The sequence below is a fragment of the Mobula hypostoma genome, chromosome 17 (genome assembly GCF_963921235.1).
Source record: "Mobula hypostoma chromosome 17, sMobHyp1.1, whole genome shotgun sequence".
Taxonomy (NCBI): Eukaryota; Metazoa; Chordata; class Chondrichthyes; order Myliobatiformes; family Myliobatidae; genus Mobula; species Mobula hypostoma.
In genome coordinates, this window is record NC_086113.1 from 32,596,069 (window position 1) to 32,703,905 (window position 107,837).

At 41.3% G+C, this 107,837-nt stretch overlaps 2 protein-coding genes across 3 annotated transcripts; both read right to left on the reverse strand.

The window, feature by feature from the left end:
* Window positions 1–2,322: 2,322 nt before the first annotated feature.
* tert (telomerase reverse transcriptase) lies at window positions 2,323–57,429 on the reverse strand. Of its 2 annotated transcripts, XM_063069681.1 has the most exons (17): window positions 57,126–57,429; window positions 52,921–55,255; window positions 51,105–51,300; window positions 47,615–47,804; window positions 45,477–45,650; window positions 43,690–43,851; window positions 39,445–39,540; window positions 39,105–39,190; window positions 36,366–36,479; window positions 33,850–33,921; window positions 32,045–32,233; window positions 25,705–25,831; window positions 24,850–24,911; window positions 19,130–19,254; window positions 15,972–16,109; window positions 4,577–4,690; window positions 2,323–3,468 (listed from the first exon to the last, which is right to left on the reverse strand). In XM_063069681.1, exons 1-16 carry the CDS (start codon window positions 57,399–57,401, stop codon window positions 4,587–4,589), a joined length of 4,446 nt encoding a protein of 1,481 aa, XP_062925751.1. In that variant the 5' UTR covers window positions 57,402–57,429; the 3' UTR covers window positions 2,323–3,468; window positions 4,577–4,586. The 2 variants fall into 2 exon arrangements, with proteins under 2 accessions (XP_062925751.1, XP_062925752.1); XM_063069682.1 differs by lacking the exons at window positions 2,323–3,468; window positions 4,577–4,690; window positions 15,972–16,109; ... (1 more) ...; window positions 24,850–24,911; window positions 25,705–25,831 and adding an exon at window positions 31,643–31,714.
* Window positions 57,430–66,164: 8,735 nt separating this feature from the next.
* Window positions 66,165–95,194, reverse strand: clptm1l (CLPTM1 like). Its single transcript, XM_063069687.1, has 17 exons — window positions 94,886–95,194; window positions 92,514–92,614; window positions 87,201–87,390; window positions 84,821–84,963; window positions 83,534–83,612; window positions 81,257–81,374; window positions 80,370–80,464; window positions 76,778–76,862; window positions 75,900–76,003; window positions 75,681–75,746; window positions 75,229–75,279; window positions 73,967–74,049; window positions 73,836–73,870; window positions 73,685–73,740; window positions 70,915–70,959; window positions 67,927–68,042; window positions 66,165–67,155 (listed from the first exon to the last, which is right to left on the reverse strand). The coding sequence occupies exons 1-17, from the start codon at window positions 95,054–95,056 to the stop codon at window positions 67,068–67,070; spliced, it is 1,626 nt and encodes a 541-aa protein (XP_062925757.1). The 5' UTR covers window positions 95,057–95,194; the 3' UTR covers window positions 66,165–67,067.
* Window positions 95,195–107,837: the final 12,643 nt, after the last annotated feature.

Here is a 107,837-nt window from a genome sequence, read left to right on the forward strand (position 1 = left end):
AACATCACTCTGGCACGTGTCGGTGTTATCATTATGAAACAGTTGAACACATTCTTTTCCAATGTGAAGCATCTGTAGATGTGAACTTCACATTATTCAGGACATTTACAAAGACAGGTGTGTAAAAAGGCCCCGAAGGATCAGTGGGGACCCGAGTCACCCCAACAAACAAACTGTTCCGGCAACACACACAAAAAGCCGGTGGAACGTGGCAGGGCAGGCAGCATCTATAGGAAGAAGTACAGTCGATGTTTCGGCCCGAAATGTAGACTGTACTTCTTCCTATAGATGCTGCCTGGCTTGCTGCGTTCCACCAGCATTTTGAGTTTGTTGCCTGAATTTCCAGCATCTGCAGATTTTCTCGTGTTTGCATTTTTAGACAAACTGTTCCAGCTGCTTCCATCCGGGAAACAGTACCACAGTATAAAAACCAGGACCAACAGGCTCCGGGACAGCTTCTTCCACCAGGCTATCAGACTGATTAACTCACGCTGTAACAATTGTAATTCTATGTTATATTGACTGTCCTGTTGTACATAATATTTATAAATTACGAATTGCACATTTAGACAGAGACATAACAAAGATTTTTACTCATGTATATGAAGGATGTAAGTAATAAAGTCAAGTCAATACAAGGTTGAAAGAAAGCAAATGAAGGCTATACTACTTGCTTTGGGGTTGATAGTTTTCATTTAAAAACTCTACGAAGTTACGGAAATGACTAATTTAATTCACAGTATTGACTTTCATTGTTTACAATCTATAGGGCTTTTTGGGGTAATTTAGTTTTATTTGATGAAGAACTAATAGGGGTTTTATTTCCCAACTCTCTACACCACACTCCAGTCCAGTTGGTGGCAGTAATGCACCTTTAAGTTGGATTGCCGACCACCATTAAAACTCAGAGGAGGAAGAATCTGATAGAGTTAGCCACAAGAAAAAGGGAAGGACGAGGGGGAGGGGCATTGGGGTAGACAAGTGAGAAAAGAAGAGGTAAAGGAGAGCCAAAGTGGGAAATTGAAGAAGAGGGAAGAGTGAGGGGATTAAATTACCAGAAGCTGGAGAAATCAATGTTCATGCCATCAGGTTGGGGGCTACCAAGAGAGAATATGAAGTGTTGTTCCTCCAAACTGAGAGTCCCTCATCATGCCAGTAGAGAAGGCCATGGACTGACATGTCGGAATGGGAAACAGGGATTGGAATTGAAATTGCTGGTCCAGGAGAAATCCTGCTTTTTGCAGATGGAGTGAAGTTGCTTGACAAGGAGGTCCCCCAGTCTATATTTGGTCTCACCAACGTAGAGGAGGCCACATTGGGAGCACTGGATTCAGTAGACGACCCCGGCAGATTCACAGTTGAAATGTTGCTTCACCTGAAAGGACTCTTTGGGGCCCTGAATGGAGGTGAATGGGCAGGTGTAGCACTTCTGCTTATAGGGATAAGTGCCAGGAGGGAGAGTAGCGGGAAGGGACAAGGGAATCACGGAGGGAGCAATCCCTACAACCGGAAACATCAACAATGCATTCATTTCCATAGATGCTGCCTGACCTGCTATGTTCCTCCAGCATTCGATGTGTGTTCCTCTGGATTTCCAGCATCTGCAGAATCTCTTGTGTTTATGAGCACTGATTGGAGCTAGGTTATAAATGATTTGATGCTGCAGAGCAGGGAAAGTACTCCCACTCCTTGTTCTATAACAATCAATATGAATTTTATAATAATATACAAATTCAGAAGTTTAACCATTCTTGCATGCACAAAACTTTCACTAATAATAAATGCACAAGACACTCTGGCATTTGGTTCAATTGAAATAGCTTCACAAGGAGAATTCATCAGACAGGTTTCAGATTTTAGCATTTACAGAGTATAGATTTCTACCCCATTAAAAATAATTAAATGTAAGGAGGTGGAGTTACAGAATCAAACCAATTTGGCTCTTTTGACAACATCCCTCAAAGTACAGGCCAAATCACTTCTTTCAAATGAGGCAAGGTTAATGACAGAGGAAAAGGATGGTGTCAAGAACAAAAGTACTCCCGGAAAGAATACACCAATCTCCCAATTTTATAAGGATCAATATCGGAAGAAAAACTTCAGAAAAACATGCAGTCTCTAAGAGTTATATGTTTTTAAATTATATACATCAGTAATCTTTGAGGAAAGTTTTCACTTCTCCCTAGTCTGCATCCTTGTTAGTAGCAGTTCTGTTATCTCGATATTCACTTATGCCCAATTCCTCAGCTGTGAAAGGACTTGATATTTCATATGTATAAATGCTTTTTAAATGCAAGCATGCCCATTCAAATAAACAGAACAATATCCATGTAACACACATTGCTATAATCACATTTAATTATTTTATTCAGTGACAAGAAAACACAATTTTACCAAGTCATTTAAAAGCTGTATCATCAATTTTGGAAAGGGAAATCAAATCTTGCTTCAACTTATTAGAAGCAAATAACCTGTAATCAGAAGATGGTTGAATTACGCAGTGTTCATGCTGAAAAATTTCATGCAATTATCTGTTCCATAAAATGTTAGGCCAATGCTTACAACCAAAAACAATTGAGGATCACCCTTATTTTCTCTACAGTTATGTCAATTCTAGCATTATAAATAATGGTCGAAGCATGATGTGATTTATCCATACTAAGAACACGATCAAATAACGGACTGGAATTTCACTCCCACAATTGTTTTTTGTTCCTAAACATTTGTGTCAGCAGTAATAAACCTGAAGAAAATCTACTTCATTAAAGTGTGACATAATTAACGAGTTGGAAAAAAAACACGCCTTATCGATGGTGTGACTGTTTCCCCCCTAAGACTGAGCAGCAGTCAAACAGTTAATCCTTTATCCAGCTAAAGTTACAGAGACACCAATTTTCTGGGATATATGAAATTCTTCCATAACCAGTAGGAGATTGCTAAAGGAAGCATCACTTCCATAGATCTTAAAAATACAACTTAAAACTCCCTCTACCACATGCATAAAGCCTTTTTCAAGTGCAGAATACCCCCATATTTTATATCAGTTGACCAGCCACTCAAAAGTTTCAAGCTCAAAGGCTCTATGAGCTCTCCTTCTATCAAATTGTTAAAAGCCTATGTTCAAAGGGTGCCTCCCAAAGTTTCTCAACACTACCTTTTCAATAAAAGGTCTAATTAATTATTATCCTATGCAAACTGATTGAAATCCCTCCAAATGGACCAACTCAGTGTTGCAAGAATAAGTGATGCCCAGCCTCAATGCTTGTGAGCACAATTGTTCGGCTCGATACAATTAAAGGCAAATTCCTTTTATGAGAAACATGTGACAAATCATTGCAGGGACAACACAAACATCTCCATCTGCAATTAAAAGTTCATGTCTGGAGAATTCTAACACCATGGCATTAAAGATGTTGCCTCCGTCTCTTGGTACAGGTCTCTTGGTTCAATATTCAAGTCAAGAATTTCCTACGAAAAGAAAGATTAAATCATTTAAATAGATGAAATATGCTGAATGTTTTGAATGAATCAGTTACATCAACACTAAATGATACCAAACTATTTTATTGATAACTAAAATGATAAAAGACAAAGACAGAACAGGAAAGCAATTGGAACCATCAAAATATATGGCCTCTGCTAGGAATATTAATGCAGGAAAGGATTGAGCTTCCACATCAACCTTTCAGAAATAAGGAGCAATTGCAAAATGAATCACTTGTAGATTATTCACAGATTCACAAGTCTCTGTGGTGAACAGCAGTAAGACAAGGCAGGCAAAGACACAACAGGAAACATGGAAAACATTAGATCCTTAGGACTATAAGCTCTACAGATTTGAACTCATGGTATGCCTATATGTGGTAGATAGGTTCAGTGAACACCACGTGCAAGTTATCACAACAATTTCAAAGAGGTGGCAACAGCAAAGGCCCAGCTCAAACAGGAAAGGGAGCATCCTTGGAGAGGAATAAAGTGCTGGTGTTTCAGTCCAAGACCTTTCATCAGCAGTGATGTCCTAATGAAGGGTCTCAGACCCGAACATCAACTGTTAATTCCTCTCCATAGATGCTGCCTGACACACTGAGCTCCCCCAGTATGTGTGCGTGTCGCTTTGGATTTACAGCATCTGCAGAATCTCTTAAGTCAAACAAGAAGATGGGAACAATATACTGGGCTGTGAGGTAAAGGAAAGAGGCAAAAAAAAAGGTGGAAGAGTGACTAGCATCATCATCACAAGATTATGTATTTGATAGTTCTTGATAGAATATTAAATATTATTTATACAAACATACAATACCCCCTCTGCACCTAATGAAGTGTGACGATATTGGCAGATAGGACATACAGTAGCCAATTTCTATTTCTTACTGTCCTAAATGTTAATGATAAAAGATTCAATATTAAATTTTTAAAAGCTAATTAGATAAGAATTTGAAGGCAAGTACTTGTAGAACAATGAAGATGGGCACATCAGATTATTTTCAAAAAGTTGACACACGCACAAAGGGCTGAATTGTTTCCCTCTATCCCATACGACTCCGACTGCTGACAATTATTGACATTTAAAACATACCAGTTCTGCTTTAGTCTAAGATGGCAGCAAAATCTCGATGAAGAGATGGCTGGGTTATACTCTGCAACAACTGGACTGTGGAATGTGGTAGAATCTTTTGCAATTTGGTCTTGCCTTTGAACAGAAACAGGACAATTAGTTTATTAAAATGTAATCAAGAAAAGATTTTATTCTCAGGATTTTTTTATACACATCATAGTACTGTAAGAGCATAGTGAAAAGACTGCATCCCAGGAAAACAACACAGAAAGCACAACATCTGAGGAAGTTATACTGGATGTGAGAAGTAGGTCAAAGGACTTCATTTTTACCCCTCTTCATCCCAATAACTTAATCCCCATTGTCCAGCTCAAATTTAAGCTCCTCCAGCAGATTGCTTAATGTTCCATTGGTCAGAAACCTCAATACATTCACATCGCAGCCTGTATCTTCATCACTGTCAACCCAAAACTAAGTCGCTGTACGCCAGTGGTTCCCAAATCTTTTTTGGCCCCCAAACCATATCCCAGGGCCACCCTCTCCCTTTCCAGACATTACATTAAAAACTATAAAGAATTTTGATTTAGGATGCCCAGTGGAAGAAAAATAGGAATTGCAAATTCAAAGCAGTGACCATTAATGGCAAAAATGATTTAAATCTGTAAATAAAATGTCTTTAATAACAGTAAAAATAACTTTCAGCAACAGTTTTAGAGTGCACATGGATAGTCCAGCTATTCATTGCTTTTAGTCCTTTCAATGAGACGAATGGGCTTGGTGCAGTGATATCAGCTGCTCAACGTCAGGTGAATATCACTCTGCAGGAGTCTCAGATACCCATGTTCAGTAATTTGCAGTCTGCTTCTATGATGTGAAAGAAGTTGGGTGATGGCACTGTAACTTCACTCCACTAAATATGATGTTGGAAAGGCAACAAAGAACACTTCGACCCTTTTCCACAGTGCAGGATTGCATATGGCGATTTCTTTCTGCAAGCAAAAGTCTTGATAGGACTTCTTTTTAGAACCTCAGCTTCAGCTCAAGGTCATTTTGTAGCCAGATCAGTTCTTCCTCCATCCTTCCTGTAATTCCTCATTAGAAGTATTCTGGAATTGATTTATTACCCATTCTGGAATTTAGATTGAGAGAAAATCCTGAAATCTATCTAACATGTCTTTATGCAGCTCACCCAGGTGGGCTCAGTATACTTTAAGATTACCACCTGGTATTCCTTCCTCCTCTTCCAACTCAGAGAGGTTTGGAAATTGGAAAAGGTCGTGATGGCCAATGTTGCACTTAAATAGGATTAACTTGATCAGATTCACATTTCCTTGCAATTTTCGATTGATTTCATTAAACTTTGCAAATCATTCTGACAAATAAACTATGTCATGCCTGATATTCTTGCGCTGATCACTGAATGAAACATTTGAGTCTTCAAAGAATTTTATCACGGTTTCAAAAAAGTGCATTGAAGTGTGTCAGGCTGTTTCCTTTTGAGAGCCATCTGACTTCTGTGTGCAACAGCAAGCGTTCAAACTGTTCATCACTCTCAGTGCAAAGTTCTCAAAATAGTTAAGAATTGGAAGTATGGCACTTGATTTTACTTACCACTGTAATAACAGTACTTAATGATTGGTGCAGCCAATCACTTACATTCTTTTTTGCAACAAGATGTCTGTGAATTATATAGTAAATGGTAAGTATGTCAGGTATGGCTTTTATAAAAAAAGTAATAACTTCATAGTGGTGCCCTAGCATTAATGGCGCCCTGTCTGTTACACAAGCAGGAATGTTGGTGAGCAGAATATCCTTCTCTTTCAAAAACTGCTCAACAACCCAAAATATCGGGGGAAAAGCTTGGAAAAATAGAGGGCTATGCACTAGGGAAATCCTAGGCAGTTTCTAGAGTAGGTTACATGGTCAGCACAACATTGTGGGCCAAAGGGTCTGTAATGTGCTGTAGCTTTCTATGATTCTATTGATCTCCCTTCCCATCAATCTCTAGTCCCCTTGCAAATAACAACTCTTGAACCATGGTTTCATCTTTTATGAAGTGAACATAACCAAGGAGCAAAGATTCATGGCCTGGCAAAGTTGACTCATCCAACTGCAGGGCAAATTCGGTTATCCAAAGAATGGTTCACAATGTGTGTTCCACATTCTCAGACATTTCATCTGTTTGTCTCGGAACAGAGATATCGCTGAGTGGAATTGCTTGAATTATTTGCTTTGGTAACATATACAAAACCATACTCAGAACCTCCCTTACACCTGGCAGAATCAGTTCTTCTTCAATTGTATGGGGCTTTCCAGATTTAGCAATTAGTATGAAGCACGGAAACCATTACTGTTTTGTCGTGAAGTGCCGACAAACATGTTTTTAAGTATTTTCCATTTCTGGAAGTTTTCATGAAGTGACTGAAAATAAGACAAGTTCTTAATTGCTTTATCAGAGTGTATTTTCTTTTAGGGTTCAAGGAGCCTGGACCATTTCATTGCTTCATTTGAAAAAATGTTTTCCACACAACAGACACATTGGTTGCTTGGTGCTGGTATACATCCATATTTCAGATACTCCACACTATACTGTCTACACTTGTTCTTTTTGTTTGATCTGCTTCTGCCCTTTTCATTATGCATTAACGACCATGGTTAAATGCCTGTTGTCTAAGTCCACTCTCAAGCACTGTGATCGATAAAGGGGAAGCCAGTTATGACATCATCATAACTCTGCCTGAAGGTACATGAAGTGGGCTACAGAAATGTGGTCAAGACCATTCTAAAGGGCAGATTCTGAACTTTACCCCATTGAACACCACACAGGAATTGTGTCAGTGTGATTAGAGTATGGGAATTGTACTACAATAGTGAATGGCAATAATGCGTGGGCCAGGCATGGGTTTCTTCAGTCCGGATTTTTCATGATATGCCAAATATAGAAGTATCACATTACTTTTCAACAATTTATAACGTGCTCTGAGCAAAGTTCAAGAGAACGGTGGGTTAGCAAGAGATAAAGTGATTATGTGATCACTGTAATGAATTGAGGCACTGAGGATCAAATGCTTATAATAATCAATTCTTTTCTTAAATTAAGCCTGTAATCCCTCAGCTGCTCTCCTTTGCTACCAACTGCCCCCTCATCGCCACCTTTATCTTCATCATCACCTTAGAAACTCCCACTGTTCCCAGAGAGGTAATATCGGTAATGCTGGGAACCACTGCTATTAACCACAAACACAAGAAATTCTGCAGGTGCTGGAAATCTTGAGCGCAACATACACAAAGTGCTGGAGGAACTCAACAGACGAGGCAGCATCTACAGAATAATCAGTCAATACTTCAGGCTGAGACCCTTCATCAGAACTGAAAAGGGAGAAGGTGCTAGAAACCTGGCGTCTTCTCCCTTCCTTTCTAATCCTGAACAAGGGTCTTAACCTGAAACACCGACTGTTCATTTCCCTCTCTGTATGCCAGTCAGTACTATGCCACATAAATCTGCCTTCAAAGACATGTCCAGTTTCAACTCTACCAGTTACCACCTGACTCTAGCTTTCAGGGGCAAATGTTCTCCATCTCCAATTAATAACTAACCAATACACTCTTCACCTTCTGTAAATTTATCCATGAATCCACTCCTTAAGAGTTTGCAGAAGGCTTCTAATGAAGGAAGCAACAAAACATCATAGATTTTAGTTAACACGTCATGATCTATCATCCCAGGAATCAACCTGCCTGCTCTTTATCTATTTGTACATTTTCTCTAGTCAGGATGAGTAAAGCAGCCTAATATGATGGTCCTAATTATTGTCTAATTGCCCCATTATTCTGGAGAGTATAATTAGTTTTTTGATGATTACACTCATCCTAAATGCAACATATCTTAATTATTACAAAGTTATAGCAATAATTTATTACATTATTTAGAGAGCCTTTAATTGAACATTCACAAATTAACAAAACGGACCAAAATGAGATTGTCTGTTCAATGTTAAAACTTCATTCAAATCAAAATACCTCTCAGGAACACAATTTTAAAAATAGCTGAATTTTTTTCATGGCAAGAAAGTATGGAGATTAGAATTTCTCTATTTGTTACAACTAATGAGTGGGTGTCCCACGTACTAATTGGCTGTGGTATTGAGAAACTAAGTCCAGGGACTGTGGCCGCAATTTTAACTTCAGTCACCAATCAGCTGTTTCTTTGCTTATGGACTTATCAATGCATGATTCACTTGTAATCACTTGTGATTGATTCAGATTGATCATTTTAACACCACATAGTAAATACACCTGATGTTTATTTTATTTTAAGAGATATGGTACAGTTATGGTACCATTCTGGCCCTTAAGCCCACACAACCCAATTATATGGAAGTGACCAATTATCCTGCTGACCCATATGTCCTTGGAATGTGGGAGGACAGCAGAGCAGCTGAGGGAACCCCACACAGTCATGGAGAGAACAGACAAACTCCATGCAGCCAGCGGCGGGAATTAAACCCAGGCTGCCGGCTCTATAATAGCATTACGGTATGCTAGCTGCTTTGCTACTGTGCCACCCGAAATTTGGGGGGGAGGGGGGAATTCACAAAATTTGGAAATGCTGGAAACCAAAGATAAAAATCAGAAAATGCTGGAAATATTCAGCACGTCAGGCTGTGCATATTGGCAGAGTTAAGACAATTTTCTATGAAATTGAGCAACACCATTCAGCAAGGAGTCTGTGGACCCCAGGTTGAGAATTTTTGAGTTACAATGTAATGTCTAAGACTGCCTTATCAGAGAAATTTTGTTTTTTTCCATTGCCTGTACTTTTACAATAGTGGAACACACTCCACTTGGTGCACAGAACAAATGTCAAAATGTCGAGAGCTAATTGACAAATTTCATTTCCCTTTACATTTATAAAAGTTAAAATACCCTTTGAAGGCTTCCATTGTGATACAGAGTGGATTCCAGTTAGTTGGGACACAGCCGGACCCAGTACATTTTGGCCCAGTTAAACAGCTGTCCCAATTAACTGGAGTTTCATGGAAATTGTTAAAAAGGCATAAAACAACAAACTATTAACTGAATAACAAATTATGTATTTAAATGAAATACAGAACAAATCTGAACACTATCCATACTACAACAGTAGTACAAAATTATATAACAGCTCCTAATAATTATCAACAGAGGAACTCAGTGTATCAGGACATGTTCCTTTGATTAACTCTAAATTAACAAAATTAGCACAACTCGTGCAGACAATGGACTTCTTTCATACAACATTTTCAATGATTGCATCCTGCAAATCATCATTTTCAGTCTAACATTCAAGATGATTGTCGACACCTTCAAATTCTTCATGGTCCCTCACTTGTTAACAGTTTCATTTTCACTCCCAGCTGTTTCTGACATCCAAGCCTGAATGCTTGAAATCACAGTGAGCAGAATAGTTCGGAATTGTCCAAATAAACAAAAAATTATTTTCTTGATTAGTTTTTGTTCTTTAAAAGTTGTCCCAAATAACCAGCTCCCCTGATTAACCGATGGACAAATTAACCGGAATCCACTGTACTTTTACAAAAAATTATGTTGGAATTAGTTTAGCTCATGGGTACGTGCACTACTCAAACCCACATTCTGAATGAGCAGACTCAACTTACTGTGGCTGGTACTGAGCAGTGCCGTTCATCGACTTAAAAAGACTGGCCAGTCTGTTCTTTAATGCTGAGAGGCCCAAGAACAGTGGACAGGCAATGAGAGTTAGGAGCATCTCTCTGAAAAGCACATGTCAGCTATAAGAATGTTAGGTGAATTCAACTGTCACTTTTCTTCCAGGTTATGTGAACTCTTTCTTCATCTCAAAGGATTGGAATACAGAATAAACATGCTGATGCCGCTCAAAGCAAGGGTAACACTGCATCTGATCTGGACCAGAACACAAAAAGGCTCCAATTCATTAGAAATGTACAGAGGTTAAATCACATGCTAGGACGCAGAGATGAGAATGTCATCCCGAGAGCTGCTCAAACTAATTTTGACTGCTTCATCATTGATGCAAGGATTTGGTGCAAGCTAGCTTCTGCCGAGATATTACAGAATAGTTAGAATACTCAAAATTTGGCCACTGAGATATCCCAGAGTGTCTCTCTCTCTCTCTCCTCCACTTCCAATGTGAAGAAATGTAAGCAATGGCCTGGACTTAATGTGGTCCATGACAAAGGGAGAAAGTACAATAGTAGAAGTCTAGTTAAAGGCACAAAAGTAGACTGTGGAATGTAGATTAGTAATGGTGGGAAGAAGAAAATTACACAAAATAATGTCCTCAACTTTGTGGTTCATTATCTTGTCTTGTTTGTACTGTCAAGCAACACCACAAACCTAATTTCAATTATAATAAAAGCATAGAATGCGAAAAACACTCAACTCAGGCAGCGTGTGTGGAAACGACACAGTTAAGATGCTTTGTCAAAACCAGTTATTCTAATGTATCCATGTCAGACAGAAAGGTTTAGCAATTCAGATATTTCATAGATGGTTTAATGGGAGCGAAATGCAATATTTTTCCCCGCACAGGAGGGGTCATGAATTTGATTACATGAATACATTAAAGAATACATTAAAGGTGTTACAAAGCCTTTAACACACACAAAATGCTGGACGAACTCAGCAGGCCAAGTAGCATCTATGGAAAAGAGAACAGTCGACGTTTCGAGCCAAGACCCTTCAGCAGGACAGGAGGGAAAAAAAGATGAGGACTCAGAGTTAGAAGATGGGGGGAGGGGAGGAAGAAACACAAGGTGATAGGTAAAACTGGGAGGGGGAAGGATGAAGTAACGAGCTGGGAAGTAGATTAGTGAAAGAGATACAGGGCTGGAGAAGGAGGAATGTAATAGGACAGGACATAAGGCCATGGAAAAAAAAGAGGGAGGAGCACCAGAGGGAGGTGATGGGCAGGCAAGGAGATAAGGTGAGAGAGGGAAAAGGAGATGGGGAATGGTGAAGGAGAAGGGGTGGGGCCATTACCAGAAATTCCACTCTACACTCATGACTGCGTGGTTAAGCATAGCACAAACCCCATCTATAAATTTGCCAATGACACCATTATTGTTGGTAAAATCTCAGATGGTGAAGAGGTGGCGTACAGGAGTGAGATAGATTGGATGATTGAGTGGTGTTGAAACAACCTTGCACACATCATCAGCAAGACTAAGGAACTGAATGTAGACTTCAGGAAGGGTAATGCAGGAGAATATGCAACAAATCTAAATGAAGGTTTACAGGGGAGACGTTGAGCAGCTTGAAGATCCTGGGCAGCAGCATCTCAGAGGATCTATTCTGGGCCCAACACTTTGATGCAATTATGAAGACACACCAGCAGCTCAAATTTGCTAAGACTTTGCACTATTTATCTTTGTAATGCATAGTAATTTTGGTCTTTGCAGATATGTAGACAATATGTTTGCAAAGAAAAAGCATTTCAGGATGTACATTGTATACATTTTTCTGACATTACATTGGACCTTTGAACATCCATTGCCTTGCCTTCATCAACATTCCTGACAGCTTTCCTCAGAATACTCTCAGGCTGATTAGACATGACCTGCCATGCACAAAGCCATGCTTACCATCTCTAATCAGCTCCTGTCTATCCAAATGCTCATATCCAGTCCCTTACAATACCTTGCAATAACTTTCCCACTACTGATGTCAGGCTCATGGGCCTATAATCTCCTGGTTTATTATTGGAGCCTTTCTAAACAGTGGAACAGCACTGGCTATCCTTCAATCTTTCACCTGTAAACAAGGACGATTTAAATATCTCTGGTAGGGTCCAGCAATTTCTGTAATTGCCTCCCACAGGTTCCGAGGGAACATCTTGTCAGGCCTGTGGATTTATACACTCTAATTTGCCTCAAGGAATCAAACACCTCCTCTGTAATCTGCATAGGGCCCATGATCTCACTGCTGCTTTGCCTCACTTCTGTAGACTGTGTGTTCATCTCCCGAGTAAATACAGATGCAAAATATCATTTAAGATCTTTACCCATCTCTTTTGGCTCCATGCAATGCTTACAATTCTGATCTTCCAGAGGACCAATTTTGTCCCTTGCAATCCTTTTGCTCTGAACACATCTGTAGAACTCCTTAGGATTCTCCTTGTGTGCTAGGGCAGCCTCATGCCTTCCTTTAGCCCTTCTGATTTCTTTCTTAAGTGTTCTCTTGCAGTTCTTATACTCCATGAGTACCTCATTTGTTCCTACCTGCCTATATCTGTTATACAACTTTTTTCCCCCCTTAAACCAGGGTCTCAATGTCTCTTGAAAACCAAGATTCTCTACACTGGTTATCTTTACCTTTTATTCTGACAGGCACATACAAGCTTTATACCCTCAAAATTTCACCTTTGAAGGCCTCTCACTTACCAAGTACACCTTTGCCAGAAAACAGCCTGTCCCAGCCCACACTTGCCAGATCATTTCTGATACCATCAAAATTGGCCTTTCTCCAATTTAGAATCTCAACCCATGGACCAGATCTATACTTTTTACATTTACTTTGAAACTAATGGATGCAAAGTGTTCCCCTACACAAACTTCTGTCACCTACCCTGTCTCATTCCTTGACAGGAGATCCAGTATCACACACACTCTCTCATTGGGACTTCTGGACAGAGTAAGGAAACTTTCCTGAACACATTTGACAAACTCCAACTCATCTACTCCTTTTACTGTATGGGAGTCCCAGTCAACAAGTTAAAATCACCTGCTATAACAATTTATGTTTCTTGCAACAGTCTGCAATCTCTCCACAAATTTGTTCCTCTAAATCTATAATATTAACATGGTTATACTTTCTGACCTACATCTGTTTCTAACACTCGACTTAAAATTTGTCTCAGTTTACACCAACTTTCAGCAACTCTGCCATCATTCCTACTCTGTTTGAAATGTTTCTCCATTAAATCAGTTCTTACTCCAATGTCTGAAAACTGTAGAATTGCTGATATTTAGCCATTCATTTGCTCTTAAGTTAGCAACATAAATCTTTCCCGTGTTTAATTCTTCACCCTCTGACTTAGCTTAGCTGGGTTCTCAGCTTTATCCAACTGTTTCTTTAGCAGGGAGGTAGACTGGGGGGCAAATTTGGATAGCACCAAGGAGAAGGGTTGTAATGTGCGAGAGCCCCCAACCCAGCTTCAACTCGAATGATTCTGCATATTACCACAGCCACCTGCTATCTGAGTGGATCAGCCAGGTGTCAACATTTCTTTAAGCTGGTCTCGAAGTGGAGCTGCGTGGCGGCTGTAGTCGACGAACACAGATTACACAATAATCACTGACAATTGTCCTGCTCTGTTGTAGGAGATGATGGTACATACTTGGCCACAGTAAGAGAGGAAAAGCAGTGGATGTGCATTCACCAACCCCAAAAGGCACGAGCATAACTATTATCTGCATGTTGTGACTAGCTGTAAGAAACAACTGGGGAACTGATCTCATTGCATCCTCTTCAGCACACACCCTCTTCCACAGCTGGGCGAAGTCTGGTGCAGTACGGTTCTGAAAAGAACTTTTGACAAGGAAAAACACAGGGTTGGGGTGGGGTTGCGTTTGCACAAATGAACTCCTTTGCGTATTGGTAAGTCTCGCCACCAAGTTGGCAGTGAATGAAGTCAATCAGTTCTGAGAAGTCCGCCAGAGAAAGCAGGATCTCCCAGTGGCCTGAACACCTAAGCTCTGTCCGCCAGAGAAAGCAGGATCTCCCAGTGGCCACACATTTTAATTCCACATCCCATTCCCATTCTGACATGTCTATCCACGGCCTCCTCTACTGTAAAGATGAAGCCACACTCAGGTTGGAGGAACAACATCTTATATTCCGTCTGGGTAGCCTCCAACCTGATGGCATGAACATCGACTTCTCTAACTTCCGCTAATGCCCCACCTCCCCATCTGTTATTTATTTTTATACACACATTATTTCTCTCTCACTCTCCTTTTTCTCCCTCTGTCCCTCTGAATATACCCCTTGCCCATCCTCTGGGTCCCCCCCCCCCCGTCTTTCTCCCTCGGCCTCCTGTCCCATGATCCTCTCGTATCCCTTTTGCCAATCACCTGTCCAGCTCTTGGCTCCATCCCTTCCCCTCCTGTCTTCTCCTATCATTTTGGATCTCCCCCTCCCCCTCACACTTTCAAATCTCTTACTAACTCTTCCTTCAGTTAGTTCTGACGAAGGGTCTTGGCCTGAAACGTCGACTGTACCTCTTCCTAGAGATGCTGCCTGGCCTGCTGCGTTCACCAACAACTTTGATGTGTGTTGCTTGAATTTCCAACATCTGCAGAATTCCTGTTGTTTGTGTCATCTGCTCCTTTCCCCAGAAGCACCCTGACCGTTAACCACCTTGCCGACATCCCCGTCTGCCACCATTTCCAAATGCAATGCTGACGTCGTGCAATCCACAGTGAGCCCTTGCAACGAACTGCAAGTTTGAGCACTTCCATCTCTGGTCCCACAATAAGAGCAGATCGGAAAAATGTATTACCGCATCAACCCAACAGCCACTAGAATTGTCATCCTGGCCTTGCTCACAAGTTTTAATAGTGTGTCAAAGAGCTAGACCTCAGTGATAATGTCCACACAACGGCAGTCTCATGATAATTTGTTATAATTGCTCCATGAACTTCGTAACCAAATGTGGTTCCAGCACTCCTCTTCCCTCTACTTTTCACTCAATAGCTTATTTTAGCCACCTTGCTGCAATCTTTGAGAAAACCTCCTAACGTGCTGATGTCTGCCCACACATCTCCCCCCAGACGCCGAAGGTCAGGACAAGGTCTTTCAAAACTTGCTCCACTCTGCGGAGCTTTATAACTGGAAACAACTGAAAAGACACCAAAAACTTGAAAAGTCAGCTAAACAGCCAAGAGAAGTCATTCATCAACCACTGCCAATCCTGAACCCAGTCATCAACTAATAATCCACCCATAAATAAACAATCTAAAACAAATTGCAAGTTCATGGACCAAAACAAGGCATGGACAAAAACAAGGCATGAACGAATGAATCAACAAATCCATTCATACTTTGTAATGCTTACCTCTTTTTGCTTTTTATACTGTTATATCTTTGGTGCTTATTTACCTTATTCCATGACCTTTCTCAATTACTCTTTATCTGTTCCATCAGTTTTAAACAGGGGTGTCTAGAGTACATAAAATGGATTTCCAATGTCTGGGAGGCAATTTGTAAATAAAACTGTACACACATACTCAGCTTTTACTCAGATTGTTTAATGTAATATGTAACGAGAGCATTTAGCCTTCATCCATCATATTTTCCGAATGAAATCAGAGACAGCAATACAAGATTAAATCACTGTTCCAGTGTTGGTGCAAAATTGCCATCAATATTTACTTACAGGTTTTCAGAGGTCCCAGGAGACACTTGTAAACAGCCTTGTGACTGGAGAGCTTGACAGTGAAAGCACAGCAGCACAGCCACTGGGACGCTTCAAAAGGTAAAGGACCAGAAGCATCTTTGGAGCCTAAAGAAATCCCTGGAAAGAAGTTTGATTTCTTTTTAAAACTAGAAATGCTTAATGGAAATCAGACAATAAATCAGTTCTATTAATGTATGATCTCCACGACAATATTAATAATGACTGCGCCTGCATGTATTTTATTTCTTTTCAAATATTTATAATGATTTGATGAAGTTTTTAAAATCATCCTGTGACCATTATGTAAAGTTCCAAAACTCACGCAAGGCTAACATCAAATAATAGCTTTTAAAAATTGATATATTAGCTTTTCTTTACTCTGGATAACATTTCCTGTGTCCGGCGGGAACTGAGCATTATGAGCAGTCACAAAACAGTGTATCCGGGTGCCTTCCCCATCATTGCAGGGAATCTCAACCAGACCAGCTTGAAGTCGTTTCTGAACAACTACTTTCAACTCACCACCAGTGGAACCAGGGAAGACCACACATCTGATCAGTTATACCACCATCAGGAACTCTTACCGTGCCATCCCACGCCCACACTTTGGAAAGTCCAATCACCTGGCTGGACTCGTATCCCAGCACGTAGGCAGAGACTAAAGACCGCAGCGTCAGTGGTGAGGACCAGGATGGTCAAGGGAGGCACAGGAGCACTTACGGGACTGCGTTGAGTTGGTGGACTGGAAAATATTTAGGGATTCATCTTTGGATCTGAATGAATATGCCACAGTGGTCACCAATTTCATCAATGCGTGGATGAGTGTGCGCCTTGAAGAACATTCCGGACAAAAACAAACCAAAAGCAGAAAATAAACCAGGAGAATCATAGTCTGCTGAGGGCTACATAGGAGGTATTGATCTGCTGAGGGCTAGATCGGAAGATCAGGGATACAGAACTATACAAGCAGCCAAGGTACAACCCACAGAAGGCTATTTTAAGAGAGAAAAAAAATCAATTCCGATTGAAGTTAGGGACAGATTCGGTTGCACATCAGCTCTGGCTGGGTTTGCAGGCCATTACTTCCTACAAGGCAGAACCTAGCATCACAAGTGACTGTGATGCTTTACAACCAGTTGAGCTCCATGTCTCCTAGGCATAAAACTACTCTTCTGCAAATCCCTGTGTCATCTGTTGACACTGTGATCTGTCTTGGAGGCGATGTCAGAACATCTTTTAAGAGGGTAAACCCTAGCAATTGATTGTGTACCTGGTAGGGCATTGAAAACCTGTGGCAACCAACTGGTGGGAGTGTTCAAGGACATCTTCAATCTCTCACTGCTACAGCTGGAGGATTCCACTTGCTTCAAAGGAGCGACAATCATACCAGTGCCCAAGTAAGCTGCCTCAATGATTACTGCCCAGGTGCACCCACATTTACTGTGATGAAGTGCTCTGAGAGACTAATCATGGCCCGAATTAATTCCTGCCTAAACAAGGATCTGGACCCACTGCAATTTGCAATTTGCCTATTGCCATAATAGGACTACAGTGGATGCAATCTCACTGGCTCTCCACTCGGTCTTCAATCACCTAGACAATATTAATACCTATATCAGGCTGCTGTTTATTGACTACAACTCTGTGTTCAACACAATCATACCCCTCAGTTCTAATCAACAAGCTCCAAAACCTGGGTCTCTGTACTTCCCTCTGCAACTGGATCCTTGACTTCCTTATCGTGAGATTTCAGACAGTGCGGATCAGAAATAATATCTTCTCATTGACAATCAGTATTGGTGCACCCCAAGGATGGTTGCTCAGCCCACTGCTCTGCTCTCTCTACACCGACTATGTGGCTCGGCAAAGCTCAAACACCATCCATAGATTTGCCCGTGACACAACTACCGTTGGCAGAATTTCAGATGGTGACTCTGTTTCTCGTTTTAGACATTGTTAACCATTTCCATGAAACTTCAGCTAATTGGATCTTACATTTTATTGTGTTTAGGATCCTATGGTCGGTTCTGATTAATTGGGAGACATTCGAACCATGATATTTTGACCCAATTAAGTGCCTGCCCCAACTAGCCGAAGTTTCATGGAAATAATTTTAAAAGTATTAAAAAAAAGACCTCAACGTATCCGCCTCCACCACTGTTGACGGCAGCCCATTCCCCGCACACTCTCTGTGTAAAAACACTTATCCCTGACATCTCCTCTGTACCCAACTTATTGAAATAGTGAAATCATTTCCTTTTACTCCTGCTTCTGGCATCTCCAAGCCTGAATGCATTGAAAGTGGAGTAAGGAAAACAGTCCTCAATTGTCTTACTGCTTACTTCCTGCCAGTTGTCACTGACAAAAATCACTTTCCTCTTTGAACACAAACAAGTGCAACAGATGCTAGTTAGAAACTTCGTCACCAATCTTCTGTCCTAACTAAATGGCACAGTGTGCCAAATAAATGAAGAGAATCCTGGCTATTTTCTCAATTAGTTTTTGTTCTTTGAGAGTTGACCCAAATAACTCCCTGCCTCAATTAACCGATGGACCAATGAACTGGAATCCCTATTTCGTACTGCAACTTATATTTTTTCATTACCTATTGCAATGTGACCCAATGGCAAACCACTGCTGTAACTTGCCTCGTACGCGGTTCCCCACTACGTCAGAGAGGCACAGAGGGAAATCGTCTGCTAACCAGAGAAACTCCCGATGCGACGTACCTTTCCTTTATTGCAATGTACTGCTGCCACAAAACAACAAATTTGACAACATATAACCTAACTCTGATTCTGAACACTGAACAAATTCAGCGAGACTTCTATTCCCGGTTAATATCACGCTCATGAACTAAAAGTTGATGGGGTGCACTGACATCACTCACCTTGCTCCATGTGCCAAAATCCTTTATATTTTAAGAAAATTGTGGTTTCAGTAAAATTAAGTGACATAAGCCACTGGCCATTCTGGGGTGGTAGAATCACATCCTATTTCATGTAAGATGCCCAGCGATATAAATGTTGCAGAACTAAGCAGGGTAACATATTAATACTGCATTCAAACATTCTGTGGTACTTCAGTCAGTCCACTACCTCCCACAGCCCTGCATTATGGAAATTTAAAAATCTCACCTCGGTTTTTAGCTTTAAGAATGGTGTAACAACAAGTAACAATGTCAAAGATGACATCGAGGAAGAAAGAAGGATTGTCCTTTATTCTTTGTCCAAAAGGGAGCCGCAAAACACAAGCGTGGAATCTGATGGGGGGGGAGGGGGAGAGAAGAAAAGTCAGATCAGTGGTACATCAAATTTATCCACTCAGTTCACAGCCACAGGAGGTGTGTCAATTACATTAAGAAAAAAAATAAACTGCATCCCATCTCTCTTCAAAAGTGGATGAAAATATCCTGCGGCATTAATTCAAAGAGCAGAATTCTAGCACGCGACAGCAAAAATTACTATTTAACCATTTATCTCAGCATCATTTCAGTTATAGAGTCACAGAAAAGTACAGCACAGAAACAGGCCCTTGGGCCTATCTAGTCTGTGCTGAACTATTTAAACTGCCTACTCCCATCAATCTGCAATCTGCTCTTCACACCCCAACCAACCCTGCACAATTTGTACAGTGGTAAAACTAAATACACACGCCTGCTACCTCTTCTATTATAATTAGACAATGGCATTTATGGTATTTACTCAATATAGTCAACTGTGGCTAACTGTGATTGTAGCAAGTACCGGAGTACAAAAATCCATTTCTTTCTTTCTAGAAGTTTAAAAACAATGGGAAGAAGTCTCAAGAACCAGAGAACACAGTGTGTTACAATTAATTCTTACATAGCTTGGCTTTGAAAAGTTACCCATTAGAGGCATCACAGTGAAGATTTTGCCATTTTTGACTCAGTTGATTGAATGTCGAAGTATGAGCTGAATTGCAGTAGTGTCTTTATGCACCCCTCAAAAGAAATGAGCAATACAAATTTCAACAACAAAATACCCCCAGAAATGGATTTGCTATTTTAGTAGGATGTTAAGTTAAGCCCTTGGACTTCCAGTTCAGCTGCTTGCTTCAGTTTTGTGTTGGCTATCACAGGTCATTAGGGATTCTTGTAAAATCCTCCCTCAACCAACCCCACCAAAACCACTCTCAGACTTTTACTTCTGTTTGTAGAACCTTGTACGTAACTCGGAAACAGAGAACTTCAGCAGGTCAGGCAACACTAATGGAAAGAGAAGAGTTTCAAATCAAAGACGCTAGTCAGAACTCAGAAAGAGAGAATAAAAGTACAGGGTAGATGGTCAGAGGGGTGAATAGAGCAAAGGTAAAATGTGCTTTTATTTCATATTTTCAGCATCTGTAGTGCTTTTGATTTTCCCATGTGCAAACTAGCTTCTGTCTTGGTCTCAATAAGTCACCTATTCCAAAATATCATAGAATACTCTAAAATCTTGATAGGCGGACACATTAACCTTAATTTGTTTTATTGTAGCAATGAGGGATCTGCAGATTTATTTACTCAGCCCAAGCACTGACAATTAAAGTGGCTTCAAAAACAGCTACAGGATGGTTTACAAGTCTGTACACTATAGAGAAAGCAGAGTTCCTCCCACAGTTTGTGTGTACTTTTATAGGGAAAGCTTGGTGTTTTATGGCACCTGTCAGTGCCTCAAGTGATGCTTTACAGCTCAATTCACTACCTTTGACACACAGTCACAGTTGTAAACACAGCAGCTAGAAACAGCAATAAGGAAAGTCAGATTATCTGTGTGGTATGAGGAACCTGCATTACGTGGACGTGGCAAGGACCAACAAGTACCTGGGGGTGCACCTGGATGCCAGCACCAACACAGAGGCTGTGTACAAGAAAGGCCAGAGTCACCTCTACTTCATGAGGAGACTGAGGTCCTTTGGAGTACGCAGGCTTCTTCTGCACATGTTCTACCAGTCTGTTGTCACCAGTACGATCGTCTATGCGATGGTGTGCTGGGGCAATGGCATCAACACTGGTGATGCCAACAGGCTCAATAAACTGACTAGAAAGGCTGGCTCTGTTATAGGAGTCAAACTGGGCACACTGGAGACTGTGGTAGAACAAAGGACCCTATGGAAAATCCTGGAAATTCTGGACAATATTTCTCACCCTCTGCATGCCACCTTGGATGAACAGAGGAGCATTTTTAGTAATAGACTAATAGACATTGTTCCAAAGAGCGCTATATGAGGTCATTCTTACCCTCAGCCATTAGGCTCTATAATGATTCAGCCTATAGTCGGGGAAGTGATGACTCCTTCCTGTTAGACTGAAATAACTTTTTAAAAAATTCTTTCTTACTTCCCTTCTAATATTTGTATATCTGTGCACTTGTAATGCTTCTGCGACACTGTAATTTCCTTTGGGATCAATAAAATATCTATTTATCTACTCAGGTAATGAAGCAATCCCTCTGCTCTTCTTCAAACAGTGGCTACGGGATCTGCCTGAGAGAACAAATGGGGTCTCCCACAGGGCAAGTTAGCTCTCTCTCCCCCCGCATCAGCACACTACATTAACGTCAGTATCTTAGAGGGATACAACTTTTGGTTTTCATACGGAACAATACATTGAGTCCATGTCTAAAAAGGGAATGGAAAATAACGACAGCATACCCAACAGACTCCAGTTTTGAGGTTTTTGAGCATCAGCTGTGAAATGTATTCCTCTGGCTGGTAAGTTCCCAACCCAAGACCGTTAGGCTGGGAGGGGGCTGAGGCAGCCCACAGGCTCTAGCCCAAGTGAAAGCAGGATGAGTGTACAACAATGGAATCAGGCTTGCCCTGACGTAACAGGCCTTCGAATTTAACCATCTGAGTAACTTGTAAATACTTCTGCCCATCCACACAGATGCTTCTGACAAAATGAAAACTTTACAGCCCACACCTTCTAGGACTAAGGTATGGTTGGGTACAGTTTTGATTCTTCAGCTCGACTGAAATGAATCACCACCGCTGGATTTCCCCACGTGGGCAGAGTGTAAAGGGTAACAGCCAATTTCAGACAGAGAAACAGAGGGGGAAAGTGAGCATTCATATCTTTGCATCAGGAACCACAGTAGAGTAGAAGGAAATGGGAACATGGGCAATATTTGCTAAAACAATGTTTTTAGTTTTTTTTTAAATATAAATGCTTAAAAAAGACATAACCTACATTTAAACGGTCCGTGATAGATTTCCACCACTTCTGCAAATGATCAATTTCTATTCCCTTCAATGGACAGGTCCTCAGTTGTGGAGGGAAGATTACATTACATTAACAAGGTTGTTAACTCAAAATCTTCGTATCGAATCCACCAACAATTAAAGGTAATTGTTTTTTCCACCTGCATCAATAAAACGGATCCACAGCTACAGGGGCTACGACTTTTTGACTGGCTCATAAAAGGACACTTAGTCACTTTGACTTACTTAAATATGAGAGAACTGATAAAAAAAAGGAACTGATAGAGTCATAGAGAAGTACAGCACAGAAACAGGCACGTAGGCTTACCTAACTCACGCTGAAACCTTTTAAACTGCCTAATCCCATGGCCCTCCATACCCCTACCATCCATGTACGTATCCAAACTTCTTTTAAACACTGAAATCAAGCTCACATACACTGCTTGTGCTGGCAGCTCCTTTCACACTCTTGCGACCCTCTGGGTGAAGAAGTTTCCCCTCATGTTCCCCTTAAACGTCTCACCTTTCACCCTTAAGCCATGACCTCTGGTTATAGTCCCACCCAACCACAGTGGAAAAAGCCTGCTTGCATTTACCCCTCATAATTTTGTACACCACTATCAAATATCCTCTCAATCTTCGATGTTTTAAAGAATACAGTCCATAAGATATAGGAGCAGAATTAAGCCATTAAGCCCATAGAGGCTGCTCCGTGTGACAAAGGCTCATCACTGACTACAGACAGCACATGGCGCACTCGGTAAAACACTCATCCCCAGCAGTAATAGTGACTGGGTCTGAACCAGAGCTGCTGTATGGAGCTGTCTCGTACAGAGGCAGCAGCAACCTGCACAGGTGTGCTGATGGTGGAGGATACCATCTTTAATTGGATAATTGAGTTAATTAGCTTTTGGTTGGTTGGTCTAGGGGGAAGGGCTTAGCAGTTATAAGCCTCAGGTTACCAAGGCTTTGGGGTTTGTTTTCTTTTGTGTTTAGTCTGAGGGTGGCTATATATATTGTTTTTTTTTCCCAGTTTTTGTCTTGTTTTGAGGTAAATAAAAGCACCTCAATCTAGTTTTGCAACTCAAGCCATCTTGTTATTTTTCCTAAACAATTGATCCACAGTTTTTTGTGATACTCCACCATTTCATCATGGCTGATCCAATTTTCCTCTCAGCCCCAGATCTCCTGCCTTCTACCCCATACCCCCTCATGCCCTGACCAATCTATCATCTGCTGCCTTAAATATACATAAAGACTTAGCCTCTCACAGCTCCTGTGGCAAAAAATTCCACAAATTCACCATTCTCTAGCTAAAGAAATTCCTCCTCATCTCTGTTATAAAAGGACACCTTTCTATTCTGAGATTGTGTCCTCTGATCTTAAACTCTCCCACTATAGGAGACATCCTCTCCACATCCACTCTATCGAGGCCTTTCATCATTCAATAGGTTTCATGAGATCACCCCCATTCTTCTAAATTCTAGTGAATACAGGCCCAAAACTATCAAATGCTCTTCATATAACGGGCCATTCAATCCAGGAATCATTTACATCAACCTCCTTTGAACATTCTCCGATCCTAACCTATTTAATTTTTCCTTATAACTCAGGTCCTCCAGACCCAGCAACATCCATGTAAATTTTCTCCGCATTCTTTCAACCTTGTTTACATCTCTTCTGTAGGTAGGTGACCAAAACTGCACACCGTACTCCAAATTAGGCTTCACCAATACCTTATACAACTTCAACATAACATCCTATCTTCTATACTCAATACATTAATTTGGATCATTAGTGAGTGAGTGATGGGTTGTAGATGTTAAGTACCAGTGGCACAAAGTAACACATGAAAAGACAACCATAAAAATGTAGTTCATGAAGCCTGGGTGTCTAATGCTTGTGGTATTATACAACAAAATGGAGAGGGTCAAGGAAAGACAAGTTGATAATGGTGTAGGAAGGGGATTTAAAATGACATGTAAATTTAACAAGGCCAAGTAACCTTACTTTCTCAAGATAAAACATGCAAAAAGACAGCAGACCACAAGTGAACAAATAGACCACAAATGGAGAATTATGAGGTGTGTGCGATGTCATGAACTTCAATAGGTAGAATTAGAACATTTTTCACATTTAATGAATGCTAGTGTCCAGAGAGATCTGGGCTTCTAAGTACATGAAGTACAGAGGGCTTGCGTGCAGATAGGAAAAATTAATTAGGAACGACCAATGGAACCTTTAGGTGACTTCACACATGGATATTGGCACACGCTTTTTGCATCCCACCCCTTACCACCCCCCTCCCCGCCACCCCCAACTAGGAAATTCAATGTTTAGACACGTAACCACAAACAGGCTCTAGTACAGTTCCTAAACTGGCACATTTAAAAGGATGTCCTTGGGTGTGCTATCACACAGAATATCTGAAATATTCAACTACAAATGGGACACGCTGTTGTAAGAGGAATGCACAAACATAACTGAATGCGAAGTCAAATTAAGGCAATGATTAGATAGCAAACTTCAACATTAAAACAACCTTAAGGGCTTTTTATTTATTTTAATTTCAATGTCCTGAACTATGTATGTATCTTTCTGCATACTTCAATTTTAAGCAGTGAAATTAAACAAATCACACTTTCAAGAGTACCTGTAAGCCTGGAGAAGAAAAATCTTATAGACATTGATGGCAACTGTTCTCAGTGTATTGACCTGCAGAAAAAATTAAAGTATATTACAACTGGCCCATACATCCGTACATTTATTGGTAGGACAAAGCAAAGAACATTCATTTACATCACTGTCTGGTATGGGGTGGGAGGGAGGCTGTTGCACAGGATGGAAAGAAGCTGCAGAGAGTTGTAAAGTTAGTCAGCTCCGTCATGGGCACTGGCCTCTGTAGTAGCCAGGGCATCTTCAAGGAGCGAAGCCTCAAAAAGGCAGCGACCATCATTAAGGACCCCCATCAGCCAGGTCATGCCTTATTCTCACTGCTACTGTCAGGGAGGAGGTACAGAAGCCTGAAGGCACGCACTCAATGATTCAGGACCAGCTTCTCTGCCGTCCGATTTCTGAATGGACAACAAACCCATGAACACTACCTCACTACTTTTTTTATTTCTATTTTTGCACTATTTAATATTTACTGTAATTCAGTTTTTTCTATTACTAAGTATTGCTTTGTACTGCTGACGCAAAGACAACAAGTTTCACAACACATGCTGGTACTATTATACCTGATTCTGGTGTTCAGGCGGTCAGAGTTCAGTCCCAGTGCTGTTGTGTACGGAGTCTCTGTACGTTCCCCCCCCCCCCCACCCCCCCAGATCCTCCACTTTCCTCCCACAGTCCAAAGACCTACGGGGTAGGTTGACTGGTCATTGTAAATTGTCCCGTGATTAGGTTAGAGTTAATTGGGTTTGTCAGGGGTTGCTGGGCTGGCATTGCTGAAAGGGCCTAAATAAATAGATAAAATAAAGCTATTTGAGGGCAAGTCAAATCCCACCTCAAGATCCAAGAATATATGGTGACATTTCAGCTTCAGAACAGCCAGTAGTTTCCTCTTCATATTTTGTCCAGCGTTAGAACTACAGCTGAAAGTAAGACTTGATCTAATGGAGATATTTGCATAGCTAAATTAAAGAAAATAATCAAGTTATTGTATCATGGTAATGAAGTCTCCAAACTCAAATGTTTTGAAACAGTGATTGTTTTTAAAATCAGGTAGCAAATTCAGCTGTGTTTATCAATCTGGCCTTCTATAACCATCACAGAAAGGATGAAATATTTTCCTCATGCAGTTAAATTTTAACAACCAGAACTTATAGGAACACCACGTTCATCAGAGCAGTTAGTAAAGATAGCTTGCCTTTTCCACGAAATTAAGGAATATTATATTCACCTAACAGGATCAGCAGTTTAATAATTTTGTACATCTTAAACGGCAATCAGTAAGGCTGATGAATCTAGAGTAAATTAATATTTTATGCTGATAAACTTCAAAGGATTCTACTCAAGTAAAAAAAATGATACCCTCTTGTCACGAAGCAGACGCATTACCAAACAGATTGTTTTATCATCTTATCATCAACTTGAATCTATAAATGAACTTTTAACATTGTAAAATGCCTCAATATGCTTCAAAGGCAAGTTACTAAGCCAAATGCAACACCAATTTATTTAAGGAGATACAAGGGCAGTGAAGATAAATTTTGGTCAACGTGTTTGGTTTTAGCACCTCTCACAGAAGGACCAGGGGTAGAGGTGAAGTGAAGTGGAGGTGGTTTCAGTATTTAGGTCCTTTGTAGCAATTGCCAAGGGATAAAAATGAGTGGTTGAGGCACAATTAAACACAGCCATGTGGGGTCAAAGCTTGCGGAGAGAGAAAATGGTGAAACCTGGAGGAGCACTGAGGCAAATCTTACATCTTAAGGCACGCTCATCCTGCTAACCCAGTCAGTTATATGTACTAGGAAACAGAGTAATCAGCAGCCTGAGAACACTGTCCTCCTCAGTCACGACACTGTTAGTGGGGATGGATGCAGGTTCAGACCGCAGGACATCACAGCAAAATCAGGCCATTCTGCCCATCTAGTCTGTTCTGCCATTTGATCATGGCTGATTGATTATCCCTCTCAACCCCATTCTCTGCCTTCTCACTGAAACCTTTGACAAATTTATGAATTAAGAAAAACTATATTGGTAACAAAGAACATAGACAGAGGAATAAAACACTGGCTGGACATCCTTATAATATTATTTACCCCCGCCCCCCATGGATCCTGCCCACTTGGGTGACTAAATCCAGTGATTTTTCATTTTATTCTTCAGAGATCAGTTACCTCCTGTCCACCCTCACCTCCCCATTCTGACTCGGAATAACCAAGCCCAGGATGATAAAACTGGATGGACTGCCCCACTATCCTATTCTAGGCTGCGAGTTAAAACTAATGCCTTTATCACATCGAGAAATGTACTTTCATTAATACACCACATCATTTTGACTTTCCGTACCTCAAGAATGCGAGCTTAGTCCACCACTCTGCCCTCCCTACACTCATGACTGTGTGACTAGGCACAATGCACAGGTCATCTATAAATTCACCGATGACACAACCCACAACTGTTGTTGGCAGAATCTTAGAAACTATACTCTCACCTTATAAAGTACAACAGCGCACTCAGAAGACCATGGTGCACATCCTTTAATGGAAATGAAGTTAACATATAACTAACTATCTAATATATTTTTCAAGAAAGAGAAGTCAATTTATTGCCACATCCAGAAAAGGTGGAAGTTATAAAGCAAATTTCATAACCAGTAGAAGATTAAATAAAGTTCTGGGAAGAGAGGGGCTTGGTGCCAATTTAAATGACACAGCTGCCCATTCCATGTAATTTGGTAACACAGATCAGCTGATGCACTGAGAGCAAGTCCACTCTCTCTAAAGTCAAGTTAAAAAATTCCAGTGGAACTTCCAAAGAGAAACAGAGCTCCCTCTAGTGTCAAGGTCAATACTTACACCTCAATTTCTAATCTAGAAAAATAAATCAGAGTACCTAGTCCATGTGTACTGCAAGGAGATCGGGTCTGTATTCCCTGCACTGTAACTACATTTTAAAAAGCCTCAATAGACTGAGAAGTGATTGGGGCATCCAAGATTGCTCAATGTAAACACAACCCCCCCCCCCACCTGTCTTTACTGACTAGGTAGGAATTCCCAACCTTTTTTTAATGGCATGGACCAATACCACTAAACAAGGGATCCGTGGATCCCGGTTGGGAATACCTGGTCTAGGGCATCTCCTGTGATGGCAACAATGAGCAAGATGTTAAGTGTCATACAGCCATTAAGTTTGCATCTCAGTCATTCAGTAGCCACAGCCAACTTCATGTGAATATCAATCCCAGAATGCGATATACAAAATGCAACATACTAACTCACTCTCAGCCTGTTATGACATTTTAACCCATAAGACCGTAAGACAAAGGAGCAGAAGTAGGCCATTCGGCCCATCAAGTCTGCTCCACCATTTTATCATGAGCTGATCCATTTTATCCTATTTAGTCCCACTGCCCCGCCTTCTCACCATAACCTTTGATGCCCTGGCTACTCAGATACCTATCAATCTCTGCCTTAAATACACCCAATGACTTGGCCTCCACTGCTGCCCGTGGCAACAAATTCCACAGATTCACCACCCTCTGACTAAAAAATTTTTTTCACATTTCTGTTCTGAAAGGGCGCCCTTCAATCCTGAAGTCATGCCCTCTCATACTAGACTCCCCCATCATGGGAAACAACTTTGCCACATCCACTCTGTCCATGCCTTTTAACATTCGAAATGTTTCTATGAGGTCTCCCCTCATTCTTCTAAACTCCCAGGAATACAGTCCAAGAGCGGACAAACGTTCCTCATATGTTAACCCTCTCATTCCCGGAATCATTCTAGTGAATCTTCTCTGTACCCTCTCCAACGTCAGCACATCCTTTCTTAAATAAGGAGACCAAAACTGCCCACAGTACTCCAAATGAGGTCTCACCAGCACCTTATAGAGCCTCAACATCACATCCCTGCTCCTATACTCTATTCCTCTAGAAATGAATGCCAACATTGCATTCGCCTTCTTCACTACCGACTCAACCTGGAGGTTAACTTTAAGGGAATCCTGTACGAGGACTCCCAAGTCCCGTTGCATCTCAGAACTTTGAATTCTTTCCCCATTTAAATAATAGTCTGCCCGTTTATTTTTTCTGCCAAAGTGCATAACCATACACTTTCCAACATTGTACTTCATTTGCCACTTCTCTGCCCATTCTTCCAATCTATCCAAGTCTCTCTGCAGACTCTCCGTTTCCTCAGCACTACCGGCCCCTCCACCTATCTTCGTATAGTCAGCAAACTTAGCCACAAAGCCATCTATTCCATAATCCAAATCGTTGATCCCTGTGGAACACCACTGGTAACCGGCAGCCAACCAGAATAGGATCACTTTATTCCCACTCTCTGATTCCTGCCAATCAGCCAATGCTCTATCCACGTATGTAACTTTCCTGTAATTCCATGGGCTCTTAGCTTGTTAAGCAGCCTCATGTGTGGCACCTTGTCAAAGGCCTTCTGAAAATCCAAATATACAACATCCACTGCATCTCCCTTGTCTAGCCTACTGGTAATTTCCTCAAAAAATTGTAATCGGTTTGTCAGGCAGGATTTTCCTTTAAGGAATCCATGCTGAGTTCTGCCTATCTTGTCATATGCCTCCAGGTACTCTATAACCTCATCCTTGACAATCGACTCCAACAACTTCCCAACCACCAACGTCAAGCTAACAGGTCTATAATTTCCTTTTTGCTTCCTTGCCCCCTTCTTAAATAGCGGAATGACATTTGCAATCTTCCAGTCCTCCAGAACCATGCCAGAATCTATCGACTTTTGAAAGATCATCGCTAATGCATCCGCAATCTCCACAGCTACTTCCTTCAGAACACGAGGGTACATTCCACCTGGTCCAGATTTATCGACCTTTAGCCTATTCAGCTTCCTGAGTACTTTCTCTGTCGTAATTGTGACTGCGCACACTTCTCTTCCCTGCCACCCTTGAGTGTCCGGTATCCTGCTGTCTTCCTCAGTGAAGACTGATGCAAAATACTTGTTCAGTTCCTCTGCCATCTCCTCATCTCCCATTACAATTTCTCCAGTATCATTTTCTATCGGTCCTATTATCTACTCTCACCTGTCTTTTACTCTTTATATACTTGAAAAAGCTTTTAGTATCCTCTTTGATATTATTTGCTAGTTTCCTTTCATAGTTAATCTTTTCTCTCTTAATGACCTTCTTGGTTTCCTTTTGTAAGGTTTTAAAAGACTTCCCAATCCTCTGTCTTCCCACTAATTTTTGCTTCCTTGTATGCCCTCTCCTTAGCTTTAACTTTGGCTTTGACTTCTCTTGTCAACCACGGTTGCATCCTTTTTCCACTCAAAAATTTCTTCTTTTTTGGAATATACCTGTCTTGCACATTCCTCATTTCTTACATAAACTCCAGCCACTGTTGTTCTGCCGTCTTTCCCGCCAGTGTCTCTTTCCAGTCAACTTTGGCCAGTTCCTCTCTCATGCCACTGTAGTTTCCTTTACTCCACTGAAACACCGACACATCAGATTTCGGCTTCTCTTTTTCTAATTCCACAGTGAACTCAATCATGTTATGATCACTGCCTCCTAAGGGTTCCTTCACCTCAATCTCTCCAATCACCTCCGGTTCATTACACAATACCCAATCCAGTACAGCCGATCCCCTAGTGGGCTCAACAACAAGCTGTTCTAAAAAGCCATCTCGCAGACATTCTACAGATTCTCTCTCTTGAGATCCAGTGCTGACCTGATTTTTCCAATCTACTCGCATGTTAAAATCCCCCACAGTTATCATAACACTGCCCTTTTGACAAGCCTTTTCTATTTCCAGTTGTAATTTGTAGTCCACATCCCTGCAGCTGTTTGGAGGCCTATAAATAACTGCCATCAGGGTCCTTTTACCCCTGCTATTCCTTAGCTCAACCCATAAAGATTCTGCACCTTCCGATCCTATATCACCTCTTTCTAATGATTTAATATCATTTCTTACCAATAAAGCCACGCCTCCCCCTCTGCCTACCTTCCTATCCTTCCGATACACCGTGTATCCTTGGACGTTCAGCTCCCAGAGACATGCATCCTTTAGCCAGGTCTCAGTGATGGCCACAATATCATACCTGCCAATCTGTAGCTGTACAACAAGATCATCCACCTTATTTCTTATGCTGCGTGCATTTAAGTACAACACCTTAAGACCAGTATTTGATACTTTTTGCTTTGATTTCACTGCAACTTTATTGCACTGCAACTCATCCCAATGGCTATACATTTGCCCCATCACCTGCCTGTCTTTCCTGACATCTTTACTGCTCACTATCATCACCCAACTTTGTGCACATCATCTTCTTATGTCAATCTTTATGTAGTAGATTTCTTAATTTCCCCCAGAGTAATTTAGCAGTCAGATTTAAACGTTTAAATGGATTAAATGTAACAGTTATTTTTACTGGGATCTAAAAGACCGAAGAGTAGAATAACAATGCAATGTGACAGAATGTTTAAAAAAAGTCAATTAAAACATTACAAAGACTCAACCACTTCAGCAATCAGCTCAGTGTACAAATACACACAATACACTAACAGTGTATGTATACTCTTAGTTACGAGATCCAGCAAGGTAGAATTTTTTTTAATTCATCTGTTATGATTTAAATTAGATTAACAAAAAACTAATGCAAGTTCTAAAATGAAAAACCATGATTGATACTGACATACCTCAATTCTACAATTTAAAATTCACTGTTTTATCATGGGTTTTGAAATTAAATGCTGCTGTCTTTTTGTCTTCACTATGTGACAAGTGAAAATGTCAGTCCCCGCTTTACAATTTCAAGGACAATGCTGCATGTCTGGAAATACAGTAAAGACCCAAGGATTGTTGAAGCTACATTGAAAGACAAAATGAAGTTGGTCACAAGGCTCTGAATGGTCAGAAAATTAATCTATCGCAGTGCATCCTACAAAATTTTACTCTTTTTAAAATGTAACCTCAACTCCCCTTTTCATTTAAGAGGGGATTCAAGAAACACCATCAATTTTTCTGATAACTTCAAGATATCCCATTTAATAACCAACACTGGTGTGTATCAGCAGTCTTCGTTTAAAAGGATTCCTCCCAAATACTCTTTTTTCCCTCCAATTGCAAATCCTATATTGTCAAACTGCTTCAAGATCTGAACCTTGGTGAAGAACCCTGCTACGACAAACCTCCTACCTGGAATAGTCACTGTAGATCTCCAGTGTCTGTGTATCGAACAGCAGACCACACCATGGGAAAAGACTGTGTCCTGGCAATGTTCTGGCCATTTTGCAGCCTGGAATATCCTCATCGGCAGGAAAGTTGACGACAGTTTTATGCGGACTTATGAAGCAGCCATATTCTGGAATCCCTGCAGCCAGAGTTCTTGATCATTCAGGAAAATAAACAAATAATAATTCAGTAAGATGTTCTATCTGAACTAGAAGTATCAGTTCATTTTGTTTAAAAAAAAACTGTCACCAAGAATTATTCTTCACAATGAATTCTGGAATAGGTAATAATAACATAGCTGCCCATCAGTTTTTTTTGGTATTGATTAACATCACAGATATTGCAAAGCAATTTAAATTGAAACGCCACACACTGGATAGTTATTGTGTTATAATAAACATTCCGACAGAAACAGTATTTGGCTGGCATTAACTATAGAGTGAGTATTGTTCTGTATTCATCAAGTGCATTGTTTTTCACTTTCCGCTGTGCAAGATCAACCACAGTCTACCTTAGTGAGCCATAGCGTTGCGGCTCTGTGGAAACAAGCATCCTTCGGGCCTACTGTCAAAGGCTTGAATGTACCTTTCATAATGAGAGACATGTAAAAGCAGTATGTGTATGTACATATAGAGTGGGTTCCAGTGAATTGGGATCAGTACATTTTGGCCCAATGAAGCAGATGCCCCAATTAGCCAAGTTTCCTGGAAATAGTTAAAAAGGTATTTAAAAAAAAAGATAAACTACCATTTAACTGAATAACAAATTATGTATTTAACTAAAATACAGAACAAATTAGAACATTGTCTATAGTACTACAGCACCATAACACTGTGCAATGGTCTCTACTAGTTATCGGAGGAATTCATCCAGTGTACACTTTTGATTGACTGTAAATGAAGACAATCAGTACGGACACTTAGCGCAGGTAATGGACTGCCTTCATTTAATGCTGTCAACAATTACATCCTCAAAATCTTCATTTCCATTGCAACATTCAAAATGAATGTTACCACCTGCAAATTTTTCGCAGTTCCTAACTTAAAAGTAGAGAAATCCCTTCATTTTCATTCCCGGCCATTTCTGGCATCTCCAATGCTTGAAATTGCAGTGAGGGAAGCAGTCCTGAATGGTCTTGCTGCTTATTTCTAGTTATCATGAGAAATATCACTGCTTTTTTAATTTAAAAAAACACAAGCACACACAATTGACACTATTTAAAAACTGTTCATTCTAAGCACAGTGCAGTATCTAACTGCTACACAAGTACAGGTGTCTGACACTAGTTAGAAACTGTTGAGCAGCAGTGTCGTGCCCAAATTAAGCAGCAGAGTGTCCCAAATACAGGAGGGGAATCCCAGCTACTTTCTTAATTAGTGTTTGTTATTTAAGAGTTGTAAGTGGCTGCCATGATTAATTGAAGGCCCAAATAACTGGAATGGTGTGTGTGTGTGTGTGTGTGCGTGTGTGTGTGTATAGAGATAGGAGATTAGGGATAGGGATAGGGATAGGGATAGGGATAGGGAGAATATATATATAAATAGATAGATGAGCAACGTTCAGTGGCTTTGAAACTGACACGGGAAATGTTCCCAGCTTTCTGCACTACATAATGAACAGAGTGTAAGGGTGTTCTGTCAACTCCAGCATATTGATACACCACTGAAGACAATGTTAAGGTAATATGGAATTGAAATTCCAATCCACTCTTCTATTGCACATGCACAACAGATCTTTCAGCTCTCAGTTACCTGTTCTATCTGACTTACCTTAGAAACCTTTTAGCATGTGACAAGTGCGGTGTAACTAGCAAAAAGTCATCAATCAGTCGCATCATCAACCTATGATAAATAAATATTTTAGCAATCATTGGAAAAATGAAATTAATGCCAATGTTCAAAACCAGAAGTGATTTCTCTCAGTAATAGATTAATTGGCAACTTGGTTTGTTATTGTCAAATGTCCCAAGGCACAGTGAAAAACTTGACTTGCACACTGTTCATATAAGTCAATTAATTACAACAGTGCATTGATCTAGTACTAAACAATAACAAAATGCAGAAATAAGAGAAAAAAATCAAAGCAACACACACAAAATGCTGGAGGAACTCAGCAGGCCAGGCAGCATCTATGGAAAAAAAAGTACAGTCAACATTTCGGGCCGAGACTCTTCGACAGAATGCAGAATAAAGTCTTACAGAGAAAGTAATGTGCAGGTAGACATTAGGTTGCAAGCTCCTAACAAGGTAGGCTGTGAGGTCACGTGTCCATCTTATCATACCTAGATAATGTTCAATTGTCTTATAACAACAAGATAGAAAGTGGTGGTATGGGATTTTAGGCTTTGTTATCTTCTGCCTGATGAAAGTGGGGTAGGTGAGGTCTTTGATTTTGTTGGCTGCTTTAACGAGGCAGCGAAAAGCAAACACAGAGTGTATGAAAGGGAAGCTGGTTTCTGTGATGTGCTAAGCTATGTCCACAACACTCTGTAGTTTCTTGTGGTCACATGTAGGGCCGTTGGCATACTACACCGTGATCAATTTCTATGATACATTGATAAAAAATTGGTGAGGTATCAAACGGGGCATGCCAAGTTTCTTTAGTCTCTTGAAAACGCAGAGGTATTGGTGTGCTTTCTTGGCTGTGGTGAAGTCTGGACCAGGACAGGCCTTTGGTGATGCCCACTCCTGGAAATTTACAGCTCTCAACTTTGACTTCAGTACTGTTGATGAAAACAGGAGCATCTGAAACCCTCCTCGCCTTCCTGAAGGGAATGACCAGCTCTTTTGATTTGGTGACATTGAGGGAAAGCTTGTTGTCATGATGCCACGTCACTAGGCTCTCCATCTCCTGCCTGCACTTCTACCAATTCATTATCTGACGTACGGCCCACTATGGTGATATCATCTGCACAGACATCCCACCCTGCAAAAACTCATTTCAGGGAGGTCTCAACCTTATTTCGGGGAGGTCTCAACCTCATAGCAGTCTGTGTCAATGAATTTGTTAATTTTGCAAGACATCAGATTCACAGAGACAGCTGACCTCTGAATTCTGTCTTAAAGTGCCATGTTCACAATAGCTGCTGTCTTGGTTGATGAGCAGGCATAGTTTTTTGCTATTTCTGAATCAGGAAACATTTTCCTGAATAGCTTGCCTGTGTGCTTACACACCTGGAATGGCAGGTTATGCCTAACAATGAAAGATGTAAAGTACACCTCAGTTCTAGTGACCTTCTCTGTCAGACTTTGGTTTTCTGCTGAAAAGAACTGTGAAATATTTGAGCAGCCTTCCCTGCAATTAGCCTCCCTAATATGTTGTGGTCCCTAAAAGAAATAAAAGCGTAAGGTGTATCCTTATTACAGGTGTGCACCACTTAACGTCCATTCGGACAACGTCCGATCGCATATACGTCCGTAGTCACACACACATATTGCCTGCAATGGTCGGGATCAGAACATCCTTTTTTACATCGAAATGGGGGATTTTAAATGAGTGATTTAGAAGTTCTGTATCTTCAAGTTCAAGTTTATTGTCATCGGGCTGATTGTCCACAAACGAAACAACCTCTGTCCGGACCACGGTGTAGCCACAATACATGTATCACGCCACCACATAAAACAATATATTGCCACATTATTTAATAAAGTGTAATTCAAAATGCATATAAAGTGCACAGCACAGGTAAACAGTTCACTGTCCTAATGATGAGACCTCGGTGGTGGCTGGGTATTTATTAAAATGGGTTTTTCTTCTGAAAACGGCTGCGCTGAAACCCAGCCCATCGTGGGCTTCGATGTACCTGTAAGTGGAAGTGTTTCAGGGAAAAAAAACCCCGAAGAATTTGCTTGCAGTGAGCACGTTTTTAAAGATGGCTTTGCAGATAATTTTGGAATTTCGCTCCAATTTAAATCCCGCTCTAAACCCCTTTAAATCGACTGTAAAGCCCGCCCACAGAGAAAACTGATAGGTCTACTTAGCACAAAGAGAGACCAATCAGGATGCTCTCTCTGTGTCTCTGTCACTTGCAGTCTCTCTCCCTCCCTCCCTCTCCCTTTCAAAAAAAAAAATTGATTTCCGGGAGATTGTATATAATTTGCGGATGTCAGGGAGCCACTGTCGATATGCGGGAGACTCTCGGAACTTCCGGGAGAGGTGGGATGTCTGTCTGCAAGCTTGCAGATGGAATTAGAGCAGAATCTGATCATTCTGGCAAAGATGTCAGAAATATTCAGGTCCAGTTTTAAACAAGTCCAAAGCTAGAGAAAAGGAGCGGAGAACTTACCCATCCTCCTGAATTCCACTTAAGAGTTTGTTCTCCATGTCCCCATAACATAAGCTACAAAGCAAGGCTGAGACCAGAGAACCCTGTGGTATTCCACAGCACTGCACATAATACCTGATACAACAAAAAGAAGCTACTGAGACCAAACGGCACTCTATTTCAAATTACTTATAATACAAAAACAAATTATTTTCATACGTTTTAGATTTTAGTGCAAGTACTTTTGATTTTCAAATTCAAGAAATGATTTAGCAGTTTTTGAAGAGTATTTATGGAGACATTTAATAAAACAAACCTCTGAACATTCCATCCAGTCTCAGATACAGGCAACATCAACCATGCACCACCCTTGATAAAAGATATCTGCATATATATATACTTCATTGACTTTTGCAAGAGAAATTTTAATTGAGTGTCAAAACTAAGCTTTTAACTTCATAGGAAAACACTTTTTATTGCTTGAGGTAAGCTAGCATAATGCCAATTTAATCACTGAACTAGAAAAGACCATTGGTTTTATCTGGCTCTGCAGAAAATAACCATTTAGTACTGAAAATTGAGAATGTTTGTTTTTTGCAGCAGCAGGTTATCCAATAGATGTACCAGTTAGTAGGTTAATTGGTCATTATAAATTGTCCCATGATTAGGGTAGCATTAAATCAGGGGATTGCGGGGTGATGCGGCTCTAAAGGCCGGAAGGGCCTATTTCCTGAAGCATCACAAATAAACAAACAAACCAGAAAATTCACTTATCCACTTCAAAACAAAGGCTGAGTTTTATTTAAACTTGATCCGGCCTCTTTCACAGATGAATTAATCAATTAACCAATTAATTTGTTTATCTGGCTGTCTGTCAGGAGACAATTGACAATGACCAATTAACTTACCAACTGGTGCGCCTTTGGACTGTGGGAGGAATCCAGAGCACCCGGAGGAAATCCATGTGGTCACAGGGAGAATGTACAAACTCCTTACAGGCAGTAGTGGGAATTGAACCTGTGTTATTGGTACTGTACATCAGCGGTCCCCAACCACCGGGCCGCAAAGCATGTGCTACCAGGCTGTGAGGAAACAATATAAGTCAGCTGCACCTTTCCTCATTCCCTGTCACACACTGTTGAGCTTGAACATAGGTTTGCCCACTGTCCCATATTTGCCGGGCCATCCCTTATATTGGGCTAAATTGGTTTGTCCCATATGGGACCACTCTTGTCCCATATATCCCCCACTAAGGTAGAGTGTTCCTATGAAACCTTTCATGCCGAAATGGCGTGAAGCAAAGAAGCAATTACCATTAAATTATATGGGAAAAATTTTTTGAGCGTTCCCAGACCAAAAAAAACCTACCAAATCATACCAAATAACACATAAAACCTAAAATAACTCTAACATATAGTAAAAGCAGGAATGATAAATACACAGCCTATATAAAGTAGAAATAATGTACATATAGTGTAATCTGGAAGATTAAGCCAAAACCGATATGTGGGGAAAAAAAATTGGCACGTATGCGCATGTGCACGTCACACATGCGCACACAGGTGCCCCTGCAAGGCTTCATGGTCATGGTAGTCTTTCTTGGGGTAAACACAAGAGTCCCGTCAACACACACAAAAAGTGCTGGCGGGACACAGCAGGCCAGGCAGCACCTATAGGAACTTTCTCGGGGTAAACACAAGAGTCCCGTCAACACACACAAAAAGTGCTGGCGGGACGCAGCAGGCCAGGCAGCACCTATAGGAAGAGGTACAGTCGACATTTCAGGCGGGACCCTTCGTCAGGATTTGACTGCTACTTTTGTCCCTTATTTGGGAGTGAGAAAGTTGGCAACCCTAACTGTAAAAGACATGTTGAGGTGAGTTTAACCCTACTTGAACACCCCCTACCCCCGGGTCAGCCGGACCACAAGAATATTGTCAATATTAAACCAGTCCGCAGTGCAAAAAAGGTTGGGGACCCCTGCCGTACATCATTGTGTTAACTACTACACTGCCGTTAAGCAGAATTAATATTCCAGCATCTGCAGAATCTCATGTTTAGAATTAATATCACCTGCCTCATTCTTCTGCACAATCTGGATGTATTCCTCATTGAATGCTCCTTAAGGTCCTTGCTCCGAGCTAATTAAAAATGCAGTTTCTATTGGCTATACTTGCTCCCACACTTGTGGGAATCTCTTGGCAATAATGGGAACTTGCTTCTGAGCAAGGAAATGAGGGGGACATTTCCCGTTCTAGTGATGGGAATGCCTTATGGTGCTGTGGAGTTGTAACATCAGAATAAATTCATCGAGCTGGTTTAGCACATTTACAAGTGTAAATTGTAGTTTTGAGTACAAGGTGAATGCAGTAATTTTTCTACAAAGGGAATAACCTCGATTGAAGGTTATGCCTTTGTAGAAAACCCACTGCATTCACCTCGGTGGCAGTCTGTATTTCTGGTATTCAATACTGCAGTCTCAATTAACAGAACGTAACAGAATCAGAATCAGGTTTATTATCTTTGTGAACTTAATTTGTGAATTTAGGAGCAGTAGTTCAATGCAATACATGATAATACAGAAGAAAAAAATAAAAATAGTAAGTAAATCATTATCTTGACCATCATTTGTTAAGCTAAAGATACCACCTGTCAGCAAACTTAAGTGTATTCAATGCAGATTGATCTCTCTGCAAAGCTACACCTCATGAAATGGTGAATCTGGCCGCCAGCCAAATACTTTGAGAGCATTTTACTTACTTGCCCCCAATACTGATAATGTTGCTTTCGATCATTTGCTTGAAGTAGGTGAACACGTCTTCAGAGTTCTGATTTAGTGTTAAACCCTGCATAAGAGAACATCTCTGAGATAAAGGCCAAGTTCACCAGTCATGCACGTGCACACTTCAAATTGCACAAGGCAGGTAACATCAGGATGGTTTGAGCTGATAAATTGCAAGAAAAGCCAAGTTGTTATTCAGTGTTTTTACATACACTAGGCACTCGTGAAGAACAAAAAGATACAATGCCTAAGAATGCTTCTGAACAAATAAGAATTGTTTGTATATTGAAAAGGTGGACATAAGCAAAGCTTCCTTACCTGGTTTACCAGTATAGTGTTTTGCAGACAGTCTTTCTGTTGTAGATGTGACACAAATTCCTTCATGGTTGTCATTAGATCCATCAAAGTGGAAACCTGAATATATTAATACAAGTCAGAAGGGCAAAAGTTACATTATTATTTGAAAATGTAAAGAGATACAACAGTGAGGTAACTGTAATGAACTAATATCCTTACATAATGGATAGCCAGAAACTAGTAAGCATAAAGACAAGGAAATCAGTAAATAATGATGAAGTGACATTAAAATTGGATTATATATTTCTAATCGTTCAAGTAAGCACATAATTTTTAAAAAGTCACCAATATCTAGTTGAACATTTTTATGATTGAAAATGTAAAATTATTCTGCGGTTTTTAGTTGGAAAACTGAAAAAAAAGAGGAAATGTTGGTCAGGCAGCATTGGCACAGGGAGAAACATAGTTCTCCTTTCAGGTCAATGCCTTTTCATCAGAACCAGTCAAAGTTGAAAGAAAGTTATTAATTATGATTGATTCTTCTCAGGTGAGATGAAAATCAATGACCTCTATTTCTCTCTCTACAAGTAACGCTTAATATGCTGAGTATTTCCGGTGTTTTGCTTTTTTTTAAAAAAATCATCAGGAAGAAGCAACTTTCTTTGCGAAAGTAACGGCAGGAATGCAATAGAGTTCACATCAGAAAACACAACCAAATCAGGAACAGTCTGAAAAAAGTTTAAAAACTGTGTTCATCACCTCAAACAACTTCTCCCCAAAGTGCAGTGTGGTTTCTATCTATCTGGCGACAATGAACATGATCTTCACAGCACAAAAACTACAAGGGAAATGCAGAGAGCAGCATCAACCACTAAACATGGCATTTATTTGAAAAGCAGCAAAATTTATATAAAATGGTTCCTGATTATATGATTTCCTGACTGAAGGCTAAGTTGGTTCACTTTGAACAAGTCCCAAGTGAAATATCAAGAAGCAGGGTTTGCAGGAAAATCTTCCAGCCACTACTTTTGAAAGTTACAGCAAGGAGGGCAGTGCAATTTGCAAAGGATGGTGCGTGACTGTGTGGCCTAATGGACAGAGCTCAGGGTGTTGTGCTATGTTCATTCCACACTATCATACGAAAGCGACTGTTGGACAATATCAAAGCAAGATCAGGGAGGCCTCAAAGCTGCAGAAATGTGTTTTCTTGAGAAGTAGTATTGCAAAAAGCCGGAATAAGAAGAGAGCTGATATCATCTATCAGGAAACGGCAGCTGGAATTTCTGGGACATATACCGAGGAAGGAGAAGCCTGAACATCTTGCAGTGATGGGAAAAATTGATGGAAGAAAAAGTCGCAGTCAACAGCGCATAACATTCATAAGTTACATCAAGGTATGGACAGACAAAGGTTTTGAAGCGCTCATTATACCTTCTCAGATTAAAGACAGATGGAAGACCATGATCATCCACATCATTCGACGTGGCACATGACGATGATTGTAAAAGTGCAAGGACACAAACAGCATGAGTAGAGCTACACAATTTTGACAGGAAAGAATATGGAGATTCAAACACAAGTAGCTTCATAGGCAGCCTAGGGCCTATCACTGCGTATGCAAATCATTCACATCTAACAAGCAGACTAATGTATTTTTTTGTGACCAGTAATATCCTTGTGCTGGAAGACATTGGAGAAAGTGCTTGGGCACTGCATGGGGCAGTGAGGGAATAAGAAAACAGTATTATTTCTGGAAACTGTCTCTGAGGTGTATCATACAGTCAGTATCATAGGGGCTCCACAGAAAGCTACAATTACCTCATTGCATGAGGGAATTCTGGCTCCAAGAATGTGCCAACCCACATGGTTTGAAGAAAACAGAGTGATGAATTTAGTTCATCAACCATGCATCATGACACTAAGATATTGCAACTTGGGAAAGCTTTCAGATCATGTACTTTGCCACAATATTTTTCTCTGGCTTGAGAAGACAGACAGCAATTGAAACAGTTAGATATGAAATCCTTACATTTGATTTTATATGCAGTGTCGTGACTTCCTCAGAGATGACAGAGGAGAGTAAAAGTAAGTTCTGTCAAGTGCCAGTGAAAGATGTACATTAGGTCAAAGATCAACAAACAAAAGTCAAATTCAGAAACAAGGGCAACATGACTGTAAGCAGCCTGGGACACTGTTACAGATGTATCAGCTGTCATTCCACATGCAACCTATATCCTCAAAGAGTCAAAGCACTACTCACGTCAGAATAATGGACATACAACAAGAGTTTGTAAAAGACAACTGATGGGAGTCTAGTCTCCAATGCAACATCAGCACACAGAGATCTCCACAATCACCATCAGCACAGATGCACCACAAGGCTGTTTACTTAACCCTCAGCTCTACTCACTTTATGCCTATGAGTGCGTAGCAAAGTACAGCTTCAATGCCTTAGTTGAGTTTGCTGACAACTGTTGAAGGCTGATTCAAAGTGGTGACAAATACGTGGCATATAGGAGGGAGATTATTGACTACCAGACAAAGTTGCGCAAGGTCCATGAGCCGGTCCTCATTCGAGGGTGATGAATCTCAAGGTAGCGTACAGTGACTTAGTTTTATTTTGATAATAAATTTAATTTGATCTTTGAGAGAAATTTCTCATAAGAATTCACAAATGAGAATCTAGAGTATTACAATGCTGTAGATAACAGTATTTATTTTATATGGTATCTACACTGCAGTGAAGTAGATCTGATTAATGGTAAGTCATGAAAAATGTAGACTGACACTGCAACAGACAGTTTCATTATGAAGAAGAACACATTTGACAAGCAGTTCAATTATCTACCTTCAGGACTTATTCAGGATGAATTTTTAAATTCTTGGCATTGATTCAATGGAAGGCATGGTTCAGTGGTTAAAGTACTGAGATAACAGTGGTTGGAGTGGAATTCACTGGAATGAATTAGCAAATAATGCTAAAGAAATGCAACTAAGTCTAGAAATTGAGTAGACAGGTGTACACTGCTTGGGCTGACGGAGCATCCAGATTACCACATGAACGTCTGATATTGGTAGTGAAAGTTCATTTTCACTTTTTAAATCAAGGACAAAGACTTTTCAGTGACAAGCACCGATGTTGTTAAGTCGGAACATTTTGGGCAAGGGTCCTACAGAAGTTTTATGATCATCCTCCAATCATGGGATTTGAATTAACAACATGTCCCTAATGGGGAGATCACGCAGTCATTTCAAATCTTATCAAGGAAAAAGTTATATCTGAGCAACAAATGCACTGGAATCATCAGAGCTGTGGAGGCAGAGTTTGTGTTTTGGGCAACTATAGATACAGATTTGGAGCAAGTAGTACCCACATGTACAGGTTGTGAGTAATGCAAAAGAATACCACTTATGACACTATTACAATGACAGAATTATTCCAGTGAGTCCACACAGCTTTTCATCTAAAGGACAGATTATTCTATTGCATTCTTCAAAATTGATTTAGGATAGTAATGTAGATACTCTACATATATGACAATAAAAGATCTATTTCAAGAAATGAGTTGCACCTTTTCTGTATATGGAACAAAAAAAAAATCAATGGATTTATATTGATTTCACTGTTTCATTCAGCGTAACGTGGGTGGGTGAATGATCCATACATGTACACAAAGGAGGCTTATAACAACAAATTTTTTCAAATTGAAGGCGTCAGCTATTGATCAACTTCTTGTTAAAATACTGTATGACATCATACCCTTCTACTGGTCTTACTCCAGCAAAGCCATTAATTTATCTGCCTTTCCAGAAGACTGGGTATAATACAGGCCATCTTAAGAGTGCCAGGGTAGAGATACATCTCTACCAAAGGAGGTAGAAAGCACTCTTTCCCTCCACTAGCCTGCAGGTCCCTGGTGTAGCACCTGCTTAACCCCCTGATCAGGCTCACATGAAGCTATAGGAGCAGGCAGTAGATGGTCACATGAGTAGCTAGTGCATGTCAGAAGCCCTGATTATTTAACCACTGACACCAGGCAGACGATATCTGAAGAGTACTGATAATGGGGTCACCTGTCTTGTAAAGACACTGCCCAGAGGGCGACAATGGCAAACTACTTCTGTAGAAGAAATTGCCAAGAACAATTATGGTTATAAAGACGATTCCCCATGTCATACAGCACTGCACAGAATGATGATAATGTTCGAAGCAATTAGATCACTGGTCCTCAGTTAACACCCATACACACAACATTGAGTCTTTACCTGTCTTTTAAATGTCTTTCTAACTTGTCCAGCAGCATCCACCCAGATTTTTGCATAGCGCCGTATACAATAGTTCTCTGGTACTTTGAGATCCAGTATGCCTGAAATGACTTCCATTAACTTGGCATGTGGAATAGCATCATAGGCACCAGTAACATCTGCCTGCAAGAAGAACGGCTTGAAACTTAACTCTCCAGCACAATATAGCCTCCTCATACAACTTACAACAGAATTGGTTAAATGACTATTTGCAATTTGTGTGCAACTCGGCTAATGGTAACCAGCTTCATAATAATGTAGCACAAATTTCCTCAATAATTATGAAAAGAAAATCACCATTGAGCAGTGAAGCTAATACTAATGGTCTGGTTTGGCCCTGGGACAACACAACAGACGGAATATGACAGTAACATCAAGGAAGGTACATAGATACAATGCTCTTTGTATTCTCCAGATTGCGCCAGTATCTGATACTGACAAGCAGATACTTTTGCTTTATTAGAATGGTACAACACCGCCGACATATGACAGGTTAGAGATGCCCAACTCTTCAGCACAATATACTCTGCAGCTTTCAAACCAGCCATTTCAATTTGGTTCACTGTAAAAACCTTGTCTCAAGAGTTAGAACATCAATACAAGTACATAATATTTAAAGATGCATTACTAAGTGGTAATTATCATATTCTCAAATGTATTATACCTTTTCAGGAGGTATAGGCCTGCCAACAAAACCCAGGCCAATAATTCAGAAACTAATGCCTTGGATTTTGTTGGCAGACCTATGTGGAATCTCTCAGTACAAGTACTGATAGGATTCAAGAATATCATGTGAATGCAGAAGGTCCACAAATTTCTGGTTACTTTTATTGTTCGTTATGTTGAAGCTTTAATTATTTGGGCTTGGTTTAATGCTTTTAATTATAGAAAAATATTTAAAATATATTGCTAGAGGATACTATGTTTTTAATAAATACTATATTTGCTTATTTTATTTTTAATAATCTTTGTTTACAAATGTGAGCGATATTCAGAAATACTGATGAACCTTGGCAGTTTTCATAGATGTCAAAACAAAACTGCAGATGTTAAGAATCTGAAGTCATAACAGAAAATGCTGGATACAGACAGCAGGTCAGGCAGCGTCTGTGGAAAGAGAAACAGTTAATATTTCAGGTCCAAGACCCTTCCTCAGAGCCAAAATTCTCTTATTTCTGTTCCTCTTTCCAATGACACTGAGCTAGCTGAGCATTTTTTGCCAATATATGGTAGTTCTGGGAGACGAGGAACTTTGCCATCAGCTCAAGGCTTCCGGAAAACATCATTGGGACAGCTTACTTTGGCCCATCTCGGAGGCTCTGTTGTTTTTGAGGGCAATTAATGGGCAATGCTGCTTAGCTCAAACATCATCTGGTAAATTGGTTTGAAACTGTCGCGTGTACCAAGGTACAGTAATATAAGACAACTTGTCTTGCATGCCATCCAACAGACCCAATTCATTACCACGGTGTACTGAGGTAGTTCAAGTTTAAATAACAGAGGCGAGAACAGAAAGTGTAGTGCAGGTAGACAGCAACATGCAAGGTGACAACCAGATCAGTATTCTGAATCTAGAGAAAGGAAATTCTATGCAAAAGTAAGTGATGAGCCCACTCAGGATAATCTGAGCTAATGCTTCCCCAGTACGTTAACGATGCAGAAGGACATTATCCATTAAATCACCAGATCACTATTGCAACAAAGTAAACATCATTTAGTCCAATGTAATGGGAGGTCTTTGAACTCACTTTGACAAAATAATAAGGATGCCCCCTGCTCACTTTTTCAGCTTTCAAATTCTGTAACACAAACTCCCTCCATGCTTTATAAATGTCATCAAGTCCATACACAGAGCAGCTCTTTAGGGACGGTTTCTGTTGACATTCGTAATTCAGGACGTCAAAAAGGACTTTCAGCTGAGTCTGTTGGCACAAAAAAAAAACAACAATTTTAAGAACACTTAATGCTTACAAATACAAGTAACAGCTATACATTCTGAAACAACTGGCTGGCATTAGCTAGAATATAATGTAATACATAATATAAAAATAGGAAACAAATATAAATGATGAGAAGTTTGCAATATCGCCCTAAAAGAATCCAGTGATTTCATAGAGAAAGATTAAAATTTGAAAAGAAAAAAAATCAAAATAAAAATTGTTGTGGCATGTATCTTGTCTGTTCAGTAAGTAATAGGTTGTACAGTTAAATACAGGTTGAGTACCACTTATCCAAAATTCCAAAATCCAAAAACCTCCAAAACTTTTTTGTGCGCTGACATGACATCACAAATGGAGAAATCGACAAGGAGCTGGGAAGGTTCCCCGACAAAACGCAGGTCTTTGCACACTACAGACAGTTCTGAGAAGTGACCTAACATATGTAAATGACAAAAGTCATTGAAAAATAGAAAATCACTGATAAAGCGAGAAATAAAGATCTCGACTGTGTATTGAAAGAGTGGATTTGTCAGCATCAGAGTGAAGATATGCTGCTTGATGGTATGCTGGTCATGAAACATGCAAAGATCTATCACGATGAATTGAAAATTGAAAGTATTTGTGAATATTCAGCAGGATGGTTGCAGAAATTTTTTAAAAAGGCACAGCATTAATTTTTTTTTAAAGTGTCTGCTGCATTACTAAGGCCTAGTGAGTGAGACAGCTCATGCCTAGGGACACTAGACTAATCCCCAATGATCAACACCTCTGCACAAGCAGCGATACTGTATTCAATAATTCTTACACGTCTAATTTTCATACAAATCCCACTGGCCTGCTAACGTTAGGGGGGAATTTTAGCCACCCCTCAACAGTCTGACGTTTCAATCTCACAATGCCCTAGCAATACATTCACATAAAAACAATTTCTTTAAAAGATAGCAAACTTATTGACCAGATCACTTAAAGATTATTACAACAGTACTGCTGTGTGGTGTGTGATGATGTACCAAAATGTGGAAGCCTGAGAAACGCAGATAAAGCTGGAGGAACTAAGCAAGTCAGGCAGCATCCACGGAGGGGAAAGAACAATCGATGTTTTGGGTTGAGAACCTTCAACTGGACTGAAAGATAGAGGGGAGATACCCAATATAAAGAGTATGAGGTGGGGGGGGGGGGGTAAAGAGCTAGCAAGGAATAGTTAGCTCCAGGTTAGAAGTCATAGGCAGATGGGAGAAGGCAGAGTGGAAATAGCAACTCAAGTTGGCATTGGTGCAAGGTTGTGTGAGGTAAACAGCTCCAATGCACAGTCGCCATTTATTTACGGAGTAACATGTTATTTATAAAGGGCAAGGATATACTGGCAGCTGTACATGTCAATGCTATAACTGTTGTACATAAACATTCTATAGACAAAAATCACAACTAATCCATGTCTAGGCTTGGGCCTTGTAAATAAAATGTTTCTACTTGTTCCTGGCATCATCACACTGAGAAAAAAATATGTACAGTCCTGACCGTGGACACCCGCAACATTTTACAGCTAATCAAGCAACTCGAAAGTGTGTCGCAGTTGAAATGCAAAAAGTTTTGCAAGCATTTTCTGTACAGTGAGGCTCTACAACCTCAATGACACAGCAGCAAAGTATTCTGTGTTAGTAGTGTTGGTTAATGGATAACACTGGCCGCCACAATGCACTCCTTCAGTTAGTATCATAGGAGCTTCAGACTCTATCTAGAAGGTGGAATAAGCTTCAGGTTTAATATCCCAGGCTGAACAGACACATCCGGAAACGTCATTCTAAACACAGAGTCGTAATGTTATATGTTCAATGGGTAATGATGAACTAAGTTTGGCAGCAGACTTAAAAGATTATTTGGCAGCTATGCGATATTTCATACTAATGTTCAGCAGAGACAACACAAGGACAAGAGACGGTGCTTACCCAGTTGAGATTTCGGCCTTTCCCAGAAGACTTTGATCCTGCTATATTTCGCATTTTCACAATTGGCCGCAAGCCATTTTTCTTCGGAATAAACCGTAAACTGGAAGGGGGTGCTGTGCTCTTCTGCTGGAGTTTCTGTTCCACATCCTTGTATGAAATTGGCTGTAGTTGTACTTTTGCTAGATGATTTCTGCAGGTGCATGCAAAAGGAAACAAATCACTTTTCTAATACATTATCATCAGTACATTATATGCATGTAAAATTAATGCTTTAGTGTGACAGGATAAGTGACTTAGAAATGAGACTTTGTATACATTGCTGTATCACACTACAATCATCAGTCTCAATTCTGGATTGCAGCCTTAATACACTGCCATTTGAAAACTTAATCTTATTCTTTGGGACAAACCATCATCCATGTATAAAGGCACTGGTCATTTAAATATATAGAGTGTGAATACTTATGGAAGACTTCACTATGAGCCAGTCAGCCAATTTCTGCTAGTGTGTTTTAATACCACCCTGGGATTAGCAATTCAACCGCCAACAAAGTTTCGATATAAAGTAAAAGGGACTGACGTTGGCATTCACCCTCAGCATGATAACAGGAAGATTAATCAGATCAGAATCCATTTCAACCAATTAGCAGTATAAATGCATCCCCAAATACTCCCCAAACCTTTAGTGACGAGATTGAATTTTAGTAAATAATTCTGGAATACTTAGCTCATTGTCATCCGCCTCTCCATATTGGAAAAGCCTTCTCAAATGGATACAATCTCTCCACAGATAAAATTTTACCTAGTTCCAATTACAGGCCAATCCATAGAGTAACCTGGAGTAACAAAGCTTTCTCATGAGATGAAAGCTGTTATTAGAATGTTGTGCGGCTTAGTAACTTTAATCCTGGGTTTTCTGGGAGGCGTCAGTACTTCTAGAAGGCATCTGGAAATGTATAATGTTTACAAGGAACAGCCAAGTATGTAGCAATATTTGTAAGGGGGCCACCATTGTGAAATTCCACTCAACCACATAAATCTGCTCATGTGAAACAACTGCAGGGCCTTGATTAACTTCTAGCAAGATGACAGGAAGACTGGAATCCTTCTCAGTAGATCTAACTAGGTGCGGTAAGCCAGGCAAGCGAACAAATCAGAACATAAAGTGAAGCACCGAGCATCAAAGGGAAAGGCAAAGAGGAAAGCAGGGGATCTTGCCAGCTGCTCCCCCCCACCCACCCCATCATAGATTAGGACTCATTCATCATACCTCTACAGTCGCTAAACTGAATGTCTCCTGGCTAGAAAACATGAGATTAGGAATCACATGAGAACAACGTCTCTTCCAAATTGCGGAAATGGATCAAAAACTTCTGAAGTTTGGATCAAGCAACAAATTTGAAGTTGCTAATCTGCTGTTGGAATCCACACAATCAAGGACCATCAGCCTTCCTGTGCAAAAGTTACATCAGCATTTCAGCATGGAATATAGTGCAGGAAAAAAGGCCCTTTAGCTCTCAGTATCTGTGCCAACCACGATGCCAATTTAAACTAATCCCATCTGCCTACATGTGTACATCTCCTTTAAACTTATTCCACCCCACCACTTGAAAGTTCTGCCCTCTAGTGTTTGCCATTTCCACCCTGGAAAGGATGAGCATGATTGAAAAGCAGTTAAATGACAAGATGCATCATGATGCATTGTCTCTGAAACAGATGTGAATTCATGGCCTTCCTGCAAATGGAGGTCTGCATTCAAAGTAGAAGCTCACATATTTTGGGTTGCGGAGGGAAATCAGCAAAAACAAACTGCGACTGATGTATGCAAGTGTTCAACCTGATATTGTTCTATTCTGCAGTCCTTAGCCAAGACGTCCTACTACTAATACTTCTATTTCTTTTTGACGCGGTTCTTTGGGGCCAATAAAAAAAGCTCCAGAGGTAATTGCAAATCAGGAAAGAGGACAAAACAAAAATCTAAAATCAAATGTGATTTTGTATCGATTTGTCAAGTTTAAAGCAGTTACCGTATGTGTGATTTTAGTAGAAATTTTATTTTTCTCTTGGAGGCATTAGCGGGGGCTTTGCAGCTCAATGAAGGCACCTGGTGGCAGAAGATGGAACTACATCACCATGGAGGTTTGAAGTACAGGTATTGGAAGTTAATCTGACACTAATCTACCTTGACCCTGCTTCTTCCTGTGTCACATATAATTCCTCCAATGCTCTCAACTGTGCAAAACAATTCCATGCACAACAAATTTCAAGACCCAAGGGGAAGATTATTGACCTCAGAGATCCACCAGCCAGTTCTCATCAGGGGATCAGAGGCGGAGAGGGTCAGCAACTTAAAATTCCTCGGCGTTATAATTTCAGAAGACCTGGGTCCAGCATGCAAGTGCAATTATGAAGAAAGCACAACATTCCTCTAATTCCTTAGGAACTTGCAAAGATTCGGTTTGACATCCAAAACTCTGACAAACTTCTACAGATGTGTGGTGGAGAGTGCATCACAGCCTGGTATGGGAACACCAAGGTCCTTGAACAGAAAATCCTACAAAAAGTAGTAGAGAGAGCTCAGGCTATCATGGGTAAAGCCCTCCCCACCGTTGAGCACATTAACAGGGGGCGTTGTTGTAGGAAAGCTATCTCCATCACCAGGGGTCCCCTACCACCCAGCTCATGCTGTCTTCTCACTGCTGTCATCAGGGAGAAGGTACAAGAGCCTCAGGACTCACACACCAGGCTCAGGAACAGTTATTTCCCACCCCAACCACCAGGCTCTTGAAACAGAGGGGAAATCTTCACTCAGTTTCATTTGTCCCATCTCTAATCTGTTCCTACAACCTATGGATTCACTTTCAAGGACTCATCTCATCTTTCAATATTTATTGCTTATTTATTATTATATTTCTTTATTTTTGTATTTGGACAGTTTATTTTCTTTTGCACACTGGTTATTTATTCACCCTGTTGCTACAGTCTTTCCTTGATTCTATCATGGTTATTGGATTTATTGAGCATTTCTGTAAGAAAAAGAATCTTTGGGCTGTACATGGAGACATACAGGTCCTTTGATCATAAATTTCAAAGTAAAATTTATTATCACGGTATACATTTATATCACTATATACAACCCTGAGATTCATTTTCCTGCAGGCATACTCAGGAAATCTATAGAATAGTAACTATAAGAGGATTACACTCAACCCTCCCTCCCGCGTTTGGATGTCACTGTGGATCTTTGTACAGAGGGGTGGAGTGACTTTGAGTTTCACAGTCTTATAGCTCAGTAGCAAGGGTGGCGCCCAACAGTTAAGACTAATGGAGAAGATTAGTGGGTGCATGTTTGGAATACTTAACAGAACAACAAGGCACTAAAGTCTCCCACTTATTGATATAAACAACTATGGCTCCATGTAATATGACTGGAAAGAGTGTAGGGTCTAATTTTTGCAAAACATTAATAAGTATGACTACTTTTCCTTACCGCATACCAATCCTCTGCACCTCCTTCCAAACACGTTTCCTATAGTAGAAAAGTGTGTTTTTCATGAACGTTGTCTCCGTAATGTAGAAGAACGACTTGAGTAGATGTACCACGTAAACGTCCATTAGCCAAAACAGGAACCGACACAGGATATCTTCACGTAACCGGTGTTCTGACGCAGGGACAAAGTGCTGGGCTGGCAAATAACACATTCCTTTATTCTTCAGTTAGGGAAAGAGATTTAAAAGGTTTTAGCATTACTGAAGGGGCTTAAATAACATGACAGGGGAAAAACCACTATTTACCCAGATATCAATGAAATCAGCAGATTAAATCAACAATCACTAATACAGCATGGAGGGAAGATTAGGAGAAACTTTGTGATAGATACCAACATGCTTATGGAAGAGTTGCATCTTGCCAGCATTTACAGCATCTTCTGCAATCTCCTGAATGCTTGGTTTTCCTCAACCATATGTAACAATGAAAGTGTTTTACGCACTTACTTTAAGATGAAGTCTCCAAATTTGAACTTATTCTAGGATATTTTGTTCAAACAGAAACATTAATGTGCAATTAACTGATTATTTGAAACACGCTATAGTGAAAAATCAGTAGATTGCAGATATCCTTTTTTTAATTTAGTGACAGTACGGTAGAAGGCTCTACCAACCAATAACATGCACTTGACCAATTAACCCAGCGGTCCCCAACCAGCGGGCCGCACAGCATGTGCTACCGGGCCATGAGGAAACCATATGAGTCAGCTGCACCTTTCCTCATTCCCTGTCACGCACTGTTGAACTTGAACATAGGGTTGCCAACTGACCTGTATTTGCCGGGACATCCCGTATATTGGGCTAAATTGGTTTGCCCCATACGGGATCACCCTTGTCCCGTATTTCCCCCGCTAAGGTAGAGCGTTCCTACGAAACCTTTCGTGCCGAGATGGCGTGAAGCAAAAAAGCAATTAATATTAATTTATATGGGAAAAATTTTTGAGCGTTCCCAGACCCAAAAAATAACCTACCAAATAACACATAAAACCTAAAATAACATTAACATATAGTAAAAGCGGGAATGATATGATAAATACACAGCCTATATAAAGTAGAAATAATGTATGTACAGCGTAGTTGGGAAGATGAAGGCAAAACCGATTTGTGGAAAAAAATCCACACGTACACGCGTGCACACGTCACATATGCGCATGTCACGCATGCGCACACAGGTGCCCGCGCAAGGCTTCATGGTCATGGTAGTCTTTCCTGGGGTAAAGACAAGTGTCCTGGGATTTGACTGCTACTTTTGTCCCTTATTTGGGAGTGAGAAAGTTGGCAACCCTAACTGTAAAAGACATGTTGGGGTGAGTTTAACACCCCCCCCCCCCGGGGTCGGCCGGTCCGCAAGAATATTGTCAATATTAAACCGGTCCGCAGTGCAGAAAAGGTTGGGGACCCCTGAATTAACCTACTAACCCGTACATCATCGGGACTTGGGAGGAAATCCAAGCGCCCGAGGAAACCCTTGAGGTCATGGGCAGAACATACAAAGTTGTACAAGCTCATTACAGACAAGGGCAGGAAATGAACCCAGGTTACTGGTGCAGTAAAGCCTAGTGCTAACCACCACACTATCATGCCACCTCAATTTGTTTATATTTTCCTGAACACTTATGAAATTAATAATAACATCCAGCATTAGGGTTTAATTACAGCAAAAATAATCTTTCAAGGAGAGCAAGACTTCTCATGACCTCTTCAGTTTTAAAATATCAATCTAAATGAACACAGCATCATAAAGACAAGTGACCCACCTTTGTTCAGTTGAAGCCATACACAGTCATTCACTCTCATTTTCCACATCAGTTCGCTGCAAGAGAATTTATCAAATTTCCCCAAGGAAATAAACTTCTTCACATTCTTCAGGAAACGGCATTTGTTGTGATTTGATCCCCAAAGCTCATCCGATATAACCCTGACCAAACACTCCCTCACAAACCGGTAGACCTGAAGTGGACTGCTGTACTGTTTAAGCAAAAGTAGCATATCCTGGTCCGAGCCACACGATCCCTCATTACGCTCAACGTCTGCAGATGCTCTGATCTCTTCATGTGTTTTTGGTTCCGCTGCTGGATCTTCAGGAGGACAACTCTGCTCAGGACACTCCGAAGATCTCCAAGAATGTGCACACTCTTCCAAGCATCTTCTCGGTGTTAAATTGTGGCCAGGAAGATCATTGCTCACTGAAACATGACCTGTTAAACTTTTGTTCAATATCTGTTGTTGTTTTTCAATTTGGTTGTCACTTGAAGAAATAGGAGTATTAGGTTTAAAGCCCGCAGCTCTGCTGATGGGAGGCCCTAAAGCCTTCTCTGTAACAGAAGAGGAGTTTGGCTCATTATTTGACTCAGCATGTGAAGCCTTATTGACCTTTCCTCCTTTCTGAATGCTCACTTGGCAATTTCTGGATAATATTTGCAGATACGGACAACGTTTATGATTTCTTAACAATCGATGGAAAATATTTCTCATTTGCCAGTAGCGCTTTGGAAACCTTTTCCTTCTCCAGTGATTGCTACACTGCACCTGGGCCACCTTCGCCCCTGACACATTTCTGCTCAAGAATATGGCTTCGACAAGTCTCTGGCCGCCTGTGCTGAATTCTTGCAACTGATTTAATATAAATGCCTTTGGCAAACATTCAGAATTAGTATTGCAGTACATTATACTTCCTCTTTCAATATAAATTTCACTCCAGGATTTTTTCTTTATTGAAGGAGCATCTTTAGATGGATGCAGTGACATCCCAGAGTATTTAGGCTTTACTATTCCACCAAACTCTGTGTGACAATGTCCATTTTTACCGGCAGCATCCCAGTAAGTGTTCTCTCCACTGGTGTACATGCTGCTGAGCGCAGTGCTTGGATTTCCGCTCGTTTCCCTGCCACCTTGTTTGTACTTTTTCACTCTTGCACATTCCATTTCCGTACATTCACTCTGTTCACCAGATTCTGCAGCAGAGAAGTTATCAAAACCCTTTCCACGTTCGTAGTGCATCACCGTACCTTTAGCCTTAAGTCTTGTGAACAGTGTACCCTGCTCTTCAGCTACAGGGGACAGGACACCTTTGTCAGAAGAAACAATGTCTATACCATACATGACACACCCACTTGTTTTTCCTCCAGCAGGCTCCTGTGCCCTGGCATCAGTCCGTGTACCCTGCCTTTTGGAGACAACACTGATACTTTTGTCCACTCTGCTCATCAGTGACGTGAATTTGGGATATTTCGATTTACATTCAGTGATATTACTAGCTTCAGTCCATTCCACAGTTCCTTTATCCGACAGATCACTTATACTGCCAGACTGCTCAGCAGCCTCAGGGGATTCACACGACTCATTTTCCACAAGCAACCTTTCACGTTCCGTCACTTTATTTTCCACCAGTACTGACAGCTCACTTCCCCTTGACCTCTTTGCAGGAGCCTCCACTCTGTCCTCGCCCAGAGATCGTTTTAGTGACCTTCCAGCTTTGGCGGCAATGTCCTCTGATGCCCATCTTCCAATATCGGCTTTGAGTCTTGCCCGCTTCACAGATTTGGCCCGAGCAGCACGTGGTGGTCCTCCGAATTTCTGCTTGTGGGGGTCTGTACTGAGAGGTCCTTTTGCCAATAGATTTCCACCTCCTGATATTCCTTCCTTCCATTTCCTCCTCCTTGAAAGGAACTCTTTATAGAAGTTAACTTTCTTTCGAGCATGACTCAGCACAAGGCTGGACTGATATTGCACTGGCCTCTGCCTAAGCCAGACAGACTGGAGTTGCGTACCACTTGAAAGAAGACTATAGATGGGAACTCCACATAACTGAAAGCAACAGCTTGGTGGGACTAGCCTAAAGAGAGAGCAATGCTCCAGCAAATACATCATAACATCATCGCCAATCCTGCTCACCAGCGTTTTCCACAGCACACTGGTCTTGATAACAGCCGTGGTGGTATTTATTTGGTAACTTTGTACGTTGGGGGTAGATCTAACAGGGATGAAACTGGTTTCCTTCGCATTGCTGTAACCAAACGTTAGCACGTTTCTCTTCCTTTTTTCACAAATCCTTTGAATGACTCGCATAACCACTTCGCTCTGTGTAGATAGCTGAAAAGAAACAAGACAAATCTCTTTGTTCTGTAATAGTAAACTACGACCAGTGTTTAAACTACGAGCAGCTTCCAGTATTTCTGGGTTGACAGTCATTCCAAGTTCTGGCTAGTTAGTGGGAGATCGAGGAAGGTATTGAAAGACCCCCGTTTCGCCAAAGAATAATGTGACCTGGATATTGCTGGAATGGAGCATCTGACCACCCCGCCTCCCCTCCACCCCCCAAGTTCTGTGAGCCAGGTGCCTCTGCACTGCCCAATCCTCCACCAGCAAATGTAGGCCGCAATTTAGCGGGTAATTCATTTGAGTACACACTCACAAGTACTGTATTGGATGCAGCAATACAAATCCAGAGTGACTGAGATTGTGTCACTTTCACTAATAGTCATTTAGGAATATCCAGATTACCACTTTAGCTACGTTGAACGCCTGTCTATTTTAAAAACATAATCAGCAGTATAACTGCTGTCATCCTCACCTCTAAACATAGTAAAGAGATAACTTTCATGTTATTAATTGTTAAGTTTATAACTGTAGGATATCGCTTTGCCGATATGACACGAAAGGTTAATATAATTTCCACTTGTTTAACAAACATTGAATGATATTAAAAATTGATAGAAATTTCTCCAAATCCTAATCACAATACCAATTCTTAGTCCTTTGGCAATCATAGGGCTTTGCAGAGAACGTGGAATGAGCTGCAGAGGAAGTGATAGAGGCAGATACAAATTACAATACTTGAAAGACATGGACAGGTACAATGGTTGGGAAAGGCTTAGTGACATGCAAGCAAATAGGACCAGCCTGGATAAGCAACGTGTTCAGTATGGATCAGATGGGCTGAAGGCCCCATTTCCATTCACTGTTTCCTGCAACGACCGAATTGTTCAATCATTGGAAGTCACAGGAAAACACTAAGATGGTTAATCTTTTAAGGACCAAAGACGATCTTAACATTTCATGGGTTTCTCCAAAATTTTAAAAAGGTTAATATAATCATTAAATTTCCAATAACAAGGTTATTATTAACAGAACACTTTAAATTTAAATTCATTAGGAAAAGGACCATAGGTGTCATGAGCTTTTTTTCCCTCCTAAAGTAATATTGCTGCGATGTGGAATGTGTTTTGGAGAAAAGGTATACAGCAGTGAACAGGGAAAGATTTAGAAGGCTCTGGGGAAGAGTGCTGGGAAGAAGGTCTAATTGGACCCCTCAAGTAGTTAATACACACGTCAAGCAGCGAATAACTTCTTCCTGTGCTCCATCTTGTCGGTTAAGGAAGCAGAATGCCATTCCAGACGTGAGGAATATCCCTCAGGTCTTGTCGGTCTAACTGCAGATACTCCCAGAAAAGTGCAGGGAAAACAAAACTCTGCAGGGCACAGAACGGTAAACTCGTGCCGCATAACAAGCTATTTTGCTGCAGTAATTTCCAGAACATGAATTCCATAAAACCAAAGGTGGGTCGCGTTCTGGGCTGTTCAGGAAGGTGTTGCGGCGTGACCTAAATTTAAATTAAACACGGTTGTAATATCCAGGAACGTCATGGTACAATTTTATAGGAAACTCCGGAGACAATAATTATGACCTAGATTGAGTTTTACTGTCAACAATGCAAAGTAATATTTTACAATTCCTAACATTTTCTGCTTTACAGATCAGGAAGTTAATCAACCGATAAGATTTTTTATTCCTACTAACTTTTTAGATAGTAAGTATTTCGGGACTTCTGCAGTCGAAGTTACACTTTGTTGACTGTAGAAGGCGCCAACGTTCATTTCTTGCACATTGCATTGCATGCTCGAAGAACATGAGTTTAGTAAAATGCAATGCATTTTGTTGCGAGTTCGACAGCCTTCCTACCTGCTGGAATGTGACCGGCCGCCATAGAGGCTTTGCCTCCCTGGGGACGCAGACGATGAGTTGAGAGATAAAGCGCTTGTAGTTATCGGTGTCAAATGCCTCCACCAAAACCGGCGGTGCAGCATTATCGATCTCTGAAATGAAGGTTTGTATCGAGGTTACGCGAGGATAGACAGCCGCCAGCAACTCGTGCAAGCCGCTATCAATCAGAGCCCGGTTCTCTGGCGATAGCGTCGCACTCGCGGTCCGTTCTGTTTGCATCCCGCCGTCATTCATAGCTGACCGCGGCGCGCTTTGCGGAGAAGGACGTCTCTCTCCAGCCTGACATCCGCCGCTTCCCTCCTGTCAATCAAACTCCGGCTCTCCTCCCTCCGAACTCACAGGAATTCACAGCACTGAACGTAACGTTATGCTCTGCCAATACCACTGCCCAATCCTATCGATGTAAGGATCAATTTCTTTCATCCTCGCATTCATAGCCAAAAGTCATTAAATACAACTCTTCCTCAACTTCTTACTATGTTCAGATTAACACTTTATTTTAAGTCACACCTGTGGTTACTCCAAACGTACTCTAAATCACATGCAGTTACGTGACATCAAAACGGAAGGGCTGGAAATACTTAGTAGACAGGGTCTGGTGAGAGTTATTGACTTGAAACGTTAAAGCGTTTTCCCTCTCCAAAGCTGACTATTACAAATTTCCAGCGCCTGCAGTTTCATCTTAATTTTCAATTGAAGTCATCTGATGATGAACTCCAATTTTTGCTCCCTGGCTGAAATAGCTTCTCCCTGTTATGATGGTAATTTTAATGTTAATACAGCTTTTCCAAAATAATACAAAGTACCGTGTAAAATTTTAGTTGCAGAGAGAAATCTAGACTTCTTGTATTACAGAATGGCTCTAAAGATGAAGATTTTAACGCTTAGCTTTATTTGTAATGTACTTTGAAACATATAGTGAAGTGTATTGCTTGAATCAAATCAAATCAAATCACCAACAATTTGCTGGGGACAGCAGATATCCCACCCTGCAAAAACTCATTTCAGGGAGATAGCACCACCATCTCCCCCCACCCCACCCCGGTCGACCTCCAAGGTTGTATGTATACAGGACATTTGATTATAAAAGAACACAACAATTTATTTGATCACAAATTGAAACTATTTACACACACACGTGTATTCTTCGTTGAGTATTTTGTTGGCAGTCTCAATGCTAATAGCTACATGCTAATGCAAATTCCATTCTAAAGCTTTTCTATTTCTTTTGCAAACTTTCGTTGTACTGTGATGTGGCTTGCTTGGCAGATTTGAGCATTTTGCCGGAAGTCTCAACCTCATAGCAGTCTGTGTCAATGAATTTGTTAATTTTGCAAGACATCAGATTCACAAGTGTTTTGTGAGACAACTGACTTCTGAATTCTGCCTTAATGTGATGCACCATGCTGAATGCCCTTTCTACATCACAATGCAGCACCAAAAGCAGCTTCATCAACTGGCAGAGCGCTTTGAATCTCAACTGCCCTGTGCTCATAAATTTTACCTTGGGATGCTTCCCCCAGAACTCATCAACTAGGTCTACTTAGCACAAAGAGAGACCAGTCAGGATGCTCTCTCTGTCACTCTCTCACTACATCTGTCTCTCACTCTCTCCCTCTCGCTCGCTCTTAAAAAAAATCGATTTCCGGGATATTGTGTGTAATTTGTGGGCATCAGGGAGCCGTTATCAATATGTGGGATACTCCCTGAACTTCCGGGAGAGGTGGGATGTCTGGGACATCGCACAAGTGTTGCCATACTTCCTGCACCAGAATAGCATGCCCACAACTTACTAACCTGTATATCTTTTAAAACCTGGGAGGAAAACAGAACACACAGAAGAACGTATGAGTTGCCTGCAGACAGCAGGGGTAATTGAACCGATGATCTGTGATTGCTGGCTCTGTAAAGCAATAGCGCTAACCGCTTGCTATGTACTGATGAGTAATTCCATCCTCCTTCTCTTCCACCAACCAACATTGCTATCATATCATCCTAAACCAAAAACAAAAGCTAATTTGAGGGAAAGGTCAGAATGATCATGGAGCAGGCTTATATTGGTCGGTACAACACCATGGGCCACGGAGCCATAGTGTGTTGTACTCTTCTGCTTTTAATCATTGCTGAGCCTCCTCCCTATACAGAGTTAGCTGGAGTTAAATAAGGTTCTCAGGACAGATGATAGAAACAAAGTTTTAAAATGTCTCTAGTTTTTATTTTTTAAAAAATCAATGTTGAAACATTCGATTTGGAGTAGCTGGCAGGTCACTTTCAAGGACTCTACAATTTACATTCTCTGTATTATTTATTTAGGTTTTTTTTGTGCTTGCACAGTTTGTCTTCTTTTGCATGTTGGTTGTTTGTCAGTCTTTGTGTGTAGTTTTTCATTGATTCTATAGTAAGTAACTTTTTGTTCTACCATGAATGCCTGCAAAAAATTCATCTCAGGGTAGACATACAAGTACTTTGATAATGAATTTGCTTTGACCTTTGTTATCTACATAGCAGTGACGCAAGGAGGATCGTGGGATACAAGTCCTTATCTCGCTGAAATTGGCAACACAATGGATAGGGAAGTATAGAAGCAACGTTCCCTCTAAGGTGTGCACGTGCATGCATCTTTTGCTTCTAGCGCACAAACGAAGTTAAACTGAGGACAAGAGGTTGTCACCCTCTACCTCGTTGGCATGTTAAGTATATTCCACGATTGTGCACAATCACATTTCCTTTTCCGGTTTCTGGTGCAGACGGTGTTGACAACGTGGAGATTGCGATGATTTGTCTGTAGATTTTAGAAATGGCTTATTTAAACTGTTTTTATTGAAGAAATTATTCAGTACGCACATGTTGTTCCCCTGGGATCAATAAAGTATGACTATTATTGTCACTGGACAAAAAAATTGCACAGCACAAGACTTTTGCACACATTGGTCACTACAAATTTGAGGGAACATTGTAAAGATGGCATTTGGTGTGCTAGCTTTCATAGGTAGACATTGAATAGAAAATTTGGCGCATCATGTTGCAGCTGTGGTTAGTCCGCACTTGGAGTATTGCATACAGTTCCCATTGCCACACTGCAGAAAAGGTAAGGTAACAATAGAGATTTTGTGAAGGAGATTCACAAGTCATCTAGCTGAATGGTGCTGCAAAAGCAACCTCTCCCTCAACGTAAGCAGAATTAAAGAACTAATTGTTGACTTCAGGAAGGGAAAGGAGAGGAGAGTGAACAATCACCATCTCCTGTCTGCATTGGGGAATTGGTGGTGGACAAGTCAGCAGCTTTACCTTCCTGGGTGTCAACATATCAGATGTCCTGTCCTGGGCCCCAGAACACATGTAGTCACAGGGAAAGTGCACCTGAGGAGGTTCGGCTTATCGGCAAACGTACTGTTGAAAGAATCCTGGCAAATTGCATCATGGTCTGGTACAGTGATTTGAATGCAAAGGAACACAGGAATCTGCAGAGTGTGGTGGACTCTGTGCAATACATCATAGGTACATCTCTCTCCACCACTGGGTCATATCTACAGAAGGTGCTGCCTGAGGGAGCCAACATCTATCATCACGGAGCCCCTCCATCTGGGCTGTGCCATCATTGTTGCAGCTGCCATCAGGCAGACAGAAGCCTAAATCCCATACCACCAAGTTTAAGAACAGCTCCTTTCCTTCAACTCTTCAGTTTGAGAACTGGGAAAACCCTAATCATTAAAGTTTAAAGCACCATGACCACTTTGCACTAAAATGGACTTTGATTTTTCACTGGTGCAATGGGGTTCTCTTGTTTTTGTTTTGAACACTGTTTACGTGATGCTCTATGCATGTGTTGTTGCTGCAAGTACCAATGCACACATGTACTTGTGCCTATGACAAGAAATAACTTTTTGTTGTTGCCAGGAATAGAAGGCTGCAGTTTTAAAGAAAGATAAGATAGGCTTGGGTTATTCTCATTTGAACGAAGGATTAAATTATACGGGCAAAGGTATTGTAGTTTGGATAGTAATTAGTGTGCAGTCATTTGGAGTGTATGGGGTGTCAGGGAGGGGTAGCACCTCTGGTGGGGGAACATGTCGCGTCCTTTTCAAGGCGGTTAGTCCACCTTTGGTCCCCACCTGGCACTCAGCTCTCACCTGTGGCTCCCCGTAGCTGTTTGCATGCGACAGCGGCCACACCCCGGGCAACAGCTTCGACAAACTGGCTAAACCAGGTGAGGGTAACTGACAGGTCTCAAACCCTCGGTGAGATAGAGAGTTGTCAATCCCAGCATGTGAAGACGGACTCTGGTGGATTGAGCGGACGAGACCAATGGAAGGTCCAACGGTCAGGAAGGCGGTCTCTGCGAGTGTCGTGGAACGTGTAGAGCAGGACAAGACACAAAAGACTTCCTAGTCATCCACTGCGCCTAGTCCCATCTCCAGTCATCTCGACTGTTGTCTTGCCACTGGATCCAGATGGGAATTGGGAAGAGAGAGAGAGGCTGACTCTGCACAACTCTCCCTCACTTAAATCCAAATCACGTGCTAGTCTCGACACCATCAAATGGTGTCGAGGTCCTCATCGACAACGACGATGGACGAACAACAAGAGTGCAGATAACATACTATCTACCTGGACCCATAACACCTCCTCACTAGTCAAGAAGGTGCAGCAGCGTCCCCACTTTAAGGAGATTGAGGTGTGCCGCCCCTGCCCCCATTCTAACAACATTTTACAGGAGTACCGTCGAGTGTGTCCTGTCTGACTGCATCATTGTATGGTACAATGGACTGCACGACCCGGTAACAGATAATAAAAACCACCAAGAGATCACCAAACACGAGGAATTCTGCAGATGCTGGAAATTCAAGCAACACACATCAAAGTTGCTGGTGAACACAGCAGGCCAGGCAGCATCTCTAGGAAGAGGTACAGTTGACGTTTTGGGCTGAGACCCTTCGTCAGGACTAACTGAAAGAGGAGCTCGTAAGAGATTTGGAAGTGGGAGGGGGAGGGGGAGGGGGAGGTCTGAAATGATAGGAGAAGACAGGAGGGGGAGGGATGGAGCCAAGAGCTGGACAGGTGATTGGCAAAAGGGATCTGAGAGGATCATGGGACAGGAGGCCCAGGGAGGACGGGGGGGGGGGAACCCAGAGGATGGGCAAGGGGTATAATTAGAGGGACAGAGGGAGAAAGAATGTGTGTATATAAATAAATAATGGATGGGGTACGAGGGGGAGGTGGGGCATTAGCAGAAGATAGAGAAGTCAATGTTCATGCCATCAGGTTGGAGGCTACCCAGACGGAATATAAGGTGTTGTTCCTCCAACCTGAGTGTGGCTTCATCTTTACAGTAGAGGAGGCCGTGGATAGACATATCAGAATGGGAATGGGATGTGGAATTAAAATGTGTGGCCACTGGGAGATCCTGCTTTCTCTGGCGGACAGAGCATAGGTGTTCAGCAAAACGATCTCCCAGTCTGCATCGGGTCTCACCAATATATAGAAGGCCACATCGGGAGCACCGTGACGCAGTATATCACCCCAGTCGACTCACAGGTGAAGTGTCGCCTCACCTGGAAGGACTGTCTGGGGCCCTGAATGGTGGTGAGGGAGGAAGTGTAAGGGCATGTGTAGCACTTGTTCTGCTTACAAGGATAAGCGCCAGGAGGGAGATCAGTGGGGAGGGATGAATGGAAAAGGGAGTTGCGTAGGGAGCGATCCCTGCGGAAAGCGGGGGGGGGGAGGGAGGGAAAGATGTGCTTAGTGGCGGAAGTTACGGAGAATAATATGTTGGACCCGGAGGCTGGTGGGGTGGTAGGTGAAGACAAGGGGAACCCTATTCCTAGTGGGGTGGCGGGAGGATGGAGTGAGAGCAGATGTGCATGAAATGGGGGAGATACGTTTGAGAGCAGAGTTGATGGTGGAGGAAGGGAAGCCCCTTTCTTTTAAAAAAAGGACATCTCCCTTGTCCTGGAATGAAAAGCCTCATCCTGAGAGCAGATGCAGTGGAGACAGAGAAATTGCAAGAAGGGGATGGCTGCATCTGCCCATCCCCTGGGGTTCCCCCCCCCCCTTTTCCTCCCTGGGCCTCCTGTCCCATGATCCTCTCATATTCCTTTTGCCTTCTTTATAGCTGCATCAATATTTAGCTCCAGGTTAGGCCCTCAGAGATATCAACATCCAGGAACTTGAAATTGCTCACTCTCTCCACTTCTGATCCCTCTGAGGATTGGTTTGTGTTTCCCTCATCTTAGCCTTCCTGAAGTCCACAATCAGATCTTTGGGCTTGCTGATATTGAGTGCAAGGTTGTTGCTGCATCAGCACTCAACTAACTGGTATATCTTGCTCCTGTACTCCTCTTCGTCACCACCTGAAATTCTGCCAACAATGGTTGTATCATCTGCAAATTTATACTGTTTGAGCTATGCCTAACCACATAGTCATGGGTATAGAGAGAGTAGAGCAGTGGGCTAAGCACACATCCCGGTAGAGTGCCAGTGTTAATTGTCAGCAAGGTGTTAATTGCAGAGGGAGGTACAGAGGCCCAGGTTCTGTAGCTTTTTGATCAGGACTGTAAGAATGATGCAGCCCTAATTCTTCATGAAATAATTTTGCTTTTTCCTTCACCATCTTGCCTAAGAGTTCTACATGTTCGCTGACAGGGAGTTTAAACCACTTTATGAGAACTGTTTCAAGTTGTGAACATCTTCCATTGTTTTCCTTATGCACATGTTTTATTTTTGATTCATTGTCAGCAAAGAAATGGAGCTTTTTTCTTGTTGTTTCTTTATATCATAAACTGTGGAAGAGGCAATATAATACAAGTCACATATGCTTTTCACAGACACAGCACTGTTGGGTTTTATCAAAACTTCCACCTTACCTTGTATAATGTATAGTGTTTGTGCTTTACACCATGAGAAGCACTTCCTTCATTCAGTGAAGATATGACTGGGACTAGACGGGTTATAAAATTAAACATACAATACCACAGGGGAACGCCTTGCTCCTTTAAAGACCATGGCAACAGCTGACTCCGCTAATAGCACCACCAAAATAGTGGTGAGAGTTTGATGTGGCGATGTGGTAAATTTTAAATTAGACTGGGGGAACCAGCGCTGGAACTGGATCGCTGGATTCACGGTGGTTGACCTGTATTCTCAGCATCTGCATTTTTGTTTTAATTTTCTCTAATGCCCAAGAACTGTCTTGAAATGCAATATTTTACAAATGCAAAATCTGCTAGGTACATGCTGATGTTATGCCTTTATGACTTAGCATTGTCACCATAGATCCTTAGCACTATAACCAAAATATTGTGGCCACTCTTAAGTACTAGTCACTTCTGTTTATCATGAGGAATATAATGAATTAGCTGAAGACTCCACCATGGTAAAAAGGGAACTGATAAAAAGATCCTGAGGCCCCATGAATAACATTCATTGCAAATGTTTATTTTAATCTTTTACAAGTGTGCTGGGTTGTACCATGTTTGTGCATGGATTGCCTCCGGCTGTTCCCAGTTTCCCCCCCACATCGCAAGGATGTGCCGGTTAATAGGTCCTTTTGAAGTGGCCCCAGTGCATAGGTGAGTGGTGAAATCTAAAAGGTGTTGAAGAGAATAAAAAAAAGGATAAATGCAGGATACTCTAAATGTTTTGATGGTCAGTGCAGACCCAAAAGGCCTGTTTTTGCCTGTATCCCTAATTTTCCAATTCTATACAAACAAAAAATGCAAGAGGTACATATGATGGGAGTGGAAAATAATTTTATAACTATTCATAGAAAAAGGAATGCAACCACAGTTGTAAGATCATTACATCTGTTCAGTAAAACAAATTTTACTTCAGGAAAAAAACGTTCTACTTTGAGCTGAGCCGATCAGACAAAAAAAAAATGCAAATTTTTAAGAATCAAGATTCAGCGTCACTATGAACTGAGAAGCAACCCAAATTCACAATCCTTCAGCTATGTTAGTACCCTTGAGGAATTTAAATTATTTTGACACTCACAGCACGCTTAGGGAACTCAGCAGGTCGGGCAGCATCCGTAGAAATGACCAGTCAACATTTCGGGCCGGAACCCTTCGTCAGGACTGAAGAGGGAAGGGGCAGTGGCCCTATAAAGAAGGTGGGGGGAGGGTGGGAAGGAGAAGGCTGGTAGGTTCCAGGTGAAAAACCAGTAAGGGGAAAGATGAAGGGGTGGGGGAGAGGAAGCAGGGAGGTGATAGGCAGGAAAGGTGAAGAAAGAATAGGGGAAAACACAATGAGTAGTAGTAGGAGGTGGAACCATGAGGGAGGTGATAGGCAGCTGGGGAAGGGGCAGAGTGAAATAGAGATACGGTAAGGGAGGGGGAGGGAATTACCGGAAGTTGGAGAATTCTATGTTCATACCAAGGGGCTGGAGACTACCTAGACGGTATATGAGGTATTGCTCCTCCAACCTGAGTTTAGCCTCATCAGAGCAGTAGAGGAGGCCATGTATGGACATAACCGAATGGGAATGGGAAGCAGAGTTGAAGTGGGTGGCTACCAGGAGATCGCTGCCACAACAAACAGGATCTCCCAGTAGCCACCCACTTCAACTCTGCTTCCCATTCCCATTTGGAAATGTCCATACATGGTCTCCTCTACTGCCATGATGAGGCTAAACTCAGGTTGGAGGAACAACACCTCATATACCGTCTAGGTAGTCTCCAGCCCTTTGGTATAAACATAGAATTCTCCAACTTCCGGTAATTCCCTTCCCGTATCTCTATTTCACTTTGCCCCCTCCCCCAGCTGCCTATCACCTCCCTCATGGTTCCACCTCCTTCTACTACCCATTGTGTTTTCCCCTATTCTTTCTTCACCTTTCCCGCCTATCACCTCCCTGCTTCCCCACCCCCACCCCTTCATCTTTCCCCTTACTGGTTTTTCACCTGGAACCTACCAGCCTTCTCCTGCCCACCCTCCCCCCACCTTCTTTATAGGACCTCTGCCCCTTCCCTGTTCAGTCCTGACGAAGGGTTCCGGCCCGAAACGTTGACTGATCGTTTCCATGGATGCTGCCTGACCAGCTGAGTTCCTCCAGAGTGTAGTGAATGTTGCTTTGACCCCAGCACCTGCAGATTATTTTGTATTTAAATTATTTTGTTGGAATTTACCATATTTGGCTGTGAAATTTTCTTCCTGTTATATAAATTTTTATGTTATTTGGCTTAAAATATTCTTTAAAAGAAACTTTGAATTTCAATGATATGAGAGAAAATCAGTTTGCTTCCAGTCAAACTGATTCATGCAAATTGTATCCACTTTTAAACAATCTGAAAAAAAATTTCTTGGCTTCCACAAATTAATGATGTATGTTTAATATCTAATTTGAAAATGAGTTTTTTTGAAGAATACTTGAAACTTATCAGAATTAACATGGAGTGTGGAACTAATGTTCCTGTAATAACCACTGTTGCACAAAACCAAAGACACTGACTAAAGCTGCTAGATAAGCCATTCACATTTTAGATTTTGTACTCAAAAATAATTGTAGACAAGTAAACCGAAACCAAGCTGGGAAAAGTACAGCGAGTGGATGCCTGAATACTTCAGTCCTGGATGAAGTTGATCAACAGTGGCTGGCATTCTAATAGACTAACATCCCAGAACCTCCCTCTCAGTTCGATTAACCCTTGGAAGAAACAGCAAATTACAAATCTGAATTCTGCTGTTAAACAGCAATGTTATAGTTTATATTTTCTACCTTCTTCGTAAGAGTAATACTGTTACAACTCCCGGAATTATACATCCAAAATGGTTGGCACTACTGGAGAATACTGCAGTCACAGGCAGAAAATATCAATGATGTAACTGTGCTGCAGACAGCAGTGCAATAAAGGTTGCTTGCAAATGAACAGAGGCTAGTTGCAAAGGAAGTTCATTCTGAAATCAGTTTTTATGCAGCTTTCCTTTAGTCTCTTTTTCAACATATGATTCACCAAACTCATTTATCCTGGATTTATCCACCGGGTAAAGCCTGCAAGAAAAATCATATGGAATTTCAGAATCAAATTATAGTTCTGTTTGTGTTATATAACAATGAAAAGACAAATGTATTTGCAAAAGGAGGATTGGGATCCTACTGCTTTTAAACATTATTGAATAACTTTTCTGTGCATCGTGGTGAACAAAGCTTTTTCTCATCTTTTGTTTTTATTGTCAGTTTTCCTATTTTATATATGACTAACTCCCCATTCATCTGGGGAAAAAAAACTGGAGAGTGTAGCATTTCCGGCATTTATTTATTTAGAAATACAGTGAGGAACAGACCCTTCTGTCCCAATCAGCCGCGCCACCCAGCAACCCACCTATCTAACACTAGTCTAATCAAGGGACAATTCACAATGATCAATTATCCTACTAAATGGTACGTCTTTGGCTTGTGGAAGAAAACCAGAGAACTCGGAGGAAACCCGCATCGTCACAGGGAGAACATACAAACTCTTTAGAGATAGTGTTGGAATTGAACTCTGAACCCTGATCTGAAATGTATTCTAACCGCTACACTTGTACCGTTCGATTTTGTGCCTGAAGCAAATGGCCAACTTAAAGACAAATATATGTTTTGCAGAACGAATAAAACATACTTTTTTTTTTATTAAGCTGAGACACTCCTTGCCAATGAAATAAATTATTTTGGACTTTCTCCCAATTTAGGAAAAAAAGTGTTTTACCTTTTCATAGAAATTTTGCTTGATATAAATAAAAGTTTTAATCTTATTCAAATATATATATTGAAAACCCTTACCATCTCTGGTACAGGTAAACAAGGAATACTACATCGTCTCTGAAGCAAGCGAGTCTATGTGACGTTGGCATGGTGATGATGAAGGCAAAAACATCATCTATAAAGGTGTTGAATGCCTACAATGGAAAATAGATTGATAGTAAAAGAAACATTTTCCAATATTCTGATAAAATAATAAAATATTAAATATAGATCATATATAATATCAACAGAATAGATATGTTAATGATACAATGAAATCAATGTTTATAATTTTCCATATTTAGGCTGTAACAAGGGAATTAATGCGTTATCAAGTTTGTGTCATAATTCACAAGTAGGAGAGGAGCAGTTGGAAAAGGGATGTGAACTTTTGCTTTAGATATCCACTGATTTTAAAGAAATGATTTTATTACATTCCTGCTGTACTGATGCAGCTTTTTCTTTACAATATTTCCAACAATAGCATTTTAACCTTTAACCATTTATACATATAACATTCCCCAAGGAATTTCCATGCTATTCAATGGAAATACAAATTAAATTTAATTTTAGATTGGGAACTTGTCTTTTGGCAGCACTTTAATTAACACTTAAATTAATGAGCAATGTAGAACTAATCACTGAGAAGGGAAAACAAAAAAATTAATTCAGGAAGTAATAGTAACACTGCAGATATTTTTGCCAGCTCCACTGTGTGATTGTTTTTTAATACAAGAATTCTAGAAAGAAAAAGCCAAAACTGGATTGAAGTACTGGACTGGCCTTTTAAAGTAAATAGATGTTTTAAAGTTGTTTTTATAAATGCAGTATTTCAAAGGTGGCCAACAAGCTAAATCTTGATGCTAACGAGAGAAAATATGCAGATGCTGGAAATCTAATCAACATGCACAAAATGCTGGTGGAACTCAGTAGGCCAGACAACATCTCTGGAAAAGAATACAGTTGAAGTTTTGGGCTGAGACCCTTCATCATCCATGTGAAAAACTAACTCGTGACGAAGCATCTCGGCCCGAAACGCCACCTGTACTCTTTTCCATAGACACTGAGCTCCTCCAGCATTTTGTGTGTAGTTGCTTAAAGCTTGATGCTGTCTCCTTAAAGGTTGTATCTAATGTGTAGTTAGTGAACATCTCTCAACCACTACGTTAACAAACCAATAACTCATTTGTACATGTTTTTTTTTCCCCCAGTAATTCCACTGATGTCTTGCAGGACAGCACAAAACTTTCCAATCCCCGTTTTGATCTCCCAAATCTGTTTATTTGTGTTTGTAAATAAATAAAAACAACACACAATGACAAATGCTGAAGTTTATGCAAGTCATTACATTGACAAGTTGTAGGATACCAAATTCATACCCGTCACTAACATTCCCCCCCCACCCCCCACCATTCATGACAACAATCAATTCCCCATCAAGTTTGCATTTTAAGATAGCTGAGTAGCATCCAGAATCCTATCGCAAAACAGGAAGAGGCCAGATGGCACACTGAGTCACTGTTGGCCCTTTTAAACAGCAATCCACACAGTTCAACAATCCACAATTTCCCAACTATTCATGAATCTGTAACCTCTACTTTTCAAATCTGCACTTGCCAAATTGAGACCATTGTGTAAAAAAAATTACAATATCATGATAGGCTCTTTTGCTTATCAGCTTACATAGCCCAAGTCAAGGGCCTCTATTCATTGGCCCCAGGCAAAAGTGTTTCTCTTTGTAAACAAACTTATTTTTAGCTAATTCTTCTAAATCCTTCTTACATTTCCATACTATATCTATTATGTAGTACTTCACAAATTCTTTTTTCAACATCCATGCATTCAGACCATTACTACTTTCGTTAACCCCCTTTGCTATCTCAAACAACTCAAACTGTTTAATGTATCACAATTGGCCTATTAACAACTACATGCTTGCTATCCATTTTTAATTCTTGTATCTCAAAATGAAAATTAATTTTGTCTATGATAAGAGGGTCCAGTAATTGTGTTACACTGACAGGTGCAAGTTAACACATTTATCCCTTTCCAACTTTCTCAAGCAAGGTTGTAACACATTCATTTCTGCTCTGGGAAGACTCCAATAAGTCAGAACCATTGCAAAATTGTGCTCAGAGCCTCTGCTATTTTCATTCTTGCTTCTCTCACCAAGAAAGAGGCAAACCTGGTCACCAGGATGGCACCAGCAAAGGTCCAGGAGACCAGATGCTCAAATAGGAAATTGAATATAACCACACATACATATTCTTTTTAAAAGGTGCTTTGTAATTAACTTATCCAAGTTAATTCAGTAAAATCTCACTACTTACATTATGTGCCCTTGCTTTGAGGGTACAAAAAAATTCTGAACTTAGATTGGATCATACAGTACATATATATCATGAGGATGCCCAAGACTTTCGCACAGTACTGTAGTAATTTTATGTATTGCACTGTACTGGTGCCACTAAAAAAAATAATTTGATGACATATGAGAGTGACGATAAACCTGATTTTCATATGGGTGGACTGTGAGTGGGCAGGGGTGAGAGAGAGCGGAATCATGGCTAGGAAAAGGGGAAGGGAGAGGGAAGGAGTGGGAAGCACTAGAGAAACATTCTGTAATGATCAATAAAGTATTTGTATGGAATCAAATGACACTGCCTGGTGTCTCAAGGCTGGGTGTGTATGCCGTGTCAATCCCACCCTAGCACTCAGGCTCTGTCACCTGTCCCACACCCCTCCTGTGGTGCTCCACCCTTGCCATTCCCAGCATCCTTTGCTCCCACCAAATTTACAAACTCATTCTCCAGTACTGTGCAAAAATCATAGACACCCTAGATACATATATGCCTGAGACTTTTGCACAGTACTGTAACCTTCGAGAGAAGTATATTTCTTTATGTAAGCTATCGGCTGTCACACCAATTGCAATCACTTGTGCTCAATTTATATAAAAGTGGCTAAAATGTTTTACAATATGGTGAATAGCAAATAAACATGTAAATATAATTAAAAATAGCTTACTTTATACATAAAAGCCTTCCATGGTAAATGTGCCACAGACTTTAACTGCAAACAAATGAAAATAATTAAGTCCAAATATGTTCATTATTAAAATCACAATTTTCAAACTTTCACACATAACATCGAGTGTGCAACAAGGTGGCTGTCAGTAACTGCAGAACTTAAAACTCATTAAATGGAAGCTGGAGTATTTGTCACCTGGTTTACTAATTAACAAGAGTAGAACTAAGGACATTCCGCCCATTGATTCTGCTCCACCGTTCCATTACGGCAAATTTATTATCTCTCTCAAATCCACAGAATTCTAAAATAATATATTCTGCAGAAAAGTCATTATGCAAATTTGTACAAATAACAAATATTGCGATGCCATTGTACTTAACATACTTGTTTAATGCGTCAAAAGAAAACTTTATTGAGACTGGAAAGGCTATCAAGCTGAATAGCATGTTATGGATGAACCTACCAAATTAGTCACTCAAATTCGATTTTCATCTAACTTTGCCAATGTAGCTTAGTTCATATAATTCTATTTAAAAAATTAAGAAACAACATTTTCTTATGATAAAAGCAGTTGTTATATCCAGAACCTTGAAGTACTCATTTTATCAAGTGTGTTGCTTATGGCTGTGGAATAACACATCGTAAAAGCGCAAAGCTTAAAGACCTTATGAAACTTTGAAATTTATATCTTTTAGCATCTCTTATTTACTATGTACACTGATATTTCTTCAAACTAATATCTTACAAAATATATAATAATTTTTTTGTTCAATATGATCCCATTTTGTTAACAGCAAATTACATCTTGGAATATGCTCAATATTCATATATTTTTCTGACATGAATTAATTATTGGGATCAATGGACTCTATTTACAGTTCTATATGCTGCAATATGGAAACCAAAAATTGGGGTGATTAAAGAAATAAAGGGGCTCAAGGTTACAGTTCACACTTCTAGCTACCAGCTTGTCAGCTCATGAAAGAAACAGCACAAATTTGAATCCGTCACAACAAATATATACAAACCCCATTTCCAGAAAAGTTGGGATATTTTCCAAAATGCAATAAAAACAAAAATCTGTGATATGTTAATTCACATGACCCTTTACTTAACTGACAAAAGTACAAAGAAAAGGTTTTCAATAGTTTTACTGACCAACTTAACCGTATTTTGTAAATATACACAACTTTAGAATTTGATGGCTGCAACACACTCAACAAAAGTTGGGACAGAGTTAAAATAAGATTGAGAAGTGCACAGAATATTCAAGTAACACTGGTTTAGAAGACTCCACATTAAGCAGGCTAATTGGTAGCAGGTGAGGTATCATGACTGGGTATAAAAGTAGCGTCCATCAAAGGCTCAGTCTTTGCAAGCAAGGATGGGTCGTGGCTCACCCCTTTGTGCCAAAATTTGTGAGAGAATTGTTAGTCAGTTCAAAAGGAACATTTCTCAACGCAAGATTGCAGAGAATTTAGGTCTTTCAACATCTACAGTACATAATACTGTGAACAGATTCAGAGACATCTCAGTGCGTAAAGGGCAAGGTCAGAAACCACTGTTGAATGTGCGTGATCTTCGAGCCCTCAAGTGGCACTGCCTAAGAAACCGTCATGCTACTGTGACAATTATAGCCACCTGGGCTCAGAAGTACTTCAGAAAACCATTGTCACTCAACACAGTCCGTCGTTGCATCCAGAAATGCAAGCTGAAACTGTATTACGCAAGGAGGAAGCCATACATCAACTCTATGCAGAAACGCCGGCGAGTTCTCCGGGCCCGAGCTCATCTCAGATGGACCGAAAGACTGTGGAACCGTGTGCTGTGGTCAGATGAGTCCACATTTCAGCTAGTTTTCGGAAAAAACAGGCGTCGAGTTCTCCGTGTCAAAGATGAAAACGACCATCCAGATTGTTATCAGCAAAAGGTGCAAAAGCCAGCATCTGTGATGGTATGGGGGTGCATTAGTGCCCACGGCATGGGTGAGTTGCATGTATGTGAAGGTACCATTGACTCTGAGGTGTATATTAGGATTTTAGAGAGACATATGTTGCCATCAAGGCGACGTCTCTTCCCGGGACGTCCGTGCTTATTTCAGCAGGACAATGCCAGGCCACATTCTACACGGGCTACAACAGCGTGGCTTTGTAGACACAGAGTGCGTGTGCTTGACTGGCCTGCTGCCAGTCCAGATCTATCTCCTATTGAAAATGTATGGCGCAACATGAAGAGGAGAATCAGACAACGGAGACCACGGACTGTTGAGCAGCTGAAGTCTTATATCAAGCAAGAATGGACAAAATTTCCAATTACAAATCTACTACAATTAGTATCCTCAGTTCCAAAACTATTAAAAAGTGTTATTAAAAGGAAAGGTGATGTAACACAATGGTAAACATGCCTCTGTCCCAACTTTTGTTGAGTGGGTTGCAGCCATCAAATTCGAAATTTGTGTATGTTTACAGAATACAATGAAGTTGGTCAGTAAAACTATTGAAAATCTTTTCTTTGTACTTTTGTCAGTTAAATAAAGGTTCACGTGAATTAACATATCACAGATCTTTGTTTTTATTGCATTTTGGAAAATATCCCAACTTTTCTGGAAATGGGGTTTGTAATAATCAACACAGATGACCTGGTAAAACTGGGGTTACTAGAGAACAACCCACAAAATGGCATCTGGATAATTACGTTTTCAATTAAGACTTGTCAATTTCTCCTAAAATAGCTACAGCACAAGCTGAATAATTACCTATTCACTAACCTTATAATTAACAAACAGTTGAGGCAGCATAAATAGGAATCCAAAAGCATAGACACCTGCAACAACCACATAGGTATTTTAATGACTTTGCAACAACAAAAAAAACCTAAGTTATTAATCACTGGATTTAAAACATTATGTTAGTACTTACCATTAACTAAACTGTTGATCAACCATGAGTACCAGCTGAAAATACATACATTGTGAATCTAATGCATTAGAAATAAATCTTTCATGATACAAAAGTAAATTAAATTCAATTCATGAAAAAATAATAATTACCTTTTGTACTTCATATTTAATAAGGAATATACAGCTCCACCAAAACAAAGAGGATAAAGTATATAAGACAAATATTTCATTGCCTAGAGAAGACAAAATGTGTTTGATGAACAGGTAAGTTTAACAGAGATAATCATACCTGTAAAATATATATGGAAATGAACACACATTCATTAAAAATGGCATATACCTATTAAAAAAATCAGTTTTTGTTTTGCTTCAATTCTTTTCAATGAATTGAAATCTCATGCTAGTAATGCATCTTAAATGTGACCAAATAGCCCGTGGGGCCCAAGTTCAATGGTTAATACAGGTTAAGTAACCCTTATCTGAAATTCCAAGATCCGAAATTTTTTGAGCACTAACATGACGTCACAAAATGGAAAACTCCACAAGGTGCTGGGAAGATTCCCAAGCAACATGCAAGTCTGTGCTCACCACAGACAGTTCTGAGAAGTGACCTCACAAATATAATGAAGAGAACTTAATAAAAAAATAGAAAAACACTACATAAAGCGAGAAATGAAGATCTTGTGTATTGAAAGAATGGATTTGTCAGCCGTGTGAACATATGCCGCTTTAACAGTTGCTGATCATGAAATATGCAAAGATCTAACATGACAAACTGAAAATTGAAGGTAGCTGTGAATATTCAGCAGGCTGGTTGAGAAAGTTAAGAAAATGCAAGGCATTAAATTTTTAAAGATTTAAAAACTTTTAAAGATAAAGTGTCTGCTGATCATGAAGCAGCAGAGAAATTCTTTGCTGAGTTTATTACTGATGAAATTCTAACACCGGAACAAGTTTACGATGCTGATCGTTTTTATACCTTACATAAAATCTGAAAGTAAAATACAAACACAGTGTACTATAACTTTTTTAAACAAAACACAGCATCGTAGGTGGAGAGTGAAAGCCTGGCGTAGCTTGTTGTTGTTCAACAGCTAATTCAAGTACTCTCCCAGTGCTGCTGTGCTGTTTTTGTTACCTTGCACACATTGTATTTTCATTTTATTAATGGTATGTAATCATTTTTACAGTTAAATACATGTGTGATGAGCAAATGTAAGACAAAGACTGCTACTGGTAGCACATTGATTTAGTCAGAAATGATGGCGATCCTAAGTTATCTCATTAGATATACCCAAAATTCAAAACACTTCCAACCCCAAGCATCACAGATAAGAGGTTATGTACATGTTTCTTTCCTTGAACAATCATGTGAAGAATGGGAAAAACAGCACATAAAACAAGTCAAATACCTGAGTATCATATTCTTCAGTCTTTTTTTCAGATTCATCAAATGTTCCAAACTGCAAAAAAAAACCCATTAAACCACTTTTATCATATAAAATTATATTTATTGAGGCATCTCAAAACATATTAAAGGGAATGAATCCATGAGACCAAATTCATATTGGATGGTGTGCAATGAGAGCTAAACAATGGTGCCCGAGGCTCAAGAGAAAAGACAGTGGATATTACTAGTATACAGTACAGCTAATTCAGAGTTTTCCCATGGAGAATCAGTTAAATTAGATTAGAATTTAAAATTCTTTTGACCAAGTACCACCATTCCCCTTCTTAACTCTCATCCCTACCCTGCTTGGATCATATTTCTCTGGTATACTTCTACAATACTAATGACTATAATTAAAGAACTTTCCACTGCTTAGTTAAATATACGTTCCAGGTTGTTTTCGTCATACTTCACCTGAAATACTGGCTTTAATCCATGCCACTTCATGGTCATCTTAAAGGCTTTCTTAACTTTCCAGACCTGTGATGAACGTGTGCATGCAAACAGGTTAATTTACATTTACATGCAAACCAAAGACAAAGAGAAAAGTATCAATGAAAAACAAATTTAAATATTTTAAGTCCTTTTAAGGTTGATATGAATCTTGCACGTAATGGTATATTTTTACATTACCTCAATAACTGCACCAATGCCAGCTGGAATGAGTACTAATAAACTGGTCTGTTCATCCAAAAGGAAAAGAAATACCACAATCGTACTAAAGCACCGCCAAAGGACTGTAAAACAGAAAAAAAAATTACTAAATCTACAGTACTTACTATTCTACATTTTGGCTTCAAATTGAATTCTTTGCCACTATCAACAGGTCACTGTTGCACAACTAAATTTAAGATGCAAGAAGGGCAAGGGAAGCAAAAACATGAGAACATCATCACCCCAACCACATACCAAACTGACTTGGAAATATCAATGTTGTTTTAGTAACTCTGGGTCAAAATGCCGGAACTCCCTCACAATACCCACGTGTCAATGACTGCTGTAGTTCGTCAAGGTTCACCACCTTCTGAAGTACAACTAGGGATCGGCAATTAAATGATGGCTCAGCCTGCACAGCTCACATCTTTTGAACAAATGTTACAAGATATTAAGAAGAAGACCAAGGCAAAGGTTTTGATGGTGAAAATAATTTTTTGCAATGTTTGTCTTCCGAAGGCATTATATTTATCAGCATACATAGGTGGCAAGTCCAATACATACAAGCCCATGCTGATAACTACGTACTGGAGCAATTAGACATTTTTCCCCTTTAATCTCAGGCTTGCTAACTTGCTCTGAACCTCTGACCATCTTGGGCTGCATGCAAGATGCATTCTGTTACAACATTATAGACCCTGTGGGTGAGAGGTATAAAAGAAAGTTTGGCTTTAAATAAAACTGGGTACTTTGGAAAAGAGCTGAGAGTCTTTGCTGAGGGTGCAACATTTCAGTGATTACGGTACATTATTTGTGTAACATGTACTATTGTTCAGTGAAGTGCATTTAACACCTACCCGCTTTTGTTGACATGCCAACCATGTTTTTCTTCCGCCTCCAAAAGGTAATGTCATTTTTAAAAGCCAAGAAATCAAAAAGAAGCTGTAAAATAATAATATTTTAATTAATGTAACCATACAATAATTGAGACAGAATTGTACAGCATAGAAATGGGTCTTTTGGCAGACCATGACCATGTCAACCCATTTACCCATCCACACATGCACTAATTCCATGTCATTCTGTGCCATAGCTACAAGTGCCTGTCTAAATATGTGTTCAGCGTAGTGTCTGCATTTGACTCTACCGCCTCCTCAGGCAGCCAGTTTCAGATATCAATCACTATCTATATATGAAAAAAAACTTTCCCCTCAAATCCCTTTTAAAATTTCTTCCTCTCACTTTAAACCTATGCCCTCTTGTTCTTGATACACCCACCATGGGAAAAAAGATTTGGGCTATCTACACTTTCAATGCCTCTAATAATCTTACATATTTCTATCAGTTCACCTCTCGTTCTTCTCACTCCATTGAAAACAAACACACCCTATTTAATCTCTCCCCATAAATTAAGTCGTGCAATCCACGCCACATCTTGGTGAATCTCCACTTCACTTTTCCGTGCAATCACTTATTTTCAAATCAAATCACACCAGATTTGATTAGGGAGCTTAAGGTAAAGGAATCGTTAGGAGGCAGTGATCATAATATGATAGAATTCACCCTGCAGTTTGACAGGAAGAACAAAGTCAGATGTATCAGTAGTACAGTGGAGTAAAGGGAATTACAGAGGCATGAGAAAGGAGCTGGCCAAAACTGATTGGAAGAGAACAGTAGCAGGGATGACAGCAGAACAGCAATGGCTGGAGTTTCTGGAGGCAATTCGGCAGGTGTAGGATGGATACATCCCAAAGATGATGCAGTATTCTAAAGGGAGGATGAGGCAACCATGGCTGACAAGGGAAGTCAAAGACAATATAAAATGAAAAGAGGGGGCATATAACAAGGCAAGAATTAGTGGGAAGGTAGAGGATCGGGAAGCTTTTAAAAACCAACAGAAGACAACTAAAAAGACCAAAGGGAGAGAAAAGATTAAATATGAAGCTAGCCAATGGTATAAAAAAGGATAAAAAGAGCTTTTTTCAGATATATAAAGAGTAAAAGAGAGGACAGAGTGGATATCAGACCATTGGAAAATGACAATGGAGAGGTAGTAATGGGGGACAAACTTAATAAATATTCTGCATCAGTCTTTACAGTAGGAGACAAGCAGAATGCCTGAAATTTGAGTGTCAAGGGGCAGAAGTGAATGTTGTTGCTATTAATAAGGTGCTTATCCAGATGAAAGATCTAAAGGTAGATAAGACATCTGGACCAGATGGCCTACACCCCATTCTAAAAGAGGTAGCTGAAGAGATTGTGGAGGTATTAGTAATGATCTTTCAAAAATGACTTGACTCTGGAATAGTCTGGAGAACTGGAAAATTGCAAATGTCATTCCACATCTTAAGAAGGGAGGGAGGCAGAAGAAAGGAAATTATAGGCTAGTTACTCTGACTTCAGTGATTTGAGAAGATGTTGGAGTCTATTACTAAGGATGAGATTTCGGGGTATTTTGAGGCACACGGTAAAATAGGTCAAAGTCAGCATGGTTTCCTTAAGGGAAAATCTTGCCTGACAAATCTGTTGGAGTTCTTTGAGGAAATAACAGGCAGGATAGACAAAGGAGAGTCAGAGTATATTATTTATTTGTATGTTCAGAAGGGCTTTGACAACATGCCGCACAAGAGGCTGATTAACAAGATAAGAGCCCATAATATTAAAGGAAAGATCCTAGCATGAATAGTAGATTGTCTGACTAGCAGGAGGCAAGGAGTAGGAATAAATAAGGTGCTATTTCTGACTGGCTGCTGGTGACTAGTGGTGTTCTACAGGGTTCAGTGTTGGGACCGCTTCTTTCCACATCATATATAAATGATATGGTTGAAGGAATTGATGACTTTGTGGCCAAGCTTGCAGACAGTATAAAGACAGGTGGAGGGGCAGGTAGTGTTGAGGAAGCAAGAAGTCAGCTGGACTTGGACAGATTGGGAGAATGGACACAGAAGAGGTGGAAGGAATAAAGGCATGGAAAATAAAGGGAGGAAGTTTCAAAAATCAGAAGTTCAAAGGGACATGGGAGTCCTTGTGCAGGGCTCCCTAAAGGTTAACTTGCAGGTTTTAATCAGTGGTAAGGAAGGCAAATGCAATGTTAGCATTCATTTTGAGAGGACTAGAATACAAGAGCAAGGATGTAAGGCTGAGGCTCTATAAGGCATTTGTCAGACTGCACTTAGAAAGATGTGCTGGCATTGGAGAGGGTCCAGAGGAGGTTCACAAGAATGATTCTGAGAATGAAAGAGTTAATGTAGTGTTTGATGGTTCTGGCCTGTACTCACTAGAGTTTAGATGAATGAGCAGGATCCCTATCGAATATTGAAAGGTCTGAATAGAGTGGATGTGGGGAGGATGTTTCCTATAGAGGATGAATCTCGGACCAGAGGGGACAGCCTCATTAGAGGGACATCCATTTAGAACAGAGGTGAGAAGAAATTTCTTTAGCCAGGGAAAAGTAAATCTGTAGAATTCATTGCCACAGATGGCTGTGGAGGCAGTCATTGAGTATACTTAAAACAGAGGAAGGTAAGTTCTTCATTAGTCAGTGTATCAAAAGTTAGAGGGATAAAGCAGGAGAATTGGATTGAGAGGGACAATGAATCAGCCATGACAGAATGGCAGAGCATGGGCCAAATGGCCTTAATTCTGCTTCTAAATGTATGGTCTTATTTTCTACAGCACGGAGACCAGAACGGCACACAATTCTTCAAGTGTGGTGTAATAAGATTCAGCAAAGTCTCACCTTTTATATTCTATGCACTGATCAATAAAGACTAGCAACACACATCAAAGTTGCTGGTGAACGCAGCAGGCCAGGCAGCATCTCTAGGAAGAGGTACAGTCGACGTTTCGGGCCCAGACCCTTCGTCAGGACTGCCATCTTTTCTACACTTGTTGCTACTTTGAGGGATCATTTGGATATGGATGCCAAGGTCCTCCATTAACACACTACCATTTACTGAATATGTCCTGCCCTAATTGACTTGCCAAAGTGTGCCACCTCGCATTTGTCAGGATTAATCTGCCTGTTCGCCACTCAGTTTTACTTCTGATCTATATTCTGTAATCTTCAGCAACCTTCTTGCTGCTCATATTACCAGCAAGTACAAACATCTGCAAACATACTAGCCATATCTCTTGTATCCAAGATAGTAAATAAATATCACAAACAACAAGGGCTCCAGTACCAAACCTGTGATCCTGGTGTTGGTCACAGAATTCTAATCAGAGAAGCATATTCAGTACAGTGTTGCAAAATCTTTTACAACTGTTTTTGGATACCATAATTTAAAGAGAAATTCCTGGTCACACACAGTTTCAGCAACGTCTTAAGAAATCCAGGCAAGGTTATCATGAATCCCTTCTGCACCTCTCCGGAAAAATTACATACTTACAAAACTATATACAAAATGGTACCAACAGAATAAAGTTTGTATTTTATTTAAAACTTACGTGGAATGCCGCAACAAAGAATGTTAAAGCCAGAAAGTAGAGATTAGTATCTACAAAGATGCCTTTTACTTCATCAACGTCTTTTTCAGTGAAACCTAAAATGCACAAAAGTAGAAAACATGAGAGAATTTGAAATGCTAAACACTTAACTTTGGGTGATATTAATTCCTATAATGACACTTCTGACACTAAGGAGTAAAAACAATACTTGCAACTAATACAAAATTCAAAGTAATTAGCACCCATACAATGCAAATAAAAAAATACAACAGCTGGGTCTCTTTTGCATAGCTGTGCACTGGGATTTATGTATTAGAGAAAGAAGTGCTCCTAGCAGGAAGAAGTAGTAAATAATAATTCTGATATTTCAGAAAAACAAAACCAGAGGTGAATCTGCCATCTTCAATTCTCTATATTCATATTAAATAATCTAGAAACATCATCTGTTTCTCTTTCCAGCAATGCTGTCTGACTTACTGAGTGTTTCCAGCATTTTATTCCATATTTACATTTTGATGTCATTCATATTTGATTAAGTACAGCATTAAACCCCCTTTAGTCAAGAGGAAACCTCTACAAGTAGAGAAATTCGTTCACTTCCCAGCTTCCAATTGGTAGGACTGACAGAATAAAACAGTTTTGCAGTGTGATGTGGAAATGTAAGCCTGATACAGTACAGGATATTCTTCTGAGACTTTTGCAATAATATACTTTAAGACTACACTTCAAGTTCTACTCTGTGAAATACTCAGGCAAAATTACTGAATATTTACACAACCAACCAAAATGGAAGAGTTTCATTCTGAAGGACCTGCATTTCTCAATGAAATGGCATGAGGGACTATGATGGAAATATGAGGGGATAATTTTCAAGTGCACAAGCATACCAAACTGTTGCAGTGAATAGACGGCCTCTTGCATGTGTGTCCAAAACCGGAGCTTCCCCAGTGATATAGCATCATAACTGATTGTAAGTGGCAGTGTAACAGTTGTGGCATTTATTATCTGCAAGGAAAAAGTTTCTAAATATTAGATTTTAGAAAGAATATTCAACATTATTGCAAAGATGTTGAACTTATCAAGAGACCTGTAATCTTGCATTAAAATTTGCTGCCCGTTCCTTAACCCTAATGACATCCCGATGGAAAGCACTGCCATCAGCCAGAGGAAAAGCCCACACTAACAATGAGCATCCAAGGATGCTCTGACCAGAGGCGCCACCCCACATACTCACAAGCCACTCCAATCCCACACATTCACATTTCTAAGCCTCTGGTGTAATTGAACCCCAAACCCCACCTTGCACACATAAGCATAGGACAATACCTTACACACCCTCTCCTGCTCGTGAGAGAGATGGATTCGAAGAAAGGCAAGTAGTGTGGAACTAGGTGAATGAAAACATGTGCCATTCCAAAGTGGCAGGGTCTAGAGACACTGAATCTCCAGTAATAAGATCAATGAACACAAGAGGGAAAGTTTTCCCACTGCTCACATAATTACATCCTAACCCTATGCATAACCCAAACCTCTACACCCTTCTCACCCCCATCTGCAGACCCTACACCTCACTTCCACATCCCTTTCTCTTCTAGCCCCTCACCCCAACCCTAACCTCCACACCCTTTTCCCCCTCCAGCCCCTCACCTCCATCCCCAGACTCTACCCCTTAACTCCACATCCCCCCTCCTCTCCAGCACCTCACCTTCACTCTTGGACTCTATCCCTAAGCTCCACATCTCTCTCTCCTTTAGCTGTTCACCTCCATCCCTTCACCCCAACAACAACCTTTAGCCCCTCACTTCCATCTCCCTACAAGAATTTAAAATTCAGAAAAAAATAAAAATAAATAAATCACACAATGCAATTGTACAAAATTCAGCAGAATCCAGATGAATCCCATCACCACTTCACCCTCTTCATTACCAATTATTATTGGTTATAATTTATGGGTTTCTAGACCACGGCACTATTTAGGTGATTATAACTTCCGTACCCTGTGGTTTGTCATGTATACAAAGAGTGACTCATTTACAATTATGCAAACAAAAATGGGTTAACTCTTGGAAATACACTATTTTGAGTAGTATATAGGACAAGTGTTTGCATCACAAATTTGCAAACAGAATTTATGTTTATGATTTAACTTCAAAATTACATAATTTGCATACATCAATGTGAAAGCTAGTGCTTGGTAAAAAGCATGAGGAATTCTCGGGATATCTCATTCGTAGGTCAAATATAATGGCAGAATATAGTATTAATGGCAAGACTCTTGGCAGTGTGGAGGATCAGAAGGATCCTGGAGTCCGAGTCCATAGGACACTCAAAGCAGCTGCGCAGGTTGACTCTGTGGTTAAGAGGGCAAATGCTGCATTGGCCTTCATCAACTGTGGGACTGAGTTTAAGAGCCCAGAGGTAATGCTACAACTATATAGGACCCTGATCAGACCCCACTTGGAGTACTGTGCTCAGTTCTGGTCAGCTCACTACAGGAAGGATGCGGAAACTATAGAAAGGGTGCAGAGGAGACTTACCTGGATTGGCAAGCATGCCTTATGAAAATACGTTGAGTGAACTCGACCTTTTCTCCTTGGAGCAGCGGAGGATGAGAGGTGACCTGATATAGGTGTATAAGATGATGAGAGGCATTGATTGTGTGGATAGTCAGAGGCGTTTTCCCAGGGCTGAAATGGCTAACACGAGAGGGCACAGTTTTAAGGTGCTTGGAAGTAGGTACAGACGAGATGTCAGGAGTAGTTTTTCTAAAATGCAGAGAGTGGTGAGTGGGAATGGGTGGTGGAGGCGGATACAATAGGGTCTTTTAAGAGACTCCTGGGTAGGTACATGGAGCCGAGAAAAATCGAGGGCTATGGGTAACCCTAGGTAAATTTCTAAAATAAGTACATGTTCAGCTCAGAAGGACCTGTATTGTGCTGTAGGTTTTCTATGTTTCTATCTCAGTAGACAGTTAGGGAGCAGTGTACAAACAATCGTCTACTTTCAGCAAACGTTGTGGAGAATGGAAGAACAGGGCACAGGAAGACAAACTGCATGAAGCTTTTAGAATATTGTCAAAACTGTAAATGAATATGAAGTCAAGTTTAGATATAAAGTGCCATAACTTGAGTCTTCGTGCTGACAATAAAAAAAAAGCAACTCACTTTCAAATCTCTCACTCGGTTACTCAGCTCATCAACAAACAGTATAGGAAGGTACTGCAGAGTTTTTCCATGTTGCATGCTGAAATACCAATCACAAATGAAGCATTTAGAAGTAGCACATTGATGATATAGATTTTAACCAATTTTAAAACTGTACTATTCAGCACGTTGTCGCTCCTAATTCTTCCCTCCATAATGCACCACCTACAATTTTATGCATTGTATTTAATCTGCCTTCAAGTTGTCCAGCACGGTCTAAATTGCAAACTGGCATCTAGGGACAGCCCCAAAACTGAAAGAACTTATGCACAAAACATACCAATACATAAAGAAATCTTATCCTTCTGTTAACATGTAACTTCTGAATCACTGTTATTGGTAGTATACTGTCAAACCAGCAGAACACTCACATGGCAATGACTTATCAATTTAGAGACAAGGAGAAAAGGCCCTGAAGTCCTCAGTTGAGTACTGTCTACACGATAACTCAGGGCATTAGATCAGGCAAAGATTTACCACCTGCCAACCTTCCTCAGCTGAGAAGCAGAACCATGTGGTAGAACAACATGGCATGAAATGTGTTCTTAGTGGGAGAAGCTACCAATATTCATAGCCAGGAACAGCTGGAAAGCTCCATAACAGATGACTTGTTAATTTAAAAAATATTGATAAAGCTGCAGAGCACTGGAAAATCGTGACCTGCAACTCAACAATTTCTATCTTCATTTTCCTTCATAATCCAGAATGAACTCCTGGCAATATCTACCATGCTAAATGCCAGCATCTGCAATACATCTACTTTTGTTTCATCCATCTAGTTACCTTCAAGATAGCGAGAGCTTTGGTAACGTTATTATCCTTGGCGGAAACTACTGCTGATGATTTATTTAGCATCTCAGCCATGCCTTCTACTTCTAATAAGTGATCTTTTTCACTGTGTTCTCCTGATCTGTCATCCACCTGTTACAATCCGACAATTGTTTTACCATTAAAATGCCTGAAGTTGATTTTATTCCTTTATATCTTTGATTGCATTTTATACTGCATTTTTGTCAAATGATTTTTTTCATTTCTTAATTGTGCTTTTTTAAATATTCAGCCTCATTCCCCTTTATATTAAAAAGCTGCTATTTTAAAACAAAAACTTGAAAAGAAATCAAGTTTACAACATGTAATAACTTCAAGTTCGTCAAATTTTATTTGACTAACTAAATGGGCATGTATAAATGCACTTAGCAAGACTTAGCTTTTGACAGCAAGATGTATATTTTTCAACTCTACACTTACAGCTTTAAATATCTGTGTACATCAGGAGGAAGAGCTGAGCCATCAAAAGTAAAGTTGTCAGCCATGATATTGATGGTGAGTCTTGATCTCCAGTGTGCAACAGGTCGGTCTGGAACTTTAGCGTCAGCAGGAGTCACTGTTTCCTGATTCAATGAAGAAAAGGTCAGAACTGATTCTACAAAATATTGTTGGTCTTGCTCATTCAACACCTCAGCAGTAACCTACTGCAGACTACAAAAAATTCTATGAAGTTGAAACCCTTAACATTAGTTACAATGAACATTATTATCAGACTCAGTGCACAATATCAATAACTATAATAATTCTGTAACTTATTAGGGGTAACAAGGATGAACTACTACAGAACTATTATACTTTATTATGTGTGCAAAAGAACATAGACTACTTTTCACTCCCCCTTAATATAGCTCTTTTTTAGGACAACCAAAATATAGCTGGTATTTCTTGCTCACACAAACTGATAACTATAGCAACATCCCAAGAGTTCTTATGCCAGACTTGCAGATTTATATAATTGTGGATTTTTAATGGACACTTAAACACATATCAGGAAATATCATTTCATTATTTCAAAAATAATGTTTAAGCCCGAAATTCAATCACTCCTCACACAAACATTGGAATAGAGACAAATAGTCACCCACTGAACCAAAAGGAGATTGCTGCAGATGCTGAAATGCAAATTTTTTTTTCAAAATGCTAAAACTACCAAGGTCAAGCAGCAAGAGTGCGAAGAGAAATAGGATTCTCCACAGAAGTTCATCAACCTGGGGAATACTTCCAGCATTTAAACCAAGATTGCTTATTGTAGCATGTATCTACTGTAACATAACAAAGCTCCCCATCATGACCAAAAGTACAGCAAAATCAAGACGTTTTTAGAAACATATCATGTGGCTTGATAAACCAAGTGTTAGACTGAGTGCACGATAGCCATTAATATCAAGACCCAAAAGGCAGACAGAAGTTAAGAATGGAAAAGTGGGCGGGATCTTGTAAGGTACGTGAGAACAGATGGGGGAAGGGCAGTAAAAGATTAAAGCTAACGATCGAGGTTACTGTAGAAACGCAGAGAAATTAAATGACAAGAATAACAATGTTAAACTTAAATTGATATAAAATGTTTGCTAATGTTTAGTAAAACAATGAAGGTAGCAGAAGCGTTCTGGAAACATTCTTACTTACTTATAAAGAAAAATTGTGAAACCAAATTTGGAGAACTGGAAAACTAGAAAAGTTTCAACAAAAAAAAGTTTTGAAATTGACAGCTGGTGTAGACTCAGGGTGGGATACTTTCAATCCAAGAGGGCAGTACTAGTGATGGACAGAATCTGAGAATTAAAGCTTTAGCTGAGGTTGAATAAGACACATCTATATTGAATTTCAGCAGGCATTCAAAAAAAAACTTAATGGGAGCAAGGAATTAAATTGGCGTTTCTAGCGGAAGCAAAACAGGATAAGTCTTCCTTGGTTTGAAGAAAGCAAAAATTTCTATTTCACCCTCAATCTGCCAGGAAAATGCTCTATCCATCCCTTTTATACTCAGACACAAGAAATTTTGCAGATGCTGAGAATTTTGAGCACATACACAAAATGCTGAAGGGAAAAGGGAGCCCTGATGAAAGGTCCTAACCTGAAACCTGAACAGTTCACTTCCCTCTATAGATGCCGCCTGACCTGCTGAGTTTCTCCAGCATTTTGTAATGTGCTGCCCATTGTACTGAGCAGAAATAATGAATCTTCTGGGCACTCAGGATAATAACTGCAAAAACTAAAAACAGACTTTTTTTTATATAACAGAAGATACTGCATTGCTTTGATTATTTTTCAGCACTATGAGATGTTAAGACCTTAGAAATTAGAACAATGCAAAACCATTCACATCAGCAGTTAAGAAATATACATTCTAGGGGGAGAACATATTCTTGGAATAATAAGGCTAAGCATGTGATACGGTACAGCCTGTTTTGAAAATTTTATTCCACAGACTACACTCAATGCTATATTGTGCATCTGAGCCTTATCTATTATGCTGCAGAATGATTCGGGCCACTATGAAGTCAGGAATTGCACTCACTGTTGATGACAGGGATGTTACCATTACCAATAATTGGAAACAAGGGATTACAATTACTTGTAATGAATGATCCTGCATCTTTAAGTATTTCAGCTTCTCAGCCTATTAATTATAAAAAAAATCACATTTCTTTCTCAATATGCACCAGTTCCAAATTCATAAACTTCAGTAGCTTTTGGTCAGTTTGCTATTTCAGACCAATCAATAGTTGCCAACTTGAATTTATTTTTATAAAACATAATCATACTAATTCCTTTCTATCATATTTAAAGCAACACATACTTGGCTATTGGTCTCTCCAGTAATTAAGTTGATTTCCTCAGGCTTAGGAATCATATATGTTGTCAGGCGTCCAATGGCATACACATGCTTGCTGTCGTGCCAAGGTGGCATCCCAACGTGGTGCAGAAACAAATGAGTGTACAGTGTCCCATTGCTACGGGTTTTCTTTGGTAGTGAAACATTGACATCCCTTGTAAAAAGATATATAACAGAAGTTAAATTGAATAATTCAAAGAAACAGCATATAGAACAAAGTACAGTACAGGAACAAGCCCTTTCGTCCATATACCAACTTAAACTGCACATCTGCCTGCATGTTGTCTACTTCCCTCAATTTGCCATGTTTTTATATACCTATTCGAATGCCTCTTACATGTTTCCATATCTACTTCCAAGGTATGCATATTTTCATGCACATATTCCAAGCATATTTCAAGAACACAAATAAAGTGACTACACACCATAATAAACCATGGTTGAGTTTCAATAGAGAATTCAAAATAAATCCAGGATATTGCTACAAAATAAAACTAAATTTGAATGAATATTAATTCCCCCTTATTAACTCAAATGATATTGACAGCTATTGTTAAAAGTAAAAAGGTGACCAGCTACCAAGTAATCTTGCATCGTCACACACAGACATAATTCTCTGTGCAAAAACAAATATTGAAAGAGAATACAAGCAGCTGTGTTCTTTGATTGGGTTTTATTTACTTTTCAAAGAGAAAAATGTTTTCTGATTACCACAGTTTCAGTTAGCCCAGAACTTTTAGACATAAATAAAGATGCATGATGGCCCAAGTGAACCATGGCGACATTCTGCAGGCTATGTATGATAATTGTAAATATACCGCTTCTGAATTACTCTCACTGCAGCATGTAATTTGCCCTTAAGAAATGTACTTTTAAATCAACTTAATGATCTACAGATTTCACCATGTTCTGAAGAATCTGGGGTACCAAGCAGGTATAGCATCTTAAAGCCAATGAAGGTTTATCACCATGTCGCCATGGCTGGAAGTGAGGCGGGGGGGGGGGCAATTCCAAGCCAGGCTGAAACATAGAGGGATGAGGCCCCCCTCTACCCAGCCCCTTGTTAGCAAATATGCAGTCGCTGGAGAACAAAATTGAGAACCTCAGGGCAAGATGCTTTATCAGAGAGAAATGAGAGATTATTGTGTCCTATGTCTGAGTGAGACGTAGCTTTCTTCTAGCACACCAGACACTGCAATCAAGCTGGAAGGCTTCTCGATTTACCGAACTACTGGTTTGGAAAAGGACGTGTGTTTCACGAAAATTCTCGGTGCTCCGATGCTGACATTTTGTCGAGCTCATGTTTTCTGACCTCGAACACCTAATGGTCAAATATTGTCTGTTCTACTTACCTTGGGAGATCTCCAGAGCCCTGACTGCAGTTTACATACCACCAGTGGCTGACTAAAATCAAGAGCTTGAGAAAATGCATGATGCCGTCTCCAAACAAGAAACAATTCATCCCGACACATTTCAAATCTTAGTTGGAGACTTCAGTCAGGCTTGTTTGAAGAAACCCCTGCCCAATTTCCATCAGCATATAAGTTGTAGCACCAGAGATCCCAAAACACGAGACCACTGGTATACCAAGATAAGGAATGCCTACTGTTCCATGCCCAGACCACATTTTGTTCAATCCGATCACTTGGCTGTCTTTCTCCTACCTGCATACAGGCAGAGGCTAAAGAGCAAAGCTCCAGAGAGCAAGACAACAAAGAGGGAGGCAGCGGAGCAGCAACAGGATTGCATCAAGTCAGTGGACTGGGCCACGTTCAAGGACTCATCTGTAGACCTGAATGAGTACACCACTGTGGTCATGACTTTATTAAAACAATTGGAAACAGATCTCACGGGCAAAGTGGCAATTCTGGACTAAACTCTCACATCCCCTGATGTATCTATGATTTGTGTCTCTGAAGCCGAGGTACAAGCAGCGTTCAAGAGGGTGAATCCACAAAAAGCACTAAACACCTGTGCTGTTCGACTGTTTGGAGTGTTCCTGAGATCTTTAACTCTCACTTTGGCAGTCTGAGGTAGCCACCTGCTTCAAAGCGGTGCATAAGAAGAACGTGTAACCTGCCTCAACGGCTATCGTCCAGTAGTACTTGCAGTACATCCACAGCGATGAAGTGTTTTGAAAGGCCGGTAATGAAACATGTCAACTCCTGTGTGAGTGGCAACTTGGATCTGCTCCAAGTTGTCCACCAGAGCAATAGATCCACAGCAAAGGTGCGTATATTAGGATGCTCTTTATAGACTACAGCTCAGCATTCAATACCGTCACCCCCTCAAAAGTAATCAGTAAGCTCTAAGACCTTGGCCTTAATGCCTCCTTATGCAATTGGATCCTTGATTTCCTTACTTGCAGACCCCAGTCAGTCTGGATTGACAACAATATCTCCTCCATGATCCCCATCAGCACAGGTGCACCACAAGGCAGTGTGCTTAGTCCCCTGCTCTACTCGCTCGACACTTATGACTGGGCGGCTAAACACAGCTCCAATACCATATTTAAGTTTGCTGACAACACCATTGTCATAGGCCAAATCAAGGGCGGTGATGAATCAGTGTACAAGAGGGAGATTGAAAACCTGGCTGACTGGTGCCAGAACAACCCCTTGCTCAATATCAGCAAGACCAAGCAGCTGATTATTGACTTCAGGAGAAGGAAACCAGAGATCCACGAGCCAGTCCTCACTGGTGGTTCAGAGGTGGAGAAATTCAGCAAACTTAAATTCCTCAATGTTGTTATTTCAGAGGATCTGTCCTAGGCCCAGCAAACAAGTGTAATTACAAAGAAAGCATGGCAGTGCTTCTGCTCCAGGTCCGCAACCTGTTCTGCACTGCGGACCGGTTTACTATTGACAATATTCTTGCGGACCAGCCGACCCCGGGGGGGGGGGGGTAGGGTTGCCAACGGACAAGAGTAGCAGTCAAATACGTTGTTTACCCCGAGAAAGACTACAATGAACATAAAGCCTTGCGCGGGCACCAGTGTGCACATGCGTATACGTGCCAATCTTTTTCTACAAATCGTTTTTGGCTATTCTGTTCGGGGGGGCAGGGTGTTAATCATGACCAGAATATAGGTGATAAGTGGCTAATACACTCAATTTCATTTCTAAAAGGGTTTATTTAACGAATTTAATATTAAACACACAGCGCATATTTTCCTCGCGTGAATATAGTGATAAGTCAATTATCGGGGAGGACAGGGGAGCTTGAAGTAAGTGTTGAACGAACTTCCAGTAGAAGTGATAGAGGCAGGTTCGATATTATCATTTAAAGAAAAATTGGATAGGTATATGGACAGGAAAGGAATGGAGGGTTATGGGCTGAGTGCAGGTCGGTGAGACTTGGTGAGAGTAGCGTTCGGCACGGACTAGAAGGGCAGAGATGGCCTGTTTCCGTGCTGTAATTGTTATATGGTTATACAAGTCACTTATAAGTCAATAGCATCATAACATTTTAAGTAACGTTTGGATATTAAACACACGGCACATATTTTCCCCGTATGAACATATAAAATCACTGCAACACACCAATATCGCTGAATCAGTGGGAGCCCTGGGCTTGTTTCCCTGCAACAAGACAGTCCTATCGAGAGGTGATGGGGGACAGTGATACTCGAAGGGGGTTCCTTATGTCCAGTCTATTCCGCAATTTAGTTTTCGTTGCATTCATTGCAGAGATATGTTGGAAATGGAAGCAACGTTTTCAGTGCTTTTGTGGCTATCTCAGGATATTTAGCCTTGACTTTGATCCGGAATGCCGGCAGAGATGTTATGTCAAACATACTTTTCAGCCCACCGTCATTTGCAAGGTCGAGGAGTTGATATCCTTCCTGCGCTGACATGGATGACGCACGGGTAATGACCTCGCATGCATAATGGCTCAACAGTGCATGACAGGGAACGAGGAAAGGTTTCCTCGCGGCCCGGTGGTTGGGGACCACTGTTCTACTCCCTTAGGAGTATGCGAAGATTCGGCATGACATCTACAACTTCGACAAACTTCTATAGATGTGTAGTGGAGAGTCATTGCAGCCTGGTATGGAAACAGCAATGCCCTTGAAAGGAAAATCCTACAAAAAGTAGCGGATGTGGCCCAGTCCATCACAGCTAAAGCTCTCCCCACCATTGAGCACACCTACATGAAATGCTGTCACAAGAAAGCAGCCTCCATCACCAGGGACCACCCTCACCCGGGACATGATCTCTTCTCACTGTTGCCATCAGAGAAAAAAAGGTAGGGGGGCCTCACGACTCACACCACCAGGTTCAGAAACAGTTAGTACCCCTCAACCACCAGGCTATTGAACCAGTGGGGGTAAGTTCACTCATCTTTACTTGCCCCATTACTGGAATGTTCTCACAACCTACGGACTCTTCACCTCATGTTCTCGATATCTATTGCTTATTTAAGAACTATTACTTCTGTCTTTTTTGTATTTGCACAGGGTGTTGTCTTTTGACCACTGGTTGAACACCCAAGTTGGTGCAGTCTTTCATTGATTCCGTTACGGTTATTATTTTATTACGGAGGTATTAAGTATGGCTGCATGAAAATGATTCTCAGGTTTGTCTATGGTGACATATATGTACTTTCATAATAAATTTACTTTGAACTTTGAAAAAACTAAGTCCCCAACTCCATCAAATGCTACACAGCTTCAATCACCCTCATTTTCAAATCTACTGGACTTTTACTACTTAATTTAAACAACTGTCAAGCTACCATTGAAGAGGGATGAAGGGAAAGCCAAAGAACAGAAATAATTAGATTTCCTTGACAAAATGCACCAATTCTGTTGGGCACAAAGGATTAGGATCTCCAAAAAAAAACCAAGTTTTGTTAGTTGAGTCAAAAAATACACTGAGAAATGCAAAGGAGATTCAGAAGATGCCATGCCTGAACATAGTGTGTAATTAATGACTGATCAGTGTTAACATCTGAACATAAGCTGTAACTGGCTGTTAACAACAAAGAAACACTCGGTACTGATTACATAGGCTCTGCTCCTCATAACCTAGCAGCACATCAGTAGATATGCATCAGAGTTCTGTGAAATAACTAGAAAAAAAATACTGAATTTCACTTTCTGATTTGCAGCAACTTACAGGAAAGACCAAGGGAGTGAATTAGAGCACTACCTTCTACGTGTTTTGCCAGCCAACGCCACGTCTGAAGCACTCACAGCAATTAAGGTGCACTTTACGGGTTTCAAATATATACTGAATATCCTAAAACGCATAACAGAACTAAGCAAGGAGTTACCTCTCAAATTTAGAGTTGACATCAAAGTGTTCGATATTCAACATAAGGTTTAGATTGGCTCCATCGGTAACACTGCTTTTTGTTGAAGTATAAATGCTCAGCTAAAATACAATTTCAAGATCATTAGCAAACCTTACAAAAACAAGTATACAGTACTATTATTCCTTAAAGACTTCAAAGTTGTGTATGCTCCTGAAAAAAAACTTTAATTTTAACAGAATTTCAATTAGTTTTAGAAGCAATGCAACATTTTATACACAGTGCAAACACAGAACGACATAACTCCCAGTGACAGAAAAATTAAAACAGTTTTAATCCCTGCCATCACCTCAGATAACAAAACCATACAATTTTAATTCTACCCCTAATTATTAAATATTGGATACTGTCAGTTATAAATGTACTGCCTATCAAGTTTTGGATTAAAGTTTGGCCTAGCTATCCAGCAGCCTGTCAATCTCGAGATATGAACTTAAAGGCAGCAGAGGAAATTAAATTGTGAATGAAGAAAAACTGAAACATTTGATCTCCTAGCATTCTTTAAGGACGATCTCTCTGTCTACAATGAATGAGCAAAGTATATAACTGGATTTTTAAAACAAATTTGGCAAGGTAACATACAAAAACCAAGTGATCACAAGAACCAGTTAAAGAGAAGAAGGGGGATAAATCAGGTTTTTTTAAGTGACAGGCTATTATTTCTGGGTGGAACAAAGATCAGCTCTATGTGCTCTGCCACTTATAATATCTACTAATGCATCGGACGTTTTAAAAAAAAAACCATGATCAAGTTTGCTGGCAGTAACAAACAAGAAAAATTCTGCAGATGCTGGAAATCCAAGTAACACACACAAAATGCTGGAGGAACTCAGCAGGCCAGACAGGATCAACTGCTGAGTTCCTCCAGCACTTTGTGTGTGTTACTTGCTGACAGTAAGAAAGCTAGGTGGGAAAAATGAGTGCTTACAATAAAGGAATTTGGACATATTACGTGAGAGGGCAAGGCAGCAGCAGATATAGTAAAACATCGGGCATGTGTGAGATCATTCACTATTAAGGAAAAATAAATACTAAAAGAACATTTTCTTGGCATTAAGAACTAAATCATCCTGTGGGGAAAACATGGCCTCACAAAATAACATTGATCCAAAGATACAGCATGGAATTCAGCAGAGGAATAGTATGATAGTCTTTACTGCAGAGACACTGGATTAAAAACTAAACTCTTTCTACAAACACTGGGCTTTAGTGAGACCATTCAAGAGTGCTGTGTGCAATTTTTTGCTTTCTAGCTAAAGAAAGATATGTCTGGAGGCAGTACAACATAAATTCAGTAGAGTGATCCCGACGATGAGGGTATGTCCTGTGAGAAGACTGAGTAATAAAGGCTTTTGCTCAATTGGAATTCAGATGTAATATACAAGGTTGATAGTTTGCCTTTTAGGGGTTGAGGTGAGAGAGGATAATGTTGCTTTGACATTGAAATAAAAAGGAATATGGGGATGAGACAGAAAGACCATCATTGAAAGGAAAGTTAGCTCAACCAACTACAGTGCTTCCATTATTGTGTCATGTTCCTATGGCCCAATCAAATTTCTCCTACTTAAAAAACATTTCTTGTTTGTAATTGTTACATCTTGCAGTTCTGATGTTTTTTTTTAAATATTTGATTTGAAATGCTCGATTCTTTGAAAAAAGAAACTTGCTGTTTGGAAAGTTTGTTTGAAGTCTCCTGTTTTGGCAAAACTGGCCAAGATTCCCATCATAAAGCTGCAGCTGTTATCATGATCTTTAAATACTGTACCATGAGTTCACACTAGTTGTAGAATCTTTCATGGTAGACGCTCTGGTTCTTTTCACCAAGTGGCACCTGCAACTCCAACTGAGACAAGTGCAAGAAACAGACTTTAGTCAAAGCCTCTTCCTCAAACATCGAATCACTGCTCCAGACTTTCTTCAATATTTGAAGTCGCCCAGCAGCAGGAAAACAGTCAAAAATTAAACTAGTTGGTTGAGAAGGTATTTTACTAGATTGGAAAAGTGATCCTACCTGATTTTCTTCCTCACAAATGACGGATTAGTAAACTTAGCAACAAGTGACCGCGAATATAAGTACAGTATAGCAGTCAGAACAAGCTCCTCGGGGCAAAACAGTTGACACCAAACGGGAGTTGATACCGTCCCTCGCTATTTCAGTCAACTTGATGGCTAATTTTCCAACCATATGCTGCAAACAAAACGACTTGTTTTTTTAAACCACAATCCATTTGCACCCTAACTGAAGGAACGCGTACAATTCATAATAAAGGCTTCTGGTCGATCGGTGAATGTGGCAAGAAGATCGATGCGGATGGGAAAGGAGAGACACTGACCTGTATTCTAGGGTTCCCGGCTAGATATGGCTTAATGCAGTTCTGTGCCTTGGGACTGGAGCAGGGTTTAGTGTAAACTATGCCATACATCACCCAGCATGTGTGCAACACGTAGGCGACGAAAGCCACCACGATTAAGGTGGTGAAGGAGCTCGCCTTGAACCCAAACATACCGCCGCAGCTCAGGCCGACAGCGACTGCTACAACATATTACAGCGGCACGGACGCGGGTACAGACACACAGAGCGGGTCGGGGCTCCGAGCCGCACCGACGATGATCAGCGACCGGCCCCCATCGCTGCCTCAGGGAACCTTTCCGCCTGGATGTGACATCAGCAGCCGCCGGAAATACCGCGTGGCGAGAGGGATCGTTACATTCAAATCCCAGCACGTGGGCCGCTCCTCCGTTGTGCATTCTGGGTATTGTAGTTCCTTCATCCCCCGATATACTCTCCCATTCCATTGTCCCTCACTATTCTCTTTCTCAATCGCTATGTGGAATAAACAAGCTCTGTAGTGTTGTGGGGCCATTATATAATTATATTCTTCTTAAGTGGTTGCTGGTGCCCATGGATGATTTGTTTCCGCTCCAGTTTGGTGGCTTCTGAGATGATTGGAAAATCTGATCTGGGACCTAGTCATTGGCACACATATGGCAAGATGAAATGTTTGACGTGGTGATAGTTTGGGAATGACATGCTCCTTCTATTGTTTTCAATGTCTGCTGCATGATCTTAATGAATAGATTGATGGTTCCCAAGGCAACCCCAGTGGGCATCTAAACATTGGTCATGGGTTAGGCATTCCCAGACAGATGTTACACTTCTTCAAGGAGGTTTGAGAACATCCAGCTGGTAACCTCTCACTGTGGCCAAACTCAAGAGTGGTTTGACTGTTTCTTTTCTGATATTGGGCATTGTCCATGATTTGGCATGCTTTGCACAGACAAAATGAGTCTTGTTGGGGCCTTAATGATGGGGGAGTTGACTTGGGAGACAACATAGACGTTGATTTGATTTTCCTGACAGTGGATTGAGGATTTTACAGTTAGTATTAGCCACACTTCTCCACTGTTCCAAAGTGTCTGCCATATGTCGGAAACAAGCAGGAGAAGAGGGATCATGGCTGTCCCAGAACCAGGAGCTACATGTCGGGTCTTGTTGATCATTTTTTCCCTCACACAACCAAAGGCTTTGCCAACTGAAGGCCATGGTGAACTTCTTCAATGCCTGCCTTTGTTGAGAGGTGGCTTCCAAGATACGGGAAGCAGTAAGTAGTCCAAGCTTTCTGGCCCTTCAGTGTGGGAAGGTGGTAATCTCCAGGGACAGATTGTCAGACTACCTTTGTTCCTCAGACACTGAGACCCATTTTCTTCTATAATTTAGTGAACAGGCCAACAATGACTTAGAGCTCACACATATTGAAAGCATCATTACTGAACATTGAGTGCTTAGCCTGAAAATAAAACCCAGATGTGAGAGTTCAGAGTGTAAGAGACAAAACTCCGGTTATGAAGTGAAAAGTCCTCCTTTCCCCTCTTCTTCCTTGCTCCATCCCTTATACTGTCCTCTTCCTCCAGTCTATCTTTGCACTCTGAGACTCATCTGCTATCCAGATTCCAACTCTGTACCATTCCCCATCCCTTCCCCTCAACTGCCAACAATATTCTCTCTCCTTTCAACTTCCCCCCCTTTTTTATTTAACTTCCCGCTCCCTATCTCTTATCTACTCCCAACTTCCTATCCTTTATCCTTCCATATTGCTATCTTCCATCCAGTTCCTTCGATCTCTCCCGGTCGCCCCGCCCTCAGATAATCACCGATCATAGTCACAAAGCACCGAGACAGGCTCACTGGCCCAGCAACGCAAAACGCTGGAAGAACTCCGCAGGTCAGGCAGCATCTATGGAAAAGAGTAAACAGTTGACGTCTCGGGCCGAGACCCGTCTTCAGGCGACACGGCAGCGCAGTGGTTAGCGCAACGCTTGACCGTACCAATGAAGTAGGTTCAGTTCCCGCCGCTGCCTGTAATGAGTTTGTACATTCTCCCCGTGAACGCGCGGATTTCCTCCGGTTTCCTCGTACCGTCCAAAGGCGTGCCGGTTGGTAGGTGAATGAGTCATTGTAAATTGTCCTGTGATTAGGCTAGGATTAGATTGGGGCATTGCTGGATGCTGTGGCTCGAAGAACCAGAAAGCCCACTCCGTGCAATGTGACAGTAAACAGATACATTTCCACTATCTGCAGATTTCCCCGTCATTGGCCCACCATATCTTGCCGCCTTTCTATCCACCTATACCAAATCCATGCAACCACGTCGTTTTCTCCTTCACCCTGACAACGCCTCTTCACAATGTCCAGTCCACTAAAGATCACCCCACTCCCCTCGCTTCACCTCCAGCCGGATTCTGCTGCGCATTTCTTGGTTAGTTGCCCTGGCCTTTCGCTCCATCCACCCGGTTCCTGGTTCACCCTACCCGGCCCATCACCCTTTTAATTCGGTTTGCGCTGCACACCTGTACGTGCTCTATCTCCCATCCTGTCAGGCTAGGTGAAAGCTCCGTTTCATCCTGCTCGTTTGACTCTTCCTGCTTCCTCTTATCCGGTGAGCTGGCGTGTCACTCTGCGCTCTTTACTGTACATTCCTCGCATCACCAGTCGCCCCTTTCTCACTGCTGCTTCCTGCGACCGATTACTGTTGCAAGTTTATTGGGCTGTTGCTCTTTAACTAAAGCGTTTCTGCTCCTGGTCCGTCCTACGGGGATGTCTTCTTCCTTTCAGATTCGCTTGAGCTGTGCTGTTCATTTCAGGTCCACATTTTACCTTCAGATCCACATGCAGTCCGCCTGATCCACTGCTGCTCCCTGTGTGCGCTACACACGGCTTGCCCGCCCGTCTCGACCTGGTAAGTCATCTTGGACATCTTCACATTGCCCAGTTCATTTCCAGTCACTCTGCGCTCCATGCTTGTTCTCTGCAGCCGCTGACGCTTGCCGTATCGCTCCGGCCATCCCTGCTCCTAGTTCATTCCACACGACCCACTAGGATATCACTCAGGTCAGTTTTCAGCTCCTGTGAAGTCGGCTTGTGTTCCTCCCTGCCTTCTCCCTTTCACTTCTGCAGCAACTCTACCTCCCTGTCAGTTTTGCCCGAGCTCCAGACTGCTGGGTCTGCATCCATCCCGCCACCTCTGCACTTCTCCCGGTCGCCCGTTATCCTGTGCCGTACACGGATCGCCTCCTGTCACCCCGCGGCTCGTTCCTCTTGAACGTTTGTTAATTATTGTCTCGCTTTCAGATCTGCATGTTCTCCTCTTCAGTTCCATGTCTCTCCACTAGGCGGCACCATTGTATTTTCTATTCCCAGCGCAAATCTTGGTTCACTGGGCCAACTCAATAGAACATTAAAATACACAAAAATCAGCCGCTGTAATTTAGTACTGTTTTTCGGCTCATTCATATCACAGTGGGGAGTTCTTGCAAATAGTCATAGGGTCTCTTGATGTTCAATGTTCAATGGCTTTGTTGGTTACACACCTTTGGATCTGAATCACAGTAAACGAGGAATTCCATTGTTATCAGTCTAGGACTAGGTACAGTATCTAAAAGCGACGCAGTTCAGGTTCACGGGCCTAAATTTGCACTGCCAATAATAAAGGAATGCAATGCTCTGATAGAAATGACAAATTTGTCATTTTAAATTACGTAACCTAGAATATAGAATAGTACAGCACAGTACAGGCCCTTCGGCCCACAATGTTGTGCCGACCCTTAAACCCTGCCTCCCATATAACCCCCCCCACCTTAAATTCCTCCATATACCTGTTTAGTAGTCTCTTAAATTTCACGTGTATCTGCCTCCACCACTGACTCAGGCAGTGCATTCCACGCACCAACCACTCTCTGAGTAAAAAACCTTCCTCTAATATCCCCCTTGAACTTCCTACCCCTAACCTTAAAGCCATGTCCTCTTGTACTGAACAGTGGTGCCCTCGGGAAGAGGTGCTGGCTGTCCACTCTATCTATTCCTCTTAGTGTCTTGTATATCTCTATTTAAAGGCCTATACAGATTGGGCATAGAGGAATGTTTCCTATAGTGGGTGACGGTAGAACCAGAGGGCACGGTCTCAGAATACAAGGACACCCCTTTAGAACAGAAATGAGGAGGAATTTCTTTAGTCGTAGGGTGGTGAATCACAGATAGCTGTGGAGGCCAAATAATTGGGAATATTTAAAATGGAGGTTGAGGAGTTCTTGATTAGTAAGGGTGTCAAATGTTACCTGAAGTAAGAACGGAGTTGAGATGGATGATAAGTCGGCCATAATCAAATGGCAGAGCAGACTCAATGGGATGAATGGCCCAATTCTACTCCTGTGCCTAATGGTCATGGTATTCAGAACAAGATTTCCTGTTTCTGCCAATATACATTCCTGGACAATATATTTCTGGGGACATTTTAATCTAGTTCTTCCATGGTTTACAGAAAGGGAGAAAGGCAGGATAGAGCACAAGTGGACTTGATAAGAGGACAGCAGAGTGGAACTCAAACACAAAGATCCTCACCATCCAGGCCAAGCACTTTTCTCGCTGCTGGCATCAGGTAGAACGTACAAACGCCTCAGCACTGGCACGACCAGATTCAAGCACAGTTACTACCCCTCAACCATCAGTCTCTTGTACAAAAGGGGACTATCACCCTCGTTCTAACTCTGTTGTTCCCACAACTGATGACCCCACTTTTGGACTCTCTGTCTTGTTATTTCATGCTCTTGTTATTTATTGCTAATTATTTATATTTGCATTTGCACAGCTTGTTGTTCATTGATCCTGTTTACAGTTACTCTTCTATAGATTTGCTGAATATGCTGGCAAAAAGAGAATCTCAGAGTTGTATGTGGGGACATACATGTACTCTGATATTAAATTTCACTTTGAACTTTAAACAAGAGATTATGCAGATAATGCACAATCTCTTGTTATATCAGAGATGTCCTCTTTGTTCAAAGAACAGGGTTTCCCTTCCTCCACTATTGATGCTCCCCTCACCCACATATCCTTGAACATCGATGCTCACCCCATCTTCTTGCCACCTTAACAGCGATAGAGTTCCTCTTGTCGTAACCTACCACCCCATGAGCCTCCCCAATCAATACATCATTCTCTGCAACTACCACCTACCATCAAACACATCCTTACCTCCTCCTGACTCTCTGCATTCTACAGGGATCACTCCCTCCATTATTCCCTTGACTATTCACCCTTCCCACTAATCCCCCTCCCGGCACTTGTCCCTGCAACCGGAAAGTGCTACACCCCCTCCCTCACCTCTATTCAGAGCCCCAGACAGCTCTTCAAGTGAGGCAACGCTTCACCTGCGGACCTACTGGGGTCGTCCATCGTATCTGGTGCTCCCAATGTGGCCTCCTCTACATTGGTGAGACCGTTGTAAAATGGGGGAAATGCTTCGTCAAGCACCTTTCTTCATCCGCCAAAAGCAGAGCTTCCCAGTGGCTAAATATTTTTAATTCCAATTCCCATTCCCTTTCCGACATGTGCTCATCAATGGCTTCCTCTTGTGCCACAATGAGGCCATCGTCAGGAGCAACACTTTATATTCCACCTGGGTAGCCTCCAACTTAATGGAATGAATATCAATTCCTTCTTCCAGTTAAAAAAATCCTTTCCCTCCCCTTTTCTTCTATTCCCACTCTGGCCTCTTACCTCTTCTCACCTGCCTATCACCTCCCTCTGGTGCCCCTCTTCCTTCCTTTTCTCTCACCGTTCACTCTCCTGTCCTTTCGGATTCCTTCCTCTCCAGCCCTTTTCCTTTCCCACCCACCTGGCTTCACCTATCACCTTCCAGCAATCCTCATTCCCTCCCCCCCCCACCTTTTTATTTATTTTGGTCTCTTGCCCCTTCCTTTCCAGTCCTGAAGAAGGGTCTCAGCCTAAAATGTCGACTGTTTATACATTTCCATGGATGCTGCCTGACCTGACGAGTTCCTCCAGCATTTTGCGTGTGTTGCTTTGAATTTCAGCATCTGCAGAACCTAAACACGAGAAATTCTGCATTTTGTGCATGTTATTGAGGGTGTAACTCAAGCTGACCTAAAAGAGAGACAGTTTCGCGGACCATGTGGAACCAGGACTGGACAGATCAGAAGGACCGATACAACAGAGACCCATACAATTTGGCACCAGCAGCATCGCAGGAGCTGCCAGTCAGTATTAACTCAGCGAGGGATCTTAGGGACTCCAGCTTCGGATTTTTCCTTGGGGTTTACTCCAGAAGTCTCCCCCAAGAGTGGATATAACGACAAGGCAGCAGAGGTTGAGATTAGAGTTTTCCTTCTCCCAGATGAGCTGGCAATCATGGCTGACTAGCCCCATTTCCCCGAAGCGACTAATTTTAAGGTGCCAGTAACTCACCTTTGCCCCTTCTCCTGTCAGTAGAAATAGATCAGCCAGGCTTAGTAGCTAATCCACACCTTAAGGGCAGGAGTTGGTCTTGGTTGCCAAAGGATATCTGAGGCGCACGCGGTTGGGAGCATTTACTAGGTAATGGGAGTTTATCTCCACTTTCACCTGGGCCATAACAACCTTAGGAACCATAGTATACATACATTGATAATAAATGTACTTTGAACTTTGAAGCGGCTGACAAGGCAGAGCGAGGGGCACATGGTCAGTTAGTGACCAGGGGAAGCACCGATACATCAAGATGAAACCAAGCTGACTGGATACGGGCCCGGGCCGGCAGTATAGAGATCAGGCGAGTCTGTAAGACCCGGCAGGATAGAGATCAGGTGAGTCTCTAAGACCCGGCAGTATAGATATCAGGCGAGTCTGTACGACCCGCGGTACTGTATACATATCAGGCGAGTCTGTAAGACCCGGCAGGATAGAGATCAGGCGAGTCTCTACAACCCCCGGTACTGTATAGAGATCAGGCGAGTCAGTAAGGGAGCTTGAGCAGACTTGAAAGGGTGAAGGCCCAGCAGACGTGGAGGGTGATCCAGGGGCAGCGATGGGCAGAGTGAAAGGGCAAATAACCCAAAAGTGTACACGTGCAATCGGCCGCCGGGCACCGCATGAAGAGGTGGGCGATTGGAAATGAACTGGGCAATGGCAGAGTGTGAAGGGTTACGAACCAGCAGTACGTGTCGGGAGAAGCGTAAAGAGGCGAGAAGGCAGAGCGAACCCTGTGTCGGGCACAGAGGCAGCGAGCTAGCGAAAGAAGTACAGCGGCAGCCGGATGAAAAGTAACGGATCGGGCTGACCTGATGTGAACCCGGCAGCGTAGAGCTCAGGCGGACCTGAACGGAAGACGGCACGGCGGTGTGCAAGCCGACCAAAGAGGGTAGTTAGTCTAGCGGACAGAGAGGGGTGAACCTGGCTCAGGGAGAGACAGGGCAAAAGGGGCAATTAACCAATAAAAGTGCGAGAGTAATCGGCCGAAGAGTGCAGCAGGGAGAGCAGGCGTTTGGAAGCGACCCCCACGCTGCACGGGGTTAATAGGCAGCCAGGAAAAGTGCAGAAGGCGCTGGATAAAATGGTGTGGGTCTAGCCGGTAGTCCCCTCCATTGGCGGAGGGAACGGCCCACCCCCCGCTCTGCATCATCGGGTGTTGGCGCAGCGCTGGTGTGTGGAGCCGTTCAGCCGGAGCTGCTCGTCGGTCACGGGCCCTCCCGGAACCTTATCCGAGTGCCGGTTCCGCACAATCTGAGCCACCTCGCGTCGCCCCATTCAGAGATGCAGGTAGGTTGTGCGTGTACGTGCTTCCGCTCCACGCCCTGCACTTCCTAGCCCTCACTTGTGAGTGAGGGGGGTCGCAAGTGGGAAGTCCCTTTATGAGGGAGCCCATCCAATGTACGTCGGGGGAGCTGGAGTGAAGGCTGTCACCTGAAGCTGTGCATTGTAACAAATTCATTAGTTTGAACGGGGATCGCCCAGCCGTGCGGACTGGAAGGGACCGTATTCCATATGTACACGGAATGTGCGAGGCTGCAAGAGGAAATGCGAGTGTACCCGTCAGGAAGTCGGCAGGGTGGATACCTGTCACCTGGGACTAACCTTAGACCTTATTATGTCCTGGAAAACCATGTAGAGCGAACCTGGAATATGGATAGACAGAGAGTTGCCGGCAACTCACCTACATAAATGTGCAAGAGTAGTCGGCTGCTGGATGCAACATGGAGAACAAAGTTATCAGGGCAGTCATCCGTCAAGGGGAAGTCGGAATGGGGAGAGGATGAATCCCGGTTCTTTATTTTGTGGGCAGACATCACACGCTAAGGCATATTCCCGGACATCTTTAGTCATGCCCGGCCACCAGTAACGTCTCTTGACAAACTCTCAAGTGTGAGCTCATCACCTCCCCCCCCCCCACCCCCGATGTCCAGCCAGATTCGAAGCGAGTCCCCAGGTGAGATATTCCGAACGAACAGGTTCGGGAATAAAGATACATCCAAGAGGACCATTACCCGGGTCTGTCCCATGTTGCTCTGGGGCTCGGCGCACTATCAAGTCTACTTCCAGCGGATGGGCGCCATCGCTTCAGAACTGGTAATTATAGTTGAAGGGTTGTCTGTAATGGGACGGGTTGATCCGTCCCAAAAGACCCAAAGAACCCAGCGTCAACAACAGAAACACCAGGAATTCAGCAGATGCTGGAAATTCAAGCAACACACATCAAAGTTGCTGGTGAACGCAGCAGGCCAGGCAGCATCTCTAGGAAGAGGTACAGTCGACGTTTCAGGCCGAGACCCTTCGTCAGGACTAACTGAAGGAAGAGTTAGTAAGAGATTTGAAAATTGGAGGGGGAGAGGGAGATCCAAAATGATAGGAGAAGACAGGAGGGGGAGGGATGGAGGCAACAACACATTCTCTTCCCCTGTAGGTGCTTTGAATTGTCGAGAGAGGGCGCTGCGCAGCAAGAAATAAGGAATTTGAACCTATTAAAATAGGAACCAACCTGCCTGCCTTCGATTCAGCCTTCTCGCATCCTGGATTTAAATTAGGTTTTTGTGGTCGGTCCATACCACAAACAGATGTTTGGACCCCCTCAGCCAGTGCCCCCGCTCCTCCAGTGCCAGTCAATTCCTGATTCCCAATGTCATAGTTTGCCAGGGATGCAGGTTGAGGTCCGAGGCAGGTCATTGGGACAAAATGGCCCCACGTCCAATGCGGCGACCTCCGCCACAAAAGATAAGTACGGATTTCGTGGGACTAGGGGAGGTGCAGATGTGAACCTTTGTTCTAACTCCTGAAAAGCCGCCTCGGCCGCTGGGTCCATTTCTTGGTCAGTTGGTGAGCTGCGTCACCACTGAAGTGAAATTGCGGACGAACAGCCTGAAAAAGTTGGCAAAACCTAAAAAAAGACTAACAACACACATCAAAGTCGCTGGTGAACGCAGCAACTTCGTCAGGGTCTCGGCCCGAAACGTCGACTGTACCTCTTCCTATAGATGCTGCCTGGCCTGTTGCGTTCACCAGCAACTTTGATGTGTGTTGCTTGAATTTCCAGCATCTGCAGAATCCCTCGTGTTTGCGCTAAAAAAAAGACTACAGGATTTGTTTCACACAGGTTGGTTGCGGCCGAATCCGGATTGCCTGGGTCTAATCGGGGTCTATTTGAAGGCTGCCTTTAGATGTAACAAACCCATGATAGTAAACTGTGGGCACATGGAATCTGCTCTTCCTGAGCTGAACGAAAAGTTGATTCTCGAGAAGCTGTTGTCGAACCTGCTGGACACCCTGGATGTGTTCCTGAGTGGACCGGGAGAAAATGAGTAGACAAAGCATCTTACAGAGCGTGTCATTGATGAAGGCTTGAAATGCCGCTGGAAAGGCATGACCCGGTAGTCATCGTGGCCCCTAGGTGTGTTGAATGCCGTTTTCCATTCGTCTCCTTCACAAATGCGGATTAGGTTATAGGCGCTAATGAGGTTCACTTTTAGTAAATAATGTAGCTCCTTGGCCGTGTTCACGAGAGGGAGAGGTCAGCGGTTTTAGCAGTGATCGCATTTAGCTCCTCGCTTTGAACAGGCGGTTTGGTATGTTTTTGCACAGACTTTCGCAAGGTCAAGTCTATAACCAAACCTGACTCCTATCCTCTTCCTCGGGTGCAAGGGTCAGCGATGTCTCGGAGAGGCTGCAGGGCATTCCGAAAGGGAAGGGTGAGCAGTCAGCTGTCATGGTGCATGTAGGTACTAACGATATAGGAAGAAAGCGGGATGAGGTCCTGCAAGCTGAATTTAGGGAGCTAGGAGATAAATTAAAGAGTAGGACCTCAAAGGTAATCATCTCAGGATTATTACCGGTGCCGCGCGCTAGCCAGAGCTGGAATAGCAGGATGGCTAGAATGAATATGTGGCATGAGCAGTGGTGCAGGAGGGAGGGTTGGAACCGCTTCTGGGGGAGGTGGGACCAGTACTGTCCCGATGGTCTACATCTGGGCAGGGCCGGGATCAATGCCCTAGGGAGATTGTTTGCTAGTGCTGTTGGGGAGGTTTTAAACTAATATGGCAAGGAGATGGGAACCCACGCAGAAAAGAGGGAAGTGATGCAGAGACCAAAGCTAGAGTTAATGAAGAAAAAAGTAAGAGTAGAGTGCATAAAAGTAAAAAGCAAAAATCGCATAGGTCACTAGATTCTAAAAGGACAATGAGTATAAGGGCACTTTATCTAAACGCTCGTAGTATTAGAAACAAAGTTAATGAACTTGTGGCACAGATCAGTACCAAGGCATACGATTTAGTGGCCATTACAGAAACCTGGCTGCAAGGTGGAGATGACTGGGAATTAAATATCCAAGGGAATCAGGTAATACAGAAAGATAGGCTGGAAGGCAGAGGAGATGGGGATTAGGGATGAGATCAGGGCGATTATGGGAGACTATATAAGATCTGCAGAGCAGAATGTTGAGTCCATCTGGGTAGAGATTAAGAATAGTAAAGGGAAAAAAAATCGCTGGTGGGAGTTGTCTATAGGCCACCTAATAAAAATATTGTGGTGGTAGAGGCGATTAACCAAGAAATAACTGAGGCTTGTAAGAATGGAACAGCAGTTGTCATGAGGGATTTTAACTTCCACATAGATTGGGTGAGTCAGGTTGGCCAAGGAAGTCTTGAGGAGGACTTCATAGAATGCATCCGTGATGGCTTTCTTGAGCAGCATGTTAGTGAACCTACAAGGGAAAATAGTATCTTAGATCTAGTCCTGTGCAATGAGATAGGTAAGATTAACGATCTTGGAATCCTCTTGGAACGAGCGATCATAGTATGATTGAATTTCGCATTCAAATGGAGGATGAAATAGATCTAAAACTGGTGTTTTATGCTTGAACAAGGGAGACTACAATGGGATGAGGGAGGAGTTGACTAATGTGGATTGGGAGCACAGGCTATTTGGTAGGACAGTTGAGGAACAGTGGAATACTTTCAAAGAGATTTTTCACAGTGCTCAACAAATGTATATTCCAGTCAAAAGTAAGGACAGTAAGTGTGAGGAGAGTCACCCTTGGATAACTAAGGAAATAAAAGACAGTATCAAATTAAAAGCTCATGTGTACAAAGTTGCAAAGAGTAGTGGGAGACTGGAGGATTGGGAAAACTAAAAAGAAACAGAGAACAATTAAACAAGAAATAAGGAAAGGGAAGATAGAGTATGAAAGTAAATTAGCTCAAAATATGAAAACAGATAGCAAAAGTTTTTATGAATATATAGAGCAGAAGAGGGTGGCTAAAGTCAACATAGGTCCCTTGGAAGATGAGAAGGGGAAGTTGATATTGAGTGATAAGGAAATGGCTGAGGCATTGAACGACTATTTTGTGTCAGTTTTCACGGTGAAGGATACATCTAATATGCCAAAGAAGGATGTTATGAACAAAATGGAAGGTGAGGACCTCGATAAAATCACTGTCACTAAAGAGATAGTGATGAGCAAACTAGAGGGCCTGAAGGTAGATAAGTCCCCTGGTCCAGATGGGATGCATCCCAGGGTGCTGAAGGAAATGGTGGAGGTTATAGTGGATGTGTTGGTAAGCATTTATAAAAACTCTCTGGACTCTGGGCAGGTCCCAGTGGATTGGAAGACAGCAAATGTCATGCCACTTTTTAAAAAAGGATGTGGGCAAAAGATGGGCAACTATAGGCCAATTAGCTTAACATCTGTAGTCAGGAAAATGCTTGAAGCTGTCATTGAGAAAGAAATAGCGAAACATTTAGAAAGGAGGGGTTCCATTAGACAGACACAGCATAGATTCAGAAAGGGCAGGTCCTGTTTGACAGACTTACTGGAGCTCTTTGAGGACATAATGAGTGCAGTGGATAGAGGGGAACAGGTGAATGTTGTATACTTGGATTTCCAGAAGGTGTTCGATAAGGTGCCGCACAAGAGACTTATAAATAAGATACGGATGCATGGAGTTGGAGGAAGTGTATTGGCATGGATAGTGGATTGGTTAACTAATAGAAGGCAGAGAGTTGGTATAAATGGGTGTTTCTCCAGTTGGCAGTCAGTGGTGAGTGGGGTGCTGCAGGGGTCAGTGCTGGGCCCACAGCTGTTCAGCATTTACATTGATGATTTGGAAGAGGGAACTGAGTGTAGCGTCGCAAACTTTGCTGATGACACTAAACTGAGTGGAAAAGCAAATTGTATAGAGGATGTGGAGAGTCTGCAGAGGGATATAGATAGGTTAAGCGAGTGGGCCAAGGACTGGCAGATGGAATACAACGTTGGTAAATGTGAGATCATCCACTTTGGAAGGAATAATAGAAGAGTGGATTATTATTTAAATGTTGAAAGATTGCAGCATGCTGTTGTGCAGAGGGACTTGGGAGTGCTTGTTCATGAATCGCAAAAGGTTGGCTTGCAGGTACAACAGGTTATTAAGAAGGCAAACGGAATGTTGGCCTTCATTGCTAGAGGGATTGAATTCAAGAGCAGGGAG

Coding starts and splice junctions, on each gene's coding strand:
- clptm1l (XM_063069687.1), bottom strand. CDS start 95,056: ATGTTTGGGTTCAAGGCGAGCTCCTTCACCACCTTAATCGTGGTGGCT. Junction 80,465..81,256: donor CTATTCACTGCAACAGTTTG/GTATGCTTGTGC, acceptor TGTGCATTTTAG/GTTTCACTGAAAAAGACGTT. Junction 73,741..73,835: donor GATCAACAGTTTAGTTAATG/GTAAGTACTAAC, acceptor TGGTTGTTGCAG/GTGTCTATGCTTTTGGATTC.
- tert (XM_063069681.1), bottom strand. CDS start 57,401: ATGAATGACGGCGGGATGCAAACAGAACGGACCGCGAGTGCGACGCTA. Junction 39,191..39,444: donor ACACTATACTGGTAAACCAG/GTAAGGAAGCTT, acceptor TCTCTTATGCAG/GGTTTAACACTAAATCAGAA. Junction 4,691..15,971: donor CCTGGGACCTCTGAAAACCT/GTAAGTAAATAT, acceptor TTCTGTTCAAAG/GCAAGACCAAATTGCAAAAG.